Source organism: Chelmon rostratus, chromosome 5 (assembly GCF_017976325.1).
Source record: "Chelmon rostratus isolate fCheRos1 chromosome 5, fCheRos1.pri, whole genome shotgun sequence".
NCBI classification, from domain to species: Eukaryota; Metazoa; Chordata; class Actinopteri; order Chaetodontiformes; family Chaetodontidae; genus Chelmon; species Chelmon rostratus.
In genome coordinates, this window is record NC_055662.1 from 1,371,119 (window position 1) to 1,509,206 (window position 138,088).

A 138,088-nucleotide genomic window follows, 5' to 3' on the forward strand; every position below is an offset into this window, starting at 1 on the left:
GAGGAACCCTTTGGTCTGACTAATAGTCGGACAGCTGATGTTCACTAAATGAGTCGTCTTTTTGTGAGTGGTCTTCACCACAGCTCATGCTTTTCATCAAGGAACTTTAATAAAGACTTTCAAAAATATTGTTCAACTGAAGACACATTTACCAGCTGCTATATAGGATGTTTTAAATGTGTACCAGTCATCAAAATGATGCTTAGTGGTTATCAGTACCTTTGCAAATGGTCTGGTGTGAGGTTTGCTGTGTTGTACAAAGAGATGTAGTGTGTGGGAAGTCCACAGCCCTGGTGACTGATGTGCAATCAGATAGAAGTCCACCCTGAACAAAAAAACAAAACAACAACAGAAAAACTGGTGTTAGAAACAGCAAATACTCCAGAGGTCTGTTTCACAAAGCAGGTTTACTGAAAACTCCGAGTATGTTAACCCTGAAATGAGGGAAACTCTGAGTTTTCCGTTTCACATAGGAAGGTAAGTCAAACCAGAGAAAGAGGGGTAACTCAAGCCTGTTTCACAGACAGAGGTAAGTTAAACTCTGAGTCAGTTACCGCAGTAACTTACCGCAGTAACTGACTCTATGAACCTAACCTGGTCGGGACCAGGTTTTACTCAAGAAACCTCGAGTTTCTCTGTGTCTCCGCCCTCTTTCAACCACACACCGTATTTCACTTCTTCATTCATTCATTCAGTCGGCAGACGAGTTCTGCCGTCTGTTATTAAAAAAAATCATCAAAAATATCAGTCAGTGGAAGTCCATTAGTCACAGTAGGTGGTGACTTTTTTTCGCTAACATGGCATGTCCTTTTGATCATGATCCCGTGGATGAAGGTGCAGCGATACTGCGCAGAGAATTAAATATTCGTCAGTAGATAGTTATCAAACCACGATGTTCTTGCTTTTCCAGACAGTTATCGGTTCTAGGCCACCACCCGTTCTTCGTGCATCTGCCTTCTTTCTGTTAGCTGAGTAAAAGTCTGTGTTAGTTTAAATATAGGCTATAATTATTTAACATAACATGACATAGATGAGAACACTTCTTCTCATTTTTAAATTTTATTTCATTCGTTAACAAAAACAAAACATTATATGAACACAATATAACCAATTTTACAATGAAAGGGAGCCACTTAATATTTACTTTACAATGTAAAACATGATCAAAATGAGGTAGCTACCTCCATGAGATCATGCCGAGGTCTTACCTGTTTGAACCATGTTTTTATATTTCATTTTAAGCTGCTGCCAAGTGCGCTTCTCCCCCGCGGGATTGCACCTAAATGAAATAAATTAATAGGCAACCATTCAAGCAGTTTTGCCCTGTAATATTATTGTGATTTCAAAGGACTACATTTATACTCACGCATTGACCCGAGCAGCAATGTTCTCCCACGCCGTCTCCCTCTCCTTCGCAGCTGCAGCGGTGTTGGACTTCCGTCTAAAAACGTGTTCATATTCGCTGTATGAGCGCATTAAAATGTCTAATTTCCAATGGCGTGAAGTAGGCAGCCTTCCGCTTACCCGTTGCCATGGTGACTCCTCAAATCGGGGTTCCATTGATGCTGTCTTTTTAAAGTTGCGGTGCACGCGCTTAACTCGAGGTGAACCTACTCTGAGTTAATCAAACTAACTCAAATCTGCTGTTGTGGAATCGAAAACTCAAGAGTTTCCTATCTCAGAGTAGATCAACTCAGAGTTCAGGGTTACACTCAGAGTTTGTTGAACCTGCTTTGTGAAACGGACCCCAGGTCTTTGATGGCTCCTCACCAAAGTGCAGATATTTACGACTGCTGCCAGGAGATGGTGTTGCAGGCTTTTGGATGTACACAGGCAGAAAAGATAAAAACCTGTGCCCCTCCTCCTCTACTGTGCTGGGCTGCTCATACAATGCTGAGCTACTTTCTCTCTTACACCTTCCTTTAAGAAGTTCAATATTTTCTTGATATGCTCACATAAATTCTCTTCCTGTGTTACATTCAAACTGCACACAAATTAGACCACAGTCAGACTGGAGCCACCTCAGTCCAAAACAGCTGTGTGTGTGGCCTAAAACTGTCTTTTAACAGTAAGCATCATGCTGACACATGGTGAACCCCCCTCCCCCAAATAACAATCAACTTATGTATGGCCATTCTGCACAAGAGATGAAACTCACTCACCTTTTACCAAAGCTCAGTGTTTAACCCCTTAATGCCGATTGTCGCGAATTCGCATCCTAGCTGAATCGTACATGCATTCCTCTAATGCCAGTTTGTGCATATTCAACACACACCTAGGAACCTTTTGCAAGCACTGGTTTCTCGTCGGACCGGTCAAAGTGAATGAACCCCTGTTCTAATTGTTGTTACTATGTAATGCTTGTAAGACAATTTTGTTTCTGTTTTGATGAAATAAATGAATTTTGAATACACAAAAAAGATGTTTTTACTGCATTTAAGCATTGAAATACATATACTGTTTGTCTGAACCCTATTCTAGTTGGTGAACCGACCTAAATTTATATCTATTGTATGTGCAACAGAAAAATGAACAAACTCCTTTTAATTTCGGATCAATTTGAAAGCAAAAACACAAAGAATTAATTTTTTAATATAATTCTAAATAAATTCAGGCGTCAAGGGGTTAATGTCAGCTTTCAATGCATTTGTTGGACAATCCAACACATGAAGGGCACGTTCCAAGTGGAACAATTTGTAGCGTCATGCTAATTTTACTGCTGTTGTGATTGTTTCTTAGGATTTGAAAATTAAATTCGTTTTTGGGTAAAATTTTTAAATCATACCCAAAAACAACCAGCTGTGTAACATTTTGGCATCTGACAGGCCTTCAAATTGGAATAAAACTAAGATCTTAAAAGAGGATCTACTGACAACTCAGTCACTTGCATAAACTAAGACTGACCAGTGTTTTTGAGTGAGGGTGTGATCCAGAACAGTTCCAGCTGAAGGTGTGCCAATGTTGTTTGCAGTGCAGGAGTAGAGGGTGGTGCTGATGTGCTTCTGGACCACAATGAAGACCAGCTTGGGCTCATAGCTGGGGAAATTCTCAAAGCTTTTCAACAACTGTGGGATCTCGTACTGCTCCACCATCATCAGCTGACCGTGTGACACACCATCTTGATACACCACAATCTTCTCTGGCAAGTTGTGGTTCATCTGCACAAAAGAACATACACAAAGGCCAGTGGTTCATTGAGGTTATGGTGTGCCACTCATGCTCACTGGCGAGTTCACTGAGACGCTGAACCAGCTGAGAAGACAAGGGAGGGAAGGTCCGTCCCCATCTGTGAGTCTTGGCTGAAAGGGATGGGTGTGGTTTAGAGAGAAGGGGGCATGGATTACAAGACATTTTATGTACTGTATGCTGGTAGCACTTACCTCGTAGTACTTCTGCAGTGCGGCCAGAAAGCAAACTCTGTAGCCACTGATCAGCTCCTCGGTGGGTGTCTGGAAAGTTACTCTGGAGTACCAGCGGGTCAGTGAGCTGGACAAGAAAAAAACAAATGCATTTCAATTAAGATTAAATTGCCACTTTTACCACAGATCTTGCATGACAAACGTTGAAATACATGGTTACTCTGTGCAGCATTTTTAGCATTCATTTGGAGACTGAATGTGTTTATATTTCGGGATGTTCAAGTAGATTTTCTGCAGATGCAACCTTAAAATCTGAAGAGACTGTATTTGGCAAGAAGGTAGAAGTTGGACTAGTAGGCAGGAAGTGAAATGAATACTATAACTTTGCACTTTGAGCTCCATGTGAATCCATTATGATAAACCAGTGAGAAAACACTAAACCCAAAAGAGAACCGAAACAGACGGGAAGAGGTTTACCTGTTTATACTTGCGACAAAGCCCATGACTGACTGATGAGCTTTGCTGGTGTCATGGTGCACATCAACTCCAACCACCATCAAGTGTTTCTGGTTAAGTCAGACAGACATTCATTGTTTCCCTACTGACTGCACTTATTATTTTCATAAGAACCACATCTATGCACATCTACTGCTGTTCCAACATGACTGCAGTTTGAATAGGATTTGTTTTTAGAAGGTATTGTTAATTATGCAATGTTATGCTTAATCATCAGTACCTACCACATTACTGGTCAGAAAAATCCCATTTAAGATATTTTTCCCCAAACTGTCCACAGCCCCAGTAGATAAGGAGTTTCTTCCTGCTCTTGTAAGACATGACACTCACCAGAGGGACACTGACAGTCCACAGCTCTCCTCCTAACTTGCTGTTTATCTGCAGGAGTATCTTTTGGGCAACACTCAACTTGTGCTGATGGGAAATTGTCTGCACATTGATAGCCTGACGACAAAGATGTTAGAAAAAGGACAAAAACCTTCACTTTGAACTGGGAGAAAACACTTACAGAAAATGAAACCAGCCATGAGGAAACACTTGATAAACATTGCAAACCTGGGATGGGATGGGATTTTTGACACAGCAGAGCTTCTTGATGGCACTGTAGAGATCGTCTCTGTTGCCGACCATGATGCACACTACGAGCTGCATTTTGGGCTGTAAACAGAGAAGAAATTAACAGACAACAAAGTCAAAGTCAAAGTCTCCAGTGTTAAGTTTACATTGTGCACTCTACAGTTCTGCACTATGAAAATTCAAGCCATTCAAACTGCCAAACAACCACTTTGCAGTCGTATTAGACCTTTGTTGGAACTCAGTCAGCTACATACACAACTAAAATCAATTAGAAACCACAAAGGAAATGACACAATTAGCCACACAACTAATAGCTATGATACCAACCTCATTAAGCTTAACAGGCAGGTAGAGGACGGAGCCATCAAAAGCTACTACTTCCCCTGTGGTCGAGCGGTGATCCTTCATCATGCCAAAGCGCATTCTCATCGATTCAACATTTGGACTGGAATAATGAAAATACACATGACTTTCATGAATATTTGCGGTACTTTCAGTCCAATTTAACACAATCAAATGACAATGTCCATTCAACGAATGATTACTTTGGAATAGCCTTGTGGCACAAAGCTTATCTGGGATTTTATTGACAGTAATGCTTCAGTGTAATTTTATCTTTGGTTGTCTATGTCTATTTCTGTTTCACATCATGGTCCACAAATGAATTAACTATCAACATTAGAAGACTGGAAATGGTGGCTTAAACTTCACACATTCTTTTTCCATCAGCTATTTTTGTTGAGTGGTTGCTAAATAGAGCAAACACACATTAATGACACGGTACTTACGTGAATGTAACATGGTACTGATACACAGCTTCATTCTTGCAAAGAATCGGGATGTGGTTTGAGCCAATGGTTACAGGAGTTCCTTTTATTCCAGCCTTATCAGGTGGCTCACTGACCAGAGGAGAATACACAAGCACAAATGATTCATTCAGCACAACATGCTGTCTGTTACTACATCGTACTGAGTGTGACATTTATGTAAAACTTCAGTGAATAATGGTTTACAGATATGTGAACTCACCAGACGGCTTCCATTTTCAGCTCCATCTTTGCTGGTGCAACAGTGGAAAGCTCCAGCACTTCTGGAGTGGTGGGCATCGGGGGCTTGGCTCCTTCACATTACTTTCACTTTAGAATCTAGTACTTTTTCTACTTCTTCTCACTCATATTAACATAAAATACTTGTACGTAAATAATCAGGTACCACATGAGAAAATTGGAATAGCAAACACACATTGCATTGAAACTTTTTTGTCTTTACATTTTTGGGACGGATATTTTTTAGAACATTGATGAAAGCTGAGTATCCACATTTACTGAGCTAAAGGTAGGGTTGGACAGTATCCAATTCTGATACCGTTTAAGCTTCCGCAAATATTCCCGCTGTATGCGGTATTACCAGCTGATTCCAAATCACACTAGAGGACTTCAACGGGGCCGCCAACCGCTGCTATACCATTTCCTGCGGCAAGGTGGCTACAGCGCACTTCAACTGTGATTTTCCATCTACCATTTTTAGCATGTTATGTTCATTTTATGTCTATTTTGATGTGAAGCACTAAGTGCATGTAATAATAAATATGTGTATGTATACACACACACACACACACACATAAAATATATATGTATAATGTAATAAATAATCATTCATTCATTAGTTTCCCTACCTGTGTGGGAAGTCTGAGCGTGTTGGACTGCTTGTTGCTCAGAGGCTGGAGAAAAGGACTCAACAGGACCTGGAGAAAAAGAAGGAAGGAGAGGGATTCCTCTTCCTACTCCAAGCACAGGCATCGCTGCTCTTCCAAGCCCCACCATCGTGCGAGGGGACAAACCTGGTCCATGGAAACTGTAACAGGCCAGGGTTGCATATCAGTTTCTCAATACTGATAATGGTCGGAGTAATTCTGGATCAGTGATAGTTCTAAAACAATGAGGGTGCTCTTTACTATGAAAATGAGAAAATCTTTATTTAATAAATATTTTTACAGGATACATGTCTTTGAAAATTGATCATGTTATATTGATTCTATTGTATTATATTGATTCTACCTGTGATGCCTCAAATGGGAGTTACAAATAATATTTAGAGTGGAAAACTCAAGGCTAACTTTTCTGAGAAACTGTGCTTAATATCTGCGCACTTTAAAATCTCCTCTTACATTTACAGAAAACTACTGCACCATCTCAGTCCCATAAAAACCTCGCTCACAATGGCCACAAAGTAAAAGCAGCACCTCACAGCCCAACACAATGCAATAATTCCAACATTCAGAAATGTGCAATGTTCAGTTTTTGTTGAAACTAGTTTAGAGAGGTGTTGATTCCATGTCAGTACTCTGGATCTTTTTGCCCCTCTGACGCCTACCTGCTGCCTCTCCCCATCACCTCCTCAGGTTGGCTGAAGCTCTCTGGTTTGCTGATGACACCTAATGGGGCACCATGCAGCCTCACGTCTCCCATATCACCAGCTTCCAGCACCATTCCTCTTCCTGCAACAAAATCAAAAAACTCAGATCTGGTTCTTCTGCAGGTAACATGCCAACAGCATAACAACACAGTAACATGGGTTAAACCTGTATCAGCAATCGATTTGAATGGCTCGAGTGTCAGCCTATTGAGGTTTGCTAACGTCCTCTCGACCTTGGCTGAGCAGGGGTCACTCACTGCCTGTCTTCAGAGATGGAAACTTAATTTAACAATACTGTTGTCAACTCTCCGAACAGAGAGAAAGAAATGAGAAAACAAAGCACACCCATGTGGAGAGCAAGAGGTCAGAGAGAGCATGAACTACATGAAGAATGTAGATGCCATGATCACATCACATTAATAAAAATACGTTTGAGCACACACAATATACGACATTTGATTTCATATTCCTTACCAATGAGGACCGAGCTATTTTTTTAGCGGAGTAAAATTATATTTGAAATGATATATTCTATTGATACATTTATCTAATGAATTGTGAAAATGAAAATGTATTTTTTGAATCAAATATTTCAAACATTTTAGGTACAGGAATTGATGCAGTGACTCTCTGCTGTTCTTTGTACCATCAGTGGGTGTCAAAGCATTATGCATCAAAACTAATACTCACCATCGAAGGAAGATTCTGCAATACTGATGTAATAAGGATGAATTATAGTCAAGAGTAATCATCATAACACAGAAAAGAAGTTGTCCAAGGATCACATACTACCTGTCCTAGCCACATCTTATAATAGTGCCTGTAACATTTTGTCTACATTGTCGGAGCAGCATACTAAATGTTTTATCTGCAAAACTACAGTATACAGTTGTGTTCATAAGTTTACATACCCTGGCAGTATTTATTATTTCTTGGTCATTTTTCATAGAATATGAATGATAACACAAAAACTTTTCTTTCACCCATGTTAAGTGGTTGGGTGAAGCCATTTATTACCAAACAACTGTATTTACTCTTTTTAAATCATATTGACAACAGAAACTACTCAAATGACCCTGATCAAAAGTTTACATACCCCAGTTCTTAATACCGTGTATTCCCCCCTTTAACATCAATGACAGCTTGAAGTCTTTTGTAGTAGTTGTAGATGAGGGTCTTTAAGGTCAAGGTCAAGGTCAAGGTAACTTTATTGATACCCGTAGGTAGATTTGTTTTGCAGTCTGGAGAGGGCATCTCAAACATTATACACAACATTCAGAAACACAGGACACATACAGAAGACAGATTAACAGCAGACATTGACAGGTACTCCCAGCAGCTCACTGATCATGGTTAAAAGACTAAAATAAATAAATAAAATAAATAAAAGTCATTAAATATCACTAAAAATGCCAATATAAGACCTGTTAAGAGCATGCTAAGAAAACATAAGAGCATGATCCAAGGGACAGTAAAACAATGAGAAATAAATAAGTAAATAAATAAGTAAGCAAGTTAAGACCACATTAAAATAGGACAGACCTCCTATTTAAAAGAGAAACCGCAGCAGGAACAAAGCTGTTCCTGCAGCGAGTGGTCCTAACTCTCGGGACTATGAGTCTCCTTTTTGACCGTAGCAGCTGGAACTCACTTGCCAGGGGATGGGAGTCGTCAGTGGAGATGGAGCTGGCCAGTCGCTGTACCTGCCTAGTATACAGCGACTGTAGGCACAGCTGTGACTCCCCAATGAGCCGACCAGACCATTTAATAATCTGGTTCAGTGAGTTCCTTTCTTTTAAGGGCGGGTTTCCAAACCATGACACAAGTGAAAAAGTTAAAACCGACTCAATAAAAGCACGATAAAAAAGTGTCATCATGGTCCTATCAATGTGGAAGCGGGACAACTTCCGCAGACAGAATAAACGCTGGTGTCCCTTCCTGCTCACAGCTTCACAGTTTAATTTAAAATTCAAAGTGGAGTCGATGATAGTCCCAAGATACTTATAAGATTGCACTTGCTCAATGGCTTGTCCCTTGATTGTGATGAGTTCAGGTGTATTGGCATTTTTCCTAAAATCAATGGCCATGTCTTTTGTCTTGGCTTCATTGACCTGTAGGTGTGAGTCCTCACACCACTTGACAAAGTTGTCAACGACAGGGCCGTGACTGTTTTCTGTTCCTTGGAGCAGGCTAACAATAACCGAATCATCTGCGTATTTTAAAATGAAACGGTTCTTAAAAGTGCTCTGACACATATTAGTGTACAGTATGAATAACAAGGGTGAGAGCACGCACCCTTGTGGTGAGCCAGTGGAGGAGCACACCTTGTCAGATAAAAAGCCATTAACTCTGACCCTCTGTGTCCTGTTTGTTAAAAAATCTAAAATCCAGCCCACAAGGTTATTGCTCAAGTTAAAATGCTCTAAAAGTCTCTGTGTTAAAATGTGCGGTTGAATTGTGTTAAAAGCAGAGGAGAAGTCAATGAATAGAAGACGTGCGTGACACCCACTCCCTTCAAGGTGTTTAAAAAGCAAGTTAAGGAGAGTGAGTGTGGCATCCTCTACTCCCCTTTTCGGCCTGTAGGCGAACTGCAATTGATCGATTGCATTCTCTGTGTTTTTGAGAATTTCTAGACGAACTAGTTTTTCAAAGACTTTTATAATTATTGAAGTCAGAGCCACCGGCCTAAAATCATTCAGTGTCGTGGGGCGACTGGATTTGGGGACTGGGACAACAACAGCATCCTTCCAGATCCTGGGGACATGCTGCTTTTCCAAGGATCTGTTAAAAATTCTGTGGAAAACAGGACTTAATTCTTTAGCACAGGTTTTCAGTAACCGTCCACAGACGTTGTCTGGTCCATGACTTTTGTTCATCTTTGTGCCATAAAAGGCTTTTTCAACATCCTCCTGTGTTACAGAGAAATGCTGGTTGTCACACAATTCAATGCTTAGTGTCTGTATTTCTTTGCTAAAATCAGACCTGTTAAAACGATTATAAAAGCCATTAAGAGCATTGGCAAAATCGGTATCTGAGCTGAAGCCATTTAACGTGACACTGGTGCTGCTACTTCTGGTATTCTGGAGGCCAGTGATCATTTTCATACTGGACCAGGCTGAGCCGAGGTTGTTTGCAGCCATTTTTTTCTCCAGTGTGGTTTTATAGCTTTGCTTTGCCTTTAAGATTTCTACTTTCAGCTCTTTGGTGGCTGTCTGTAGGTCTGATGATCCTCCTTGTTGAAATGCTTGTCTCTTTTTCTTTATGTAGGACTTAACAGATTTGTTTACCCATGGCTTATTGTTAGGGTATATTTTCACACTCTTACTGGGTATGAGCATATCTCTGCAGAAAGCTGTATATGAACATACAACATCAGTCAGTTCGTCTAAGTCCTTACATGATTCCTCAAACATTCCCCAGTCTGTACAATCAAAGCACCCCTGAAGGGAACACACAGCATCATTTGTCCATATTTTCACAGTCTTGGTTTGGACTTTCTCCCTCTTTAGAACAGTCTTATAAGTGGGGAGAAGATGCACGCAGTTGTGATCAGCAGAGCCCAGAGGGGGGAGAGGGAGAGATTTAAAAGCATCCTTAATAATATTGCAGCGACACAGACAGGAGTTCAACGTCTGGTGCACATATCTGCTCTCTGATAGTGACAGAGCTGCAGTATCGGTTATTCACGTATACACATACCCCGCCTCCTTGTGCTTTCCCCGTCACCTCAGCATCGCGGTCGAGTCTGTACGGGGTTCCGAAGCCATCCAGGAAGAGATCAGAGTCCTGGTCATGCTCACTGAGCCATGTTTCTGTGAACGCCAGGACGCAGCAGTCCTTAAAATCCTTTTGGAAACGAACGTTCCCCTGAAGCTCATCCCCTTTATTCCTAAGGGACTGGACATTTGCCATGATTACCGAGGGCAGAGGAGTCCTGCTGAGCTGCTGCCTCCTTAGGCGCAGTTTGACACCTCCTCGTTTCCCTCGCTTCCTTCTCTTCCTCACGCCGCTTTTGGGGTAATCCTGGTCCCTCCGTATAAACGCTGGCAACCGTGATATGACATCCGCCATTCGAGTGCTTGCACAGTTCATTTGCAGCAACATGTCACGAGAGTATACATGTCGTGTACTCTCTGGGATGACAGCCCCGCTGACATCGCTCACTAACAGATAGTACGATAAAAGCCCCAACAGGGCAAAATAAAGGAGATCCATGTCAGATTTGCGTTAGGCAAGTCCTCTCACTCACAAAGGCACCACTGGGTTGACATAAACACATTCAGGACATTAAAAACAAACATAAAAGACTCGAACAGAGACGCCAACTTTTCCACTGCCGGTCGCTGCGTGCGCATGCGCCCCTCTGCCTCTTTATTTTGTCAGATGGTAAAGCTGCCCATTCTTCTTGGCAAAAAGCCTCCAGCTCCTGTAAATTCTTGGGCTGCCTCGCATGAACTGCACGTTTGAGATCTCCCCAGAGTGGCTCAATGATATTGAGGTCAGGAGACTGAGGTGGCCCCTCCAGAACCTTCACTTTATGCTGTTGTAGCCACTGACAGGTAGACTTGGACTTATGCTCTGGATTGTTGTCATGTTGGAACGTGCAAGTACGTCCCATGCACAGCTTCCGGGCTGATGAGTGCAAGGTTTCCTCTGGCATTTTCTGATGACATGCTGTGTTCATCTTGCCATCAGTTTTTACCAAGTTTCCTGTGCCTCTGTAGCTCACACATCCCCAAAACATCAGCGATCCACCTCCGTGTTTCACAGCAGGGATTGTGTACCTCTCATTATAGGCCTTGTTTACTCCTCTCCAAATGTAGCGTTTATGGTTGTGGCTAAAAAGTTCCATTTTAGTCTCATCACTCCAAATGACTTTGTTCCAGAAGTTTTGAGGCTTGTCTCTGTGCTGTTTGGCATATTGTAAGCGGGATGCTTTGTGGCATTTGCATAGAAAGGGCTTTCTTCTGGCGACTCGACCATGGAGCCCATTTTTGTTCAAGTGCCTCCTTATTGTGCATCTTTCTGGCAGCTATGGCTGAAATTTTTGTTGGTTTACCTGACCATGGTTTGGTTTCAACAGAACCCCTCTCTTCCACTTCTTAATTAATGTTTGAACACTGCTGATAGGCATTTTCAGATCCTTGGATATCTTTTTATATCCCTTTCCTGTTTTATACAGTTCAATTACCTTTTCCCACAGATCCTTTGACAATTCTTTTGCTTTCCCCATGATTAAGAAGCCAGAAATGCCAGTGCAGCACTGGATGAAAGATGAAGGGTCTGTCAAGAGCCCAGAAACTCACTGACCTTTTATACACACACACTGATTACAAGCAAATAGATCACAGGTGAGAATGGTTACCTTTAGTAGCCATTCAAACCCGTTTGTGTCAACTTGTGTGCCTGTTATCAGGCCAAACCTCCAGGGTATGTAAACTTTTGATCAGGGCCATTTGGGTACTTTCTATTGTCATTATAATTTAAAAAGAATACACACAGTTGTTTGATAATAAATAACTATAGCACAACACTAACCATGAGTGAAAGAAAGGTTTTTGTGTGATCATTCATATTGTCTGAAAAATGACCAAGAAATGATCAATTCTACCAGCGTATGTAAACTTATGAGCACAACTGTATGTACACCACACACAGCTTGATAACTAAAGGCTCTGGCTCCCATTCTGGTTTTAGAGAGTTTAGGAACCACCAGTAAGCCTGAATTCTGGGATTGCAATCTTCTACTGGGGTAATAGGTTACTTTGAGTTCTTTAATATAAGATGGTGCCTGACCATTTAATGCTTTGTAGGTAAGGAGAAGGATTTTAAATTCTATTCGAGATTTTACAGGCAGCCAGTGCAGCGCAGCTAATATAGAAGAAATATGGTCTCTTTTCCTGGTTTTTGTCAGAACACATGCAGCATTCTGGATTAGTTGGAAAGTAGATAGATAGATAGATAGATAGATAGGTAGATAGATAGATAGATAGATAGATAGATAGGTAGATAGATAGATAGATAGATAGATAGATAGATAGATAGATAGATAGATAGATAGATAGATAGATAGGCTTATACTCCTATCTGCCATAATCATGCTTTTGTCCCAGCATTGCTGGACAACACATTTTCTTCATGGTGTGCCAAAGGGTTGAGGTGTATAGGGGATTTATATGTAGACGATAATTTTGCATCACTTCAGCAGTTAAGCTCCAAATATGAGATTCCTCACTCCAGTTTTTTTCGTTATATGCAACTGAGGCATTTTGTGGGAGAAAACATTCTTCACTTTGAGTCAAACTGTGAGAGACATGCTCTCCTTGAACTGTTTTCTCTTTTGCCTAACAGTAAGAAGCTCATAACAAAATTCATAAAATATTTTTCAGAAGACTCATTTTCACTCATTTGTCGACAGTATTAAGAAAGCTTGGGAAAGAGAAACTGTTGTGCTTTCTGACCAACTGTGGAAGACTGCTTTCTCCCGGATCCATATTTGTTCAATAAATAGTAGACATAGGTTGATACAGTTCAAAGTACTTCATTGTTTTTACTACTCTTCATAAGTTTTACCCCTCTGTTTCTCTTAAATGTGATAAATGTAAAGTCAGTGATGGTGCAATGTTGCATTTATTTTGGGATTGTCCGTTAATCTATCAGTTCTGGGTCAGAATTTTTGTTTTTTAACTCTGGGGTTTATAAGAGGAAGCTCCCTCCTGACAGGGAGTTTGCTCTTCTTGGAGCCTCAGAGGACTCATCAGTGCTCCTTGCGAACATACAAGCATAATGGGCATGGTATTAGCAAAAAAAAGAACATTCTAAAAAATTGGAAAACACCAACTCCACCATGCTTCAAAAACTGGTTGCATGAATTGGTTTCAGCCATTCACTTAGAAAAACTGCGAAATATTAATTTTAAATGCCAACTCACATTAGAGACAACATGGGGTCCCCTTCTGCAACATTTGGAATCATCCTAATCACATTTGTATTCATTGTTATATCTTTTTTATTGCCTGCTGTTACTCTCTGTACAAAGATGTTTAAGGATTATCATGGAAGTCTTAAGGTACACTTTTTGTGTCCTTTGGCAATTGTCATCATGGCTTTTTGTTGTTGTTGTTGTTGTTGTTGTTGTTAATCTGTACCCCTCTCCATCAGTCAGAAGTGCGTGTGTGGGTGTGTGTGTACAGTAATGTATATATAAAAATAATAATATAAAATATAAAAAAAAAATACAAAATATAAAAAATGAAAAAGTATTGCACAAAATAAAATATCTACAGCAAATGGCAAATGGCAGTGTGTAGAAAATAAAGTGTACCGTGACTGTAGGCATGACACAGTGAAAAAAGTGAAAATTTGTGAAATAGGACTATAAAGATATATATATATATATATATATATATATATATATATATATATTAGCTGTTATTGTACAGTGTAATGGCATGTGGCAGGAAAGATTTCCTGCGTCTGTCCCTTCGACAGCGGAGCTGTAGCAGCCTGTAGGAGAAGGTGCTCCGCTGTCTGTCCACTGTGTGATGGAGAGGGTGCTGATCATTGTCCATGATGGATAACAGTTGATTCAGCGTCCTCCTCTCCACCACAGTCTGAAACGACTCAAGTCTGAGTCCGAGTACAGAGCCAGCCTTCTTGATGATCTTATCAAGTCTGTTGGTGTCGCTGGCTCTGATGCTGCTGCCCCAACATACAACAGCAAAGAAGATGGCGCTGGAGACCACAGACTGGTAGAAGATCTCCAACATTTTGCTGCACACGTTGAAGGATCTCAGTTTCCTCAGGAAGTAGAGTCTGCTCATCCCCTTCTTGTACACAGTCTCTGTGTTGGATTTCCAGTCCAGTCTGTTGTCGATCACCACTCCAAGGTATTTGTTGTCCTCCACCTCCTCCACCACCTCCCCTCTGATCCGTAGTGGCTGTGGAGGCGTCTTCTTCCTCCTGAAGTCGATCACCATCTCTCTGGTCTTGCTGATGTTCAGCCTCAGGTGGTTCTGTTCAGACCACTCAACAAAGTTGTCTATCAGTGTCCTGTACTCCCCCTCCTCTCCCTCTCTTATACACCCGACAACAGCTGAGTCATCAGAGAACTTCTGCAGGTGACATGACTCAGAGTTGTACTTAAAGTCAGTGGTGTATAAGGCGAAGAGGAAGAGAGAAAGCACAGTCCCCTGTGGAGCTCCTGTATCACTGACCACCACATCAGACAGCCCGCTGCCCAGACGGACAAACTGTGGCCGGCCTGTTGAGTAGTCAGCAATCCAGGAGATCACTGCGTTGTTAACACCCATCCCCCGCAGCTTCTCACCCAATAGCAGAGGTTGAATGGTGTTGAAAGCACTGGAGAAATCAAAGAATGTGATCCTTACAGCGCCTCCTCCACCATCAAGATGCATATGGGCTCGTTGCAGCAGGTAAATGACAGCGTCAGCGACTCCTAAATGGGGCTGATAGGCAAACTGCAGGGGGTCCAGGAATGTCTTCACCTGTGGACTCAGCTGGGCTAGGACCAGTCTCTCCAGGACTTTCCTCAAATGGGATGTGAGGGCGACTGGGTCAGATGGCCTCAGCTTCTTGGGGACTGGAACCAGGCAGGACGTCTTCCACAGCTTCGGGACTTTCTCCTGACTCAGGCTCAGGTTGAACAGATGTTCCAGATGTTACAGGAGACAGCTGGCGAGCACAGGTCTTCAGGATCCTAGGTGTGATGCCATGACTGCAACACATGTCTCCCTCTTTAGGTCTCTCCAGATAGTTTTGTCTCAGTTTTGCAACATGATTAGCTGCCTTTTGTCAGTAAGCTAACGTCATACTGCCACTCAATTAGACGGGACAAAATAAACAGCAGAGAGGGAGACATCGGGAAAAACGACCATAATACGTTGAAAAGAAATCTGATTTCTGGTTTGAAGCCTTGGCTGAATGAATTTAAGTTTGAATAAAACGAGGTTACCGGTGAATAGCGTGTGTATCATTTTCTAGCTCTATGAATGCAACACGGTCACGTTGGCAGAGAACCGCGCATGCGCAATTAATTGACACAGTCGTGGGGTCAAAGCCGTAGACCAGGGGTCGGCAACCTTTACCACTCCCGTTTCCCACAGTAAAGAAAACACGGAGCCACAAAACCCTTTGACATTTAAAATGAAAAAAACAATGCATGTAAGGTTTCTTTGCCTTTATGCTATGAATAAACAAACTATCATGTGTTGCATTTATGAAATCAATCAACGACTGCAGAGAAAATGAAATGACATCTCTTCATGCAACAAAAACATTTTGAACTCAGAATTAAAGACGTTGGGTTGAAGGTTACTTTCAAGTAAAATACTCAATTTGAGTCCTTGTATTTACGAAAAAAACTCTCCACCTGCCGCAAACCAAAAATGCCGTCCACTCTCTGCGTGCCGTCATCCTTTCACTGGCGCGTGCAGTCAGCTGTCAACCTGAATGATAAAAGGACTATTTCACTGAGCAATGAAAAAAAAATCTGAATATATGTTTAACAATAGGCAATTAAAATATTAATCAAACGTGGTTAAAGTGATTTCTGCTCCTGAACCTCAGGGCACAGCGTCTGCAGCTCAGGGCTGTGCGCCGTCACCTGCATCTGCACAAAGGATCATAAACTGTCATAATCTGTGAGGCGTGCACAATGTTTGTTTCAAAATGAACGAACTAAAATAAAATACATTTTAATTAAATGCTCATTAATTATTTTCAGGAGCCAGGAGTCACCATGAGGTTGACATGTGTGGTTTTGAGAGAAGTAGCTCAACAGCTATTGGATGGATCGCCATTAAATTTGCCACAGACATTTGTGTCTCCTTAAGGATGAAATTGAATAACTCTGGTGATCCCTTAACTTTTGTTGAACTGTCATATATCTGACAGATATGATTAAATATGAGGTCTTTTAAGTGTCTATGAATGTAGCTGTCAACAACTTAAACTTCTCTTGTGAAGTATCTGTAACTGAATGCTGGTGCATAAACAGATAATGAATGGCATCAAAACACAGCTGTGTGTTCATAGAAAATACTGTACATCAATAAGAACATATATTAAAATATGTTATACACACTTGTATTATTTATTATGATAATTGAAGTCAATGATGATGATTTTAATAGTTCAGCATTTTTGGTTAAAGAACAATGATATTGTATCATCCTGTGCCTTAACCAGCCATGTTTTGTGAATTATTTACACCAGACATCTTGACTTGTACTTGAAATGATCAGCCTGTGAAACCCCCGGTCACTGCACCATGTAATGAATAATAGGAAAGGTCACAGTCTGCTTTATTACAATGTTTATTACCAGACAAAACAGACTTTTTATACATTAGTATATGCCTCACTGGCACGTGCCGAGAGCAGCAGTCAGTGCAGCTGACAGTAACTCACCTCTCGTGAAAACCAGGGATTCCCACAAGAGCAAAGGCGTGATCAGATGTCACCTTATTTTGATGGACACACTTCCAGAGATGTGTAGTGCTGAGGACAATCTCAAGACCACTGACGTGGAGGAGTTGCCCCTTTGTAAGGAAGAGCACACCTCCAAAAGCCAATACCCATGTGCTGACACTGTGTTTGCTCCCTGCTGTCTTCTGATGCAGGAGAGAGGATGGGATGTTCCTCGAGATGCATTTTCTGCTGCTGAACTGTACACCTTATTGAGATCTGAAGTCCTGCTGAATGTCTGAGGGTGGACAATTCTCTCTGCACTAAGGAGGATCATTGGTGTAGTCTTCAAGGGCTTATTTTTATTGCAGTGATACACATGCAAGGTATATAATGCTATCAATCCAGTGAAATTGGCGTCTATAACAATGGACTACACATGCTGCAGCATTAAAGACTGTTTTATGCGCGATACAATGTGCACTTAATTTCTCACCAAATTAATCAGGCGTTGGATTCGCTCGAGCATTAACCTGTTCAACCAAAACTGTTCCTTAGAAAATATCTTAACTCACTGCATATTATTTGTAGTATTGGCTTGCAGGTAAACAACTTAATGAACAGTTAAATCGACCATGCACAAATGAAATTGAAGCACTTTTTTAATATCAAATGATGAACATGTCTTGGTCCATTTGTAATGAAAACTGCACAGATGAGTGATTTCCTTCTTTTTGTAAGTAAACTCAGATTTGTTTTTTCACTACTTTCTTGTGGGATGTCTTGTGTCTCACCCTGTAATAAATTGAGACAAATTACATCACCTTATTAATAGACCATCTGAGGTGTAGTCAAACAAGCATAGCCAACCTGCCACGTGCTACATATACCGTGTCTGTGGTGCTTTAATGAAATAAACTGGAATGAAATTACAAAAAAAAAAACATTTCCAAATGGCAAAAATAAAAAAAAACATTTGCACAAAGGTTAAAGGTCCGTTCTGTAGCTGTGTGACTGTGGAAGGCCTGTGTGCACTTGAAGAAGTGCAACCACAAAAGGCTTTTTTAAGGCACCAAACAAACATGCGGCAATTCAATTAATCTGAGTGAATGTGTGCAGACACAAGTTTTACACAACTGTGAACATACTTAGAAATCTAAAACTGAACTTGCATTTACATTAAAATGTATATGTACAATCACAAATATTGATTGGCCTGTCCAACCCCCCCATCCCCCCAGGAATTGAACATGAAATATTAAGTTGTAATTATATTATAATACTCCAGAATTAGCTGTAGGAGCCAGTGACTCGTGCGTTGCCCCGTGTCCCTAAAAATAGTATGAAATTTCTTTTTTTTTTTAAAATCTGGAACCACGTGATCCTGGAATGACCCCGCCCACCAATGTTTGTCGTCATCAAAACGTCAGAGATGCAAGCGCGTCGATCTATGATTAAACCTGACGCCCCAACACAGTAGTACTGACTTGTATCAGCTACACACACAAGCGCGTTTTCCTAAGTGTCCTACTACGATCTGCGTACACAATTACAGTCTGCAACAGACAAACACAGTCCACTAGAGACCAGTACAGTCCGCTACAGACAGTCCAATGGCTTACCGACGCAACCCCACAAACCCGAACCCAAGAAACAGGGATCACCTTGTTGGCCCTGTTTCTCAGGGCAATCCGATCCATCCCGGAGAATTTCTCCGTCTGCAATCTGCTCTTGAGCAAAGTCGCCACCAGAACAACTTTCTGAGAGTCCAGTTGAACCGCGCCTGGTTTGAAAGGGATCAGCTCCTGAATGCGAAGCGCAGACACGTCTACACTGTGTCCAACTTGGAAGAGGAAATATGTAGACTGGAGCGGCGTCTGGAAGAGAAAAACAGCAGTGAGAGCAGCGCATCAGGTGAATCTGACGTCTCCCCCAAAGAGACGAGCGGGGAGTCCCAGGTGGAAAACATCCAGCACCTGGAGAACAGCGAGATGGCAGAGACTCAGAAGAGACTGCAGATGCAGGTGAAGCAGCTGGAGCAGCAGCTGCAGGAGAGGGACGCCCAGATCCTGGACCTCACAGAGGAGAAAGAGCACCTCTCTGAAATGCTCGCAGCGGCCACAGATGGCGCTGAAGTTCTCAAGACCAATTTCACGAAGGAGCTGGCCGAGAGGGAACAGAGCTGGGAGACCAGACTCAAAGAGCTGGAGGCCAGAAACAAACAGCTGTCTGAGAGGGAACAGAGCTGGGAGACCAGACTCAGAGAGCTGGAGGCCAGAAACAAACAGCTGGCTGACAACGCACAGCGCTGGCAGACCATCGTCCAACAGGTGGAGGAACTGGAAGAGGTCTGCCAGAAAAGGAAGGAGACAGAGACAACAACGGAAAGTTGTAAGACTGGACAGGAAAAGGAAGAGAAAGAGCAGATGAAGGAAAGGAAGAAGAAAGAAAAAGAGGAGAGGAAGGAAAGGGAAAAGAAAGAAAAAGAAGAAAAGGAGGAAAGGAAAAAGAAGGAAAAAGAAGAAAAGGAGGAAAGGAAAAAGAAGGAAAAAGAAGAAAAGGAGGAGAAGGAGCGAAGGAAAAGGAAAGAAGAAGAAGAGAGGAAGGAAAGGAAAAAGAAAGAAAAAGAAGAGAGGAAGGAAAGGACAAAGAAAGAAAAAGAAGAGAGGAAGGAAAGGACAAAGAAAGAAAAAGGAGAAGGAGAAGAAAGCTGCCGGTTGCTCAACCACAATTCCCTCTCCCCCCTCCCTTCCTCCCACCCGCATGTTCGGACCTCACTTATATTTTGACGCCAGATCCACCGACACCCCTTTCCCGTCCTCCCGTCCCCGCCGCTCCATTCCACGCCCCTAAACTCCACCATCACCCCTACCTCCTTCCCCCCTTCCTCCCACCCACCCATCCCCCCATCCGTCTGTCTTCTAAATTTCCGGACAGCAGGATGGTTTACAATTCGGCATCAAGTGCCAAACAAATAAAAAATCAATCAAATACAAATCATATTAAAATCAATCATTAAAATCAACTATAAATCAAAGAGAATCAAATTAAATTCAATCATTAAAAATCGAATAAAAATCAATGGATTTGATTAAAAGGCACGTGTCTGCGTCTGTGAATAAAGATATACGATAGAAAAACAACTGTAAGACATTATGGTGGTTATAAAGAAGAGGTGCTGCTGTCTGTCATCAAATACTGAAACGACACTAAAATCCTGTTTGAACACGATGAAGTTCAGCTCATTAAATATGTTTCCAAACGCTCAGTAACAGCAGCTGCTTCTGTACTGGTCAGTGGTGGAATGGAACTAAGAGCATTGACTCAAGTACTGCTGTGAAGTACAAGTTGGAGGTACTTGTGCTGTAAAAACTGTCACTGGGTTTAATTACTATTTAGTCAATAAATAAAGGTAAACTATACACACTAAACATACAGTGCTGTTATCAAATGCTGTTCCCTCTTTGTGGTCAGAAAGGAGAGACGATAAGATGTTCATGGAACAAATATAAAATGAAGGACTGACAAACTTCTCAGACGTGTTGTGATGACGCTCCCTCCTGCTGCAGGTATTTGAACGGCCTCTGGCAGCAGAAAGAAGTCTGTTCTGTGTTTATGTCCCTCAAAAATGAAAAATGAGGAGAGTGGGTGCAGAGAGCAGGGGCAGCCACTGGGGGGCGACACATACTGACAGGCTTCCACCCGAGAGGCGCTTTTACACCGACACACTCCACTGTCAAGTTTCAATGATTTATTAATCACATTTAACTCAGTTTTGTCTTAGTTTTGCAACATGATTAGCTGCCTTTTGTCAGTAAGCTAACGTCATACTGCCACTCAATTAGACGGGACAAAATAAACAGCAGAGAGGGAGACATCGGGAAAAACGACCATAATACGTTGAAAAGAAATCTGATTTCTGGTTTGAAGCCTTGGCTGAATGAATTTAAGTTTGAATAAAACGAGGTGAATAGCGTGTGTATCATTTTCTAGCTCTGAATGCATCACGGTCACGTTGGCAGAGAACCGCGCATGCGCAATTAATTGACACAGTCGTGGGGTCGAAGCCGTAGACCAGGGGTCGGCAACCTTTACCACTCCCGTTTCCCACAGTAAAGAAAACACGGAGCCACAAAACCCTTTGACATTTAAAATGAAAAAAACAATGCATGTAAGGTTTCTTTGCCTTTATGCTATGAATAAACAAACTATCATGTGTTGCATTTATGAAATCAATCAACGACTGCAGAGAAAATGAAATGACATTTCTTCATGCAACAAAAACATTTTGAACTCAGAATTAAAGACGTTGGGTTGAAGGTTACTTTCAAGTAAAATACTCAATGTCTATTTGTATTTATGAAAAAAACTCTCCACCAGCCGTCCACTCCCTGCGTGCCGTCATCCTTTTAATGGTGCGTGCAGTCAGCTGTCAACTTGAATAATAAAATGACTATTTCACTGAACAATGAAAAAATTAATATATGTAAAATAATAGGCAATTAAAATATTAATCAAACGTGGTTAATGTAATTTCTGCTCCTGAACCTCAGCGCAGAAACAACATGACAGGAATGTTACAGGGACACTCACACAATACACACAATAATGTACATATTTTGGTGGTTTGAAAGAAGAGTGAAAGATGCCATCCATATCAAGCTGGAAAGATCATCACTGAACAGAGGAGGTGATCTATGACAACACACATCAGCCACTACAACATAGTCCTCAGATCCCACCCCAGTCGGTTTAACACCCAGTCAAACCATGATTTATGTGACCCCACATGATAGATAGGTGGGTCAATGACTCACATGTGACCTCAATGACTCCTGAGGTGTGAACGATCCTGCAAGATAAATGTCTGGGACTGCCCACCTGTCAGTCAGAACTGCAGATGCCTCTTGGATGAGAAACTTCCTCAACAACATTATACAAGTCCAGTTGTCTTTATAAAGCACTTAGAAGTACCATGACCTGGATGAATGAGAATCCTCATAAAGATGCGTAGATAATGTATTTTTGTGCTTAAACATTTATATCTTCATAAAAAAAAATATTTTCAAATTGCGGGCAACCAATACACACATCAGCAATGAAAGCAGCAGTTGCTCAATTTATGGCCAACAAATGATGCATCACATTTACAAACTACTCCAGCTCTTTGCTCTCTGTTCTTGAAACAAGAGCTGCTGACTGCCAGAAGTTCTTGTTTTACTCATGAGGAAATTTGGTTTTATGTCCAAAGTGAAATATAGAAGAAAGCCTCTTGGTTGCAGTGTGGGTAAGTGTGGAGGAACCGATGATATAGTATTCTCAGATCACCCAACCTCAAACAAACTGTTCATTAGTGGGAAACAATGTCCCAAGGATGATCCAACATGTTGTTTGAAATCCTTACCTTGTAGCATGTGGACCTGCAGCCTTCTAACCTTAAAATGTATGAGGAGCTCATGTGGACCTTGAACACAGAAAGAAGTACATTCAACGAGCCACTCGGCTTCACTGGAACCATCATCTTAAAACTGGATATTACAGTATCTGAACACCAACTCTCTGAAGGACATGTTTCTAGTAGGACTTGCAGTAACATCAAGAGGACACAAGGTGGTGCAGTTCTCCATGTGATTGATGCCGTTGGTTGGCTTTGTGGTCTCTCCCAGACTGGTCACTTCAGCAGCAGTTCCATCAAAGTTAGTGAGCTGCTGTTGGCACTAGATCAAGTCAAGGGATCACCAAAGTGATACAGAAATCAGAAAACAGAAATCCAATTGTGGATCTATCTATCTATCTATCTATCTAAAAACCAAAAAGTCAGGGGTCAATATAAGACTATAGGTCCTAGGTCAATATAGTAGTTCATATTCATCCTCTGGAAAACATGAATGTCTGTACAACATTTCACGGCAATTCATCAAATAGTTGTTGGGATAATTCAGTGTGGAGAGTGGTGGACTGACCAACTGACTGACAAGACATCGACATTCTTACAATTTAACCACTACCATGCTAAAACCAGGCACAGTAATTATAGAAAAACTTCACTGGTGCTATTTGTCTTCTTTCCTCCACTTTTTATATATATCAGGTATAAACTATATACTGCTATTTAAATGCTGTGATTATTATGCATCTGTAAAATCATCTTGTTGGCAAACATTCCTCTGATCTAATTAACCTTCAACACCTTTACTGACAGTCAGAAATCATTTTATTTTAACACGGAAAGAAACAGTTTCATCTCAGTTTCAGATTTCATAGAAAACTTTATCTGGACTTTTTCTTTCAGTATTTCCAAAATTTTCACAGCAGCACATGTTACAATTAACCACCAGTTTGTTCACTAAATATTAATTAAATATTGTTAATCATTCTATATTACTCACATCAACTGTTTAATAGATAATAAGTCACAGCAAGCTGAAAATAAGGATTTCAGTTTTTCAAAGGCAACGTCTCACAAAACATATTTTAACATAGTGGTAACTACTCCCTAATACACAAAATCATTAACATCAGCATCAACCAACACGAAAAACATGGCACATCCCTTCAGTCCCAGTACAGCAACTTCAAACTATGAATCCCTGTAGTCACATGGGCCCTGTAACCATAGTGATTCAAAAGGACAAAAGGCAGCTATAAAAGGCATAATGTTGCATTAATTGGCAGGTGCAAATGTTAGTATTGTACCAATGTTAGGTAGTTATAATCACACTTATAATAGTGATCATACTCTATGATACAGCATGACTTTAAAAACTAGCAAAATAGATAGCAAACTCTCTGGCTTAACGTTAGTGTGTGAACTTGACAACGATCGTTATCGTCAACGATTAAACTAAAACCACATTTATCTGGGGACAGGATCGCTGTGAATGATCTCCAGTTACACTGTATATTCAGTGTCACTAACTATTTATTCATCAATAGAAAATGTACTTCATAATAGAAAACATACTTCATTTTGTATTGTAGCCTGTTCACAAGTTGGCAGGGGTCCTCAACTAGAGTTTTTCTAAGCAGGCACTCTGGGGGCCAGACTTTTGAATTTATAAAATTACATTTGCTTCATTCTAATTAGCCTATTATTGTTAAATATTTTTACTTAACAGTAAAAAATAGTGTTATTTTTATCAGTCTATATCAGTGTGAACAGACTCCTAAAAACATGGAAAATCCATACTAAACTAGAAAATGCTCTCAGACCTCCACCAAGGAGGAAGTCAGTGCTCAACACAAAACCCACAGTGCAGCGACCAATGAATGAGTCCTGATCTCAACAAGAACTCCTCTTCAGGAAGCAAACAAAAACACTCAGTTTGTGACTCAATACAACAGTTGACCAAGAAAAACAAACCCACGTGACACCTCTTGCATCTAATCGAGTCTCTGCAGGAACAGGTGAACTATGAATTACTGATTTTTTGGCTTGTTGCCAGGGATTGGCAAGATAATGGATGATCACTCTTAGGACGGACTGGCACTGATGGTTAGTAACGTTAGATATATACATTTTCTGAATTCAATCATATTGTGTGAGCTGGATGGGAAGCTCTTGTGGGCCTGATGCAATCCGCGATGAGGGCACCCAAGATTAGTGTCATCAATTCAGTATCTGACCAAATGTGAAATATGGACCCAATCTCTCCTTCTGTTCCTGAGTTATGGTGTTGAATAATGGCCAGAGAAGTGTTTTTGCAGAACTTTATGATGACACAGTGAAGTTGCCTTCACCTCTTCACTTCATCACTTTATCCTGAGACATTTGTGTGAAATTTTATCATAATTAGCGTATGAATTCTTGCGTTATGGCCAAATATGTGTTGTGTGTGGTCAGAGTTACCCTTGACCACCAAAATCTAATCAATTCAGCCTGAGCCCAAGTAGATGTTTGTGCCAGATGTAATGAGATACTGTGCTCACGAGAATGGGACGGATGGACAACTTGAAAACGGTGAAGTGGCATATATGTATATAAAATTTAGATTTGTGGTGACAAACATGCTCTCAGCCATTACTTTACTGACATCACTCATAACAACAACCAAAAGGACTAATGAGGTGGCTTGGTCTGTGAAGACACTGAAAGTCCAATGAAGTTTAGCAAAACAATCATCAACACCAAAACGTATGTGCAGTGACTGAAAGCCACAGTAAAATGTGGTGTGTGTGATAATGTAAAAAAAAAGTCACATTTTTCTGGTTGCAGGTCCGTCCAGTGTTGAGTTTGTGCTTACAAACAGACCTCTTTCACAGCAGATATTTTGATGTGTCATGGGAAAAGCACAGGCGTGTAATGAATAGCATTAATAATGTCAGCATCGCACTGAGGGCTCTGAACTTTCTGCACTGTGCTTGTACTGTCAAGTGAAATGTTGCAGTATAGTGCTTTATGAATCTGACCAGTTATGAATAGAACTTTCCCAAAAAGCGGTTCTGCATATTATGAAATAATATGTCAAAAGATTTTTAAGTTGTGTGTGATGTGCTTGTATGAAGAAACTAATCTTTTCCAGATTTTCAAGGCTTTCATGGCTGTGCTGTTCCATATATTGTCTGTTTTTCCAGAGCTATGACAGAGAGACGTCCATACGTTCAGTGAAAAAACCACTGCATTCCCACAAATGATCACATTTGTGAAATTCTTTGTTATTCCCTGGCTTCTCGAAGAGAACAGACAGAATTTGTAGATTTTCCCTGTGTGGAATACACATGTCCCAGATGTATGACGTCTGAGGACTTCCACATGGAGGGGGGCTCCTGGCTGTTACTGAACACAATGCCTGAAACAGTGAGACACACTGCGACTGTTCCCTCCATTAAATCTACCTCTATTAGCTGGAATGTTTGAGCCTAACAAGAAGTCACTGTATCCATCAACAGTTTTCTGCTCACATGTTTTAGGGCTAGGGTTATGTTTTTGAGCAAGCCACCGAGCATGCTCAGTGACTGCTCATTGGATAAGAGTCAGCCACGCGTTTGTAAACTCAGTGAATTTCTCAGAGGTTGCCAGACATACTGCACTGACATTTGTGTGCTGTGGACCGGGTCAGCAGCCCTGTCACAGCTTTGATGGATGTCACGGTCTGGGACTGTGTGGGGCATTCTTCAGTCGCTGTCGAACTCTGATTTGAATTTCCTCATCCTGTGAAAAAGAAAAATAGTGATCAGTCACCACTGTCTTCTATATATTTTGGGATGATTGCGTGCGCGGTGGTCAGAAAAAGGTGAACAGTGAGGATGATGATTTTGGTTTGTACATACTGTTTCAGCTGTGTCTGCTGTCTCCTCTCCCTCAGTGTATTCACTGCCGGGGGTGACAGCTTCAAAGTCAGACAGGGCACTTTCCACCGCCTCCTCATCGTAGTCTGTCTGGTATTCATCAGACAGTTCCTCTGAGGACACAACATGAGGACACATAGTTTTAAATCATTTTTAAATAAATATTTGAATAAGAATTGTGTAGCTTTGCACGCAGATATCAAATAATTTTCCAGGCCATTTTCAGTGATGACCGTGCTGGTATGACGTACAGGGATCACATACACACCAATCTGTAATTCTCTGTGGAAGTCTGATTTAGAAGAGCAGTACAGGCATAACCTTTAGACGGTTTAATGTAATGACTGTTGCTTTTTCATATTTCTTGCCTTGTGTTAATGCTGTGTTTTAATACTGTTGTTATATCTTTCAAAGTATTGTCACTGTATTGTATTTGGTTTCTTTTGGAAAGCTCTTTCTGCTACGCTGGGCGAGTGCTTTGTAAATAAAATGTCTCATTATCATTCATTCATAACCCAATTCTCTTTTTTCATATGAATAATATCAACCATTGCCACTGAACCTTACATCCCTAAATGTAAAGACTCAAATGTCCTGTTGGCCAGTATTTAGCAGGTGCTTGACTCACATAAAGGTGAGCTGCCATTCATTGTTTTTGCCTCCAGCTTTCCATTCATCATCATCCACCTCTCTCTACACCCAACACACATCTGACACTAGGGTCGCTATCTTCAAACCTCTGCAAGCAACAGAAGAAGGCAAGCACGTGAAGTTAAGCAAGTTGGGAAGAAAGCACCGTTATTTTATAAACCTGATAAAAAGAAGCACAGTTAGCAGCCAGTGGTGACTACGTACATCTGAAGGATAATGTAGTTTGAGCCACTTCAGTTATAATGTCATCCAGCCTGTATGTGTGACCCTGTGACCTGACCTGGGGCTGTGTTCACAGTGTTTCCACAGCCTGACTGAGGGCAGCCTGCTCCAAACACTCCGTCTGAACATTCATGTGATCCTGAACAGAACTTGGCCTCTCAGATGCTCAACTGTTTTCAGATTTTCAAGGATGTGTGGAAACCTTCTTTAAGCCTTTTGTTGATGAAATAAACAAACCAAAAAAATATCAAACTTTATACTTAAACTTCAGATAGCATTTAGTTAACCTGTTTACAGACTAAACCATCACATTTCAAAGAAGCGTCACAGCTCATGGCTCCTGTACTTTTGTTAGTGATGTTAGAAGATTCATGCCAAATCAAAAGCAAGCTTTACATTAAGACTGTTTTTCTATGTATATATTCCATGTATACATCAGTATTTTACTGATAACTAACCACTGATGAAGGCATTCTTGACTGGTTCGATTCTTGACACTATCTCTGCCAGGTCAGTGAAGGAGGCATTGGGACAGGTGACCACCTGAAAGACACAAACCACACCATTCTGATGAAGTTCAGCTTCTAGTTCAGTTTATCCTCATTACAGAGTGCAGGGTTAGAGATTATACATTTTGAACGGACATCAATAAAACCATACCAAGAAATGATGTAATACGAGCCCTGTTTCCATATCTGTGCAGTCTGTGAGTCTGGCAGACAAACCATTCAATTCATCAATTATGGTATAAAGCTCTGGCCTAGTCTTCTAACCTTCTGGCTAACTATTGTGATATTTTCTCACATTCTGAATAGAATCAACAAAAATTCACACTGGTCTGAAGCATAAAAAACCAAACAAAATAACATGATCATGGCTTTAAACTCTCCCCCAGGTCAGTAGTAATGTCTGTAGCTTGCACTCACATGGCCAGTTTTGGTCTTGTGGAACTCCTCCTGATGCCTGTCTTTAAGCATGCTGTCCACTACGCCACTGCGCTGCCACACGTCGAACAATGTCTTTCCATGCTGGTATCCCATCTCCTATAGCCACAGTGAAGGAGGGTTCGAATGACATTCATACACAGGTGATGGAAGGCACATGGGGAAAAGCGTTGAGGAACAGAGGGGAACTCACAGCGATCTCATCAAACTTGCCGAATTCTAGCGTGCCGTAGTGGTCGATGGGTGGCCGGATGTACTCACAGTACTCACTGTCTTTGACCAGTTCCAGCTGCCGCACACAGCAGACATAAGCAAGCCGGGTTTGGATCTCTGCCATGTTCAGGACCTGGAAGGTGAAGTTAGTTGACTTTAACAGGGTTGTGTATTCAATATCCCAAGATTTTACAATTCTATTTTATCCAAGCTAGCCTTTTTATCTCTACAATAAGTTCAGCAGGTGATATTCTTTACATTTTCCGACTTAACCATACATTTCTGTATAAGTTTGGGCAAAGAATAACAAGAGACCATCTGATATGAAAGTTTACCTTGACTTTCTCAGCCAGAGGGTTGAATCGTTTCCATAGTAGCCACCAGCCATTCAAGGAGTCGCCATAGTTGGTCAGGTTGGTTTCATCCTGACTTCCAACATCAATTGCAATCACAACCTTGGCCCCCATAGAGCGAGCCACATCGGCTAGATGCCAAAATGAGAAAAGCACATTTGATCTAGCTCTTAAGGGCCCAGATAACCTTTTTCTCAATCGACTTCTTATCATGACAGATGAGGTTTGACATTGGTCATTTCACTTTTGGTTATTTCACATGAGGGATTTATGTATTTTTGGGGTTCGTTTGCTTTGTTACCTGTCAATCAAATGGATCACACAACACTCACACAGGCCGATTAGCTGAGGTTTTTTATTGATAAATAATAACTAGAGATTTTATTGTTCTAAACATTAACTTTGGCTGTTGCCTGTTTAGACATGAATATTTTATGTTCAAAAGTAAAGGGGAATATATCAAAGTCTGTTTCCAGGTGCTGGGGGGGACTACTACATATGTAGAAACAGTTGTGTAAAGCCTTTCGTATCTCCAGAGGACGCTGAGAGACTGTGAGTCTTCAAGTGATGTCACTTGAGTCCGCGTCGGTTGGACTGAAGATGTTTCAGAAAGTGTTGTAGAGGATAAGCATGTTAAACTTGTTTTTTCCCCATAATATTAATAGCATTTGAATTTATGGTTCAGTTTAGGCCCTTCAGTGTCTGAGTGCCTACCACCACATGCATGTAGAAAATAACATGGAACTTTTTTGTCTTTGTACTTGTGTGGTGCAGTCTGGGGTAACTGAACTTCAGCACTGATTGTACTAAAAGAACAGCACCCTGGATCTTCTGGATAACTGCTGCAACCCATTTCAGCTGAAGACTTTGGTGTAACGTCACAGTGTTCATACAGCACGAGGCAGCTAGTGGCTGGGAAAGGGTCCAGAGGGCGTGTATTTTCAGTAACACAGATGTTACTGAATGAAATACCTCATATTACGGGATCAATGAGTCAGGCAGACTAGACTAATATATTCCACTAAACAACCCTTCTGCACTCTCTCTGCTACTATGGGATGGAGAGGGGGATGGCTGATGAGCAAGGGCGATGTATTTTGGTCATTTTGCTAAGAAGGGGTTGGTCCCCCCTCATTTCCCCTCAGATTTCCTCCCGACTACCACCCTCACTAGCAGTGTCTCTCACCAGGCAGGTTGTTGATGTATCCTCCGTCCATGAGTAAGTGTCCATCTTTGGGATCACAGAGTGGTGGCAAGTAACCAGACAGTGACATACTGGCCCGAACGTACCGCCACAATGAGCCTGAAGAGGAGAGACATGGGGGTGGTCAACAGGCTGACAAACAGAGAGACTTCAAGCAGTATTAGAACATGCTTTACATTACATAACCACGTCCAAGATATTAAGAAACCATAGCAGTGTTAATATTTTGGTTAATTAACAAAAATCACAGATATGTTGCTAATTTAGGTTGCTAACATGTTTCTCCACCCTCAAAGTAACCATTCCATTCATTTATGTCCGCAATTTCAGTAAAAAGGTAGCAAGTCTTTTCTGATGTTTTTAAACTATGAATAGAAAGAAGAAGAGGCGATCAAAGTTGCACTGACCATCAGTGTGGACTCTCATGCAGGAAGCCGTAATATCTGTTGTAATGTTGAAGTACGGCAGCCACAGGTCCTAGCAAAGACAAGGTGGAACGTATGATTAAGTATCAGATCATCATCATTGACAGACACAATCTCACAAGTACTGTTTCTTTGTAACAAACAAAGCATCTGTATTTGATGCTAGTTATTCGTGTCTGAATCAAATATTCTCACAGAACAAACTAAGAACATGGCACCTCACATTAAAACGGAGAGCTCACCGTGGATGTGAAATAAAGCTCATTTTCGGCTGTAGCACCTGAATTCAAATGGTGCTTCATGGTGTTACATTAAATACATGCACAGCAGAGCAGACTAATTAGAAAGCTGATCACATTTTCCTTGTTAAGGATTTGGAACAATACCAATCTACTCTTAAATTTGGCTAACACAAGGTGTGAGGCCAACAGTTCCTTCTGCCTGACTGCTTAGCTCTTATTCTTTATCTTTTCATAGACTTGCTTTAAAGAAACCCCTAACCTTACCTCGATCTGTTTGCCCTTGAAGACGGAGCTTATGCTGGAGTTAAAGGAAGCTCCAGAAAACATGGAGGTGACAGGGTAGGTCAGATCCAAGATCTTCTTAAAGTAAGAGGTCATATCCTGAGAAAGGAAGTGGCAAAGGGAAGTAAAACAGTATGTGTAGACAGGTAAGGAATGAACACCGAAAGTATGAAAGCAGATATTATCATAACAAGACCAAACTTTTTCTAATTCAGTGAAAAATGTTTTCGTTCATCAGTGCTCTCCTATCTTCAGTTTAAGGTCAACACACCATGGCCCACTCACGAGCCCGGACCCTCATTCGACTGTTGCTCTTCTCCTCAGCATACAACGCTGCCATGAAGGAGCCGATAGAGGTGCCGCCCACCATGTCGACAGGGATCCCCGACTCATTGAGGGCCCGCAGGATGCCGACCTGAGAGCAACCTCTGAAAAGAGACGGTACTCCATCAACAAAACTCCAACAAAGCAAAAGGATATTAAAGGTTCTGTGTGTGATGAGATTACTGCATGTGACTTTTTTTTTTATTACTTTGAGATATCCTGTACTTTAATGTGGCAAAATCTCCAGTAAATTTATATAAAGTGAAGGTGTTTGCTGAGCCACAGGTGCACAGATAAGTGGCACTAACCACGCAAATACACACAAATAATGGAGGCCCAGAGGAAATCAGTTCATAAGAATGTGACCTATATAAAAGCATTAGATGTGCTGTAATCATCTCAGGTCATAGCTGAGAGGAACACAGTCCCTACCTTGCCAGAGCTCCAAGACAAGCCAGAACAGTGAGAAAAAGAAAGAAGCAATCAGAATACATCTGCTCGCTGGAATTGACATGGTTTGCTGGTTATCAGCTGTTTGCTGTTCTGCATCAATACATCTGTAGTGCCAGCATGGGGATCAATACATTCCATTTTAGTATTTACTCTTATCATTCTAATGCTCAGCTTTATTGTCATTGGACTGATGTTCCATGTAATGCAAATACCAAAAAAAAAACAAAAACAAAAAACCAAGAACATGTTTCATCAAACTTTTTGTTGCAAAATATACTACAAAATTAAAAGCAGCAATTGTAAAGATGCAGCCATGTTAGTCTGTTAGCACCACAACCTCGCAAAATGATTACATACTATGTCGTTATCATGTCCTTTTGTGACACCATAAATATGTGCTATAGTGCAAGGAAGTACTGGAATGACAACAAAAAAGTGACAAACAATCTGCAGTAAGCGGCTTCTCAGTCCACAGAAACTACAGTCAACAACATCAGATCTCTTCACGCATTACTTACTTTCATTTCATATCCTATAAACAATTAACACACTCCGACTGGTGAACGATCACTTTCTATGTGCAGTTTGCTGATGACAAAAATATAGCTAACACATGGAGGTGTATGTGTTTGTATATAAAGCTACCATACCTGGCGCCCCCTCCACCCAGCACAAGGGCGATGCTGTTTCCTGTCAGGATCCTGGCCAGACGCGAGAAATCGGAATGACGGTCTGGACACTTTTCAAACACGCGCTGGTACAACTCCCTCTGACACACACAAACACACACAATCAGAAACAACGCATTAGCTAACTGCGCCAGAGTTGCCCATAGATGACTCTGTGGGTTGGTGGGCAGTACCAGCTTAGGTAAACTCCTCTTGGAGAACACTCTGCGGGGGCAGGACAGGTGATGGTGTCTGGAGATCCAGCTCCGCATGTTCAGCCACTCGGCCGTCCCTTTGGGTGGTGTGCCATCCTCTCTGTGAAGCAACACCAGCTGCTTCTGAGCACGAACTGCACTGCCCTCCAACATCCGCTCCAACTACAGGTGGAGAAGAGAAGAAGAAGCAGGTAGCTTCCACTCAGCTCATTATGCAGATCCATTTCAGACAAAAGGTTATAAATAATGTGATGGTGTGGCTTACATTCAAATGTTACAGAGACAGCTGCATTGCACAGGTTGGCCTACTTACCTACAGCATCTGCCAGTTTGTATAGATTAACTAAGATCATTCAACAAAGACACTGCTGACAAAACTGCTAGAGCCTCGCTGCCCAACCACAGCTCTGAACCTGTCAGCTTTATCATGCTTTGATAGTCATTTTAATGTAGGGGTATGTGTCCTATTCACTCCCCCTACCCATATTTGAATTTCTTTCCTTCTTTCCCACATATGCATGTGTTTTTTATCTAGAATGCAGAGAAAATTTGAACACCTGGAATATTTTTCCTCATCTTAATAACACAGCACACAGTAATGTCCCAGGCATTCTGCCCCATATTCACAGCCTACATAAGCCTTGTTTTGATGTGCATCAATGGCCTCTGATATTGATTAGCCTTAATTGATAAGTTACTTAGAATGAAAACTTATTCATATACACTAATTAGATTTGTTACCAATAAGTAACAATAAGCATTAAAGCATGCCCAATGCTTTAAATAACATAAAATTCTGATTCATTTGTCTTTTTCAATCTTTGCACCAGTTGATTCCTATTGAGAAATTTGTTTTTGGTGTATAGTTCATTTGCTTTCACTCATTTGTGATTTGATTTAAGAGAATAGTTTGAATATATGGGATTGTTTGGGTGTAGACACTCGTCCCTGCTCCAGTCCCACTATGGGATTCAGGCCAGTGTGTGCTAGCACAGCTTTAAGTCACATTCTTCACTGAACTCAATTTGTTGAAATTCATAAAAAACAAAGCTGGTATCTGGCTTGTCATTCTAAATGATAACATCCTGTGTGCTTTCTGCTACAAAAAGCTACAGCAGCTGACACGGTGTGAGTGTATTCACACTGACCTCACCCACAGTGGGCTCCTGCTCACCGAGTCCCACAATGATGATGCAGTCAGCCTGGCGGATGCAGCGCTGGGTCCAAGGTGTGAGGCCAGAGTCAGACTGGTAGAGGACAATGCGATGGATGTCCTCCTGCTGCCCGAGCCAGCTGGACAGACGGTACTCATGCACGCTAAAAAAAATGAGGTACATATATCAGTCACCTGTTACTGTCTGTATACAACTGTTCACTGTAGGTTATTGAACAAATCATGTCTGTTTCTCATGAGGTATCTGACTCTTAAAATTAAGAAACAGCTGTGTTGCTGTCAAACGTGACGTCTCAATGAATGTCTTGTTTTCAGAAAGAACCAAACACCACAAAGCTACAGCAGTCTTACCAGCAATGCTTCGTAAGACTTCAAAAAATCTGAATAACTTACACATTTACAGTTGATCACTTTATCAAATGTCTACCTGTCCAGAGCAGCAGAGCCGAGTCGCTGTTTGATGATGTCACTGGTCAGGAGCAGAGTGGGGCCTTCAGAAAACAGAAATCAAACCAAGGAGGACCTGTGAAATTGCTGTGAATGAAAGTGGAGTACAATGCATCGTGGTGCAGATCCCAGAGCAGATAGTCCTTGCCCCAGAAAGGGGATAGCTGTGTCTGCAAATGACCTTTTGACAAGCAGTTAGTAGTGTGGAGTTAGAAATCCAGCGTACCCATTTTAATTCCATTTAGACATCAACAAAAACTGATGTGGAGGATCGCTATCTAAACTGTTTCTGGGGAAATCCACTCCGTTCCTATAACCTTGGTTAATATATATGGTCCTAATTTTGACCATCTGGCTTTCTTTAGAAAGGTGTTGAGCCTGGTAACAGATATATCTCAAACCAATCTTACTACTGGAGCAGGTTTACACTGCATTCTAGCCCCCCATCAGGACAGCTCCTCTAAAACACAGGCCTCACACTCGAGGGATTACGTCAACTTCAACAATTCTGATGTGTGGAGATTTTTCCACCTGACAGAATGAGATTATTCCTTTCACTCACATGTATGTAATGTTTATACCCACATCAACTACTTTTTGGTAGACTAAATTACTTCCCCGTATTCATAAACCTAAATACAGTGATATATTGATCACTGATCACAGATACCTTACATTCGTGCTCAATTTAATTGATCTGCCCTCCTCTCGCCTGCTGTGGAGAATGGACCCTCAAATCTTTAATGATCCCAAACTAATTTCCTGAAGATCTGCACAAGCAAATGAAAATATTTTTGCAGCCAACAATACCCCAGAGACCTCTCCAGGTCTGCTGTGGGAGGCTCTAAAAGCTTCTTTGAAGTGTTGTATAATCTCCTATTATAGGAGTCGAAATAAGATCAATCTAAACCTTTAGAGCTAGAAGAACAAATTCATCAGTGAGATAAGGAGAATGCCTGCCACACCTTCCTGGATAAATCGAAACAAACTTTTCAGTTGAGGCTCCAGTACAATCAGATCGTTTCAGCACTTAATCGATTAAAACTAAAGGTGAGGAGGCCAGGCTCTGATGTGCTCACACCCACACCTTACATGTTTAATGTGTTCTCTCAGGCCCTCAAATGCTTAACAAGGCTGTCATAACGTTAATTCTGAAAAAGGGCAGTCAAAACTGTATGGGGAAATGAGCTGGGGACACAGATCCCTGCTGAGACCTGGGAAGAGAGCCTTAAACAGATTGATGCCAGTTCCAGAAACTTTTTCCCCTCACAATGTGATCAATGCAGGAAAGCAGAGGAGCACAGCATCAGCTTCTCTCATGTGGTTTGATTAGAGCTAAAAAAAAAAACAAAAAACTAATTTTGAGATTCTGGTGGAAGAAGGAAGTTCCCATCTGTGTACAGTGGCTCAATGAACTGACCAATACTCTTCACTTTGAAAAAATAAGGTTATCTCTGAAGAATAGAGAGTCACAATTTAATAAGATCTGGCTGTTCCTCATCTGTCTCCTGAGAAACAACCCACAGCAGACACTCCTGATGTGAGGGACTGTCCACCAATACTGTTCACCTTTTCTAATTATTATTTTCCAGCACAACCTTTACTGGTATAAACTATGTACTGGGCAAGTATCTTGTGAATGTGTGTTAATTTATGTTGGCTCTGTTGTGATATTTATATATAACATTTTGATATTCATTTTCAATAGAACATACTTGACAAAAAATGAAGAATAATAAAATAAAAATGGCGTTCCACTAGAATTTTCTTTACATCTATATACTTACTCAAAAGAAAGGGATTTGAGTCGTGGACTGCACTCCTTACTCTCCTTAAAGGCTCTACACATAAACCTACGGTAGGTGTTGTTAATTACAAATCCTTACTGACTTGACCTCTAGTCAGATTAAATACCCAAACTGATCCATTCTGCTCACTGGGGTTAGTTATAGAAAGAAAAGCTTCCATGAAAATCCAGCAGTAGTAGAAAATGACTAATGCCTAATATTGTCCGAGATGCTGTTCCAAGACACAATATCTCTGTGACACATGGCTCTTCAGACAACCTATAAATGTAGATAAAGCACTTTGGGCCTGTGTGTGTGTGTGTGTGTGTGTGTGTGTGTGTGTACCGATGCTACTGAGTGCATGCTGCAGCTCCAGGGTGAAGGCAGTGAGGGGAACCTCTTCAGACACAGGCAGGATGGCCACAGTGGACAGGTTGGAGGCTGGATTACCAGCATCCCACTTACTGGTGGGGGTGTGCAGAGCCAGACTACGAGCTGCAGGGCAGAGGAGTGTTTTTCTTGTTGGATAGTTTAGACAGAACAGAACATTTGTTAAATTTTCTATACAGTACAGCTATATGAAATATAAAATACTGTTTAGTGTATGTATTTACTGTTTTTATGCCTTGTCTTGCGGATGACAAGGCTGTCATATTTCATACTGAATTACAACGCACATGTTTTTCACGATAGCTGATACATGTCATTACTCAGTCAGGTAATATTTCAAAAAACAACTTGATAAAAGCAACGTGATAACTAGGGATGTTGCTATTATTGGCAGTACATTCATAAATTCAGTCACATCCTGACGCACACTAACAAAAATGGTATGCGATTACCAGCCAGAGGTCCGTTGACCTGCTGCATGTTGCCCAGTATCTTCTGTCCCAGCAGATGAATGAGTCTGGTGACAACCTGAGGATACCTCCTCTTGATGGAGTTCAGAGCTCCTTCAGGTAGCTTGGCCAGCTCCGAGTCCCTGACAGCATGGACGGTGGTGGCTCGGTTCATGTGGGTAAGGGCTTCAACCTGGACGATCCACGAGACAGGTGCTGTACAGCAATTTGTGGTGCCTCGAAATGTGCTTCCCTGAGCAGCCTGTCTTCAGATCATGTCTTGAGATTAAATTTTTTTTCTAAACCAGATTCTGACCACTCACCACGCCAATTAGGTCCCCGCGGCCATACTCTCCAGCCAGCTCCTTCTTCCCATCATCCTTTGCAATGACAGAGCGCAATCGGCCACTGAGGACGATGAAGGTGCTATCTGACTTTTCTCCCTGTCTGACAACAATCAAAAAACGACAAAATCCAACATTTTCCTTTGGATGTGAATCATATGAGGCAGATAAACAAATGTTTCCATGGAGTAAAAAGGTTTTTTTAAAGTAAATTTCATTACTGTTTCTATTAGTGAGGCATTAATTGTTTTAGATACCTATAGACAGCACGGCCAGCCTCCAGAGCCATCCAGTCCAGAGCAAAGTCAATCTGTCTCACAAATGGTGACACCCTCTTCACCACAGTGTGAGCCACGTTCAACACCACCCTGGGCTCCTCACGCATTATCCTGCAAAGTTGAAAACACAGGGTTGGTTGCATCCTAGTAGTGTGATGGGAGGAAACCAAATGATGAGTGTTTTGCGTGTGAGTTTGATCCTACTCGTAGAAGTGGGCCTTGGATATGGATAGGAAGGTGCAGTCTCTGTGAGCTCGGACCGTGAAGATGAGGGGCTCCCCTGTGAGGACAGCAAGGTGACCCACCATCTCCCCTGGGTGGGTCACAAACAGCAGGGTATCCTCCTCACGGTCTATCATACGCTGGTAAACATGGAGCAGCCCAGAGATGACAAACGCCACGCTCACATCCTGTGAGTGATGAAGAAGACAAACAGGAGGTGCAGACAATGAAAAACATGGTCTGGATGAAGAATACACATCAGTTAGTCTAAAATAGCTTCATGGAGCTCAGGAAAAGGGTGATTTTTTTATTGCAGTTACTTCAATATAATATAGGCAAGAGGACTATATGAATTTCTCCTCTGCAAAAACGAAAATGCTTTACTCCTAAAAGAGAAGAAGTGGGGAAAAGAATAGCACATGGTGCCTCCTGTAGAGTTATTCCAAATGTTCAAACTTCAGACCAAACGACTGCTCCTGTCCACTGACCTGATCAGTGGCACCTTAAAACACTACGAAAGACCCTTGCTATACTCTCTCTCTCTGTAACCAGCATTAATGTGATCAGCAGTTATTTACTTCACTTTTTTTCTGTGGAGTTTCTGACCACTAGCAGCACAGGCCCCAGAGGACCCACATGCACGTGCAACTGGCTGATGCAAGGCACGTTCCTGCCAATGACACACTATTCCACTGATGTACAGGTGGTGGTTATGTACCAACAAAAACAGCAATGTGCCAACAAAGGCGGGGAAAAATAAGTAGTATTTCCACCATGTTGCTTCTCTTGAGGCAGGATTGAACACTGAAGTTGCGATATCAAAGTGGAGACCTTTTCCCTCTGGAGATGCAAATCAACTCCATATATAAGAATAAAGAAGATAGGTCAAAACGTGGTATATGGCTGGGCAGTGTGCAGCCAATGTGCTATATTGTGGCCAAAGTGCTACATGGATAATCAGTGGAAGCGTCTATAATAGTTCCAGGATATTAAATGTTCATCTGCATTTGTCTGTAGCAGTCCCAGTAATAACTGTTCTTAATGGGTACTAAAGTGGCAGGTCACATGACATTAAGGTACATTGAGTCAAAAAATGTTAGAAGTTGATACGAAAGAGAACTTACTCTACTTCTCTACTGTTCTAATTATCTTTTAATGCCTCCTGGCCTTTCATTCCTTTCTATATAGAGACATTTTCATTTATTTGTTCTGCACTCGTTTGGGGCAGCACCTCAGAAGAGGAAAATGAATAACCAAATGAAGACAATGAATCCACTTAATCAGTCAGTCAATCAGAAGTCGTGACTTCTCGATTAAATTGATCTCCTTCTCTACAGCAAAGAAACACAGGAAACCAATTAGGTCTAAATGAGAATTTATTAATCTACCATCTAGTAACCAGGGATAAATGAAATGACTGATATTCATACTCTAATGGTCAAAGTGGAACAAAACCAGCAATATGGAACTGTGGATGATAAAGTAAATTATACAATGGGTAATGGTGAAAGAGGAAATGATTATCTATGGGTGGGTATAACAAATACTACGATATCTATGCTGAACTTTAACGGTTCAAACTACTATTTCAACATCAACCCGATCATGAGCAGGAAGTAAGATGGTTTCATCGACTTTGAGCTGCGTTGGCCATTGTTGGAGACTTTCATGGTTGTAACACACAGCAGTGTGTGTTGCAGCAGGGAACCTCTTCACAACAGGTTTCATGGTGGCTTTCCCTGACATGATGTATGGTTGCTGGGCAACGGGCTACACGTTATGTCTCCCAGCTGAAGTCTTCCAGCAGACTTCTTTGGAAGATGCACAGCTTGGTTGTTTGTGCAGGCAGTCGTAGGCAAACGTGCAGACTGCGTGGATCTCTTGCTGGTTGATGGCGTAATAACTCACTATTTTACTCACTTCAGCGTAGTTAAAAAAGTTGTACCTACCTTAATAAATCCCTGATTTAATGCACCACCCAGCAAGCACACTAGATGACACAAATCAAACACACCCAACAGGTGCACGCGGGTTTGGTTATATGGTAAAACTTCTACATTTGCAGGTCTTATTGCCCTTCTGTTGTTGAGCGAAACTCTTCATTCTGTGGTGATTTTGATTAGCATTTGCTTCCTTTAGGGAGCTGTTGATCACTGGGCCTCTCCCTCATGCCTCTGCATGCAGAGCTGTTTTCTTCTGCTCTGCTCTCTGCTGGACTGTTACAGTGCAGAACAAATGTCTGTGTTTCTCACAGCAATATGTTCTATGTTGTTTTCCAGTTTCACTCCCTCCTGCTGAATATCAGGTGGCTGTATTCTCAGTGCCATCTGGTTATTGGTTTCTCGTGAAGTGGGTGTGTTGTGCATCATGGACTGTATCTTGCTTTGCCCTTATCTCAGCAGTGATAGCATTAGCATTTAATGTCTTTATGGCATTAGATGATTCATGGCAAACCTTGTCATTGTTTGCTGAAAGATACACGTGCATTGTGTGCTTTAATAACCTGTGTTCCACACAGATCAACACGTGAAGAAGTGAGTGTTGGCCTAACAGACTGACCTGGTCTCCCTGGTGGGCCACAATAGAGCCGGCTTTGACCTGGTGAAGATTCACCCTCCCCTCCAGCAGACTCGGGTCCTGATAACATGAAATGATATTTTAAAGACACTGAGAAACGTCTTTTTACTAGTCTGTCTAAGGCATCCAGTAGTAGCTGCCTCACCAAACATGGATCCATAATTCATTCAGATCAGTATTTCACTGTTACAGTTGGAGTTCTGTTTGTGGGGGCAATAAACATTATCTTTAAACTGCAATCATGTCTTGAAAAGCAATGTTCCCACTTTGTTCTAAATCTTCAACAATAAGGCATTTTTTCACTTGTAAAATAAGAATTAGGATTAAATATTTGAAACCATTGAATTTTGTGTGTTTAACAACAGACAAATAAAATGAAGCAGTAGACGTAATATGAACACTACCTGTATTTGGATGACCTGTAGCAGATCCTTTTTGGCAGCTTGGAAAATGGCATTAACCTTATTATGGTGAACATTTCCTTCTCCAGCATCACTATAGTGGTAAACAGCAGATGGAGTGTGCTGCATCGTCACATTCTTCTTTAGAATAGACTGAGGAGACACAGAGACACAGAAAACTGTGAAGGAAACTTAGTGCCCTTTAGAAAGACACTAAACCACAAACTAAAGCTCATTCTAAGTCAAAATACCTTCTTTATGCCTATACAGTGCACTAAAAATGATCCCTGTTCTGCTATAGTATGACTTAGTTGCTACTCAAATTATTATTTTAATTAGGCTAAGTCTAATAAAAATGTCAATCAATCAATCAATCAGTCAGATGAATACCTGCCAGTTCTAATCCTTAAAACCAACTAAATCCATGGCAGGAAAACAAAGAGCTGTCACAGATACTGCTAGATTTTCCTTGAGCAACAAATTTAACCCCAACCCCACTGGTGCATGTCATTGATTGTTACCATGGAAACATAGCTCTTAGTTCAGCGCTAACCTAAAATGAACCTGTCTTTATTTCTGTGAAACTGTCAAACCTTCATAGGACTGTGAGGCATCGTCTCTTCCTTGGCAAGGGTAGCCCGTTCATATACTCTGTTGAGGTCAACTGACATTTCACCTGCAAGATGCAAAAAGTTGACAGTTATCATATTGATCACCTTAGTCCCAGCAACAACTCTCATTGACCCTCAGTTATTATGGCCAGGTGGACAAGCATCTCCCTTTGCTAATGTGCCTTAGAGGCTACAGTAGTTGTTATAGTTTAGAGGCCTCGTGATGCCGTTAATGCTCGTTTTTCACTGCAGCAGCATTTCAAAACACATTTTGATATTTTTGGGAGCTTTTTCTTGCTAACACACTTAATTCTAAGTTTTCTGGTTATTATTTTAGATTTTTTAATCAGGTTTGGCAATTTGTTTTGGATTTTGTCACTGTAAGTGCTCCTAATCCTTGGATAAGCATCAGTCTCTCATAGCAAACCTTGTGTAAGAGAACATTAGTAACACGTTTTTATTGGTAACCTGCCACAATACTCATAATTAGCCATGTGGAACTGATACAAATTTAAAGGCAAACATAATGCACAGTTTCTAAATGTTTGTTTTAAATGTGCTGCCTACTTCTGTACATGTTCCCGGGCCCTCTATTTAAAACTTCACATAGTTTTTTTAGTTCTATTCAGACAGTCCTAGTGAGACAAGAAAGGCACTACAGAACTGACCGTATAAAATGCTTTTGTTTACAAATGGCCCTGCATATGAGTATACTGCACCTGTAAGAGCCATTGGGGTGGAGAGAGAGCGAGATTTCTTGTATTTGAATGTGGGCGTGTCAGAGAGGCCGGACTTTTCTGAAACTCTGCAATCTGAAATAGATATCTTTAGTCAGAAATGTCTACACACACATTACTGCAGCTTGAAAAGCTGAAAGAATGCTGTTGTTTCTGACCTGCATCAGCTTTTTTGGAGCCCAGATCATCAGGATGGGAAGGCTGCCTTCGGAGGCCTTTGTGTGGATAAGCCTCACCCAAAACATGGGCCACCGACACCAAGGAGATGGCTTGGCTCTCCTGTAACACACACATAAATCAATATTTAATAAAAACATCTTCATTTAAAAACAACTCTACAATCTTCTCTAGCTTAATACAATATGAGTTAAGGTTGAATGAATAAAACTAAATTCTGTGTGGTCCATCTGTGACATGATGGATGGAACTGTGATGTTTATTTATCACATATACGCGATATTCTAATGTGAATGCCACGTTTACATGAAATTCTATAAAGGTATACATAAATGAAAATGACGATACAGATACGAACGCCTTCATTGGCTCAAGTGGTCCCAAAGATTATCTGTACCTTGAATCACATTAATTAGACGGGGAGTAAGGACACCTCTCTCAAATGAGTATAAATAACTGCAAGGAAACACAAAACCCCCCAAAACGGTAATCGAGAGCACAGAAATTGAGCCGAGAATCTGCTGACGGTCTGTTCGCGCTTGCTGCCTCTTCTAAACTTAGTGCATGTGTTCGGATGCCAGGTCAAAGTTTCACTACGCAGTCTTGGGATATTGTGCCAGGAGGGGGCTCCACAAGCACAAAAAGTAATCTCGTTATTGGCTACATGGATTCATGAAATTTGAATTTCAAAATGTATGATTTCAGACAGGGACTCTGAAACGTATTACTCAAAGGTCTGCATTTGATTTTTATTCGAGGTCAGAGGTCCGGATCCACTGATGTTAACGAAATAACATTTAATCAGTTAATCAACATCACATCGCTTGTGATTGGCCAACGCGAAACTGAGGCAGACGAGGCTCAGACAGCTAGTCCATATTTATTTCTGAGTCAGACAAAATCTTACAGCTACATTTATGCTAGTTCCTGAGAACTACAGAAAAGAAGACACATCCTGTATCTGTGATGTAGGAGCTGATAGCAAATTTTATGCTGTATTTTATGCATTATTGTTTGTTCACCTTCTTATAAAATGGATGTCTATCAGTGCGAACAGACTCCCGAAAACCATGGAAAATCCATAATAACTAGATACCGAAGCAGAAAAAGCTCTTAGACCTTCACCAAGGAGGAAGTCAGTGCTCAATGCAACCCTCAGTTCAACTACCAATGACTGAATCCTTATACCAATAAAAAACTCCTCCTCTGGGACTCAATACAACAGTTGGCCAATGACAATACTTTGTGAGTCTCTATGACTAATCATAGAGTGGGTGAACTACCCACTACTACAGACTTTTTGGCTTGTTGCGAGGGAGTGGCAAGCTGATGACCAACACTCTCTGGACAGACTGAAACTTTTCAACTGATGAGTAACATTACATGTGAGCATTTTCTGAATTCATTAATATCTTGCGTCTGGATGGGAATGTGGCGAGCTGGATGTGACCTGCGGGCCAGCAGTTGACGGTATGGGCAGGGTACGGATTGACTTGCTGTTCGGTCCGCATCTGGACCGAGGTTCAGACTTTGTGAAGCCTTGATGTAGGAACTTTGTCGATGCATAAAATCTAATAATGGCTGATTCATATTTCACATTCTATATTTTAAAAAAACAATTCCCCCATATGTCCTACACAGCTGAAATGTTTTCAGCACATCCACTAAATTGTGATAAATTTGACCCGCTTCAACCTGTGGCCAATTCCTAAGTCCATCACTCTATATTGGTCAAAATAAGCAAAATCAAACAATATCTGTATCTCCACAAGTCTTAACTCATACAGTGGCATACAAACGTTTGACCACCACTGGTCAAAATATCTGTTACTGTGAATAGTTAAGTGAGGAGAAACCAGGCTGATCTCTAAAACGCAGGAAGTTAAAGAAGAAACTTTCTCTTTTACATTTTAAAAAATGCTGGTGCATTATTTTTGTTTTATACTATCAGAGTGAAAAAAAAGAAAAGAGCACCATACAAAATAATTTGAGTTCTCACAGAGCTTTTACCAGGGTCTCTGATCTTAACCAGCCTGATAGTGCTATGGCTGGTTCACAATCTGTGTTACGAAAGGCCAAGTGATGCAAAGCTTTGTAGACACTCTGACTCCTCAAACCTTGTCCCAACAATCAGCAGCCATGGGCTCCTCTACGCAGCTGCCTAGCACTATAACTGATGGCCACAGAGCAGGAGAAGGCTACAAGAAGATAGCAAAGCATTGTCAGGTAGCTGTTTCCTCACTTTGTAATGTAATTACGACATTTTGACCAGGGGTGCCCAAACTTTTGTACGCCAATGTATGCTACCAAAAGTGACACAGACAAGTGTTTCAAATGGTGTTCAGATCGGTCTAACAGTAAGCCTGCAGTGATATCCAACATCTTGCTGTGATTTCTACTGTATGCACAGGATTTCTCTGTTCTTTGGGGATTCAGAGGTTGAGGGTTCCAGTCAGCAGGTGGCCAAGTTTCACCAAATCTTTGACAAAAAACAAGAAAAGCAGATTTTCTTTTTGTTTTTCAGAACTGTATCCCTAACTGCTGCGTTCTCTCCATCTTTTGCCTGGGAGGTTGGTTTGGCCTCCTGGTAATATTGTCATGATGCTATCATTTTAAACTTGGATACAATACAAGCATTATAAAACAACACTTGACACATCTTGTTGATGCATAAAATAATATAAAAAGTATATCTACAACTCCTCCTCCTTCTAGGCATGTCCCCTGGAGTTGTTTTTAGTGCTTGTAGATACACAGTGGTGATCTGATTTGCTCAGTAGTTGACTGATATCTTTTCATGCAAAGATTGAGTTAAAAATCCTGCATTTGCCATCCTGAATGTGGTCTGAATCTTTGCATTTTCCAGAATAAGTTCCCACATTTGGGACATGGGATGCGTTGCAGATGAATTTTGACTGAATAAATTGCATTGCTCTCTATCTATTCTCTCTCTTTAGTTATGGCATCTGACAGTTTTTACGTTCATCTGGTGTGGTTTGTAGTACACCTGTGCAGAATCTGCTCATTGTCTTGATGTCTTGTATGTACATGACCTGTTGTTTAACACTACTCGCGCTCTTAGGAAGGCCTCTACTTGGAGATGGCGTCAGAGAACAGAATGAAGCAGAGCAGAATGAGAATAAAACAACAGGGAAATAAGTGTGAGGTCAAAAATTCCAATAATAAACAAGTGAAAAGTGAGGTAATACAATCTAAAACATGTCTGCACAACCCATATCAGTCAAACCACAGGCTGGAGAACAACAATAAGCAAACGGTACCGGGTTGAAGAGCTCAGTGGTCAGGCCAAGGTAGTTGTGCAAGGCAAGGAAAGTGACTCTCTGGAGACGCACCATGATTATCTACAGAGGACAACACAGAAAAATACAAACTGCACAGTCAGTACAAAAAAAGGGGAATGGATACATACTCTGAAGCCGTCTGTGCTTTGCATGCTATGCACGGGCTAACGAGGCATTTGCGATGCCTCTAGTTCACTTGATGAATCAAATACTTCTCTTTCAGCGCACATACTTGGATGACACGGACCAGAGTTTCAGGATATTTCTCAAAGACTGACTGGAAGGCTGCAGCTGGAAGACGCAGGACGGTGGAGGGAACTGCAGCTCTTGCAGACACTGTTTTGTAAGGTGCTGGATAACCCTGAAATACAGACAATACAGTGTGTGGACAAAGAAGGACGTTAGGTAGAGTAAAAACCTCTGACAGAGTGAAACTGTACTACAAGATGAACTAAATGTGGACATGAGTAAAGAAGTGAGGAACGGCTAATGTATGCTACTAGTGAAGCACAATATGATAAGATACTGAATTAGTACAGAATATAGGTCACTGTTCCAGTGCAACACTTCTAAAATGAGAGAACTGTTCATGTCATACTAGAAACTCGGCTTTATGTAATGAACAAAATTCGAGTTGATCTGGTTGTATGTTTTATGTTATGTGCAATATAACAGCTACATTTTAAATGCAGGTGTAACGCATGACGATGAAGACGTACAGTGATGATGTCAAGGATACTGAGCAAACTGTGAACACTGTCTCCTGGTAAAACTTCCTTCACCACAGCATCTGTACCATCCTGAAGTAAGAAAACACAAACAAGCCTCAACATGACAGCAGAGCATTTTTCTCACTGATCATCATTATAAGCAAAACAGCAAAGAAAGCAAGTTCCAATCCATCGCTGAGCGTGAAATACTCTGTGAAGCAGTGGGCGCCGTGGTCACGCTGCGGGCTTACGCTCTCGTGGATGCACAGCTCCAGGTGGCCATCTTGAACGACGTAAATGCTGTCGTCGGTGTCACCCGGTTGAAAGAGTCCCTCTCCTTGGTGCAGCTGGATCAGCACCATGTGACGACACAGCTCCAAGAAAACAGGCTTCTCGAAGTGGCCCAGCACCCTGGTTACAACACACGTGTGGTTATAATATATGACTAACGATGATTACTGGGGGCAGAAAACACGGCTTGAGTAGCTCCTCGCTCAGAAATTAAACAAAGAAGAGCACCTGCTGTATCTGTAACTCATTTTTCAGCTCTAGAAACAGATTTTAATACACTGACTATTCATTATTCATTTTATATGTTACTATGGCACTGCGTAGTGTTACTTACCTGACATTTTTCAGCATGTACAGCACCTCAGACGGCAGATGGGAATTCTGCACATCAAACTCAGTGAGGTCAGCCTCCAGCAGACAGGGAGGAGGCTCCTTGTGCTGCAGGGTGGGGGGCTCCCTGCGGATGCGCAGGATCCTAATACAAACACACACACATAAAAAAAAAAGTTCCTCATACTGAAAAGATGCGCTTCGTTACTCTGATTGGCAGAACGAGTCCGAGTCTCAAACCTGAAACAAGCCTCAGATCATAATTCTGAGCTCATTTTACACATCCTATTTTTTCAACACTCTCAAGCAAGTTTCTTCTTTCTCCTTAAAAACACATCATGAAAAAGGTGCCTGCAATAAACCATTTCATCGAATCAAATATTTAACACTTTCTGTATGTTTTATAGTAGAAATATTCCCTTCAGTGTGTCTGTTTAACTTAGCTTTCATGGAAAATCTGAGTGACTGCTCAGGTTAATGCTGAAGTGTTTAAATATTGTACTTTACTGAAAAAGTATTTAGAATTACTTCAATATTCAGTGGTGGCTGGCTTTGATAATGCCTTTTTCCTGTTCCCTGGTATCTGAAAATACCTCTTATCTTGTTTGACAAAATAATCTGAACTCAAGGTTCACTTACTGGAGCCTGAGATTATTTTGTCTAACAATTGTTCCCAAAGTGAAAAATTAACTTTTAGCACTCAAGCTTATCTTCTGTCCACACCAAATGTTTAAAAAAAAAGGACTTACTTGCGAGCGATCGACAGGACTTTGGTCCTCTTTCTCACTCTCTGCCGGGAAGCCAAATTTGAATTAGAGGCAGGGGCTGAGGACAGCGTCTGAACCTGCAACAGGAAAAGTGCAGTTATGTATTTACATGTATTTGGGCCCTCTTAGAAACAGGGCTTAACGATGGTAATGCCATGGGCTGGTCAGTCAGTGGCCTCTGTCTCCCCATCGATCTGTCCAGCACATCCAACAGAGGAAGATGCCATGACAACAACTGGCCAGCTTTGCTTTGGGATGCCATGAAATTGACATGAATCCTACTGGTCCCAAGAGGATGATTAATGCAGTTTGGAAAATCTACAATTCCAAGAAAATGTCATGTATATTAATGATCCATAGAGAATGAATGTAATGAATGTAAGTAATGTTTTGGTGGCTCTTCTTCTGGCACCCATATAATAACAAAATTTCCACTTCCACATGAGAAATACCAAACTCTAATAGGCAGATTGCCAAGAGTTGTACAGTTTGTACAGTTAGACTGACTGATCACACCAGGTTCATCACAATAAACAATTTAAATGCCAGCATATACCAAATACAATGAAAACAACATGCACTGGGCCAAATTCTAATGACAATAAGCCCATCAATGCAAAGGGAGTGCTGTTTGATGGGGGCAGCATGTCTGTGCAGTAACGGTGTGGATGGATAGATAGATAGATAGATGGATGGATGGATGGATGGATGGATGGATGGATGGATGGATAGATGGATAGATAGATAGATAGATAGATAGATAGATAGATAGATAGATAGATAGATAGATAGATACAAACTAACAATATAAGGAAAAAATAGTGAGATAAAAATACAGAACTAAGCTATACAAGATAGACATGGCGGTTAAATGTGAGCACAGTAGTGCAGTTGTGCAAAAAGACAGTGTGCAACAGTTGGTTTGTCCACACTTAAGTCCAGCATAGGGTGGAAACACAAGGGCATGCAAAATAAGAACAGCTTTCAGGTAAGGAGGCAAAAATACAATACAAAATACGAACTAACAATATAAGAAAATGCACGAACGTGATGGTATTTGCATATAGTCTTAAACTTGTAGGCACAACACAGTGTAAAGAGACTTTGCTGCTGCCTGTGAGTGCTGTGCTCTAAAACATCCTGAGCTCAACGTATTGTTATCATTACATTTGAGTCACAGACCTGAGCATTCATTTTTCTGAAAACTAAATACCTGGCAACTTTTGATGAACCCAGGTCATTTAAGTATCGTCTGTCACAAAAACTGATGCTCACCTCTGTGACTCAAAAGTGAGGGCAGAGATGTGGACCGCCCAGGCAGCCGTGCCCCTGACAGAGAGCCAGACACACTGACGATCAGCAGACCATCAGGGCCGTGCACTGAACACAGTGTGGATAAAACATTGTGGACGGTGTATTTTTAGCTGTAAAAAAACGAACAAAACAAACACTGAGTGGGATGTTTAAGAGGGAACCAACCTTTCTCATAATCTTTCGGCCATAGAACATCACCTTGTCTCTCTTCCTGAAGCGATAGTGAGGAGCGCCAGCCTCCTCTGAAACACCAGACATGAGAATAATTGTTATGAATAATAACAAACGTCATGCATCGATTACTTATTTTACTTTTGCATGAAATGTGATCACTTAAAAAACACATACAGTATTTAAATATATTATCAACTACCTGTACTATGACTACAAAATTATTGATAAAGGCACTTTTTCAAAAACCAATAACCTGTTCACACATAACTCATAAAACGCGTGCTAGAATGAACTGTCCAACTGTTCATGTTGTCTCTGAAACACTGACATATGAAAAAAACAACTAATATTGTAACAACCACCACTGTGACCCAACTCCTAGTGATGTATAAACAGTGTATTTGGGTATGTTTTGCACATCTTTACACAGTGTACTCTGAAACACAGCAGAATGTACTGACTTGACAGTTTGTATCTTCTGTAAAGAAGAAACACAACAACTCCAACGACTGACACAACAGTCACAGCTCCAATCAGCACGGCCGTCCACTGGAAGAACAATTGATAAAATGTTACAAACATTAAAAGTAGCTCTATTCAGTTCTTCAATAACAACAATTACATGTATTTAATATCAGACCCTCTCATTTATTCTACCCCTCCATGTGGTTATGCTGTATGTTTGTGGTAGATTGTTGTTGTGTGTCAGAAGACAGGAACATAAACATGCCATTCATGCGTCCCCACTACATCCTTTGCTCCAGTGCACTTCAATACACATATCGATTCCACTCATCGAAACCAAGAAATCCATTTGCAAACAATGTCCCAGTCAAACCTTTGGTGTTAGAAATCGAAGGTTACCATGTTAGCTTCCGTCCTTTCTTCCACAAACTGCTGCATCCTGGCCTTGATCTCATTACGGAGTGGGACCAGGCTCTGAAACATCATGCACAGAAAGCACACGAGGGAATGAACCAACTGGACATGGTACAGGCTGTGTGAGAGGGCGTAGCAATCAGAGCAGAACAAAGACCGTGACCGCAGCGTTCAATTGAAAATATGACTATGTCTCAGTTTCTTTAGCATTTCATGAGGGCAAAATGACGATCTGTTTTATAACCCACCACAGGCTTAATAATCTGGTGAAACTGCACTGCAGTTGTCATGAATTTCATATATCTGAGTTATGATGACTGTTACATCATCATAATCATGTACCTAAATGCCTCACTAAAGACAAGGATGTGGAACTTTATTTTCAGACATTAAGTGCAATGGATGGTGCTGAGGAACAACATACAGGGTATATACTGCAGCTCTCCTCTTCATCACTGTCTCCCATGCCTGTTAAAAAAAGACAATGCAACACGAAAACAAGTGAAATGAAAGAATTTCAACTGCAAACAGCACATTTACCAAAAGTTTAAGTATAACCACTTGACATACAGGGAAACCTTGCATTTAAACTTAGGAAGATGATGACTTGCTGACATGGGAATGTATTGTGATTAATCTCTGGTGATCATGTATTAATAGCCGAGGAATCCAACCCTTGACCCTTGTAACATTAGTGCCTTGCTCCACCTTCCTGACCGATGCAGGGTCACAAAGCAAAAGGTTAGAAATCTGGGTTACAGCTCACCTACTCGGCTCAAGAAAAAGAGGTCACAAGCTCAGGGTTTGTAACCAGACACCTCCACACTGCTTCACTCCAGCAACAAACAGCCACACACACACACACACACACAGACAGACAGACACACACACACACACACACACAGCTCTCTCCTCCAGTGGAAACAGGGAAAGATCTTGGCCATTCAGTTTGTTAACCAAGCACACCTATGAGAGTCACTCCTCTCGCTTGTTGACTCTCCATGTTGACCATGTCTTTTGGTGCCAAACGCCATTCAGAAATAGAGATGTTTTTGTTAGCGCTCTCTGGATCAAGTGCCAGATTTAAAAAGTCTTATCATTACGTCGTATTGTATTTTCGTCGAAGGGAGGATATTTGCCGGAGAGCAATGAAAGCCAGATAAGACAGATTTAAAATAAGAGTTTGGCGACAGCACGGAGCTTCAAATTGGTGGTTGACAGTGTTTAATGTAGTATGGTGTCAATGATATAAAAGTGCTCATGCTTTTATTGTTTAATATTTACCTACAGTTGTCACAAGTAAGAGAAACAGTGCGTAAAGAGGCCACATTGAATTGAATTAGCTAACTTACTTTGCATAAACTTGAACTTTGTCAGGACATGGAGCTAAATGAACGTTAATTCTCGGACTGTCCGTGGACTCTGCTCCTGCGGCTGCAATCCGCTACTCAACCAAAGGACAACGCAATGCAAAGGAAAAAATGCGAGGACAAGTTTGCATTGACAGAGTCAATGTAAAATACAAACGCGCAAATAGACCTTCAACAAACCCCTTTTCACAGAAGCGACAAAACAAATTTTCCCACGTAACGTTGCCCTTCCTGCGGCTGAAGTTTTTCTGTGCAGCTACATGCTTGAGAATAGCGCAGTTCGTCGGTAAAATGAATCTAAATGTCCCGTCGTTCCTATCAAAATAAAACCACCATTGACGAAAATGTACGGACATCAGGATGACATAGACTGTATTCAAAGAGATAAAACTAGATTTTACATTTTAGTGAGATAAATTGTATCCAAAATTCAGCTGAACGTTGTCAGAAAACCTAGATACATGTATGATTTGCCCATTTTAATGTGCCCTTTCAGCATTTATTTTGAAGGGTAAATTGTCTATTTTCGAGGTAACTCTGGCTTTCTTGATGCATCCCAAATGTTGACAAGTCCGAGCTAGTATCTTGGATTTTAATTGGTGAATGGTGTTGCCTTTCGTCCAATCACTGAGCATTTCATTGCAAGCCAGTCGGCACGTCACTTGCATTGGGTCGGCAGTGTGCTCAAGGTGAGAAGAGTTGGATCTTAGAACAATTTCTGAATTTACTAACTAATCTAAAATTATATAATTAAAACGGTGTCTACTGTTTTAGTATAAATCTGTTTTAGTTTGCCAGCAGACGATGCAATAATAACTGGCTCGTAAGCTATCGTTACGTTAGCTAGCTAGCTATAATGAGTTAGCTGTACGTTGACTTACACGCTGCTTAACAGGACACTGACAGATTATCTCTAAATGAAATGAAATATAATGTGATGCAGACTTTCCGTATCTAAGTCATTTTTTCCAACACATGGAGCTGTGTCTGTTTTAACAGGTAACGCGAACACCCTGAATCAATTCAGTAACTGAAGTGGTGAGTTTAGCACACCCAGTTAACATTAGCGTGGACTCCATAGACACCCCTGGCTGTCATGCTTTATTCACTCGTATTTAATCATTCAGTTTATAGAGACAGCAGGACAGGTCACGTGCAAACGTCGGGTATTGTCTTGGGTGTGCTGTCCTCACTAGATGTGAAAATATCTTATTCCCCGCAGATTTCCTCTGTCCTGGAAGGAGTGCTGTGGCACCATGGGTGTGTTATCCACGCTGATGAGGGGTCTGGTAAGAGGAGCGGACAGAATGGCAGAGTTCACCAGCAAGCGTGGGTCAAGGACTCATAATAAAGGCAGGGGTGCAAGGCCTACTGGACTGAGGCTCTCCAGCAGAAAGTTTCTGTCCATACGGGCCATGATTCCTGAATTTGTGGTGCCTAACTTGGAGGGATTTAAACTCAAACCCTACGTATCATATCGCTCCCCGAGAGGAACAGAGCCTCCAGTCACAGCACAGACTGTGTTTTCTGAGGTTGCCGCCCCTCAGATCAAGAAAGACTTTGAAGAGGGCACTTTCAGCAAAGACCAACTAGAGAAATATGGATGGGAGCCCACACAGAACGGGAAGCTCTTTAAGCTGTATCCCAAGAACTATGTGCGTTAACGATGCACTCACAGTGTAATATATTTCCACAGAAAGGCACAGACTGCTGACTAACTGGAGACAGAAAGTTGCAAACCAACTTATGTGACACTTTGAGGAAAACAGTCACAAGTGGGACTGTATTATGTTGGGAAATCAATCTTCTGTTACTTGATCATCGGGCAAAATAAAACTTACAGGGATATGACTGACACTGCAGAATTGTGCATTGATCATTGTGAAGATCTGTTGAACAATCTGAGCAATCCTCATGTACATTTAAAATGACCAAGGGTTCTCTTATGTTTGCCAGAAAAGATGTTAAATGTGGGCTAGCAATAAAAATGATATAACCACAACAAACACTGAGCTGACTTTCCTGATGCTGCTGAAGTTGTTCTTTACATTCTCTCATACAGAGGATTGCAAGTTAATTTCCATTTAATTGTTAATATAGCTCCAAACCCCTTGGTTTCAAAGACATTTTCACTTGTGTCCAAGTTGAGATATGCACTGTGAACCTGGAACTTGTCAATGTGACTTTATTGGTCAAGAGGTGTAATGAATGCAACCAGCAATAAAAATGGCCTCCACAAATTTTCATATACTACTATGATGTAGTTTCCAAACTCATCATATAGTGAAGTCACCACCTCAGATGGTGGGGGAGCAGCACAGTCTTGCAGTCTTATGCTTTCAGACAGGACTTTAAAAATGCAAAAAGGGGTTTATCTCGAGAATGTTCATTAAAAGGGAGCTTTAATACTACTCACAAATCATTAAACATTAACCCTGTCAAAACTTCAGTATGATTTGGACAGAGGGTTGCAAATAATCAGAATTTGCCTTTGAGGTTCAGTAGTTCAGTAATAGTAAAGTCATTAGACAGTCACACATGCTGCGTGAGTACCTACAGTAATTATGTGTTAAAATTGGTGCTCGTCTTTAAACAGGTATTTTTCTGAACAATTTTCCTAAACACGATCACAAGGTGCTGAAAAGCAGGTATGTGGGTGCGTGGTTGCATTGATATTGAACATAGTATCAGAATTCTAAACTATGTTTAAATACAAGTTTATAAAAATCTGTCATTATGAAAAAAGTGTTTTCCTAATTGCATATTGTGTGATAACTTATTCTAAAGTGTGGGAACTTCATAGTGAAGAAAGTGAATGGAGTAACAGCATATCATGCTCATTTTATAGTTGGGCTGTACATTCTGCTTTACATGTCCAAGTACATGTTATAATTTGATAGAAGATATTTCTGTTGTGTCAGTGCAGCCAGGGCTCCAGCCTGGTCAAAATTGCTCTGATTCCTGTTGAGCCTCATCTGAAGCCCAGTCCCAGCGCCACACATGGAGCATATGGTCGTAGAAAGAGCAGCTCGCTAGAAGAGCAGACAGTGAAGAGGTATTTTCATTGAGCGCAGGGCCTGCAGTAGGGGTGGTAGAGGGAGCTGAAGTGCCCTCTGGGATGTATCGTCCTGCTTCATCCTCCAGAGAAGTGTCAAAGCTGGCAGTGGGTGATTCATACTGGATCCTCAAGTGTTCTCCGGTCTCTACAAGGCATTCCTTTGGTTCCGCAGCAGGAGGGGAGCAGGGAGCAAGTTCCTCCAGGGACAGATGGGACCAGTCAGCTCCATACGCCAGGGAGTTGTGGAGGATATAGGAGGCTACAACAGGACATGCTCCTCCACTGCCCTCTGAACAATGACAGGAAAACAGCGACGCTTTCAGGCAAACTCAGCAATATATTTTATGGAAGAAGCAAATTACGCTCTTTTTAGGCATCCTATTCCCTATGAAATCTATTTCATTCACACAACGTTATATACAATATGTTAGGTTGACTGACTGTTCTCTCATATTTACTACTGTTCTGTTATGAAGCTGCAGGACAGCAATGCTGTCTGTGTTTAGCGTCCGGGCAATGAGAATCCCATGTGTCATTCTCATTATACTATTTAATGAACTCAGAGTAACTAAATATAAGGAAGTGAACAGCTGGCTTTTTTGTTGAGTTACCCAAAATCACGGAGGCTGCAACTAATCATTACTTTCATGATCATATAATCTGCTGATTTCACATCCAGTTTGAATTAGAAATTGTTGTCTCTCTCTCTCTCTCACTATTGCCACTATACCAATTACTTGCTAATTAATTTCCAATCAATAAATCATATTGTCAGTAAAATTGCCAGGAAATAGTGAGGAAATGTCCATTGGGATTACAGTTTGAAATTGTTTGTTCAAGATGCCTTTTTTCTTTCTGACCAAGACCCAACGATATTCAGTCAACTATTGTGTACAGCAATTCAAAACTGTAGTATACTATATAGCTAACCCTCACATCTGAGATGCTGAAACCAGGAAATGTTTGGAATTTTTGCTTGAAAAATTACTGAAACTATTTATTGATGATCAAAATAGTTGCCATTTTATTTCCTATTGATCAACTTATTGTTTAAACTCTGGTGTGATTACACTTGGTACCTACATGAACTAATGAGATAACTGTAGATAAAAATCTGCAAAAGGTCATGATAACAACCCAGAGCAAGTATTTCCTTGCCCAGCTCTGCCTTACACTCACACTCACCAAGGGCCTGCTGGCAGTGAAGGATGTGGAAGTCATTGTGCATGCAGGCTGCCAACAGCAGGTGCTGATGGGTCGGATGCCACTTCAGCCTCCACACTCCACCACCCGTAGGAGTCTCACTGAGAGGCTGCCGCATGTTCCTGCCATCCCACAGTAAAACCTGCTCATCATAGCTGCAGAGAGAAGCACAAGATACAAGACTTACAATCACATGACTGAAAGAGTCAGCTCATAGGTCAGGACAACAAGACCAAACAAGAGGAAACAGTGGGAGTAAACACTAGTCACAATCATACAAAAAGTCATTCTTAAGCACTGCCAAGTTAACCATACAGAGGTCACTGGGATACTGACCTGCCTGTAGCCAGAATGTGTTCCCGATGTGGGCTGCTGTGAATACTGCACACACCCATTGAGTGCCTTCAAGAGAACACATCACAAACTGTTCGTGTATTCTGCCAAAACAGACAAGTGCAAATGAGCTCTGATGGCCCTACTGTTAACACTCACCGTTTACTGGTGAAAGTGGGGCAGGACGGACCAACCCTGAGATCCCAGCCTTTAAGTTTGCAATCATCACCGCCTATTGAGGCGACACAACAACACAAACACATACATGACATGACATGGTGGAGATGCATATACACGCATGCAGAAAGAATCAATTAGAAGAGATACAGCAGCTGAAATTAGCTCCCTCTTATCCACCAAAATACTGATTATACATTAACGCAATGACAAATGATTTAATAGTATAATACAACACCATAAAACACTCTAAAAAGGCAAATCCAGAATATTTTACTCAAACACTTTAAGGACCTTTTGCTGATTACCTATGTACTTTTACTTGAGTGAAAGACTTTTACTCGTAATCAAGTAGTTTATCCTGCAGTATAACTACTTTTCCAAACTAATGAATCTTAGTAATTCTTCCAACACTGTCAGGTAACCATATTAGAATTAATATAACTATAATAAATATTCGTAGGTGAAAGTCAACACGATTGATTAGTTTGCATCTTGATGTGAAGCTCTCACTGTTGTTACATTTCAGTCGCTGGCAGTATTTGCTGTTGTGACTGTCACTTGTCACTTCTCACTTCTCCATTATCATGAATGGGCATCAAATATTGATTGTTATTTTGGTTTTGAAGTAATATTATGTGGCATAATTTCTTTACCTTACCAGGCTTCAGTACAGCAAAGCGACTGTTCTACTGTTCTATTATTTACCTCTGATTGTTCATCCAATATTTTCTTACAAAGCAACAAGAATCATCCCCTGCAGTACTGTAAGTACAGATTTCATGCCATTCAAAGATGCTTTGTCCCTATAGCCCACCCTCAGTTTTCACCACTGGTTATAGGTTCTCCAGTGTTGTATCTGTCATTTATTTCTCCTTGTGTCTTGTATCTGGGCTTTTTAGTTACGTGTATGTTTGTTCTGTGTGACCTGTCTATATGTTCTGACTCCTGGCCTGCATCTTGTCGTGGTGAGTTCAGCCAAGGCAGGCCATACTGAATGTTTTCTACCAGTGCTTTTCACCTGGTACCTTTCTCTCATGTAGAACGCTTGAGGAAAGTTAATGCCTCAGCCAGTGTGATGTGTACTTCACTGTAAAGAAGCTGAAGGCATCACTTTTTCACATTAAGATTTTGCTAAATTATGATACTGGGTTCTTATCTACAGGTTCTATCATGTTACAGCTATTAAACATCTTTTCATTCATTTATAGACTGTACATTTGTAACCTTTAATACTGATGTTTTCATGAATGCAAGAGTTGACTTTAGTTTGTTGAACTGTTGCTTGTGTAGTGGTGATCATAGTTATATAAAATGGATCAGACTAAATATACAGTAAAAGCTCATTCTTAAAAGTGGCCATTCATTAGTTTCCTATGTTAACTACAAATATAGTGGTGATCTAAACTTTTAACAAATACAGTAGTTGATATCAGTATCAGAATCAGAATACTTTATTGATCCCTGAGGAGAAAATGGGGTCACTTGCAGTTGTGTTATGTAAAAATATGCATGAAATATCTTAATATATGTACACTATACAACAATATCAATCAACCATATATAGTAAACAACATGAAACATGTAAATGTGAATCTGTAAACTATGTGTAATATGCAACAATAAGTAGCAGCTGTCTAGACACAAATATATCTGCTGTGCGACATTCAACATTAAGTATCAAGAATACTACAATATAACTAATGCTAATACTATAATAATACCCATAATAATAATACTAACAACAACAACAATAATAATAATAATAATATCTATAATAACATAATAGTATATAGTAATATATAGTAGTAATAACAATATTAATAATAGAACAACGTAGTATAAAATATGCAGAATAAATAATATACGTCAAGTTATTGCACAGCCCAGTTGAATTACTGCACATGTTGATGACATTATTATAATAGTGAGGTAGTGCAGTATGTTACTGTAAGTACTGGCTCAGAGTGACTGACACTCTGAGGGAGGAGTTAAAGTTGGGTGACCACAGGCAGTAATGACTTCCTGTGACGTTCTGTGATGCATCTCATTGAAATTATTTAGATGGTATTTATATGTTAAATGGCAACAAATTTACCACTGGCCTTTCTTTACTCTCTGAGTGCCTCTCTAGTTACAGATGTGCCAGATTATAATTTAAAGGAGTGTTACCAGAATAAACCAGCTGTGTGTCCCAGTAGGAGAAGGCTGAGATCCAGGCCTCAAAGTCATGGGCTTTCCACCGTGACAGGGACGTCAGAGCACCTTCAGCCAGGGAGAGCACACTGACGCAGCCTGCAGAGTCACTGCACACCACCCGCACATCACTGCTGCTGACACAAACAGGGGACATCTGACATGACCAGTGTTGCCACAACTGACTGACTAAAAGTAGCCCAACCTGAGCCAAGACCCACCTAACTGTCATAAATGTAGCCCATTTTTTCTTTTTTATTTAGGAAAGGGTCTTACACGTGTGTGAATGTTAACATTAATGTAATACTCAAATGGACAGATGTTAGATTTTACACCTCCTTTATCACAGAACTAAGACAGGATAATAATTTGACAAAGAGGAAAAAGTTACAGGTACCATGACATTTGGTTTGGACAGTCGTCAGTTGCAGTCATTGCATGTGCATCTGAGCTCCTGCACTCAGAGTCCTGTCAATCTGAACTATACTTGCAGTGTTTTTGTGTAAAGTCTGATATTAACTGTCACATTGAAAAAAGCAGCTGCAGCTGCTGGCCTTGGACCACATTGAGTATGTTACCTGTCCATTCTTCCAGTGGACCAGTCTAGTGACAGAGCCAGCCGCTCTGGTCCCACCTCCACACTGCTCAGATTCTGCAGAACACGGCTGCCTTCCTACTGGATACACACATTCATGAGTGCAGACCACCACATCGACGGCTAGTCACACCAAGCCTTACAGGTACAATGACAGGCACAGCACAATAAACACACGTGTCCTGCACATTAACTGCCCAGCCACATCATCATTTTACATCAGCAGTGAACTGAGCAGCCACTTAGTGTGGCCTAATGAACAAACAATACGTCCTGGCACTTCAGCTTCTGCTCACTTACTATCCTGAACAGACTGAAGCAGCTACACAGGGTCAAATCTTATTCAAGCTAAAGCAACATAGTGCGGCAGCTGTACAACTGGAATGATTAGATGTTGTTGACACCGTGTCAAGTGTTTCATTGGACAGTAGCATGTCATATAGCATGTTTCCATCCAAATCATACTGCTTGCATAACTTAATGCAGTCCAGTACAAACCACAAACTGCAGCTTGAAAAATAACAATTCAAAAGTTCTCTTATCATTGCAGGTCTGCTGTATTAGACAACAATGATACTATAAGTCTACTGTAAAGGTGTTCCTGTTTTTTTGGCCACCGCTGTGTGCACTGTCAGTTTTACAGTGACAACAGGTTGGCCTAATGGAGCAAACTCCGCTTTACAATCCAGCAGTCACCTTCCACAGTTTTCACACCTACATTGGGTATTTAGCCAAAGGCAGGTAAATTTATATAGCACACTGCCTACACAGTGACTGTTCATTATATTTTTTAAGTTGTAAAATAAAATAAAAATATAAATAAAGATTAATAAAATATGATAAAAATATTTTTTTAAAGGTAAGTTAGAGTTCTATTCGGTGTACAAGCTTGAATATTCTTATGTGGTACCTTGTATGCATTGTTTGCTCACAGACAATGACGCATTAAGCTCCACTCTAATGGCATTTAGTTAGAATGATGTTCTCTACTAAAAACTGGCTGGGATTGTTCTGATGCCACACTTCTCACCTGACTGCCTGACAGTGTGTACAGCTGCAGCTCTCCAGTGGCAGCAGCCAATCCCAGCACTGGCTGCCCAGACATCGGCACGTGACACCTGAGAACATGTAAATGAATTAACAAAAAGGAAGCAGACAGTGACAGTGATCAACAGCCACAATGGTCAAACCTGATTTCTTGGCAAAGCAGAAAAGAGAGGGATCCGCACACCAAATAGCTCCTGTTTGAAGGACTTCAATTAGCTCCAGTGCAATGTTTTGAGCCCAAAGCTCTTCCTCAAACTGCTGTGAAGCTTTGCCATGCATTTCCTGATCCAACACCCATCCTGTTGAGAATTGGGACGTGCATGTATTTTTTATAGTTGTTTTAAACCTGATTCCTTACCATTTCATATCTAAAATGGCTGCTGTGTCCACACGCTGTAGCTCAGTGAGAGGAGGGCTCATTGATGCCTCTCGTCGAAATTCAAACAGGTACAAACGCCCCGTCCGGCTTGGGGTGGCATCTTCTTCCCCTGCCTGCAGGAGGGATGTGAGAGAGACATACGTCAGTCAACAGTCAGACACCAGCAGGGGCTCAAGTATATGCAGTATCAGCATCATTGTGTCTTTACAAGGCAGGCTGGAAAAAGCATGTACAATTTATTATTTCTTAAAGTAACTTCTGGATTGCAATGAACATCGCAATTCAGTGCCATTTAAACATTTGGAAACATTCAGCTCTTCCTCCCACAGTCACCCACCACACTCACCATACAGCGCCATGGCGACCAGCTCAAAGCAGCTGAAAATGCAACACTTTATGAGTTTACAGAGTTGCTCAATGAATCACCTAGTGTGCAGTCCACCACGAACTGGACATTTAAACCTCTTGCTGTGTTGAATTTGAATTTGAAATGTCTTTAACACAGAGATCTCGGGCAGGCTGGTCACTGAACTTACTGACTTTGGACTTTGCACACCCACCTGCCACTGGATCAAGGACTTTCTGAGGACAGTCCCCAGACTGCTGTCTAGTCCACATGCACATGGCTAATTTTTATTTCTTTTCCCTTCATTCTCCCAGTCATCCTGTCCACACAAGCAATGTTTTAGAAACCTCTGTGCACTTGAAAACACAAAAACTCTATCAAAGCACTGTCAAGATGCAAGATGCATGCCAAACCAACAGTCAGTGACCCTAACCCTAAAGTCATGCTGGCCAAGCAGGAGCCTGAAAACAAAACAAAGCTATTATCTGCACCTAGAGGTCTGATCCAATGGTCAAAGCTTTGCCATAACAAAGAAAACAGAGATAACGGCACACTTTCTATCGACAGAGACAAAAACTCAATTTTTCCTGTCTTCACAGCAACACTGCACACAGAGTCTCTCAATAGCTTCCTCCTGGAAGGAGTTTTCCAAAAGCTCTATTTTCAGTGACTTAAAACTGCATTTGTGTCTGGGTGAAAGAATAAGAGAAGAATAAAAAAAAAATCTGTGTTCATGTTTACCATGCATGTTAGACTAGACCCTCGGGTCTCCTCCACCCTTACATTCAGCACTGGCTCCCCCCAGAGCTATGCACTGAGCCTCATCCTCCACAGCCTTTATAGTGATGACTGTGCCTGCATCCACTCCACCATCACCATCATGTTGGCAGACGAGAAGTCCATAGACTGACAGTTTGGTGTTCAGAGAACAACCTCGTCCTGAGCTCTTTTAAAACAAAAGACCTCATAGTAACCTTCCAGAACAGTGCAGACCCTGACCCACCATATATTAACAGGCACTGAAAGGCTCCCTGCTTTCAGGTTTCTGGCAGTCAAGAAGGCACAGCAGAGACTCGAGAGAATCCTCAAGAAAACCAGGCTGCAGGAGAAGCTGCTAGTGTCCATTGCTGCTCCACTGAGAGTTTGCTGACATACTGCATCCCTGTGTGGTGAGCCAGCTGCTCAGCAGCAGACATCAGTACTGGCCAGAAGATTATCCGCTGCTCATTGCTGTCTTTGGAGGATTTATGCAGCTCTCACTGCCTCAGTAGAGGCAGCCAACGGGCAGAAAGCCCCATCTCACCTTGGACATCACCTGCTTGACCTGCTGCCCTCTGGTTAGGTTAATCAAATCATGGACAGAGTTAAGAAAAGCCTCCCAGAGCAAAACAAGAACTGAACCCTGCCAAACACTGACTGTGTGGGGCCTGTGACTATCAGCACTACAACTCTACAATACATTTGCACTTATAGATTGCAGTGGACTACAGTCTACTTTGGAACTGCATCTTTGTATGTAAGGTTACTGCAATATGCACAAGTGCAATTTCAGCTGCAATCCAGTTGTTTTAATTTCTACTGTATCTTATTGCACTGTTTTATTATTTATTTATTATCTTATTACATATTTTTATTGCAATGTGATTTGTGTGAGTGCACTGTCAGGATTGTTACTCAATTTCATTGTACTCTGTGGAATGACAATAAAGGAATGTCATTCTATTCATGTTTTCAGTTGTGTTTTAATTATCTCAATTAACGTGTCACAACCCTTTTAAACTAACAGGCTTATGATAGGGTTATGATTCCATTGATGGATGTTGATGGCATGAATGTGAAAGGCCAACCTCTGTTTCCTTGCTATGGGGCCCCATTCCCCCACAGTGCTTTGGAATATTACTAGATTAGCTCTCTCGAAAATTTGATTCAACACTAACTAGAAATATGCACCAAGACATACAGTGGATACCAAAAGTCTGCACACCCCTGTTCAAATGCCAGGTTTTTGTGGTGTGGATTTATTACAGCACTCTATCTTTTTGGGTAGGAGTCTATCAGCGTGGCACATCTTGATGTGGCAATATTTGCAAAACCGCTCCAAATCTGACAGATTGCGAGGGCATCTCCTCTGCACAGCCCTCTTCAGATCACCCCACAGATGCTGGATCAGATTCAGGTCTGGACTCTGGCTGGCCCATTCCAAAACCTCAATCCTATTCTGGTGAAGCCATTCTTTTGTTAATTTGGATGTGTGCTTTGGGTCATTGTCATGCTGAAAGATGAAGTTCCCCGAAGGTTTGGTGCCAACACTGACTGGTATTTGGAACGCTTCATAATTCCCTCCACCTGACTAAGACCACAGTTCCAGCTGAAGAAAAACAGCCCCAAAGCATGCCACCACCATGCTTCACTGTCGGCATGGTGTTCTTTTGGTGATGAGCAGTGTTGTTTTTTCACCAAATATACCTTTTGGAATTATGGCCAAAAAGTTCAACTTTGGTTTCATCGGACCATAACATATTTTCCCACACCGCGTTTGGGAGATTTAAAATGTGTTTTTGCGAAATGAAGCCGGACTTGGATGTTTTTATTCATAGGATAAAGCTTCCGTCTTGCCACCCTACCCCATAGCCCAGATATAAGAAGAAGACGGGAGACTGTAGTCACATGTACTACACAGCCTGCAGCTCCTTCAGCGTTGCTGTCGGCCTCTTTGCAGTCTCCCTGACCAGTTTTCTTCACGTCTTATCATCAATTTTGGACGGATGTCCTGTTCTTGGTAATGTCAGTTTTCTCCACTTGATGATGACTGTCTTCACTGTGTGCCATGGTATATTTAATTCCTTGGAAATTATTTTGTACCCTTCACCTGAGTGATATCTGTGCACAATGAGCTCCCCCTGATGCTTTGGAAGCTCTCAGTGGACCACGGCTTGTGCTGGAAGATGGGCTACAAAAATGTCAGGAAAAGCCTACTAGAACAGCTGAACTTTATTTAGGATTAATCACACTTGTGCAACCTCATTATCTCAGTTGTTTATTTTTACTTCACCTCCCTGAAAGGTTTCATTTTGTTTTTCCAATTGCGTTGTACAGGTAATAGGTCACAAAAAAAGTTGTGAAATTATTTATCTTGGTGTCATTTTTTTATATCACAAAAACCTGGCCTTTGAACAGGGGTCTGTAGACTTGTTGAGTCCAAAATAAACCAGTGAAGGTCTGGATTTTCACAGAGCCTTAAACCATTTCGATTGTGCTCCAAACATTGGCGATGCACGTCTGCTCTGTGAAAGCAATGTGTTCCTGTGGACAGTAACGACTGGGAAAGGGCTTTACGTTAGGCTATGGAATACCAACTTAGACAGGAATCACCAAACATTCATGTCTTTCAATAAACTGCGGATGAAAACAGGTCTGAAGTGCCGGTTAGTATGAGGTTGTGCCCAGCCTGTTCGGACATAATCTCACCCCTTTCTGTAGCTGGTATGTCCCGCAGGCCAGGATATCACTGCTTGAAGAAACGGGGCACCACTCCACGGTGTCTGCACTCAGCTCCGTGTCAAACACCTGTAGATTGCGTGTCCTCGACTTCCAAGCCATGGCCGCCTGCTGTGCATAACGTTACTGTGCCGGTGTAATGGCTAAAAAGCCAGTTATATCCAGGTACAAACAAAAGTAAACACAGATAAACGTGTTAGTACGTTAGACCCACATGGCTGTCCAGCTAACTTTCATGAGGCTATCTGAGTAAACAAAATAATCTGTTTGGTGCGATAGTTAGCTAGCCTAGCAGGCTATAATTAACTCACTGCAATCTCACGCACCGCAAATTGACAACAATTAGACACTTCAGATAGTGAATAACATATTCAATGAGTGAATAAAATGCCCAAAGTCGAATTAACTTCAGTTAAATACTGAATATCCACAGGACAAAAAATTATCAACAAAACTCACATGTGAGCCAGCCCAGACGCAACGACTCTGTGCGTCGTGACGTCACCGCTGTGCGTAAGGCTCCATTCAGGTGCCACTGCTAAATAACAACAAGGATCTGGTCTTGTTAGTGGTTACAGGGCGTCACTACATCTTTGTCTATCATTAAAGTCAGTATACAAACTGTGCCCAGCCGTGTTTCAGATGGACGTAGATCACGCAGATCTGAACAGTTCCAGCTCCGCGTCAGCAGCTCCATTTCTTTGGATGGATTCAAGCGGCTCAGACAGCAGCTGTGACTGCAAATGCAGCGGTTTTCACTCAGTATGAACGTATAACGTGCTCTGATTGCTAGGTGTCGTTTACTTCATGTATATTCAACGCAGCATTTTTTGTGGGCAGTGGTGGTTGCAGGTAGCCTGCTGATAATAGCTTTGTTTTCAGGCTCCTGCTTGGCCAGCATGACTTTGGGGTTAGGGTCACTGTTGGTTTGGCATGCATCTGGCATCTTGACAGTGGTTTGATTGAGTTTTTGTGTTTTCATTTGCACAGAGGTTTCTAAAACATTGCTTTTGTGGACAGGATGATTTTGAGAATGAAGGGGTAAAGAATTTTTAAAAAAATAGCTATGTACATGTGGACTGTCACTGGGTTCAGTATCTTGTTCAAGGATACTTCGACATGCAGACATGTAGACTGACAAGGCCAGAGATCGAACCACCAACCTTCTGATAGGTGAAGGACCGCCCCACCTTCTGAGCCACAGTCCCCCCCACTTACTCTAAGTTACTTCTGCAGTCTTTTACACAGTGGTCTGCTGGGGCTGTGGAAGCTGTCCCCCTGAGAGAGACAGAAAGACACTCAACAAACTGGTCTGCTCTGTCCTGGACTGCCCTCTGGACACCACTGAGGATGTAGGTGAGAGGAGGATGTTAGCCAAGCTGACATCTATCATGGACACCCCCTCCCACCCCCTGCATGACACAGTGGGGGACCGTAGCAGCTCCTCCAGTAACAGACTGCTGCATCCAGTGTGTAAGAAGGAACGCTGCCGCAGGTCCTTCATTCCAACAGCTATCAGATTATTCAACTCCTGCAGCACATAACATCAGACTGTGCTGATGTTGTTTCCCATCATACACTCATATCCTTTACATTTTGTGCAATATTACATATTTTTTGCTGTTTTGTATATTTTCTTCTGTGCAATAATATTAACACTATTTATTACTATTATTAATTTGAAGGCAGCATGCATTTTGTACTCTTGTGTGTTGTTGGTGTTGTTGTACTAAGCTGCATTATATTCAGAGGTGTTTCTCATATTCTGCCCCCCTCGTATGTACACCTCTCAATTTAATGTAGTTCAGTACAACAACACCTTTGACTATGACCCCAGTAATACACTTAAAACTGAGTTCACACATTTCAAACTCTGTCAACAAAAACTGAACGTTTTGAAACATACGGCAATAGAATAGAGGGTAGATAAATTGGCTAAAGAATCATTAAAACAGCACCTAATAGACATGCAAGTACCGCTAAGTAAAGCAGAGTTAGAACTATCATAAAGGACTGTATGCGCAAAACCTGTCAGGAACACTGGACTTAAGTCACACAGGAAGACATTTTTACAAAAATCAAAAAGATGTAGGTGTTGGTGGAATACGAAGCAGGAGCCCAAAGGAAGGCATGGTCATTCACCATCAGAGAATACAACATACAGGTCTAAATCAAACACTCCATAGAATAGGTAAGTACCCTACTGGACTATGCACACACTGTAATAAACTAGATGGTGTCAAACATGATAGATTGCAAGAGGTATGATTAAAAAGAAGGGAACTAATATCAGTACTGAATGGTGGAAAGCACAGTAATACTTTAGGGAATCTACTAGGAAAGACCTCATGAAAAGTGTGCAATCTTGTAATAAATTACTAATGAACACCAGAAATGATAAACTTTATTTATTATTATTGCAATGAAAAGAGCTTGACTCCAGGCCAGTAGGTGGCGATAATTCACCTATGAGCTGGTTCTCCAACCGTTATTAAAATTGGAAGAAGAAGAAGAAGCAGAAGAAGAAGAAGAAGTAGGAGGAGGAAAAAGAAGAGTAGTCAGCTGCCAAGAGTGTAACGTAAACCACCAGCTCGCAGATAGAAATACGATGGATTTCAATGTGAAAAAATTAGCCTCCGGAGCTGGACTGTTCTTCACACGAGCTGTCCAGGTAACTTAGGAAATCCTCGTGCACAGTGCTATGGCTAGGCTAATGCTTCCTTTCATTTTGGCAGCCAGCTGTTGGTGAAGTTGCCTACTTCAGCTAACGTTACGTTACGATAGCCTACAGCATCTGACCTGGCAGTATATGGAATTACCGAGAAAATGTTAACGCTACATGACAGCATATGAAGTAGATACAATTGCTTGATATTCAGTTATATCTTGGTTATAGTTTAGGCCTACATTGTCAATAAACAGCGCTGGCCAAATGCTATTATTGGCAGTGTTGTCAGATGTTACTGTCTTTTTGGGAAAGCTAGCCTAGCATTCGCTAGTATAAATTAAGCATCGATCAGCTAAAATAGCTTAGCAAGTTGTAATAGACGTATGTACTATTATTCATGTGGCCACGTTTGTGGGTGTCAGGGTAGAGGGGACGGTAAAGACTGTTCCAGGTCGTGAAGACCAGGTAGCGAACCGGACCCTTCATTACATCACGACGTCGCGTTGATTCCCCAGCTGTGTAGAACAGCTCGCTGACTAACGCAGGACAGATGGGAACATGCTTCATTGGCTCCCCGGTGACAGTTTGTGTGCTCTGCCTCAGTTCACAGAGGAGAAGTTGGGCCAGGCGGAGAAGACTGAGTTGGACGCTCACTTTGAGAACCTGATGAGCCGCGCAGACTGCACCAAACACTGGACTGAGAAGATCTACAGACAGACTGAGGTCCTGCTGCAGCCCAACCCAAGTATGACATCAGTACAGCCATCTCATAATCAGAGGTGGAAAGAGTTTTCTAGACTACATGTTCTCCTCAGGCAGAACTACGTGCTATTCCCACTACAAGAGAAATTATGTTAGACAACAACAACATAAAGGAACGAGTAGCTCATTGATAACATACTCTTTGTGGAGGTTACTAAGTGTATTAAGCAATATATTCATTATCAAATATTTGTCATGCAATGCAAAACACTACTAAAGTGATTTATGAATTATCAGCAGCAAAATAGAGTAAAGATGGACTTTGCACACTGATGGAAAAATGTAAGAGCATTTTCTGGATTGATGAAACCGTGGTCATAGGTCGTGGAACTTCAAGAATGTTTCAGGGTTGGGTTTTCTAATTGTTGTTAAATAGCTGTTTGTTATTGACCGTTACGACTCCGTTTCAGATGTTGTTCAGAGAGTAAAAATGTATCACGTTTTTGTCATTGTGTGAAAATAATAATAGTAATATACTAACATAGAAACATTTTAAAATCTGTAATGTAACTTAAGATGGAAAGTTGGAGTGCACTGACTGTAGCCACGTTGTGGCAGGAAACAGTACAGCAATGATTGGCAGCTCCCTCAAAGTCCTCCAGTGTGATTTCTAATCAGCTGCTCATACTGTTAACCACGAGAACACCTGGGGAAGCTTTACTCTATCAGATATTGGATACCACCCAACCCCAGAATGTTTACCACTGGAATACTTGTTTTCACTGAATGTTGTTCTTTGCCATCAGTGTGATTAGTTCATTTCATGAATGTGGTCAATACAAAAGTAGTAGTAGTAGTAGTAGTAGTAGTAGTAGTATTACAGACTTCAATACTTGAGTCAAAATATAACCAGTAGTGCTGAAAGGATCAAACCAGTGGCATTGGATGTTTTAACCCATTAACTAGACATTGTGTATGCTATATTACTTCTGACTATATTGCAAAGTGTACTTATGCCATACCATGTTTGGGGTGATTTCTTATGTTTAGGCATCCAGTAGCTTCAGTTCATTTCATGGTTTCTGTGAAAATCAACTTCACTAGATCCAGTATGTAATTAATCACAGCTGCCTTATTTTTATGTCACATTTAGGTACAATTTTGATTTTCTTCCCGTCAGTCTGTTCACTGACTTTCTGACATCTGAAATTTGAAATTTACCTGAATCTGAGATGTTTTTTCATAATTTGCTTTAGTTAGCAGTTTTATGGTGCAGGGTTAGTATTCTCTTTGCACTGCACGTAACACCAGTTGTTCAACTTCAGTTAAATTCTTACCAGTGACCTGAAGGCAGACGAGTCATCGTGGCCCACCTGTCTAACACGTGTTGTTCTTCTTGTAGGATTATTAATATTGTGTATACTGTAAATACACAACACTGAGGGGATGTGAAAAGCCTTGATCAGAGCTAAGCCATGTTTGAGGTTGATTATGAAACTGTAAAATGTTTCACCATAGATAATCTTATGATGTCGACTTTTTGTTACATTTGCTAACATCACTGGCTTTGTCACTCATCGAGTTTAAAGGTGAAACGTTTCGTTTTCTTGTAAACAAACTATAGTTGCGTTTATATTCAGTGTCTCTCACCAAATGTGATGAATGTATTTCCTTCCTCATTGGAGGCAAATTAGGCAATTTTTACATATCTTCTCTTTCTCTCCATGTTTACTAACTACCAGTCTTCATCTTCACTGCCTTTATCAGCGCATATGCTGTGCCTCTCTGCACGTTACTGCCACCAACAGTCAACCAACAGAATAGCATGCATCTGGGAACAGAAATGTGTCTTGTACAACTTGGGGACCCATCCATGACACTATGATTTGCAGTTCAAAGGCTGAAACATGTAAAGCCACTGGTATGTTCCTAATAGTAACAGTGAAAAGACTGAAGCAATACTTTTTTTTTCTGAATTGGAACCCAGTCATGCACTGTAACTCACATAACCTCATGTCAATTGTTAGTTGTGAAACACTGCAAGAAGGTAACATCAACATATTTGAAATGGCACTTCTATTCAAAGAGATCCTATACTTTATATCTTGTATGTTAATAGCATTATTTGTAGGTTTACAGTGATATGGAATGACATACTGGAGAATAGGGAGCTCTAACGTGTGACTTTTTGATTCTCCATGCAACAGTTGATCACACTGGTGAGTATTCTGCCTCCCTGTATAATGCCCTGCTGTGGAAACCTTTCATGCCTTTCAGTGGTCAGTACAGAGAAGTAGTTGATGAACATTAACACATGAGTCTTTGGTACTGAGATCAAAATTGGCTGCAAATGAAATTCTTAATCCTCAGAGACTCAGAGCTTCAATGACTTTGATGCTGACCACCACCAGCAGGACATAGAGTGAATCTTACTCTGGCTCACAGTTGATTGTGAGTCAGCACATTCTCTACATTTGTTAATGATAATTAAAGCCAAATGGTTTGTTACAGTGAAAGCCAAATTCCTGCCCCCTTTTTTGTGTTTTTTTTTCTATATGGAAGTTGTTTTTCATTTCATCTTATTTGTTGTCACCTTGCTGTAAAGCTGGAGTGTGATATTTCAGTGTTCTGTCCATATTGGAAAATAGAAGTAGTATTTATTCCTGGTTTGGTTTGTCAAATTTGTGTGCTTGTTAGCATTTGTCCGTGTTCTATCCAGGCCAAGAGGAGCCTGAACATGATATACAGAGTAGAGACTCTTTCCCACACTCTGTTTTACACGCACAGTTTTATTTTTTTATTTTTTCAGTCATGTCATTGTCAAAGTAATAAACCCCCCCCCCCCCCCCCAAAACAAAAAAAAATTAAATAAATAAAAAAATGCAATGAAACCTCTTGTATCCCTTACTAAAAAATACAGAAAATAAGTTAAGTAATTTCATTTATATTGCCCAAAATCACAAATTTGCCCCAAGGGGTTAGGGTGCAGTGGAGAGACACCTCCCTCCACCAAATTTCTGTGCGTGGCCCCCATATTTCTTTTTTTTGTCTTTCATTCTTTTATGTACTTAGATCTGCCACAGAATTAGTTCTTGCCTGTTCAGCTAAATGAATTAACAAAAACACACTCTTTACTAATAACTTTTAACTGTAATGAAAATCAAATCCTCCATATTATTATTCTTCAAAAAATGCATTTGCGAATTCATAAAATTTGCCTACATGTTTGCACATTTTTATTTCACTTCTTCCATGCAGCATTTGAGTGACAACAAATACTGTCAAAGTTAAGTGATATAAAACATTAAAATATTACATGACACTACAATTACAATTGTGAAAATATGTTCATAGTTTGTTGCCCCAGAAGAAAGCACATTTTCCCCTTCCCCTTGGTTTTGAATTGGTTTTCCAGAAAAGCATAATTGACTATCACAATGTTTGCTCTTTTTAATGAATCACAACAATAATATTGTTAAAGTTCCTCTGCTTTATTTGATCAGGGATATCTGAGGCTCTGAGTCCTCGATGCACAACTCAGGGTGGGTCTTGAAGTTGTGAAGGGAGCTGCGAGAGTGCAGAGGTTCATCTTAGAATATGGACAGAAACACACCAGTGTATCACACATCACCTTCTCAGCAAGAAAGACTGACAGACTGACATCCTGTGGAATATTAGGGCAGAATTTCAGCTTTCTATACCTTTCAGAATTTGGCTCCCAACATTCTTACCATTTACATTGTTCTCACTACATTCATTCCTCCTGCTACATGTAGCACTCTGTGACAGTGTGTAGTGACGTCTGTGTTTGTGGAGTATGTCAACCATACTTAACTTTTATTGTGTGTTTTCTTTCACATAGGCTGCAGGCTGTCTAAATGTACAGTTTTCCACAAATACATTATGGCTTGTCAGTTAGCTAGCTGTTCATTGAGTAATTTCTTTGTATTCATTTTAAAGTCTCAGTGAATCCTGCATCAGTTTCTTCAAATCATGTCATCAACCTCTTATCAATGCGTCATTAACAGTAGAATTCATTGTGTGAATTCAGAAAACTGATCAGTAACAGTATGTATAATAAATAATGATGAAAAGCAGTACTGTACACTACACAGTATGTTTTGTCATAACATTTGAGACATACTCTGGAATACATACAAAACCACAGTTTATTGTCTCTGGAGCACGAGCCCCTGAACTACCTGGCTCCTGTTTGTTCGCTGCATAGTGTTCTTGTGGAAAACATGTTTCCTATATACAGTACATACTGTAGCTTTTGTCTCTGGAGATTGTCATGGTACTCTTGTCAAACTGGAAAGACCAGAACCAAGTGGGTGGCCTAAGACACCACTCATTAGCCACTTACAATGCTGTACTCAGACCCCTCCCCAGGCAGCTCAACAGCCATTCACAACAAAAGCCAGATGACCCCGATGACTCATGTGATGGTTAGGTGGAAAAACCCCACTACTTCACACCAGGACCCACCCATTGTAGTCTATTGACCCATTAACACCCTGGCCCATGTGACCTCAATGACTCACATGATAGCTTGGCGGGTCCATGACCCTGCATTTTCTAGAACCGCAAACAAGTCCAGTTCCCCTTGGAAACCTTGGAAATGACCTTGGAAATTCTGTAGCTTTCTATTGACTCTACTCTTCCATGATATTCATTTGTCAAAACAGACATTTGACTTTGGTGGTATGAATTACCCATCACCCTCACCACTGTACATATACCCCTAACAGTAAGACAAGAGTACACACAGTGAATCCTAAAATTACCACCAGGCAACCCCAACAGGGACGGGTTTAACTAGTTCCTGTGACTACAGTTATGTGGTCAGAGTCAGACACCTGGTTGAAACTGAAATGCTGTGAACATCCCTGCATTATATCAATGTAAACACTGAAGACCAGGTGAATTCAGCACTTCCTTTATTTATATATTAATTGACGGACATATACACATCACTTACACATTATGATTCAGTTGTGATTTTAGAGAGGCTACTGCCAGAGAGACAATTGGTCAGAGAGGGTGGACTCAAGTCTGCAGTGTTCAGTCATACATGATGTGTACACAAACGGCCTTTTGTGTTACCCTGTGACACCACTCACACACCACATTACCTGTGTAAACCACGGTGGCAGGAACAGATCAGTTTTCCACCTGTTAAAGGACCAGTCTGGAAGATTTAGTGGCATCTAGTGGTGAAGTTACGATTGCAACCTGCTGAATACCCCTCACCTCACTCCTCGCTTTCCAAGCGTATTTGAGAACCTGTGGTGGCCACGATTAAATGTGAGAGGCGCTCTTTGGTTTGTCCGTTCTGGGCAACTGTAGAAACATGCCAGTGCAACATGGTAGACCCTGCAGAAGAGGACCCGCTCCCTCTATAGATATTAAGAGCTCATTCTAAGCTAACAAAAACACAATGATTCTTATTTTTAGCTAATAATATATGAACGAAAACATATGAAAATTGTATTCAATTTCTGCCATATTCTGCCAATAGATCTCCCTAAATCTTCCACACTGGTCCTTTAATTAAAATGTGATTTCTAAAACATTTCAAACTTTTTGTATTTTGCATTTAAACTATTGGGGTGGGATTTGTCACATGAAAATTTACTGGGGTATAAAACACACAATGTGACCAGTGTTAAATTACAGTAAGGGTTATTGCCAGTACTGTTTGTTTTTGTTTTGTTTTTTTCACTTGAGTGTTTCTATTTTGTGCAACTTTAAACTTTCAGTCCACTAAAATTCAGAGGGAACCATTATACTTCTTTTCTTTACATCCAGCAGATACACCTGGTGAATTTAAGTCTGAAATTTCTGTTGTGGTCTCCATTGACTCGTGAGAAAAATAACTAGGGGTTTGTTAGATGCTCCAGAATGTTATGTTCACTATCCACCCAGTAAACGTGTCTGTCTGCTGTTTTGAGCAGACAGTGTTCAGTATGTTTATCAGAGTTTCTGTGCTGACTGTGGGGGTTGATGAGAGTGACTCAGACTCAGCTATACATGTGTAGGAAATATACCATAAAACCTCTCAATGGAGCTACAAGAAGCTGAAAACTTTCATGTGGCACGTTGTTATTTTTTGGTATACTTTTCACTTAATTGGTGTGAGCTGAAAATCAAATAAATGTTCCAGCTGCTTTGTTGTTTCCCAGTTGCGCCGTAAATGAAACTGTTTTCGACTTTCTCTGCAGGTGCCAGAATTGAGGAGTTTCTCTATGAAAAGTTGGACAGGAAGGCTCCTTCCAGAATTACCAATGGAGAGCTGCTGGGTCAATATATGCAGGATGCAGCAAAGGAATTTGGTCCAGGAACTCCATATGGTTAGTATGCAGCCACTTAAAAACAAGCTTCCAGGGGTCAAAACATGAGCCTATCTCTATCCTGCGTCTGATCTGTGTGTGGATCAGGAAAAAGACATGGTGTCGATGTATTGCAGCTCGAATGCTATCCTAACCGCGTCTTAAGGTGGTCTGGGTCATGTTGCTTTAGGGTGTATTATATGTCAGTCAAAGCTTTCAAAGGTTTAAATAGTTTTGTGTCCTTAATATTGTTATTCTTTTTATAGATACACAGGAGGCATGTGTCCATGATCTGTTGTTTAAAATTACAGCGTCCTGTAGAGTAACTGGGAGGGATTTCCGACACAGCGAGGAGAACCTGCCAGCATCTCTGAAAAGACATGAACTCCACGTGACATGAACGCCGCTGTGACCACAGCCTGTACTGCCTACCACATTTGTACACATCGTTTCCTGCAATGTGTCATTTTCACATGGCTTGTTTTGACCAACCAGCAGTGTAAAACCCAATCATAGTAAGGTTTTTGATCACATACACACAGATCCTCACAGTGAAGAGGCTAGAACAAGCGGAGGGTTACTGGACTAATCTTTACAGCTATAGGTGGAAGTGTGATCTAACACAAGCACATGAAGAAATACTGTTCCACCATGTGACTGACAGCCAGAAGGCCTGCAAGCAGCTGATTAAGTGAATTTTCTGGATTGTTGCTTTTGGTTGGTATGGTTAATTATGATTTAGATTTATTATTGTCTTTTCAGATAGGTCTTAATAAATACTCTGCTTGTCTGCAATTCTGAACTCTATTGGAAGCCCTGGGTACATGCTGCACTGATTTCACAGTAAATTTAAAATAAGCTTTATTGTTGGGAGCAACCTGTGACCAATCTGAATGTAGACTCTGATCAATTACACAACAAATGGGAAGTCATAATGATGAAGTTTTTAATTTATGTACTTGGTGGATTCTTGTTTTTCCAATTTAGGGTCTTCAGTCTCTTTGAATTCTGTTACACACACTTTTGGGCAAGGCCTGGAAAGAGTGTGGGATTTGAAGTGAAAACTTTGTGCTGAATAGATCTACTGTATTCTTGCAGGGAGCACTTTGATAGAGGTGGGTGAGTGTGAGAGAAGACTAGGAGCAGCAGAGAGGGAGTTCCTACAGACCTCAGCCATCAGCTTTCTTACCCCTCTCAGGAATTTTCTGGAAGGAGACTGGAGGACCATCTCAGTGAGTCTGAAGCACCACATCCTCTCTGAGGAGGGTTGAAAAATGTGGTCAGAATGCATGAGCTACAATATGTTTACTGAATTTGACAGTTTACAGCAGCCCATAAGTAAAAATTGTAAAAAGTAAAATGTGAACATAGCCACCAGAGGTCAGCATGGTTACTTTCACTTGTGAGACACTGTGTCTGCATGTCTATGGCCATGATATAGGCTGCTTTAATTGTGCTGTGCCAAGCCCTGCATTGCACTGTGCCAGCACAGCTAGAACGGTTACTCCCTGATCGTGTCATTGTATGTACTTCAGAAAGAACGTCGTCTTCTGGAGAATCTTCGCCTGGACCTGGACGCCTGTAAAACACGCCTGAAGAAGGCCAAGGTGGCCGAGGCTAAGGCTGCTGTGAGTGTTTTTGTGCATCCCAACCCACAGGCCCATCCTCACACTCGTTCCCATTATCATTCTGATGTAATAAAACTTTTGGTGGTGCTGGCATTAACCATGGCTAACTGTCTTTATATTCATAACCTTTGCAGTGCGAGGGGGAAGTGAGTATTAAAGACATTTCTATTTCCAGTATGATGCTCATGTGAAGTTGTTTTTTCTATCTCACTTGCTTTGAATAGATTTTCTGTGCCTTTTACTAATTGGTGATAAAAAACTATTTACCAGTGGTTACTAAAAAAGCAAAGCAATTGAGTGAAAGAAACAACTATGACCTGAAATTGACTCTTTGTCTGGAAAGCTTGAAATTTGTAGCATATTAAACAGTATGATGTTTTATGACTAAATTCAGCAACCAGGTCATGACCAGGTCACCAGTTTTTATTTTTTTGTACAGTAGACAGTTCATGTAAGTCTTGCATCACAACTAAATTTAGGTTCAGTGTATAAGCAAGTCTGTATGATGAAGGGATGTCAGACCTGTGCGTTCATGGTTGTGATAATTAATTTAGTCATATATTGAAAATTTCTATGGAACATAGATTTATTCTGATATTTGCTCCACGCTAAAGAACATTTACTTTCTTTTCTCTGGAGATTTAAGTACAATATTTGTCATTCAAAATTAGCAGAAATTCACAAACAATCTCAAAGGCTGTGGTCCAGCTTGGCATTCATGATTTACCTGAGTATTATATCTAAAATGTATCTGTCATAGAAATATGTTTTCAGAACTCTCTAAACTTAAACATTACTCCTGTAATAGCAGGCAATTTAAAATGTGTCACTTCTAGTCTGCTGAAGATCTGCTGACAATGAATGAACAATGAAACCTCAAAGTGAGACATGCTGCAAACAGGAGGCCCACGTAAAAGAAATACCGAACCAAGACTTGATCAGATATACCTCAACTCAATCCACTCAACTTTTTATTTCAACATAGAAAGTGCTCTAGAATCATGGGTTCCCTTCCTGTGCAACAGTTACAGCTGTAGTTAATGGCAGACCTTTAATGAATGACAAAGGCAGTGGGGTCTGAAGTTTTCAATATTCGAGCCTCCTTCTGGTAATGTTAGTGTTTTGGAATGAACATGACAAGACAAATGCCAGGATTATGTAATACAGATTGACACAGACTGATTGGACATCCAACAGTATCCATGCATGAAGGCTTTACTGTAAGAATTAGTTGGCTGTTAGAGTGATAGAAATGGTTGTTGTAAAGATGTGGAGGCTTTGCGGCCTGTAACAGGTTTTTGCTTTCTTTCCTTCTCTGGAAATGGGTACAAATCCATTAGGACTTTTCACTAGAACACTTTTTACCCTCCAAAGTCCAGGGATCCTGCTTTTTCCCACCGATTTTCCTTTCAGTCTATTGTGTCCATTGTCTTGGAAGGACCAGTTTTACTCATTCTTGGCCCTAAGCAGTCTTCAGGCTGAGAATATGACATTACTTTGCCAGCGGGGTGGCTGTGACATTCATAGGCCCAAATAAGTTGTACTTCAGTCAGACTTCCTTTTCACCTCATTTGAAATTCTGCACAAAAAGCTGTTGGCACACTTTGTTTGTACCACAAGTACAAGCCAAGTCACATGCCTGAAACATGAGGTCCTAATTGATAATGCTCCCCATTTCACAATGATCTAAATGCCTTTAAAACCCTTGCCATTTTTCTTGAGGCTTGTTTTTGTTTCACCTTTGAACTTTGAATAAAAACAAAGTCTGACTTTTATCAGAGCTTTTGTTTTTAGTATGACAATGGATGAAGTCAGACGTCTGAGTCTGAATGCATGTTGGCATGAGCATGATAAACTGCTGCTGACTAGCATTGAAGCTTGGAATAACTGTCCTGTTTACAGTTGATTAGTCAGGTCAGTGAATCCATTAGTCACTAGTTTCAGTGGTGCTGGAGGGGATGTTTACATAGTGTTGTGTTGCATCACCCCCCTACACCTTTTTATGAGTTCAGACACACCTTATGTAAAAATGTGCTCACAGTTATTCATTTCCAACCCCCTCTTCCTTTTTGCAGGTGGCTGAAGTACATAACTGCCCTTTTCAATTGAGAATGAATTGGAAAACTTGTATTAAACTATTTTAAATTAAAGAGGCAAAGAAAATGAATCCTGAGATCAGGTTTTTTATCCGTATGAACCTCCATATTATTATTGCTGACATAAATGTGATTTTGATAGCTGTCATTCATTGATATCACATTGATGTTTAACCTAATGTGTGGATATAACAGCGAAACTGAATTATTACTGATTATAATGCACAGATTGACAGTTTCACAACAATCTGTGCTGTCTTGTAGCTCCTCAAGATCGCCATCATTCATTTCTGCTGTTTTCTGATTGTTTTGTCTGCATTTTTGAAGAGTAATATGTGCTGAAGTATGATGCCATGTATACACTGAGTACAAATAGTATGAATGTTAAAAAAAACTTACTGTTTCTGTAGATGGCTCCAGATTTTCAGGAGACCAGACCACGCAACTATGTGCTTTCTGCCAGTGCCTCTGCGGTAAGGAGACACTTCTGCTTTACTAAACAAAAGATGACATGTACAATAATCCCATGAAATAATGTAACCATGTCAGGGTCTATGTGGTTCTTGAACAGAAACAGAGTGCTTCTTAATCTTAAATTTCTTGCATTAGATTATTGGCTATGAAAGGGTCACCTGTAGTGGGTGGGACAAAAAAAACAATTTTTATTATTGTTCTTTAAAAGGCCCTTAATACGAATTTCCAAAACATGTACTGTAGCTGTGAATGTCTACTTTACTATGTTTACTCAGGCGGCGTTTCCATCTGGTAACAATGTTGATCATGAACTCAGAGTTGCATACGAGAGTTCTGTGTCATATGTCATATGTGTCTGATATTATGTAGTCATGGTAAATGTTGGCATGCCATTGATAACAAGTGTCTAATAACCCACAAGGGTGTTGTTTGTTGCCTCATCTATTGCACTTCTGACCGTTGGCTGTGGTTAAAGGTGTGCTTTGTTGCACCCGTAACTACAGCATGGTGAGGTCAACAGAAACAAGATGTTATTCTTTAAATGCTGCTGAAACAGACAAACAGAAAAATAACACAACATTCTCATATGAAATTGTATTGTGGACATGTTATGTCTGTTAGATTAAAACACTGTAAACAACAAAATACAGGACATTTGGGAAGACGTTCCGGAGTAGGCTGAAAAAGGCTTATCTTGGTTCATCAAGGCCGCTGGTGTCTCTGTGTGTGGAACGGACAATCTCTCTGTCCTGCTTGTTTGCTTCAGAGGTGCTGATTGGTAGAATGTGCACACAAGGCGAAAACTTTCTGAGTTCTTGACTATTAAGTCTTAGATTGCTGACCACCATCCCTGCTTTTATGTTCATTCTGACTATTTTATGTGCAGCAATTTGTGCATGTGATTTCTTTGGGCTGCAACTCTTGTATCAAAGGTGCTATACAAATAAAGTTTCATTCAGCAACAGATAGTGGCTGATCAGACATTAAATAACAATCTGCCAAATTCTAACTTAACCATAACCATCAAAATACATATATACAAATGTTTTCTGCAGACCACTGTCAAGAGAATGAGTTCCAGGCACTAAGCAATTTTTTAGAAATTGCTTAGTGCCTCTCGTTTTAGAATGAGACATCACACCAGTGACGACCTTCTGGTTATAACCTTGTCATAACTTCTGTTTTCTTTTGCTGTATGTGTTGATCCGTCAGCTCTGGAGTGAGGAAGTGGAAAAAGTGAGTGTGGAAATGTTGTATTCTACTATCTGTTATATTGTTAACAGCTTCTCATATTTATTGTCAGTCATTACCTTTAAGCATGTCTCCAGATTCAAATCTGGACTTCACACATGGCAAATATTCTGAAGGACACTAATACTCGTCCTGTTGTTCCAGGCTGAGCATGAACTGCGAGTGGCCCAGACAGAGTTTGACCGCCAAGCAGAGGTTACACGGCTGCTGTTGGAGGGCATCAGTAGTACACATGTATGTAGGCGTTCCCCCTCCACCACTTCTGTCAGTGTCTCAGTAAAACTAAAGGGAAGCTTTCACCTTTATTTGTATTCAGTGACATTTAGTTGAATCAGCGTTGAATAATTAATGCAGATTGAATAATGTTAATGCTGTTAAATGAACGTACAATATGTACAATATTGTTAATTATTTGAATTTAAATCTCAGAAGTTATTAGTATTTATTTAGAATAAAAATGGATGACAGAAACCCAGTGAAAGGCTCTGTAGAGCTATAATACAGTGAAGTGCACTAAACACTGCGCATAAAAACCCAGAGAAAATTGAGCTGCACCCGCTTCTAACAACCCAAATTATAATGGTTACTATTCTTGAACCCTTTTGATTAGAGTCATGATCCTGGACTCCTCAGCAGGGTAATCCTTTTGAATTTAGTATTTAAATTCCAGAATGAACCCTAGTGAAGCAAATGTCCAGAGGCAGAAGCTGAGTACCACTTTAGGTACTAGTTACATTGTTACACACAAAATGTTGCACAAAACCTCTTTATCAAGTCATTTTTGTCTGATTTTAATTTCTTGAAATAAAAAACCTAGCAGTGCAGCAGTAATACACCAACCTATTTTCAATGCAGTTTCAAGTTTTTTTTTTAATTTAATTTTTTATAATTCTACTGCAGCAAGCTGTGTCATTTTTTCAAGTCGTCTCAGTTTTGTCAACATGTAGGCTCTTCTTGTTCATGGAGTTTTTTTAAATATACTTTGATTTAAAATAAAAACAGTTGAATACTGTATTCTTGCTACACTGAAACTTTTCTTTTGAGAAAATAAGATTTTTAGGACCTAATTATATATAGGACTTTCTTCCTCAGATTAGGAATTGACTGTGGATTAAACTGCCCAACAGTAGATAGAATAGTTTAAATTTACTCCACCAAATACAGCAGTAATCGGTTACTTACACATTACTGCATCATCATGTGTAATGCATGGTGCTGCTACGCTCAGTGCTTCATTAGCAACATGTGTTTCTTTAGGAGTTACTGTTGTTTCTTATCTGCAGGTCAACCACTTGCGCTGCCTCCATGAGTTTGTGGAGGCCCAAGCAGCTTACTATAAACGCTGTCATGTCCACATGCAAGAACTGCAGAAAGAACTTGGAAGGTGAGAACCAGATGGGCGATTGCATGAGTTGATGGTGATTCACACAAGTGTCACGTGGCTTTACATGGGGAGCCATTCATCTTCATACAGTGTGCAGTGAAAATAAGCAGTTGGCTTCTACTGTGTCATGGTGTGAAATTATTGAAGCCACGTTTCAACCAGGCAGTCCGGTTCTGTTCTGGGCAATAGAATGGTTATTTTTCTGTTTCCATTTTTAAAAGTTATGAGTGGTACCAGTACAACCACTTCCTTTCATTCCATTTTTTGATTACCGTCGTACCTAAGTACCTAGTACACTGATGTGGCCTTGAAGTGTTGATTGGTGTGATTGGTCAGAGAGAACCAGTCGTAAGTTATCAATCTGGCAGTGGATTTTCAGTATAGCTTACAGTGTCAGGTAATAAATGCTGCAGTTTCTATAGACCAAGAAAAGTCTTGTCTGTTGTTTCCCACTTGCTGGACAAGTGAAGGGGGTCAGCCCCAAAGCCTCGCTAACAACCTGCTGCATTTAAGAGTACTGTCTGTGGTGGAAACACCAAACAGATCGAGGGTTTGGGTACATGGGGTAGATAGATGGGGTAGGAACGGGTTTCAAGGTCACTTTACTGAAAGAGTTTGGTGAAAACATGGCTAAAATAACAGTGTTGCAGATCTGCATGATGTAGGTCTGTAGGTATACCAGCTGTATGCCAATACCTACCCTTTCAGTGAAGGATGGTAACAATTACTGAATGATTGATTAATCAATAATCATGGTGCAGCAGTTCCCATTCCCAGAACATCAGTTCAAGCAGTGCAGATATTTTCAGAATAAGGACATCCATGTTGGGATAACAGAGCAGGGCGTACCGTGAACAGCCTGAATCAGAGCCACGATGCAGGCACAGATTGAAAGCTTTTCTCCTGGACTGAGAGGGCAGGCAGCAGGGTGTTGTTAGAGTGAACTCAGACTGCAGTAGGCATCTATTGCCTGCAGCTCCTCATCTAACTAGCTCACTGTGACTGCAGTACCCTGTCTTGCAAATCTGATATGCCAAATGTTTCTCAGCAAGGCCATACACTGAACACTCTCACCACATATGCAGCACTGCCATCACCAGTTGCAGGCTCTGGCTCTTTATGTTCATACGGGGTTAAGTAAAGTTTTACATGCCCTATGGGATTCCAGTTAATTTATGTCCTCCAGAAAAGCTTCAAATTTGCACAATATTGTTACTTTTATGTTCATTCTGACTATTTTATCTGACTATTTTAGGATCTTTTCTTGACAAATCGTTTTCACTATCTCATGTCTCTTGTGAGTATGGGTTGTCTTCCCGTGTGCATATTCGGTTCGTCTTTCTCTTTGCGTGTATGTTCTGGCCAACAGTTTGCCTGCTATGCAACTTCAGTCTCCTGCCACTTTGGTGATTTTATCAACATAACCAAACTAGATGAGCAGAGGAAATGTGCAGAAATAATAGAATAATGGTTAAATGTAAAAAAACAAATTTAATTAAACTCTCCAACCAGAGGATTTGTTTAAATCAGCATCAAAATCAGTGAAAAATAATGATATAAATACAATTAGAAATTCAAAGAGGTCCAGTTAGTAAAATTTTTCCTCAAGCAAAGATCCAGAGCATCATAAGATGTAACTGACGTTGAGACTGAGGGGCGACTGTGGCTCAGGAGGTAGAGCGCTCGTCCACTTATCAGAAGGTCAGTGGTCCATCGCTGTTTGAAAGCACTATATAAATACAGTCCATTTTACCAGAAACAGTGCTTAACAAATGTATTAGAGCACCACCAGGTGTAAGGTGTCTGCCACCGCAGCCCTGAATTAATGGTAGTGCTAATTACCAAAATATTTGGTAATTACACACACACACGAGACCAAATGCATGATCCCCTCCAGGCTTCTGTGTGGCAGAGACAGCAGGAGTGACTCTTACACTATCTGCTGCTTTACTCTGAATGAACAGCTTCCCCTGCAGTCATCTGAAGGCAGAGGGACACATGTTGAGACGCACTGCCGTTACATCCATCGTATTTCCCTACATTAAATGAATTGCAGATAAACTTGAACCAGTTTTGCTAGACACATGCCCAGTCATTTTTATGATTCTGTTATTTCTGTATATTTTCTTTTAGATGTGTTTTCTAACCATCACATGTGCCTGCTTTCCCTCAGGCTTCCCAATGCTTTTGCTCTGAACTCCACTCAGCCCATGGCTACTGCTGGCTCTGCATCAGAAGGCACCAGCAGCCCTGCTGAGACTGACACACTTAAGATTGAGGAAGTTCAGGCACCAGCTACAGGAACCCGCAAGGCCAAAGTCCTTTACGATTACGATGCTGCTGACTCCAGTGAGCTCTCCCTTTTAGCTGATGAGGTGAGGTTTCATCATCAACCTGCAGATCAAGTAATGACTGCTGGCCACCGGCCAGAAAGCTTTCTAGGCCTTCGTCTAAACAACAGCCTCACTCTTGTGGCATGTGCTGATTCAAGTAATGTGTCTCCACTTTTACCTGAAGGTTAATGTTTTATTTCCTAGGTGATACAGTTTTTCTGGTCGTAGTGAAGTCTATCTTTCCTTGAGGAAATCTGATTAGGTTAGCAGCGTTGTAGTTCTTGGGAACTCCAGGTACCCTGAATTGAAAATGATGGGACAGATGGCTTCTGATAGTCAGAGGTTTCTGCCTCCTGAAAGGAAGTTCTTTCTCGCCACTGTCACCAGGTGCTTGCTCATGAGGGAATTGTTGCTCTCTGTAGATAAAGAGTTCGGTCTGGACCTGCTCTATATGGAAAGTGTCCTGAGACAACTCTGGTTGTGATTTGGTGCTGTATAAATAAAACTGAATTGAATTGAGTGTTGAAGTTCTGAGTTGAGGGAATCCAGTGTATGAATAATTAGGAAAATGAAAGCAGAAGTTGACTCTGCTATTCTTCCAGTCATAAACATCAAAAATAAAAGCAGTGGAACAGATAGTGGACAGTGGGGCTTTGTTCCATGAGATGTCTCCTCGCTTGGTGTTTTGATGTTGCTGGTGGAGGGCACTGTAAGGCCAGTATCTCTCATAGATGTTTAATTGAGTGGTCTGGTGACTGTGAATGCTATAGGATGTGATTCATATCATTGTCATACTTCACAGTGCAAATGGAGCCTTTGTGCCCTGTAATACATCATCTGCACTGGAATTCTATTGCATGACACTGTCAGTTGAGTCTTCTTATTATTATTATTATTATTTTTCATTTTGTTCGCCCTGTCCTGTTTAAATCACTGAGGATAGGCTGAATAACAAACCCCTCTCTGTGTAATGCTGTACAGTTCAACAGCACCACAATCCACATCCGACAAAATGATCAGAGTTGAATAAACGCCTCTTTAGAACAGTTTCAACAAAACTGAACATTATAGCCTTCATGAAGAGGGGTCACTGCAGGACTGTATTAGACTGCATTCATTTTAGCGAGGTCATCCTGATAAAGTCCCGGGCTGGTCGATAGTAGTGGTAATAGAAAATGTGGTTTAATACTAAAGACGCGTTGATGAGCTGTTTTGTCAGAAATACAACAGAAGAGCAGCTGATGTATCAGTGTACAAAGCAGCCAAACAAACCTGCATGGCCTTAAAAAAGAAGTCAATAATCAATAATGATTGCAATAGTGATCTGATGTCAGGCTGCGCACAGAGCCCGAAGGTTTCACACAGCAGCGGTCACAGTGAAGCTGCTCACCTCACTGAGGAGGCTGTCACCTGCAGCACTTCAGTAAATCAACCCAGCTCTGATAGAACTGTAGGAGAGTTAACAGTAAACAGTGAGGCTGATATCAGTCAGATCCAATTACAAGTAACACTCTGTTATAAGATCTATAGTTTCATGTGAGTCTCTTGTGCGTGAGTAGGTCTTTTGAATCCAGTGTGGAAATGGCAGATCCCACATCTAACAATGACGACGACTATGTAGAGAGGTAACTACAGAGTGTAAATCTATGAGTGGCTATTGCTGAAAAAATGAAGACCATAAAGCAGTTTGATTTCATGAAAGTTTTCATGATTATATATAAAATAATCCCGCTTTTTCAGCCTGTTCCCTCCAGCTTGTCACTGGTCGTTCTTCCAGCACGTGCCATCGCGCCATGAAATGAGAGGCCAGATCTTGTTTTGTCGAGTTCTTTTCCTTTGTTTTTTTTTTAAATTCATTTGGTTAAAGCTTCTTAGATCCCTGCTAACCTTTGCTCTAGCTGTGTACTGGGCCTAAAAGTTTCCATGTCTTCTTTATTACAGCTCATTACGGTTTATACAGTGCCGGGAATGGACTCTGACTGGCTGGTTGGAGAGCGAGGAAACCAGAAAGGAAAAGTGCCTGTTACATACCTGGAGCTGCTCAGCTAAAGAACACACACACACACACACACACACACACACACACACACACACACACACACACACGTGCATGCGTGTGAGTGGGTACTACTACTAAAGCCATGAGGATATTTCATTCACTGAAATGAATTCACACTCTTACACTAACATGTAACCTTCAGTACCACTCCTTCACAATAAGCATTAGCACACTCGTTAAGTTAGCCATGCACACACTCATCTGTGTGCTTCTCAGAACACACTGAAGTATATTCACATGACGCTGACAGCAGTGACTCAGAAGACACTGTTGATTTTGGGAAAGTCCCCATGAGGGATGCTTAACATTCCTTTTAGACTTGTTTGGTTTTCTTATCAGTTATTGTTGTGCATCCTAACGACTCCAGTAGAGCTTTCCATGGCTGGATGAAGTTTAGCTGTGACAAACTGTGACACAGTCTTCAGAGGGATTTCCAACCAAATTATGTTCATGTCTTCATCGTTTCCTAAAGCCGCCTTTGTTCATACTTTTTTTTTCTGAACTCTGATGGAAACAAATCTAGAGTTGTGTTGCCTCTAAAATATGAATATGAAGTTTGTGTTTTTTCTGTTTATGTATTAAGGTTAGAAGTAGGAGGTTGCACTGATCTGACTCTGAGTGAAGCAGCTTGGTGCGTTTGTCCTCAGAAGGCGGCAGTAGGGATAAAACAAGCATGCAATAACAGCACCTCCGTGATTCTCCTGTCTAAAGAGGCGATGACAAGTGTTATCCGTCACTTGAGCCATTCAGGACCGTTCATCTCGGTATGACAGCCTTCACTGAAGAAGTGAAAGTACGTGTGGGCAAACAGACAGTGGATCTTTTGAGCACACCGTGACAGATTGGTCATTACGATGTGTTGACGCGGGACATTTCCAGTAATTACCAGCCATGGACAAGGAAAACCATTCATGCCAATAAGGTTTATTTTAGATTCATAAAAGAAAGTTAAAGATTGGACCACTTCCTATTTCTAGTAGAGAAATGTCTGCTGCTGTTCTCCTTCCTTCCAATATAACATGGACACAATTGTATTTCTTGTGTGTTTTTTTTTTCTTTTTTAATTTGTGAAAGTATTAAATATGATAAAGTGCTTACACTGAAGAACAATAATTATAGAACAGCAACTGAAGTTTTTCATGGATGTTTTATCATCTTTAACTCCTGGGAAGCAGATTTGCCTTAACTGCTTATTGAAATGAATGTAATTCCTCTGTTATTTTAAGCGACAATAACATTTTGTGGACAGTCGGAGGGAACATTACTAGCAACAGTTTTGCTTGATTGTCATTCACTTGCTTGGATTAGACTTTCCCTCATTTATTTATTTATTTATTTATTTATTTATTTGCCTCCCATGCCTTTCCACAGTACTGAAGGTGTCCCTTTGGACAATATGAACACCTGTACAGCAAATAAACATGAACACTCCCATCCTAACTGCCTTAAGATGATGGGAATGAACTCCTAAGGCCATCTTCTGCAAACCAGAGAATGTGCTCTTCACAACAACATGTTCAGAGACTTAATGTACACCACACACAGCATGCAAGACTGTAACTCCTTATCACATGTGTTTGTGTGACTGGTTTGCCCATGAGTGTGTTTTGAATTTACAACGTTCCTGTTTGTTGCTCTTACTGTATGTCTGTTAATACTTTAAAATGCGTTCAGTCTTCGTGCTGCATGTGCTACAGCTAGTAGCCTGTCCTGCTGGACATCTGCGTGTGTATAGGAGTATGTAGGTGATCTGTTTGTGTGAGATCTATAGCACCAAAATGTGTGCACAAAAATGAATTTGCTGTCTCACAGTAGTATGTGTACATGCATGCACTCTGTCCTTTTTATTTATTTATTATTTGTTTGTGAAATGAGCACAATGAAAATGCAAAAATCCATCAGCAGAGAGGAAGTGAGTGAACCCTTCCTTACTTACTTTTAAACAATGGGACAAGCATGTACGACTGGGGGCTGATCATTATTGTCGGCAGACACGTGCAGTCCACATCGGATGTCCTGCTCCCTTGTGCTCGTTTTACAAACAGTGGGGGAATTTTATTTTTCAAAAAATTTTTTTACTCATGCTGTTGTGATTCTGTTGTACCTCATCTTGTATTATTATTTTGTCAAAGTACATGTTGCCTGCCTGTTCCTTAATCAAGCTGAATAAATGAATTATATGGGATTTGTAAAGTCAGATTTATTTAATTTCATTGACTTTTTGTCAGCAACTATACATACTTTGGGATCCATGTAAAAAGCCACTATGATCACCATGACTCCAACATCACATCCAGCGGTGGAATCAACACAGGAGGTACTTGCATCGGTTTTTAGTGTGTTGCTTATTCCCAGGCTTGGGGAGTAACGGAAAACATGGAACGGCATAAAAGGATACAAAATAAAATAACTGTTAAAGTTACAGAAAAAAATGCATGAGATTACAGACACATTTAGTAAAAATAAGTTTATAGTAGTTTTCTTTGAGTTTGATGTGTGAATAGCTTCCTTATCAAAGTACATTTAAATATGCATGAGTACCACTAGTAATCTAACCCTAAGCCCATTTTCTTTTCTAAGGTTACACTGTTTTGTTGTCTTACAGAATACAATTAAGTAAGAGTCATCTTATTGATATTTCTTTACTCTTTTCCTGTGTTCATCTTATCAACAAAATATTTGATAAGCCCTCAGGGTTCCCACGCATCCTGGAAAACCCCTTATGTTTGGCAGATATGTTGCTTTTCCCTCCGTGTGATACATTAAAATCTGTGTCATATTTTACAAAAAGCATGACTTTGACCAACGTTGTTCATTCAGAACGGGTAAGCCAGGTGATTTGGTGACATACTTGCACAAAGGTTCAGCTTTGTGTTCCATCCAGGACACTTCCTATATAGAGCAGGTACAGACCAAACTCTTTACCTACAGAGACCAACAACTCCCTCATGAGCAAGCACAAAAACGTCCTTTTAGGAGGCAGAAACCTCGAGCAGAACCAGGATCTGGGTGGGCGGCCTTCTGCTTTGACTGATTGGGTGAGAGAGAGAGAGAGAGAAACAGACCTCTTTGTGTAACTGGTCTCTCAGTTTGCTACCCATTTGTTTCAGGTCTGCCTGACATTAAGATTGTGTTTTGTGCCCAGGTGTACCAAGCTCACCTGCTCTTGTCTACGCTCTGCCAGTCTGCTCTCCCCGTGGAACCTTAGACCATCTAATGCCTCGTCTACTTACCCTTCCTGGAGACCCGGATCAGTCTCTGCCTGAATTCAGTTCACCACTGGACTCCATGTTGGTCACTTGCTGAATATTCATTAAACTATTAAACTTATGCCTGTCTCCTGTCTGGCATTAAGAGTCTGTGAAAACCTAAAACACATGACATGAAATGTTTTAAAATAACACCTGTTTGGATCAGTCCACAGGTAAACAGGTTGACTAGGAACAGGTGATAGTATCATGACTGGGTGTGAAAGGGGCATCCTGGAAAGGCTCCATCAAAGTTCACCACTTTGTGAACACGATTGCATAAATGACTCTACTACATGGACTCAGGAACACTGCATAAAACTGTTGTTGGTAAAAATGCTTTGTTCTTCTGTTTTTAAAACAAGGCAAGAAATAAAACAGCAGTAAGCAGTTTTTAGAACTGCTGATTTTTTAAACTGTAGTTCTACTAAGTGAAGCCTGACACCAAATTTAGCAAATGTAACATAAAAAAAATTATGTTTTGTCAGGTAATGAGCAATGTATTAAAGCAGGCTGTGACCTTTCCCATAATTCATCATGCAGTGTGGTGCCAGAGGGGCCTCACAGGCCAATAATGTGATTACTATAACATCTGTAATATCAATAATGCTTCATGAGATTATTTTGTGGAAGCAGACAGGCAGAGGCCATAAAGGATTGTTGTGTTGTAGATATATGCAGAAAATGAATACAACCTGTGGGGGAAATATGATTGTACTGCACTTTTTTTCCTAATCATTAGGCATTCATTTTATGTTATGAAAGAAGTACTGTAAGTCAGTATCACTTTCTCAGCCTAGATCACATAGTTCAAGGTATTCTTACTTCTCAATGGATTTTTCACAGCCAGGAGAAACTGACTGAGAAAATTACCACTAAAACATTGACTGGTATTAGACTAAAATTAAAACGTCAATTCCACTGACGAAAACAAAACTTTAATTTTCTGTTTTTGGTATTGAGGTAATCCAAAAGTAATAGAAAGTAATCAAGTTATGTTACTTTAACATTGTGATACATAAATTAGGTTACTGACTAACTTTTTGAACAGGTAATGAGTAATTGTATCGGAATGCGCTATTAAAGTAACCATCCTACGTTGATTATTCTCATCAGTTTACAGTGGCAGAAGAGGCCATTATAACAGCACAGATGTTCCTGCTCCATTTGCAATGTCTGACTTCAGCACCGGAGCAGCTGTTAGCCAGCATGGATCCAGGCATGGCAAAGTGAGTCAGTGAGTCCAACGCTTTGGTCCAGAGCCTAAAGTCTTCTGTGACTCACTAACTCTCAATGTTTTACTACAGCAGTGAACATTTAGACTTATCCAGTGAAATATCTCAAAGTTTGGCACAGACGTTTGTACAGGGACTCACAGCTCTTGGATTATAAATCCTAGTGATTTTGGTGATCCCCTCACTTTTCTTCTATTGTCACCATGATGTTGACCTTGAATGAAATGTCTAAACAACTCAACTCAACTTTTATTTACATAGCACCTTTCATGCAATCATGCAGCCCAAAGTGCTTCACTAAACAGAATAAAAAGACATCAAGAAAGATGCAAACAATAAAATGGCAATAAAACAATAAAATGGCAATAAGAGCAATATAATAAAATGCAATAAAACAATACAAGAATAAAAACAGTAAGAAAAAGAAAAAAAGTTGAAATAGATTAGGGCAAAAGACAACAGTGTTTGAAATCAAACAACTGTTTGATGAGTTGCCATAAAATCTGGTACATACATTCATGTTCCCCTCAGGATGACTAGCAATAATTTGATTCACTCGTGTTTCTTTTGTTGACATTATCAGGTTAGTACAGCAAATTTCTGTATATCAACAGGCTAAACTAAGTGTGCCCTGTTGCCATTGTCTTTGTGAGCACTTTAGCATGCTGAGGTTAGCATTTAGCTTAAAACATTGCTCTAAGTACAGAACATTGTTTTCCATCTTCACAGAGCCACTAGCATGGCTGTAGACTCCAGCTGTTATTTAGTCTATAACATATTCATGTGAGGGTCACAGGCGGGCCAGTAGAACAGCACTGCCTTTCCTGGCCCAGTTACAGATCCACCATATCACGTGCATGATCTGTCCAAATGCTGTGTGGGATAGGGGCAGTACACGTTTCTTTCCCAAGAGGCATTGTTGGATTTCCACTGCCTGGACTGAAGGCACTCATAGGGCTCAGGAGTTGTTTCTGAAGATTCTGACGGAGCACTGAAGGGCGGGGTGTATTTGTTTGGCTGATGACTTCAAATTGCAGCGAGCTTTCTCCAGAATCACTTACTCCACCTTTAAAGGAGCTCAAGTCTGTGAGTCAGTGAGGGCAGGTAGTGGAACTGGATTATTATCTCCAGTAACTTCCTCTTTTGTGGGTTTCCCCATGTGTTCCAGGCGAGCTAGTCTTTGTACAGTATTATGTGTTCATGGTGAGCTCCAGAGCCTGGACCTTTCTGAATCATTCATTTCCTCCTCTCAGAACATCTTGACTCTGATCTTATATAACTGAACTAGCTGGAATGAAGACTTGAATGGCTCACATATTTTAAATACTAATTTGGATATTACAAAATACAATTTATTATCACTATGATCAGAAATGTGGTTAAGCCATATGAACTTTGTATCTCTGATTATGTAGGCCTATAGGTAGAGCTTGTCAGGGAAGGTGGGAATTTAGGGGAACTAGGGGTTGAACCCAGATACAGACACACAGTTTTAATAAACAAATTTATTAAAAACACAAAGAAAACCAAACTCAGGGAACAATGATAAAACACACACTTGGAAAAAGGGCTACACATAAAACAAAGGCAACACGGGGAAAACCGAGCAATTGCCACACACAAAACACAACGGGGCATGGATGAGACAAAGACAGCACTAGAAACAGAACGTGACAGAGCTTTAGACAAAGACAAGACTAACAGCTTTTACATAAATCATGGCACGATTAGGACAACACTAGAAACACACACACACACACGAAACAAATTGTAGTGTGGGTAAAAACGAAAACAAGATTAGAACAAACACTTACATAAAAAGAGGCACGGACATGACAAAGATGACGACGAAAGGCAACGAAAAACACTCACTAAGGGACTATGGCAAGGATACTTAATCAATAAGGGAAACCAGACAGCAAAGTGACGCAGACAACAAAGCCTGGGGAGAAGACACAGACTTATATACACAGGGCAGGAACACTAATGACACACAGTTGAAACACATCAGACAATCACAAGGGCGGGAAAACACAGGAAGTAAAGTAAACAAAGAAACATAACATAAATCTTCAAAATAAAACAGGATGTGACAAAAACCAGACAAAGACAACGCACAAGGGGAATCTAAAACAAAAAAAACGGCGTGCACACACGGATCATGACAGAGCTTATATCATTTCTACAATATTATAAACCCTTCCTTGTATCTTTAGAGCATACTTCGTTTTAAACAGTGTTGCAATGAAAATTAATTAGTAGTGCAGTGGTTCCCAACCTGGGCATTAGGCATGCGACTAGAGGTTGCAGGTTGAGCAGAGGAAAAAACTGCTCCAGAAACTTTAAAACATTTTTCAAATCTTAGATTTTTTAAGTACTTGATAATGAAAAAGGATTGTAAGTCTTTATTTTAAGGGGTCACATTCTGAAAATTTTGGGTATCACTGCATTAGAGCTCTAGATGTGTATTAGTCCCCAGATGCACTTCCTCCTGTTTCCTCCCGTTAGAGAAACATTTGCTAAAAGCTAAAAGCTGCAGCTTGCTCAGTTGTTTTAAGAAATAATTGAACCCTTTTTCCTTTTTAAAAATCAAACTATATGTTTGTGAGTACATCTTCAGTAGGAACTTCAGTATCACAGACAGGGGAAGTCAGAAAGTGTGTGAAAGACACACACAATATAGAATATCATCAGTCTTATCCCAGACATCAACCAGACTGATTCCTACTAGTTCAGTAAGATAGTATTTCCAAACTCTTTCATTTCCCTGTTTGTAGACTGAAGATCATGTTGCATCTTACACTGTGATGCAATAGTGAATTGTCTGAAAGCAGGAAGCTTGTCTGAGGCACACTCGGTGGTCTGTCGGTCTTTAAAAACTGCACTTCAGATTTCTTTGGTGGAAAGTTGAGCTGCACAAAGTTACTTCAAGTGTCAGTCTCAGTTTTATAGTGTTTTGTCTGTCTGAACTTTCTTAGTACTTTTGAGTAAGTGATATCACACCAGGGGGGAAAAAGAAGCAATATTTTCACATAATTATTTTTTTCCTTTCAAAACTGGAAATGAATAGTGACAAGGCCTTCCTGCTGCAGCAGTGGTAAAATCCCTGCGGAGTGGGTCAGCCATCGCCCACACTATTCAGGAAGTGACACACAAAGAACTCTGGCACCAACATATTCACCCTCTTGGGCTTGAGAGGCAGCTCTGAAATGATTGTAGCTTCCTGCTTTGTGGAGGACAGCAGATGCAGTCATGTTGAATTCACAGCATTTAAACCTGTGAAAAAATGAATTCTGAGTGAAGACTGAACCACAGTAGGTTAGTTCTTAATTTTCAGATTGCTTCATTAACCCTTCTCTGAATCCACAGAAAGAATGAACTTGTCATTGCATGGTGAAAAAACAACATTAATAACTTCATTTGAGGATTTTGTAAAAATAAATTCTAAAACCGTACAGCTTTAAAGCTGCAGTAGGAAAAAACTGTGAAAACCTTTGCAAACCCCTTCACTGTTATCACGCCGCTAATCCCCTCCCATGGAGCCGGTTTCCCAGCGAAAGCTCAGGCCTCGTGGCTCCTGCTCTCCACGGCCTGGGCAATGCCAAGACCCCGTCTCTCTCCCAAAAACTCCTCTCCATCAGGCTTCAGAGGAAGCTACGCCTTCTAACAGCAGGAGGAGAGAACATCACACCAAAACACAAAAACTGCTGACCCCCCTCAAAAGTTATTCCCCACAGCCGGCCAGGGCATTTTGTTTAGGTCATGCCCATTCTTAAATCGTGCAAATTGACCCTTCACTAAACCCCTCCTCCAAACAGCAACTGTCCAATCATGGCTCAGAAACTGTTCTGTCACTAGGAAGCGGCTGGCCTGTTGAGCTTTGTGCATGAGGAGGATGAGAAGAGAGTGTGACCAAGACGATGATGATGGGCGTGTTATTAGCTTTCTGAATTCTTTTGTGGTCACACTAGAGAAATACCAGTTTAGGCCCGACAGAGGAGAAGGTGATGTGGTGGGAAAAACGACATGAAGAGAATTCAGTGACTCATCAAAATGAGTTCTGCTGCACAGGCCCATGTTTCCTGGATGATCGGCCAACAAAACCAAATCATCCAAAGAGGACTTCCAAACAACATTTTTTCAACAGAAACCTCGTCTCTGTTAGAGTGCTCATGTCTGTTTTGGTTTTGGTAAGACCAGCTCAGGGTGTTTTTCTTTTTGTTTCGTGTGAGCTCACCAGGTGAAATTCCTATTGACTCTGTTGAAATAGCAAAGAGATACAAATGTATTTTTGTATTATAGATGGGGAATGCAAGAATTTGAAAACCAAAATGTATTTACTAACACCACAAAAAGCTGAATAAACTACACTTGCCTTGCATTCACTCTCATTCCACACTTAGCACTGTTGTCACATTTTTTTGGCCAGCCGAAACACAAAGGCAGATAATCTACATACTTGAAATAGTGGAACTGACTTTCGGAAAGTGTAGGTGGAAAGTGAAACCGAGAGATCAGCATCCATAATTTGATTTCACGATAATCCATTGTGATGTAAAGGCTGATCTTAATGGAAACTGGAAACAACAAAGATATGCAGAAATCCAGTCATGAGTGAACTAATAGTACAATGGTAATACAGAAGAGAAATTTAGCATGTAGCAGAGACCTTCGAACATTTTAACATTCCCTGGATAAAGACTGGACAATGTAAGAGCTTGACATGGTTTAAACACACACTGCACGGTCGGCCTGTAGTCCTTATCTGTGATAGAACCATAGATGTGGTTTATGTGTAAGAATAATGGTTAATAATGTGGGAGTGGAAAGAGAAGTCACATCTGACCTTCTGATCATTTGGGAAAGATTTACAGTAATTGGGCTTACAGATGCCAAGCCAACAATTGCATCACTCGTAGTGAGTGATTCAGAGGAAGCGTAGATTGACCACAGGGTCACAATGCTTTGACAGAATGGACAATAAATGCCTGTTATCAAATGGCCTTAACCTCCAATACCAACACAACAGGCGCACACCATGCAGCTGCAGAGGGAAAGGTCAAGCATGCAAAGAGAGATGATGTTCAGTGGGGTTCACCCCTCCCATCACTGTCTGCTGCTCCTTCTCATTCTTCTTTTGTCCCCTCCTCCCACCCCCACACAATGACACATACTCAAAGTCTGTCTTCCTCTGTCTCCCTGTTTCTCCGTCTCTCTCTTTGGCTTACTGAGCATGTTCTCTTGTAGTGCGTTATCACATGTACACCATGGAAACTTACAATGGCCATGGTCAGTAGTCAGTCTATGATTGCAACACAATTATCAACACAAATACAAACCCAAAGGCCGTGCCCCCTAAACTCCTACTGCTTACCCTGTATGTACATCACTGTAGTGGCAGAGAAGAAATAAGAAAGAAAGAAAGAAGGAAAGAAAGAAACCCTACACGCTGGTTTAAAACTGTGGTCACATGACTTGATTTGTATTTTAGGTTCCATGATATACAGTTGTAACCATTTACAACCGTATACAACACCAGTGTTACACACGAAGGTCTGTTTCGTTCTTATCATCAGAATGTACTATTGCAAACAGTTGCATAATCTGTGGCTCTGGAGCTGTTTTCCAAAGTCTGCAAACTCAAAATGATGATGCAATCAGGGTTATTTCAGGTTGGACCTGGACCTGCCAAATTTAAATCAGAAAACCTGTGTTCCAAACTGGGGTCATGGACAGTGTTTTCAGAGACTGACCCATATTAGGGAACAACTCAGGACGTCTCTGCTTCTTTGATTTGGACCATTCTCATGTGTGATACTACATTGCTGGAGTGCTCTATAATGCCAGCAAATCAGAATCAGAATGAAAGTATTTTCTTGGTCATGTTCAGCAACTATTTCCTGAAGTCTGTCACAACAGAAACAAATGACATCAGATGAAAACCATCCATGTCCGAAACGCAACATTCTGAGAAGCCTTGCTTTATTTTCCGGGTCATCCATTAGTTTCATGAACAGTTTAAATAATGATTGAAACAAAGCTCCAAAGTCTCATTCAAGTTGATTAGAATGCAGCCCCAGAGGAGTTTAGATTATTTCATTTCCCCATCAATGCACAGACATGGCCCAGTGCACGTCGCTCAAAATGTCAGGGAGTTTACCTAGTGTAAGGAACAACATGTGCAGATATCCCAGAGGCAGGATCAACTTCTATCTTATCGCACACATCCCACTTAATAACGTATAAATACATTTTACATTATTTTTTATTATCCAATAAATATGCCATTTTCAGAAAATAATGTGCAGATAACACAATTGTTGTAGATACATGACATTATATGAATTTTCATGATTTTAAATTCAGTTTTTAAACTACCCAGCTTAACAACAGAATGCAAGACACCGAGTATTACTGCTTAAATCACTCAACCAAGATTAAACATCCTGAATATCCTGGGGAACATTCCACAGCAGTGAGAAAAAGGTCAATCAGCAGCCAGGATAGGTGGAGCAAAGTAAGACAAAAATTCCATCACATGATTCATGCTGATGACTAAGCAGTCATTGCTTGCCAACAACCCGTTCAGGAATTGTGATAGGTAACCCTGCTATCACAATATTATGGCTGTAACCAGGCTGCTGACCCACAGTCACTACTGAAATCAAGAACATCAACGGTTATTGGACAGCAGGTGCTACTAAATATAGACATTTCCTCTGTGAACCAGGTATGGGCTTGCCAGGACAAGACGAACATGAACAACATGGAAATAAAGTAAGATGCACTCCCTTAGTCGTCAATTATATGGCCTGAGGGCTGTCTGAAATCTCTAAACTGAGTCACTGTGAGGAACACTCAGGATATTGGGGAGTTATGCCAAAACTGTGTGGGCATTTTTACTCCCCACTGAAAGAAGGAAATGACTAGTATAGTGTTTTGTCACTATAGTTTTTAAAAAAAATAATTTTTCCTTTCAGAAACACTCACACATATTGATCATTTTATTCAAAGTAGTAAAAATGTCCATATGCATAGCAACAGCTCAGAGTACAGAGTCCCCAGCAAGCAATGAATTAAATAATTCAATAAAAAAAACACATCTTTAACCATGTTAAATAGGCCATCTTAAGCATACGTGTAAAACAGCACCATGCATACAAAAAATAACAGAGAAAACCCTTTACATACATGTTTATGAGCTTACAGCGAGGCCCGTGGTGAGACAAGTCAAATTCATCCACACACAAATACAGCAGTGGTATAAAGACCCCATTGTAATCCATCACCAGATCCATCACAGAGGTATTCTGACACTCTGCGTCTGAGCCACACCAACACACAGAAGTGATCACACTGTGGTGTAGGTGCATGCACTTTGCCCTCTTTTACATTTCCAGCACATTCTGTTTCATGGGTCAGTTTCACAACAGCTGTAATATGTTGTCAGTGAATTGAGTGTACAAATTTGCCTTGTGACAGTAGTTCTGCATTTCTCTTCATTATTAAATAAACCATAACACATTTAGACACCACAAAAATATTATCATGGCAGCAGGAGTGGCCATGGGCTGGGTTTCTGTGTGATGACTTGTCTGTAGCTCTGAACTGTTTACTACTCTTCAGACCTTCCTTATCAAACCCACTGAGTTGGCAATGGCAGCGCATTGTAAAGCAAGTACCAATAATAACACAGAGTGACTCAGCCTTGTGTGGCCCACCATCCACAAGGCTTATACAACACTGTACACTTGGACTGTTGATTCAGGTTAATGTGATGCTGTGCTCTAAATAACCAGGGTTGTCCCACAGCACTAATCACATTCAGCTTGTAGGATAAAATGAACATGGTAATCACTTGACTTCTCCTAATTATTCTCTTAATACCAGTGTAACAAAGTTGTTTTCATTCATGAATTCCTACCTCACCATGTCTTCAGCCCAAGTTCCTGGAGTCAATCTGTCCTTGGACGTTGCTCTGTCCTATGTCCTATCTCCATGGGCCTATGCTTAATGAAGGCGCTTCACAGCAACATAAAGCTACACCTACCTCTGTTTCTACTGAACTGACTGACTCGTTTTCAGGTTTGGTCGAAGTTTTTCCACGGGGTTTAACAGACTGAAATACTGTTAACCATTTTCATTTTAGTGTCTTCAAATCGCTTGCTTTGTCTGACCAACAGTCCAAATCACAAAGATATTTGATTGACAGTGATAAAAACAGAGAAAATCCTCACCTATGAGAAGCTGGAATTGTTGTTTTCTTGATTTATCAACTACTTTTTTCAAAACTGTCGAATTATTTTCTGACAATTAATTAATTTTCTGCACTAAAGATCATCACAAAATGCTTGTTTTCACTCCAAACATATATTTATATACAGTATGTATATTTCATTGTTGAGTTGACAGTGCCTATTATAAAGGCTGTGGACTTACAAATGTTATCAATGTTGTTAGTAAATTATTCATGCTCTTTAGCATAGAGTACCAGTTGCATCATTGTTAAGGCCGCAGTATGTCTCTGTGAGCTGTTATTAAAGGATTATAAAGAATGCAGCTGATAACCTCAATGAGCTAAAGCAAACCTGCAGTCCAGCATACAGCAGCAGTGGTTTCTTGCTGCTGCAAATCTATGAGCAGGTTTAGATTTTCATGAGCAGTAAAAATAAAAGGAAACAATAAAACTACACTGGCATCTTCCCTTAAGTTTCCATGGAGTCGAAGGTGTGAACCTCAAAATCAGACTTGGGTGACTCGAAGTGGCTGACCAGATGACTGAGGCAGAAGCTCAGCACCGAAGAACACCTGGTATTCTTTCTGAACAATAAGTCCAGGGTTTGACGATGTGACACGTAGTCTGCAGTTAGCCTCCAGGGAGAACAGGCCGGCCGTATAGAGAGATTTACTCCACGGTTCCATGCTGCAACTCACTGTGTCCACCGATGAAAGGAGAGGCACGTTTTCAGCGTAAGTTTCTCGGAATAAAAGCACCACAGTGGCGAGTCTCAGCACATCGGGACACTCATAGTCTTCCTTACTCTCATAAGTGATCTGCAGAAAGACTCTGTAGATGCCATTCATGGGCACCACTAGGTTTCCACTGGAGTAGTTGAAGCCTCCATGACAGTAGGCATGTCCATCCTTATTTTCCCATTCAAGATATTCCCCATCAGGGATTTCGCCTTTAGGAGCTAAGAGTGAGGGCAGAAAGGCAAAACTGAGGTTATGAATGTTCATTTCTAGACATGTGTGTTGTTACACATTTAAGTAAAACTGGGAACATGCTAAAGCACAGGGGGGCAACTACTTGCCATTAAAAACTGAACATGTGCCAGTTTTTATTACAACCCAACTGTACAATTGGTTCAATCCTGATTAACTAGACTGATTGGCTGACCATCAGTCAGAGAGGAGGAAGTAATCTGTGAAACATGCTGACGGAGGCTTTGGCTGAAATGAAGAGCTGCAGACGCTCTTCTTGATGTAAGTGAGTCTATTACTAACTGACCAGTGCTAGTCATCTGGAATCCTTCCCTAACCACTTCCTTTCCCTTGTGACTTGGACTATGAAAATGATGTGGATCATATCCCACAGCCTTTACAGTCTCTAGTTGGGAGATTTTGGAGCAAAATGCTAGACAGCGCTCTGCTCCATCATCACTGAAAAACCAAATGAAGGCGTAGATTTGGGAAGAATGCTGTTCATCCCTCCAGTAGACTAAGAATCTATGCAAAGGAGCACACACGCTGCTCTGGTGGTGGGACATCTTATTGTTGTTTATTCTTTAATATTTCCCCCATCTGTCTCTGTCTCTGCCCATCTGCATACCATAGGCTACATGCAGTATGTACAGGCTACACAGCTTTCCCAGTTCTGTTCTGTTCTGTTTAACCCAAGTCTGCCTCTGCTTATCTGATGTGCTTTGCACATAGTGCACTTCCCATGTCAAGGTTTTTCTTCAGTCTTCTCTACAACACAGACAAACTCTCTTGTAGTCTCCACTCTGATTATGCTGTTTAAAATACAGCGTATTATAAATTCTAGGTTCATATAATTTATATGTGATGCCAGACCAACATAATAAAGACTATTACATTCCCTGCTGTATATGCTGAAACTGGTTGCGTGTGTTTACTGCACAAATGTTCTTTGCAGTCAATATTTGCATGTAATATAGCCTGTAAGACGCCTGTGGAAAAGTAGAAAAGTACAGTAAAACCCTAATCCTGAAGTTTTACCTGTTAGCATGGCACTTGGATACTGTGAGTCTTTATGTTGCTGTTGTTCAACGCTGACGCCTAGAAGAGAGATTCAAAGATTGTGGGTTTATACATTGATGAATGATTGCTTTTACAAGCCCATTTTCTCTTTCCTGGACAGAACATAGCCTGTAATCTCACTAGATTGTTTGATAGCAAGATACTTACCTGACGTGTGGCTGATAGGCGGCACAGTGGGCTGTAAGGAAACAAACAGTGTTAGCAACGTTTGTTACACATCAGAGTAATGATAGAAGAATTCAAGATAACACGGACAAAAACAATACGAACGATAAACACAGCAGCAAGAGTGCATTCCAATGGCACAACTGGAATTACAAAAAGAACTGTTTCACTTTCACTTGAGCAGTTAGAGCACATCGTAATATTTGAACACATACAACAGCAGTTCATTTAAATATTGCTGCTACACTGTTGCGTTTAACCACACCAACTATATTTATTGGACAAACTAATTAAGAATGAAATGTGTTGTAAATGGTAGGCTACAATACCAAGCACAGCACTAATGTTGCTTCAGTAACCACGAGCTGAGCCTTGACATGAGGTGATCATGGCTCATAACGCAGAGTGGGTGTCTTGTGATTGTTGGGAAGTGCTGAAGGGAGCTTTCAGCAAAGACTGACAAAATCACTGCTGTGAGTGTTTCCAGCTGAATGCACATCAAAAACAACAGCCCAGACTGGCTGACTTTCCTCCAGGCAGGATTTCACAGGGCAGAAAATCACGCAGCACATCTGGGAGTGTCTTGATCATTTCAGGTACAGTCGCACCTCGTTACTGACTGGGTGGATGACATCATTACGCAGCGTACAACGTGCCGGAAACGCATTAGAGGAAGAAGCAAGGAAACTGTAACAAAAAGAGGGTGTCTAGTTACTAAGCAACGAAACTAACAGAAATTAAAAAGATGGCTCCGTCCTGTCGCTCGTTGCAACTTTTCTTCGCTGGGCCGTGCCAACCTGTGCCAACCCGTGCTAACCTGTAACAACCTGTGCCAACCCGTGCTAACCTGTAACAACCTGTGCCAGCCCGTGCTAACCTGTGCCAACCTGTGCCAGCCCGTGCCAACCCGTGCCAACCTGTGGCAGCCTTTGGCAGCCGTAATGTTGTTTGTTCTGCTGATCCATAGATCATAGAAAGCCCAGACTTCCGGACAGCAGTGGTGGGTAAAGGCTCGAGGTGCTGCCGCGTGCGTGTTCCTACCTTTGAGCTGGTGAGCGAGCACGAGCTCGCAGCCGCTCAGCACCTGCTCTGCTACAATGCGCGTGCAGCCGACAAGTACACACAAACACATCATTTCACTGGACTTCCGTTGCCAACTTTGAACTAACTGTAGCAAAACTGCAACAGGAAATAAACTTTGACCCATTTAGAAAGCTCTCAGAGCCGTAAAACGCCCTGCCGCTGGTCAACGACGCACCGACCGGCTGCTTGGCGTTAGCTTCATGAAGCAGACATTTCTACCCTGACTGCACAACAGAGTACTTTCAGTCATTTTAAAGCAGTAATACTTCAGCTGCCAACGACAGCGCCTGTTAACTGAAGGACCGCGGTGTTTTCAGGTGTGTGAAGTTTACCTGGCTGTCCGGATGACCTCGCCTTCCCTGAACAACCGTGATCAGTAAAACCAGAGCTCCTGCGACCAGTAGGACGAACGCCACGGCTAAGAACCGGGCCATTCGCCGGAGCCGAGTCTCTCTCTGGCGCAGAGTTTGGATCAAAGTGTCTGTCCCATGTGAGCCTGTGTGTCCTGCTCCGCAGCAGCAGCCGTCTCCCTCCATGCCGATGGTTTCCCATTCGCGGTTAAGCAGCCAGCTCCCATCCAGCATCTCCATTTATCAGCTGCTGTCGCCCACGTTGAGTCTCGATTTAAGCGAGTTTCACTGGGTGTCTGGACTCAAACACGAACTTCCTCTTTCTGAAATAAGGTTTTCATGCGTTACATCTTCAGCACGAGACACAAAGTGGTCACAAATATTCCCACTCAAAATAGCTTTAATCGATTTGGCTCTAATAGCAGATGCCCATCTGAGACACAAACGTTTTTACTGTCACACATGAAAACACGACTTGAATGTATTTCTAACTCTGAGGAACAGTCCCAGCAGTAGCTGCAGCTGAAGTTTTCCTCCAGCTCAGTGCTGATCAGGGAGGGAACAGTCACGCCAGGTAGATGGAGCAGTTCCACTCTGCCCGCACTGATCACACCGGCTTGTCTTTGTTAGTGAAGCAAGCAATCAGTCAACATCACATCAGTTTCTTTGAGTTACCTGCCCCTGCCTGCAGATCTACTTTCCACTCACGAGAAGCCTGTCCACAACTGTCTGCCAACAAGTCAGTAATATGAAAAAAAAATAAACCAGCAGGCTGCAGCCAGTTTCAACTTCCATGTGGCGTAATCCAAACCACAAAGACAGCCACTGGATCGCCTCATCATACACCTATACCTGCAAATAACATCAACAGGGGGAAGCACAGTCCAAAAGACGCTACAACGTCCTGTATAACAAACAAAAATAAACGGAGTGTGTCCCCCAAATATAGCCATGGCAACTGGCAAGAACCACACGCCATGTGATCTGTCAGATCTTTCAAACTCCCCTCCATCAAGATGGTTTTGTGTTTGAAAGAGTTTACCACCAGGCCGAAGACAACCTGTGATAACCTGTGACAGTCATGATAAACAGTCCCTCCACAGGCAACAGCTAACCAGCTATAACACTACTGTACTGGAAGGTAAACTGCATCATCTTCATACCTTTAGTATGAGGCAGAGTAATTAATACATCATTCATTCAAACATGTTTTTCTTACTGTCGCTTCTCAGTGATGTTTGAGCTTCACGGTGCAGAAGGATGTATGAACAGAGTTTCACACTCGGAGGGGGAAGTGTCTCTGCACTCACCTTAAATCTCAGTTTAACACGTGAATGTTCAAATGGGATTTTGTGACATCACAATTAGATTGGAAAATTGAACTTTTTTGTCTCGTATTATTATGTCAAGCATACCTCTGGAGCGGATCTTTAAATGGTGCTAGTGAATTCAAATTAAAGGCATGTGAGAAACACAAAGACAACGGTTAAACCCATTTTTATTTGAGAGATGAGCTCTGAGTTTGGGGTATTATTTACATCACTTTATTCTTTGTTTTGAGTTCATGGTGGTGCATTTTAGTCCTGCAGCTGTGTATATGGCAAAGTCCACTGAGAATAAGAAATAAAAACAAAAATACAAAAAGCTGTGGGCTGACTGCAATATCACACCCTGCAGAGTGAAACATCGGGAGCCTGTTGAGTGACAGTGTACACACAGTATTCTACCTGTACAATAATAGTGCTACTATTCACATTCATCTGTACAATAATCATATTTACAGTGATCACATTAGGGAAAGAGCCAGTACCTGAGGAGTTAGTTCCATAATTAGCTTTACTCATTCACCATGGTAAAATGAAGCACACCCAACCAATGATAGCCTAAACAACACAGAAAACATGGGATCCGTGTCCGGGATTAGGTGTGAAGTTTTGAAGTAATTTTACAGGAACTCACTGTTCTTAGCTGATGTAACCTGATGTAGGCTGGTTGTACTTCATACGAACAGTATCAACACTAGAGTACTGTTTATACTTTAGATATTAAACAGTCTTCTATTCTGAGTCACATAACCCAACCTCCATATAAGTGTGGAGAATGGTTTGTTCGACTAATAGGCAGCAAAAAGCAGATTAGATTACAAGTTGGTTTTGCGGGTTAACGTGAGTCTAGCATGAGTCACTACCTGTAGCAGTGCCAAGTGGTGAGAGTTTAGAAATGGTAGATGTACTTTCTTTAAAAGAAACACTCCTCTTAGATACTTCAGGTGAGCTGGCACGATTTAACCAAAAGACAGGAAGCTATAAACAAAAGATGAGGTCATTAAAATGCTTGTGCCTGCAGCTTTCCCTTCCCCTATGACTCTCTCCAAAACACACAAACTATACATGAAAACATACTGGCCAATTCAAATTACCATTCAACAGCTCATAAGATAAAACACCATGAATAAACACATCATACATGTGCAGCATTTCTCCCCCGAGAATGAAACATCAACCAATAAATAAGAACTGAATAAAATGAATTAAATAACAATCAATGTCTCAGTTTAAGATCACCGTTCAAGTGACCCAGTTATAACTTAAACAGTCAAAAGTTCATTTTAAAAATATCTGAAATGCTAGGCTCCTGCAAGTCCTCAATTCAGTGTCAGATCATTGTTTCAGCAAACAGGTTTATGCTTAGCACCTGTCTCACGCCTGGCCAATTCCCTTACTAATCTGCACAGCAGTGCCCTCTGCAGGCATAACTCAAAAACTTTTTTCTTTGGACCCATTTCAGTGATCGCCCATTCCACATAAAATAATACCAAAAAAGGAAAACGTTTCAAGTGGCAACTCTGCGTCTCTTTTCCAGATCTTGATAAGGTCTGCTTGATCTCACTGACAGTTTGCCAAATGTTGGGAAGTGCCAGAGACCACCAGGGTAACAACAAACAGTCATACATGAAGGAGCTTTGGATTTGGTACTTTCCAGCAGCTTTGTGTCATCTGTATATCTAGGTGTCCAGTCTGGGGATGGATGGAGTGCTAAGCCTTGTAGCAGTTACTCTGCGTGGTCAGTGCCAGCTGGCCATTGGGCGCCACCTCATTGGCCTCGTCCTCCAGCAGGCCTGACACATCAGCATTGGGGATGCTGTCATGGTAGCTGCTGAAGCTGATGTTGTCCTCTTTCAGTTCAATGGTCCAGAACGGGGCGTTGAGCTTGCGGTTCTGGTACTCCCGGTACGTGTACACGCCTCCTACGAAGCCCAGAAGCAGCAGCACCACCAGAATGATGATGGCTAGGATGATGATGTTGAACTGCGTCCAGGAAACCTCCGTCAGTGCCGCTGTGGTGTTGTCAGTGGGGCTGCTCAGGCTGGTCAGCAGGGCTTGGGTGGTGGCTGCAGTGCTCAGAGAGGTGCTCATGTTGCTTCTGGTTGTGATGGCACGGAAGCCTTTTGCTGTGGTGGAGATTAAAGTGGTGCTGGTGGTGGGCGTGGAGGGGGAGGATGTGGTTGATGTAGGGTCCTCTGTTGTGGTTTTATCTGCTGGTGTGGGAATGAGCCGGGGTGCTGAGGAGAGAAGGGCATTGAAAACATTGGTTAACATTAAAAGTTTTTGTTTCTTAACTCTGCTTAATTAAAAATCCTGATAGGTCTGTGCAATGAGGCCTGTAGTTACTGAACAAGCAACACACTCTATAACCAAAGTAACTACTGACACCTTGTGGCAAAAAGACACAACTGCTAAGTATTGATGAACTGATTTTCTTATCTGCAGGTCCACATGGAGAGCGGCTGAACCTGGACTACTGATTAGAACTGCATCTCCTGCTGTGGCCCTACCAGACATCCACTGCAACTTCTATTACTATTAGCTCTGCTACCATTATTATTAGATCATTAGTGCTGTATTATGTTCATATACTATCTGCTATTAATATGTTAATGTATACATCACATACATAAATGTCACATATGTATATACTATGCTATATGTACTTCATATAGCTATAAATCTATTAGAGCTGTCACTGTTACTGTGATTTCTGTCCATCCCTGGACCTCTCTGTCTCTCTCTCTCTAACCCAGCCGGTCGAGGCAGATGGCCGCCCACCCAGAGCCTGGTTCTGCTTGAGGTTTCTGCCTCCTAAAAGGAAGTTTTTGTGCTTGCTCATGAGGGCATTGTTGGGTCTCTGTAGATGAAGAGTTTGGTCTGTGCCTGCTCTAAATGTAAAGTGTCCTGAGACATCTTCGGTTGTGATTTGGCGCTATTTAAATAAAAGTGAATTGAATTGAATTTAATGTCAGTAGGTCATGCAGTTGATGCATTTGGTCCCTGTATAATAGACACTCAGTAGTAGGCTTTACAGTGAGCAGTAAAGTCAGATTTCACACTGATGAATGATTGTCATTTGGTGGGAAATTTCACATCTTTAAAATGTAATGCATTACATCGTGGGATTGTTGCAGATGGTAGCGTACGTGCCACAGACATCATTAAAGCATTTGTTTGACCAAACAGTATATTGCGGTTTGGTCTTACTTGGACGGGTGCAGTTATGTGCTTGGGCATCCCCAATGAAGCCCGGAGCACAGAGCTGACACTGGGGCCCGGTGGTGTTGTTGATGCAGCGGAGGCAGTGGCCGGTGTCGGGGTGACAGAGCTGGTTGGGCCCATGAGGGTCTGCATTCCCACTGCAGTCACATGGAACACAAACCCCGGACGCTTTGTAGAAGCCGGCGGTGCACTGGTCACACTGTGGGCCGCTGTACCGGGTAAGGCACTGGTCACACACTGGGGAGCCACTGGGATCTGCACAGGAACAGAGCAGGACAGATGCACATTAGCGCCTGACCAGTTTGATTTTAGACAGACTGTCTTAAGATTCCACCTAATGCAAAGACACATCAGAAAATGCTTTCTGCTATTTTTTGTTTTATTTGCTATTTTGCAAAAGGTGCTTTAAATGTTCAATTATAACATTTTATTTCTGATTTAGGGAAAATGCATGGAACATGCATGCTCTTCTCTTAAGTTAGACAATTCTAAATGAAATAGCTAACATTGTGCCACAAGGTGGCTCAAGATGACAGTGTATTGATCTGGGAGAGAACTGTGTTCTGAGATCTGTCATGGGACTGGGGTTGGGTCATAAACACATGTGGTATTTGCAATCTCAGACCCTTTCACTTTTTCATGTTTTGTGTTGTTGCAGCCTTAAAATAAAATACATTTAAAGCATTTTTCCCCATCTACACTCAAAAACGCATAAGTTGATTGTTTTTGCAAATTGTTTAGAAGGAAAAAAAGTTAAATAACATAAATATTCAGACCCCCTGCTATGACACTTGAAATTTAGCCCATTTCTTGATCATCTCTAATATGTACACCTCGACTGGATTCCTTCCGTGGTAACTCAGCTGATTGGCAGTGATTTGGACACACAGCTGTCTATAAATGATCTCATAGCTGACATTGAATATCAGAGCAAAAACCAAGCCATTAGGTTTAAATAACTCCCTGCAGTGCTCAGAGACAGGATTGTGTAGGAGCACAGATCTGGGGAGGGCTACCAAAAATTTGAAGGTTCCCAAGAGTACAGTGGCCTCCAAAATTCTTAAATGGAGGTTTGAAACAATGATGAAACTAAGCTTTAACTGTTTGGGACTGTTTATCTAATGAAAACCAGGTCCAGAGCACTCAGGACCTCAAACTGAGGTGATGGTTCACCTCCCAACAGGATAATGACCCAGAGCACACATGGACAACTTTATGAATGTTCTTTAGTGGCCCAGCCAGAGCCTGGACTTGAACCTGCATTGTAAAATATGGATGCTTCACACACATCTTCAACCCGACAGCACAGAAGATCTATACAATTACCACAGTTTCAAGATGGGCAGCCAAGATTGGTGTCACCAATTCAGTATAGATACTGACACTGGAGAAATGTACTTTTACAGAAAAATATCTGACAATCCTCCTCTCCTCCTGAGTTATGGAGGTGAATAATGGTGAGAAAAGTGGTTTTGCAGAACATTATGATGTCATAGTGAAGTTGACCTTTTGGTCAAAATGTCAAAACTTCATCATTTTGTTCTGAAACATTGGTGTGAATATTCAGAATTGGCATATGACTTCTTGAGTTATGGACCACCAAATTATTATCAGTTCATCCTTGAGTCCAAGTGACATTAGTGCCAAATTTGATGAAACGAGGCATTCCTGTCCAGTCACCCAATCCTAACCAAACTGAATACGTACAGTATGACAGATCTGGAGTGAAGTGTTCGACGCTGATCTCTACCGTCAAAACACCAAGTGAGGGAGGAATGCTATTTATCTTTCCAGGTTGAGTTTTCACACACTTGACATCTGATTTGACATGCAGGTTCATGGTGGAACAAGGCTACTCTACTTTTCTAATACCTAGTATATCTACTCATGGCTCTCTAGGCTCCATGAGTAACTCCTGAATTGCACTAAAAATCACACATCTAGATCTAAAGGTGCAGATCTAAAAGTGAAGTGGAGGTCTTAAAGGCTCAGCTGGAGTGTGAATTGATCGAAGTTCCGTTTGGCGACCATCAATCTTAATCAGCAACACATGCATGTCGTTTCAAAGGGTCAGCTTTCTCCTGCAACCTCCGGTCCCTGGTAATATGATGCCTCGACAAACAGGAACTACAGCAGAACAATACAATACTGTCAGCAGCACTGTGTTCAGAACTTTTAAGTAAACCATTTCTTATTTATAAGGGACAACCATCGGATATAGTATCACTTTTAAGTCTGGTTGTAGATACCTATATCAACTCACAAGACTCTTGCAACTATTCTAAAGCCTTTGCTATTCTAGTTGTTATGTTACAGCTATGTAATTAATGGTGTGGGGCATTCTTTTTATTTCATAGCACATTGTAGATTAAAACAATACCAAAATGGTCATAAAAATGCAGATGAGGAAGTAGTACTTCATCTAGCAGTCATAGTAATGGTAGTAGTAATAGGACTAGCAGATGTTACGTGGCAGCATTAGTAATTGCAAAGTAATAGTGATTGGCCTAGTAAGAAAGGAAAACTTCACCTGTATTACCTGAGCTCTGCAAGACTGTTAGATGAGACTAACTCCTCCACCTCATGCATTGACATTGTACCACACATTGTACTGAGAGCATTTTTAAAGTGGGTGCTTCAAATCATGTCCTGAAGATTAGAAATATATATCCGCAAAAGGTTTCCAGCAACAGCTAAAAGAAAATCAGGGATGCAGCCTTTGTCAATTATGCCCCAAAGCACTGGAACATACTACCTATAGATATCAGGGAAGACAGCTCGCCAAATAGTTTTAAAAGAAAGCTAAAAACTCAACCAGTTTGCTGGTGTTTGGAAGTGTTTGGCTTCATTTGGTGCCAATGATAGTCAACACGAATAATTAACGCACAAACAAGGATGAAGGTAGTGTTGTTAATACTATGTTCTGAAAACCTCACAAGCAGTTTTATGTTAATGTGTAGTTCAAGTCGTATGACATCAGTGGCAGGTCTCTACAGACCTGTGGCATGGTGAAATGTTTGGCAAAACACCCGGTCATTTAAAGGTTCGTCAGTATGCACGCAAGAGCATTTTTACTACACAGACGACCTGCAAATCATGTTGTAACTGCATACACACTATCCCCATTTTCATCTAACACTGATTTATAGGGTGGCATTTCTACTTAAGCATCTGTCTACCTGGACCAAACTTAGAAACCAAGAAATTAAACATTTTTAAGTTTAAAAGTAAAATGTGAAAACGTAGGCATCGTTCCAGAGTGGACCAGATGGCTTTCTCCCCAGCCACGTCCTCCAGCTTCTCCTGGCGGATCTTAAGGTCTTCCCTGGCCAAATGGGACATAAAATCCCCCCCAACATGTTTTGGTTGACCTATAACCGATAAATTATTGAGAATTACCAAACTTTGATGGAGGGCTTCACAGTTTTTCTCGCCTTTGTGGCACTGTATCCCAGGAAACTCACATACTAATTGCATGTGTTGTAAATAATTTCACGTGATACTACTCATCCAATCAAATCTGTGCATGATAAGCGCCACATCTTGAGCCAGCGAGTGACAGACACATACAGGGGAGATGAGAAACAACAGTGAGAGAAATAAATGATTCCGAGCGGAGTAGTTTCACTTTGCTTGCTCTCAAAACAGAAAAGAAAGAAGTGAAATCAGTGCTTTCAATCAAGAATGGACAGACTCTTAGATGTTCATTCTTACCACCTACAAAAAACAAAAAACAAAAATCACTATCCGTGTGTGTGTACGCTATATTTAGAGTATTTTCACCACTCAGACAGTTAGGGTGAAGGGGTGGACCTAGAGGTGGAGCTGGACTGGGACAGGAACTGCAGCGAGCAGCCTCTTGGATTTCCTGACTCTCCTGTTTCTTTTCAGTAGCCCTTTGCCTTACTGCTTGCAGCCTTTTCTCAAACAAAGTTTGTCTCTTGGCTGTATAAACAACCACATATCAAGCATTATACTTTTGTTGTTAGAAGCTTGGCTCAGTGTGTGGTTGTGCAAGTGAGAGGGCGAGCGGCAGAAAAGTGATGGTGCATGTGAGTGGAGAAGAGGAGCCTGGCAGTATATGTACAGTATAGATGACATCCATCCATCCATCCATTCTCTTCCGCTTATCCGGGGCCGGGTCGCGGGGGCAGCAGTCTAAGCAGGGAGGCCCAGACTTCCCTCTCCCCAGACACTTCCTCCAGCTCTTCCGGGGGGACCCCGAGGCGTTCCCAGGCCAGCCGAGTGACATAGTCCCTCCAGCGTGTCCTGGGTCTTCCCCGGGGCCTCTTCCCGGTGGGGCATGCCCGGAACACCCTCCCAGGAAGGCGTCCAGGAGGCATCCGTTGAAGATGCCCGAGCCACCTCAGCTGGCTCCTCTCGACGTGGAGGAGCAGCGGCTCTACTCTGAGCTCCTCCCGAGTGACAGAGCTCCTCACCCTATCTCTAAGGGAGCGCCCCGCCACCGTGCGGAGGAAACTCATTTCAGCCGCTAGTATAGATGACAGTGTCGGTTAATAAATGCTGCAGCTTCTAAAGACCCAGAAAATAACAATAATGATTATTATTATTGGTAATAATTTAATTGTGGCTCAAGTTTTGTGAACAACTCAAACTGCCTAAAACTGGTGACATATTGTAATATTATTGTGCTGTTAATAGAGTTAGAAAAGTAAAACAAACAAACAAACAAACCTGAACCTGCTGAAGCTACAAGTGCAGGAATTCTCCGGCTCTGCAGGTTGATGATATTGAGAAGCTGCAAGCAGCAATTACGAAGACAAAGCAATTGGCCCGTTCTGAACAGGTACATGCTGATTTATCATTGCACAACACAGGGATGTACCGTTATACAATGAAATAATGAAATGCAAGCTGCAGTCCCTTTATGATACTCCGTCCTTCTAGCTCCATCTGCTAGAGCAGCATTGTTGCTTTAATTTATCAATATATACTGTATCTTTAATGTATGAACACCTATTTGTATGTACATAATAGTAATTTTTTTTAAACTTTTGTTCTGCTTTGTTGTTGTTGTCGTCTTTAGCTGTGTGTGTGTGTGTATATATATACATATATATACATATACATATATATATACGTATATATATATGTATATATACGTGTATATATATATATACATATATATACGCATATATATATATATGTATACACGTGTATATATATATATATATATATATATATATATAAACTAGACTGGAATTCCTTGTATGTATACACATTGACCAATAAGAATAAATTACTGTTTACTAGACTTCTCTGCAGCTCTGTGGACCAAGTGATGTTGCATTCGTTTCTAGTCCTCACCACACCAGAGCCCTCGCTGTTGAATGATTTAGACACAGATAACTGCACTCCAATGGCCTAGATGTTGGTCTCTATCTAGCGTGGTCATATGACTGTGGTGTATTCCAGCACTGAGCAGGCTGCTCCTGATAAGCTTGATTTAACCTCTGCTGGGGGTTCAAAGGCAGCCGGCCTGCTGGGTTATATAACCAGAAGGAAACATGAGCTGTTCTGCACTGCACAAGGCCAGAGGACCTGACCTCCTTGTTTACCATCATCCTCCACTGTTCTGACACACAAACAAAGGTCTGGTAACTGCTAGCTAGGTAGGTACTGTCTGACACAACACTTAAAAAAAGACACGAAAAATAAACACAAATATTTAATGAACCTCAGGATACACTGAACGAGCCCAGCCACACTATCTATACCACTGAGTAAAGATACAATCGTACATGGATGATTGAATATGTGTGACCCACATTCTGAACTGGTGCAATGCTCCATTTCACCTCTCTGTGTGTCAGTATGGAGGGATTTTCATTCCCTGCAACAGGCCTCATCAGCACATTTAGAAAGCATCCGTCCTCCAGTGTGGAGTCATTATAGTCCATTGTGGCATCTTCTCATATGTCACTGTTGCCAAGGCAACCTCTACTTGGAGGCTGCTTCTCTTTCCAGCTCCAGGGTTTAGTCGAAAACATCCACCACAGCCACACACTATTAACGTAAGAGCAGCTCTCTGAGGACACAATCCTGAGCATATTTCTGATTGTTCCCTCTCTAACGCAGCTCCTCCTGTGCTGTTTCTGTCCAAACAGAGAGTGTGATGCTGCCCATCCCCCTTGTCTGTTGCAGCCTGACTGGCGCTGAAATGGCCCAGCTGTGTTCATGCTGTCCCAGCTCAGCACAGCACTGCTTCGTGTCCCTTCCCCTCCCTCCCACATTGCGCAACCTCTGCAGTGGCCCCTGGCAGGGGCAAACTAACATGACAGCCTAAGTACATCTATACATGGCTGTTGCCATGGAGGTCGCTGCCAGTGGGTGGAGGGGGGAGGGGGGTTGTCAGGACATGGAAACACTGTTGATGATTGGTCCAGAAAGGGGATGGACAAGGTGTGAGAACATGATGAGGAATGACTGAGTAGAGTGAACACTGTGATGTAATGCTGAATGAGAACCTCAACAGCCAGTTTGAAGAGCTGTTTGATGTGGATAAGCTGTGATCCAAGCCACTGTGCCACGGTGTGATGTTTGAGCCAGATGAACTTAAACCACGAACGAACGGCTGATGACACACACAACGTGGCGTAACATGGCTCCTGGCCATACTGTAATTAAGGTCTTGGAACTGAGTTAATCTCTTTCTGACTGATCACCCTATTAGCCTAAATAAACCTCCAGCAAACAGAATTAAGAGGTTTGGTCTGGAGCATCCCAACTTTTTTGGCATCTGGGTTTTATTTATAAAATGAAAAAAATACAAAAGAAGAAGAGAAAGAATGGTGATGAAGGTAAGCAGTGGTTTCTTTGGCAGTGTAGGCTGTATAATAAAGGCGTAATCAGAAATCTTAATGAACTTAGCTGGGTTATTCTGCAGGTCTGACATTCACATGAACACACAGTGAACAAGATTAGCCGATAAGTGGGTTAACTTTGGGTGTGGACATGCAATTGGTGTGTAGATGTTATCTGAGATGTGTGGTTTAATAGTATTGACCAGAATTGCTGGTTGGGACATCAGAGACTGCTTTTAGCTAAAAGTAAACACAGAAGAGCAGACTTGAGAGCTGCGTGCAGAGGAGCATTTCACATATGACTGGTGGAAGCTTGAAGTGGAGGCAGTGTAGTGACAGAAGGCTATTTCACACAGCACAGTACGAAGGTGTGCTGCTTTGGGAAATGTTTTCCCTTCTCACGTCCATCTCTTTTAGTACTTTGAGAATCATCTTTGACCAGGTGCATCCCCTCACGCTTAGTTAAGCCACGTTAAAATGAAAGTTCAGGCAGAATTGAGGTGGTTTAGAAATATGACAGCGACTGTAGTTTAACCCAGATCTCAACCCAATAAAGACCTTTGGGTGTGTTTGGTAAGTAGGACAGCTGCAGCCTGGAGGTGAAAGAAGTGGGGTCACACAGAAAGGTCACTGTTAAACCCAGACTGTCTGGAAATGGAGATCGAAAGCACTCTAGTCAACTGTTTTCGAAGTTTGGAAGATTAATTCTTACCACAACCACAACATCACTTTGCAAATTAATAGAGACACTTTGAGCAAATATTTAATGTTTTGCGTACAGTACTGGGAGCTGTATATAGAAGAATTAGAACTACTTTATTAATCCAAAGGGGAAAATTCAGTTTTTTCAGTCCATCATACAGTTTACACACACACGCAGGGCCAACATACTGACATGCACATAGGACCCACAGCCATGTAGCTTGAGAGGCAAAATCATGGGCATAAAAAGCACTCCCAGGACATGCTGCTGCTCATGAGTGTACAGGGCACTCATGGAAGCACAGCAAACAGACACATAAGGGAGTGATGTACAGGATAAATAAATAATAAATAAATGCACCTCTCTCTCTCTCTCTCGATGAAGTGAGACTGGAACTAATGGTTGAATTTAGCAGCTTTTTGTTGCCTTGTTAGAGACATGTCTTCTGGAGTGCCAAGCCACTAGGGATGTGTTCATTCATGAGCTATTCATGTGAATGGTTTTGGTCACTGTCCATGGAGGGACTGAGTTGGTAATGTCTTAAATGCTTTACAAGTCACTCTGAACAAATGGTTGTTACCAAATCACAAGAGACACAAACTGTTAAGACTCTGATTATAAGGCTTTTACAACCACAAAAGGAATAGTTTGACATTTAATTAATTGAATCACGCTAGCATGGAACTGTTACCTCCAGCAACCAGCAAGTTAACTTAGATTAGCATTACCACTGGAGATGCAGAAAACAGCTAGCCTGACGTTGTCCAAAGGTTAAGTCCACCTACTAACTCCGAAAGCTGAAGCTCATTAGTTAACGCTCATTTGTTTGATCCATACAAACACCAAAGTTTAAAAATGTCACTTTGCCGTCTTCAACTTCAATTTTTTCTGATTAACTCGCTCAGTCAGAAGTTAGCGGTGGCATTGATCACTACTTTAAAATCAAACTCACACCTAAAACCAAACATGGCAGTTCCTAGTACTATTACTAAGAGCACGTTGTGTGCCCTGCATGTGCCACCCAGGCTCCAAACACTGTGTAAAATGTCAACAACACAGGGTGTAATCTTTTGCAAGCAAACTGTTTACCAAGAACACTTAGATGAAGCATGTACACCACCTGTTTACCTGTGGAATGCTCCACAGCTTTCTCAGTCTTTTGTTGCTGCTGTCTCAACTTTTTTGAAACATGTTAATGAGGTCAAACATTAATATCTTGTCTTTGCATTGTTTTCAATTGAATATATGTCATAGAGGATTCGCAAATGATCACATTCTGTTTAACTTGCCTTTTACACAACATCACAACGTTTTTAGAATCAGGGCTGTAAGCGGGGCTGAGTCATATACACCAATATTTAAGTGTGATATTTCTTTTCCAATATTGCTATTGTGATCCAAATAGGTTTTATGTCAAATACTGCCACACACAAGGTCCTGCTTTTGTTGTTGTATAAACATATAGTATATTACACACACACATCTTGCTCCTAAACATGCCTTTCAGACTGAGTGCTGGTATTGTGTTGTCACGTTTGCAGCATACAAGGTGCAGTGTGCTACATGGAGATGTTTACAGCACTGCTGCCGTGCAGTTTGACAGTGAAAAATGTTTAAGACATCATTAGTGTCAGGTTTTGGTGTCAGACTTCACAGGATCAAGAGCAAAGATTTCTTTCTTCAACAGTCGAATAAATGACAGTACTCATATACAGCACAGACTTGGTGGTGTGTATTCAGCCAGAGAGGACAAACATGCTTAATCACAGAGTGAGAAACTGAGGTGATTCCCTGATGTGTGTGATGTGTGGCTGCGAGCAGCAGGGACTGACCGGTGTGACAGGTGCCGGTGGAGGTGGAGTTGGAGCAGGGACACGGAGCACAGATGTCGGTCAGGGCAGCTTCAGGGCTGCGGTAGAAACCAGGTTTACACTCCTCACAGTTGGATCCCTGGGTGTTGCCCTCACAGTTCAGACACACTCCTGGAGGACAGAACAAAGGTCACATGATTACAGGGGTACTTCCTGGATGTGCACACTTCAGACAGACCAAAGTGAGATATGGTTATGTCACTTCCAGTTTACTCTCAGGGTGGTGACAGCAAAATCATCCCACCAACATGGGTTTTTGAAAGCTCTATGTGCTAACTTCCACTGTATAAATTATGGATGTAGTCTCCATGGCAGTGGCTCCAGCCGTCACCACCTTGGCATAGCCTGACTCTACAAAACTCCCGGCTAATTCAAAAAGGTGGCTGGAGCTGAGGCATGCTGAATGAAGAGCCTGGTTGCTGAAACCTAGCAGCTAGCTGTCACTCAAAACAGCCGTGCCCATAATTATGCATAACTTCAAGCCTTAATATAATTCAAATGAGTTGTATAAAAATTCACCTTCCGGGCAGCTGTCATGAATGAGGAAATTAGCTACAGGGAACAAAAGCGTTTTTTTGTTCCAGGCTGTAAACATGTTTATTTCTAGTGTAAATTTGGGTAGTTTAATATGGGCGTCTATGGGGACTGACTCACTTTTGGAGCCAGCGTCAAGTAGCCTTTTGAGGAACTGCAGTTTGGTTTCATTTTCCAGCCCTGGATGTTGCTGCTTGCTCAAGGTTTTCAAGTATTTAGTTATAGTCATACAAAGCATTCCCCAAATGCTGCTCATTTTATTCCTCAGCATTTCTTACCCTTTGAAGAACTTGCCTATTATTAAATTAAGGTTTTTTCTTTGAAATCATGACCTTTTTTGCAAGAGAGGCTAGACTAGAGAGGAAGGAATCAGTGGGAATACACTAAACATATCCAGTCACGAAAAGCACATACACAAACACAGCACGCAGATTTAGAGACTTGATTGATTTATATCAGTAAATATCATAACGATAAATTGGTTGTTGTGTTTTCCATAATAATAGTAGCAGAAATAAATTCAAAACATTGTTTAAAGTTTAAGTAATGTGCTTTCCATCTTTAAAATCACACTGTGTCCCTGATCACTACACAGAGCTGTCCTTTGTTTTTGCTCAATGCTCAATTTTAACACATTTTTTAGGAGAATATAACTGTCAATTAAGATATTAATTAGTTAATTAATGTTTCAAACATTCAGAGTAGTTTGCAGTATTTTTCACCATTTGCATTCAATAAAATAAGACAGCCTGTATGATTCCTGAGAAGAGAAACCCCGGGAAACAGTCAAACACAGTTTTGGAAACTCTTTGTTGGGGTGTTCAAGGACACTCAGACATCTGAAATTTAACTGTCACAGTTAGTTCTGACTACATATTATAACATGACGTTTGCATATTCAATCATTCATTGCTTTCTGTAAACATTTATTAAAGTTATTACTACTGTTGTGCTGTTAATACCTGAGTCTGTCTGTGGTTGAGCTATGATCATAGAGAGAAGCTATGTAGACATGACTAAACCTGTCCACAGGCCACATAGTTTTCTACAAATATCTTTGCATAACAGTGTTTTCAACCATGGAAGACTCTGCAGGCTCTCCTTCCAACCATGCATTAGCCCAGTGTCAACAGAGGAGCTGCTAATAAGTGAAATCAGCTGCTGAAAGCCGACTCCTTCAAATGAAAGCCACTGCAGCAAACCCTGCGCATTACAGCTTCAATTGTTGAGAGGGGTTTGGCCGAGAGAAAAGTGCTGTCCTACACCAATTATGAACCAGTGATGAGAAATAACAGCTTTCACACAGCTTCTGCTGATAAATGATGGGTTTTCTGAGTGAAATAAGACTAAATTAAAGTTCATGGTCACATAAGAGAGTGACGTGTTATGTATTGTGCTAAATTGTGGCAATTAGATTCAATGCATTCCCAACACCCTTATTTTTATAGTGCAAGTTTTAAACATGCATACTCAAGGTTGAGAAGTGACAGTCAAATCATAAACATATAAATAAATGTGTAAAAATATAAATAAATGTGTAAAAAGGTTTCCTAAAGACAAACTGTATTTTTTTCTCTGTATTCTTTTATTTATTTATCTTTAGCTTCAGCTGAAAACAGTGGGTCAGTGTGGGGACAATCTATCTCTGTTGTGTTGGAAATGACAACTTCCTGTCATGTTTACTTCAGGTCCACAATGTTTGGGATACTATAGAATTTGCATTTGCACAATGTGCTCTTGTGTAGGCCAGGGTCAGTCTTTAAAGGTGCTATGTTAATCCACAGCACTGTGAACACTGAGCCCAGGCGAGGTTACAGCACTCCATCTGCCCCTGCATTATAACAGAAAGACATATGGGTTCTAAAACTAGCCCCCACCACCACCCTGTCCCCTCCACCTCTCCTCCTGCCTATCACTAGCTGGAGGTTTAGTCTCAAAGCCTGACTGCTGGGGACACAGGAGGATAAATCCACTTTAAATCATACACAGACCACACAGGAAACTGCATTTGATATTCTACATTTTTAACGTTTTACATTTCATTTGCTTCTGATTCAGCACCTGTCCTGGTCTCATCAAGTTCTTTCTTACCCTTCTGTTGTGGTTCCACATTAAACATTCACTGAAGAGAAACTGGAGGGTTTATGTACTGCCAATCAAACACAACAGCCACAGTAAAGAGGTGTTAACATGCATTTATGGGGGAGCATAGTGAGCATTTCATTAGCAAAGATTGGACTGTTGAGATTCAGTTGTGCATGACCTGCAGTCATTTCATGGAGATAAACACAACTTCAAAATCTAAAAATATTTTTTAAATATCTTTCCAAATATCTTTAAATATCCTGCCCGTTATTTACATGAAGTCACTCATTTCCATCCACTATTCTCCCTGGTCATCTTACATGAAATAGGAGCCAGAGTGTGACCTGAACATCAGACTACAGTGTTGTAAACTTTCCATCATCACACTAAGAAACTATCTGACATTCATTATGGAGGAGACCATTGATACCGTTGGATGGGTTTGGAACCTTTGCGTTGTCGATAATGACACTGTAATAAAGCTGGACAACAGCTGTTCATTTAGAGATTTTCCCACCTTTCATTCACACACCAGTGCGTCACAGCTGCTTGCCTACTCTCTTCGCTTGTTTTCATTATTTCACTCACCATCAAACTTGTGTGGCCCTATGAAATTACAATGTGGAAACAAACTGAACGTAAAGTATGTGACTGGTCCAATGAAAAAATGTGCTGCAGCATTTTAAAAAAATAGCATTATTAATCCTGTTGCCCATATAGAGAAAAAACCTTCTAAAAAAGTCACTGTATCAAAGGGGACCAATGCTGACTTGCCTAAACAGCAAGCATCTTGTTAAATGAACAAAATGACACAGTGCACCACTCTAACGCCAACATTTTCTGTGTCCTCAGCAGACTCACCGGACTGTGGATGGCAGTAGTTGGTGTGGTTGTGACACTGGCAAGGCCGACAGCCAGTGCTGCTGAAGTGGAAGAAACCTGGGTGGCATTCATCACACTTGGGTCCATACACTCCCGTCTTGCACACACATATCCCTGAGCTGAAAGAGGCAGAGCAGAAGACAAAATCAATAGTGTGCAAAACACATTCCCAAAGCTTTTCGTGAATGAAACAGAACACCAAGCGAGAGATGTGAGGGGAGTTTTTGGATTGTAGTTATGACAGCTGACGTCCAGACTGTTGACCTCCTGCAGGTTCTCCCATTCAACCATCTGCTCTCTATAACTCTGCTCCAGGTATGCATGTGGGAAGCACCATGAGTCACCTACAGTTTAGAGCCATCTAGACAGCTCGTATCAGTTTCTCCATTAATGTGTTTGGCATGTAGTGCTGGGCGGTGATGTAGAGTGGTGTCCAGCACATCAATGCATAAAACCTGTTTCTCCCCTTGTGTTTTTCTTTAATAAGTAAAGTTGTTGTTGGTTCACTAAAACCACTAAAGAACATGCCCTCACCTACCACTAGTGTTAATCTAGTGATACACATAATTTTGGTTTTATTTGGCCTAGTTTAGAGATTTTTGCTGCCACCCCAATACAACAAATTAAATATGTAGTGATACACAATACATTCAACATTTACATTTCAAACATTCAAACATTTCTCTTTAAAAAAACATGTTGCAACATACACTGTATGTTGGATAAACCACAAAACTCACTGTGCCTTCTTTTTTCCACATCATTTTCAAAAAGGAAACAAAAAGGGGCCTCCAAATGCTCTAAAATGCATGGTGTTTAGTCTTCTAATGGCAGGCTTGATAACATCTGTCTTACCCACTGAGTGGAGCTTGGTCGGTGAATCTTTTTCAGTACTAGTGCAATACCTTTTTGGCGATAGCAAAAAACTGAGGGTCCAACAAGATTTGTTTTGAAATAATCTTCCTGTGAACAATTCTTATCTTAATCTTTCTACACTGCAAAATACAATGAAGCAATGTTCCTCTAGTTCCAGTACATATTGTGTGTGGTATATGGGGGTTTTTGTCCACACTAACCATTCAACCATTAGTGTATTAGCTTAAAGTGCTTTCCACCAAAGAAATATACTCCATCTTGAACAAGTGGGATATGGCTACAATCCTGTAGTGATGCCCCTATAGTGATGGTATCTCAATGGCACTAAAAATACTGTGAAATCAGCCATCTGTTTCCCTGTCACATTAAAGCGACAGGAAGAAAGGAGCTGCACTGATTCTAATTAGCAGCTCCAGCGATTTCAACACACTATCAAACAGAAAACGTGTGGAGTGCTGTTGTAGCATTCATCTGATCCCTGATCAGTGCAACCATGGAATCATCTGTATGGGTGAGAGAGCTGAGTGTCCCCAAAGACCCGGTCACAATGTTTCATGTGTTGGGCCAACTGGATCACAAACCATCCTCTTACACTTGCACCTCCATATGGTCAAGCTCTGTCTGACTGTAACCTAATCACTCAAAACACATTTTAATCTAAAGTGTAAGCTGTAGTGTAAAAGAAAGTGTATTAAATAGCATCTGGATTTTATCTGGATATGAGACACTTGAAATGACAGACATAGAAGTTTATTTACTTTATTATAATACAATATAAAGTTAATTACTGACTTTTACTGACCAGTGTGTGATTGCTCTCAGTGAACATTGACTCCAACAATCCTCCAGTAGGGTTAAATCCAATTACATTTGAACTCATCAATAATAATGCACACTACACACATGACATATTTCATTTGCTAATGTGCCTTTCCCAGGTTGGATCTGCAGTCCCACCATCCTGTGCTTTTTTATCCCATCCACACTTGAGGTGATTTCCTAGGAAAAGTACAAAGCCAAGTCAAGTCTCATCAGCCCTCAAACCCAGACAATGGGCTCAGAAACATAATCTGGGGACAATAACTTGAAAACAATTGAAGTAAATCAAGAGTGACTGTGAGCACTTTCCATGAGCGTGAGCGTGGGTCTTGGTACAAACAGGGCTTTGTTAAAACAACTGCACTTAATGCAAATGAAGAGGCCCATGGCGATGCTTAGTGGGGCGTGGGCACGGCTGAGGACAAGGCTGGGAGATCAACAGTCCTCATTCTTCCAGCTAAAAACACACACGCACGCATCCACGCTCATATCCAAAAACAACAAAAAATATCAACATGCAGAATCATGACCTCAATGAAATGAAGTCAGAGACATAATGTCCAGCCGTCACAGAGACAGTGAGCAAAAACTCCACTCATGTACACATGATGCCGTGGAGAAGAAAATTCAGGTATATTCAAATGCAAATGATTTGATCCTAAAAAGTGAATATTTAGCAATGAGGGGCTTGAGATCAGGGATGCACTGTTGATCAGTTTAGCAATATTCATTAGCATGTATTTCATTTCTTCACTTATTCTTTCTTCACTAAATACAGTAAGAAGACAAAAGATCTTAAGTTCTGAATAGTCTGTAATGATGTATCTAAACCCCCTACTGGTCTATCATCAATCAATCCCAAACTGCATATATACTGTAGTTAATATTTATAAGATAAGATCATTAAATTAAATGTTTCTAAGCAAATTTGTAGAGAAGAAGTTAGCAAAGTTTAATTTGTGTTAACGTTACTGCATTGACAAGAATGCATCCTTCTCCAGTCAATCTTAAACTGTTGCCTTTATCAAAGAGTGCCATGTAACAAAGAATAGAAAAGGGAAGAGGTGTCCAATAAGTTAGCTGTAATATAGCACACACCCCATACGATAGAGGCTGGAAAACCATCCAGTGTGGTGTAAATCAATTGGGCAAAGCAGGCGATTAACAAACATCAAACAAATCATGCTGGAACAGTCCTTTAATGTGCTGCCATGGCCTGTTCTCTGCTCTGGCAATCAGTCTGTCAGGCTGAGAGTCAGTCTGACACTGACCTGTGACAATTAAGCACAATCTGTCATGTGTGTCTACTGAGCCTTCATCTTCAACTGTGAACAGCTCAAAAATTTAAATGTCACTTGCTAAGAAATTTATTATCTATGCTGCACACCCACCAGCCCTACTGCTGTCCCATAACTGAGGGGACTCGAGGACAGATTATTCTCTTAAATGTATTGAGGTGATGCTTCAGAGATGCTGAAACCTCCTCCCTCAGTGATCAGTAATCCTGGTGTTGCTGTGTGTCCTCTTGGCCCAGAGGAGGGGGTTGTTATTGTTTTGGTGTGATTTCACTGCACTGTGCTGGCCCAGCCACTCTGCGTCAGATCTGCTTGTTAAGTAGGTCAGTATTACATGGGCGACAAAGCTTAACCCCATTCTGTGGCTGCCGCTGCAACGCTGACAATCGGCTGGAACTTGTGTCAGATAAGAGCAGACAGTCGCAAACATCCTCTTAGCAACAAGGAAGAGATCACCGGTTTAATTAACAGGAGGTAAATGGCTGGCAAAAATAAACAGTGAACGACACTAAGCAGGTTTAGTTGCATTGCTCGGTGTGCAGCCAGATCCTGAAAGGGTGTGTTAAGCAACAGAGCAGCATGACTTGCTCTCCACTGTTCCTGGCTCATGCCAGCTCTGCTGGCTTCAGCCGTCAACACAAGTGAGGACAAGTCCTGACATTTAGGAGAGCCAAGTCATGCAGTCAAAGGTGAAATATGAATGTTTTCTAGCTTGTTGGTCATAATTTTACAGTTTACAGCCACTTTGGTTTGAGAAATGTTGATGTTTAAATGGAAACAGCTTGTGGGACACTGAAACATCAGGACTCTACATCCACACCAATACATTTTGCCACACGTCCACTTTACTCCCACATTTTAGAACCCTAAACAGAGACTTCTGGAAACACTGCTGACGCTGATTTAGTTTAATTGCTTTGGATTATGTTGCTGTCTGGACGTGTGGAAATGGAGACTTTTGGAAACAGGTACACAGATGTGCACTTCCTGATTGGGTCTTATCAGCCGTTAGTGTCCTTCCCTGATTTGTCATGCCCCTATCACGTGACCCTTTTTTTTTTCAGAAGAACAACAACATCAGCCTGCATATATCTATAAGCCTTGACTACCAGCAGCTAATTCAATATTGATAAGGAATTACAAGTGTTGCCAATTTTGTTATCTAAACCAGTAGCTGTTGTGCAAAAACTTTTATCATGCCACTACTGCCCACATTTGCAGGTGGAAACACCAACCACCAGCATGCCAAAGGCCAGTGTACGTGATTGGTCTGATATGTATTTTCAGGTGTGTTAGTCAGATCATTTCTGATACGGTGCTAAAACGTTCGCCTGGATGGCGATCATTGTCTCTTTAAATGGCATTTTAAAATGGAATCATATTATCGTGGACATCCTCAGACATGTGGCTCAAACCCTACAGTCCTGCAGTCTTTGTTGCTTTCTGATGAAAGCAGGATTCTGGGAATCAGCTCACTGCTTCAACCACACACATTACGCCAAATGCTTGAATGAAAACAGGTTTTGTTGCTTACACTTTGGTTTAAAACTGTGACCTGATCTGTGCAACCCGATTAGAAGGGTATATCTATGATCTTTGAAAGCATTTTACATTTTAGCCAAAAATAATGGATGAATTGAGGTTTTTAAGTGTACATTTTCTCCAAGCAACCTGATAACAACAACATCAGTATACCTGGAGCAGTGCTTCCTGAAAATAATATGAATTAAAGTACAGGAAAACATAGTATTTTCTCTGAAGACCTCATTTTACTAGCAAATAATCAAATAATATCAACAAGACATGCATTCAATGTAGAGTAAAGATGCTGTATAGTGATGGCAATAATGTATCCACTGCAGAGTGACACATGACGCAGAGGCGGAAACATCTGCCCCCACAATCAATATTTCATTGCAGACTGTGTTGCCTTCCACACTGTACTGTAAAAAGAAATGCCTTACAGACAATGCCCACAGGAGCTGACCCAAATACAGTACTGGTACAACCTTTATGACAGATACAAGTGGTTAATACAGCTCTTTTGTCAAATATTGACCCTTTTAACCACAAATTGGATAACAGTGTGTGTCTGTGCACATCACATGACTTGTAGAATGACTGCAGGCAGAATGCCACATTATGAGAGGACAAAAGGAGGAAATCTCATTAGGATTGTTAAGAACATTGAATAAGGATCCAATTACAGCTGTCACCTGGCTGCTAACCTGAAGGAATGTCATTAGCCTCGGTTTTAGTGAAGTTTAGTGTTCCAGGAAAGTTTGAGAATTGACAATTGGTTTAGCAATATCTATCTAATAGGACATACAGAAGTGTTTATGGTTCAAAAAACTAGTGGTTGGATTACCATGACATCGCAATGTTAATAACGGTGGTGTAAACTAATAAAGGTGGTGATCCTCTGATTCCTTTGCTGTCTCCATGAGGTTCAAACTTATGGCTTTTATTTAGAAGTCTCAACAACTACTGGATAGATTGGATCAGACAGTCATCTTCCCCTCAGTATGAACTGAAATAACTTGGCTGATCCTCTAACTTTCCATTGAGCGTTATCTGGGCAAAATGTCAGCTGTTCAGTAATTTGGGTTATGATTAAAACCTGCAAAACAATAACATCCCCAATAGCTGTAATCACTTATGATGAATGTGGCTGCAGCACATGTTGTACAAACTAGTTAGCTAAAGATAAACTTCCACCATCAAGACAGTGAGCATGGGTCACATCATTATCAGTAATTCTTATGAAAGGTGAGTTAATCAGTAACGGGAAGCTCTAAAACGAGCTTGGTGCTTGTTTGTACAGACGGATGACTGTTTCCCCATTTCATGAACCCACTGGGATATATGCTGTTAAAGAGCACAGCCGGCTAGCAGCCTCAACTTCATATTCTAACACTGAGAATAACTAGTGTCATCTGAGGGCAAAGTAGAGTCCAAATGCAAAGTACAAAATATTAAACAACTTCAAATATTATACAACATGTCTTGTGTGTTCTGTGCATTCTGCTTCTTTGAGGTTATGAGAGAACAGAACGATATCCCATAGGGTATTTCTACTTGTATACTGCTGAATGACTGTGCAAACTATTTGCTCTGGAGAGAAGGTCTTGCTCTTTGATGCAAAGGAGCTGATGTGGAAATCTGACGTTTACACTGACTGTTTTAGGTAGCTGAAAATAAGTGTTCTATTATAGTCAGCCCGAGCTGCTGGATATATCTCCTTGTGATGTCATGTCATCTATATTTGGCAAGCTATTCAGACAAACGCACCACCATACAACAACAGTGACTCAAAAATGCAAGGGACATTCTTAATAATGCTCAGTATGTGTATGTAGCTGAGTTGGCATTGCTTTATAACTGAAGCCATGCAAAAATCCAGATCTGGGGTTTTCACAACAAAAGAGAGCCTTTTAGGAGAGAGCTCTGCCTGCCTTTGATCTATATATTGTACTGCAGTTGCATAATTCTGCCTCAGCCAAACGGTGGGACTGCTTTATCACAGCAAATACTTCAAAACAGGTTTGACTGAGTTACACATGTGGGATTATTTGTGATTTCAGACTAAAAATCAACTTTCCAGCCTTTACCTCATCCTATACTGTCAGCCAGCTCTCAGGTATCTGGAAGCAAACCTGCCTCTCCCAGTGGAACTTCTTGTCAGGCTTGGTGCCCAGCTGGACGCAGTCAACAAGGTTCTGTGGTCTCAGGCTAGTGCTGAAAAGTATCTTGACCATTAAAGCAGAACATGTAATCAGGGCAGACTGTTCACAATGTGTGTCTGGATAAAAAGCAGCTGCCTTAATCCCTTCACAATCTATAAGGGACAGAAGATGCCTGGTTAGCAGGTGTTCTTCCAGCCCCTTGTCACCAACCCTTCAACAGCTGCATTGGTTGATGGACTCAGAAGGCAATAACATCGATCAGGAATGTTCAGAAACACAAGATGACATCATCTTGTGAGTAGCAGGCCCCATGAGGGGGCCTACAACAACTGGGTCCAAAGGCAGGTCAGAATGTGCAGTGCTCATCATGTTCCAACAAGCCACAGGCTTGCAATTGTGCAGCATCTGCTCTGACCACATCTATGCTTGTCAAAGCTTAGTTTCTCACTTGTCATCCTGAAGTGACGCTCAGAAGGAAGTCAAACATTTGGACCTTCTTGGCCTGCAACTGACTTGTGATGGACAGAGGGATGACCATGTACTGGAAGACGGTCAAAGGTCATTCCCAAATCTTCAGTCCTGACAAGGACATGGTAATGACAAAGCCGACCACCTTGCCAAGATAGGGGTGGAGGAGGGCATGTCCTGGGAGCTCCAGGATGATGATAACTAACAATGTCTCAAGCTTGCTCAGTGAATTACCCATCAACAGGCAAGAGGAAAACAAGAAAATCCTCCAACTCGCACCAAGACCTTGTACTGAGGTTGCCAACCTGGTTATGAGGTGCTGATGGCCATGCAGAAGTGAGAACTGGCTATTCAAGGCATCCAGCGGCTTGATGCTAGCCCATGCTCATGCCTCTACTGTCAGACGCCATTAATGTTACAGATCCACTCTCGAAAACGTCTACCAAGTGGCTTATTGGCCAAAAATCAAAAGAACTGGCTGGCCTGTTGCCAGTTCTACCTGTTCCAACTACTGGGCTGGCAGCATCACATGACCTGAGCAACATCCTGGGAGTGGAAGTAAAATTGCACAATCTTCATTCCCAGTTACCCAGCCAGGTTCAACTGCACCATTGTCAACACGCTGAAGACATTTGTTAACAGCACTGGCATGCATTGGGATGTGAAACTCCTCCTGGAACCATCAGATCAACCCCACATGGCTCCACAGGAGTCACAGCATTTGAAATGATGATGGAGAGAGATGACCTATTCCTTGTACTGTCCCAAGGACATACATGTATTTTAGACAGCCCCTAGAGGAGCCACTGTACATATTGATGACATTGTCCTCCATCACCTCAACCCAGAAGATATGACATGGAGCTTGAGATTATGGATGCATTCAGACTTCACAAACTCACAACTGATGACACCCTTCAACAGCAGCCTCTCGCTGAAGGGACAAAATTGGTTCACTTCTGTCTCAAACCAACTGGATTTACCACCACATTTTCTAGTCATGGGAGCAGGCTGTCACTCTGTCAGGAACACCCCAATCAGTGTGATCTCCCTCGGGCTCCTTCTAGTGGCTGGATCATCACAGCTGTTGTTGTACACATAATATACAAGCACATTTGAAAGCTACAGGCCAGACTGCTTGTTCCACCACGTATCGCACACCAGTTCAGAACGATCCCTCTGCCTGCATCCAATCCTTGCCTCAATAAGGAAGATTCGGATTACAAGTTTTGTTCATGAAAAAGAAGGATAAGTTTTACGTTCCACTCTTTTTCAATTAAGGCCTCGTTTGCTGTTTCCTCTGCCTGCCGTCAAACCCACCGACTAAGCAATATAACGGCCCTGTCATTGTCTGAGCCTGAAGAAACTCTGCCGGACATACCAGACGGACTAAAACACGTGTTAATCTCTCCCTGAGGTGATCTTAAGTAAAAGGCCTTTGTCTGGGCAGAGACAGGTTAATAAATACCATGTTATTGTGAATTATTTTGTTAATTAATTTTGTACAAAATCCAAAGTGTATAAAAATAACAATTCCACATGTGCGAGGGGTTACCCCAAGGTCCCTCCAGGCGCATCTCCCTGATGATGCGTCTGTGATGTGGTTTTAATAAAGTTTGTTGTTGTAAACTTTATTTTGTAAGCTTTACTGTTGTTAAGTTAATGAACAACCAAGTCCTGCTGTTGCAGTTTGAAATATGTCAATCATTGTGCTTTCTTCTTGCTTCTGTGTAACATGTTATATGAATTGTGTTGTCCCATGCCTTTGGGCTTTGCTTGTGTTCGTTTCTGCCGCTGCATGTAGCGCCAACAAGTTGCATTTTATCAGTAAAAGGCCCGATGCCATGGCTGCAAATCTGAGTTCCCATGCTTGGTTCCTGAGTGATAAAAGAGACAGTTATTGTGTCTTTACGCAGCGGTCAAGGTCTTCTTTGCTTCACTCTGAGTGCTTTTCTCTTGCTCTCCTCTTCACTAACCCACACACACCTAATTATTTTACACACATCCACACACACCTTCAATGCACAGATAGTGTAGCATAACTCAGCTTTGCTCCACGCCATCTTGTTGTCAGAGACGTGTAAATCTCTGTTTGACTTCCATGGTTCCACCCACTCACATGGTCATGACCGCCATCTTGCCATCTCCCTCTCTCCTCCTCCTTGCAAGGAGGCAGACTATTTTCACTCAGGTTTTATGACTCCTGTCCATCTTGCAGTTAGTCTGTATATTTCTCAAGGTACCAAGAGGTGTCTGCAGCTTGCTGGCTCAATGTGTAGTTTCTGAACATGTGAACTAATAAGTTAATCATGGTATCATTTGTTCTGTTTTAATTGCCATTGGTGTGTTCCCATAGAATTGAACACAACTAAAAGCCAACTGGCTCTATCTTGACTGGATTGCTCTTAACTTAATGGGAAAGATACCTAAAGCAGCAGGCTGGGGGTAGGCTAATCTGTGTAACTCACAGTGCTAAGCTCCTGAGGGGGGCTAGGGTAGGCTAGCAGGGTAAGCAGTGGCCAGGCTTGGCTCAGACTGTCTGAGAAGGTTCGTAATAGGTGTGTTTCTGTGTGAAAGCCTCAAATAACCCTGGTGCCTACCCCTTTGCTTACATCTCATAGAGCTCTAGATGCAGCATTTTAAACTTCAGAAAAATGAAAAACACAGACTGCGTTTCCAGTGAAGGACTGCATCTTTTTGGATTTATCTTATGTAAGCCTGTGACGTATTTTTCAGAGCATGACAACACCAATCTTCCACACACTGTGGACATTGACTCAAGCTTTTGAAAAGCAGCAGCATTCCTTTTCATGGACAGAGGCAGAAAGTACAGTCGCTATTTTTATCACATTCCAAACCCACACAGGCAGTCTCCTTTCCAAATCACACTTCTTGTGACTTGCGGAAAAGCTGCATGTAAGGTCCGCTGTCTGCTTTCTGGCTTTGAGTTCGAGGACTAAGGCTCCTGAGGGTCTGAAAATCCTGCTGCCTTCAGGGTGGGCGGCAGGATGATACCCTGAATCAGCAGGCAAAATAATGATTCTGCTCAGCTATGACGTTACGATGAACGTGAGCACCATAACATTTTGTTTCAGTCAAACACTAATTCACACCAGTCTGTTAAGGCTTGGCAAGCCACAGCACTTTTGCTGCTAAAGATAGTACTCCTTTAAAAAGCTGAGGCCACCTGGCAGGTGTGTCACACATCTTACAGCGGCTGATGTCTGGCTTTCTCATGAAAACCCATTGCACATATAACTCATACAGCCAGGCCACATGTGAGGGACACCTGAAAATATTCATTAATGCTCAAAATAAATCTCAACAGTCTGATAAACAGGATTTGTTTCCAAGTTTAGATCACAGTGGCACAATTAGCCGTCTTGTTTTTCCCACGCTCTGAGGAATGCTGTGGTGGGCTGTCAGTCATAAACAGTCACTCTGTGGTCAAGCCGCTGGTTCTCATTCACTCATAAAAGCTCAGTGAACAGTCAGTGTTTGTATACTTGTGTGCTTGTATGGTAATTTAGGTTGGTATCTGTCAAGGCGAATTATGCAAATATACAGTATACTCCAGCAGTTGTCCGATTTCAGAATTTTAAGCTTTGAAAAAATACGATTTGTGATACCACTTTCCAAACCACTAATCAATCTAATCACATGATTTCTCAGTGAATCTGCATGGAACTCATATGCAACGACTAGCCAGGTTAATGCTAGTGTAGCAGAAATTGCAGTTCTCTCACTGACAAGACTGTTTTCAATTTCATTTGTTGTCTGATCACATTAAGATTGTGTGGAAGGTTAGATGATGGACCGAGGATTGTGATTGTTAAACCGACATGAATGTTTTTTTTTACACACATTTGACATATTGTCATCTTATATGTTGTTTTGGCAAAAGTGCTATCAAACAACCTATTTACACATCCAGCAGACAAGGAACGAAATCAATATTTATTTGGAGTGTGTTTCAGGCCAGGTTGAGTATGCAAGAATACTGGAACGCAGTATTCACACTCCTTAAAGCTCCATTTTCCTCCTACAGAAACATCTGGCTCATTAGCTGCTGAATGCTCCATTACAATCATCAGTTTATGTTCACACTGTAAGCCTTAGGGCTCAATTCAGATTTATTGTTCACACTTTTTTTTTTTGTTTGGCTGTTCACATCATGTCTAAATGTGACCAATGTCAGATTCCAATGTGAACTGGTCATGGTCCTGAACTGATAAGCAGAAGAACAATAGCAAAGACGTCACACACAGCACGCTATCGTAAGGAAGTAAACATGGAGACCATTGAGGTCAGCATATGTGCTTTATTTATGAGCTGATGTGGAGTGGAAGCCAGTGGATTTGTGACAAGATATTGAGGACAAAGATGAGGAGAAATAGAGCCAAATTCAGAGTCTGAGCCAGCAGTTGTGGGATTGTGATGTGAATGGCTTCACAGAAACAGACGCTCAGTTCAGGGGAGTGACTGATGTAAGAGTCACATGAACTCTGACATGACTGTTCAGGCAGGTCACACTGAAATAAAAAACTACATACAAATAAAATCAGACCTTCATCTGATTTAGGACCACATATGACAGTGGGCCAAATCAGAATTGAAAAGACTCCAGATGATTTGCGCTGTTCACACTAAACGAATAAAAAAAAAAAAAAAAAACAGATCTGACTCACACTTGAACAAAAGAAGTTGGCTTTGGGGCTCCTGTGCCTGCCTGAATGTAGCTGTGTCTGTCTGTTCGGTGCTGGGCATGTAAGAGTACAGTGAGATCACTCAAAACAGCTGCCTGCTGCTTAAAAACTAGGTTGATAAAAGCTGTGAGATGGAACCAAACAGTTATGCTACAGGCTGTAAAACTAAAACAGTCCACTTAAGGGACGCTACAGAGCTGATGGAAACTTCTCAGTGGCTTCATACTGTAAGCAACAAGCAACTCCCTTCATTTAACACATTATACCTTTCAAACACATTGCATATCAATATAAAAAATTATTATTGCAGCTTTAACCTCTAGTATACTACAGTTAGCTCGTAAAGAAGTTAATGTTGCCTGAATACAAATTCAGACCAATTCATCAGTGCTGAGACAAACACTTTCGAGCCAAAAACAGCCCAGAAATTAACTGGGTCTCTTCAGTTACAGCATGTTGACACAACAAAATACATTTCCATCATAAGGGTGTGTTACTTCAGCCCTATAGAAAACAGGGAAAGCAGCCTGACCTGTCACAGAGGTGGTTCACTGCACCGAAGGAGTCGCAGGTGCAGGGCTGGCAGCCACTAGTGCCGTTGGTGAAGTGTCCCTCATCGCAGTCCTCACACTGCAGGCCAGCGTAGCCCAGCAGGCACGAACACTGACCGGTGCTCTGATCACACTCGTCCGGATCCAAAATCCCCTCACCACCACTGCTGCAGTTACAAAGGCCCTCTGAATGGGGATGTCACAGAGAACAGAACAGACAAAAAATGGGAAATACTGCATGAGGTGTACTAGCATTGGCTTAAGTCTGAATCACTGCATTACATTTTATTTTACTTTATATGGATTATATTGCAAAAAATATTTCTAGCATGGATGATTTCACCAATTGACCAATCAACACTTTCATGTAAATCAAAACAGACATGTAAAAATGTTTGATCAGACAGATATTCTGCTGATGGTTCCATTGTGTTATAGAGAAAACAGAAAAGAGCTTAATTTTCCTTAATCAGAACCATCTAACAGGTGGAGTTAACACCGTTCAGTACTCTTTCCCACTAACATCCTACTTGACATTAACACAGTTCCAATGTGTGGTCACTTTAGCACCAATCTCTGAATGACTTCACTTTAATTGAAGCCTGTATGCATAAACAAACACCTGACAAATTCAAGACAGCGTTTCCTGTTTTGGTGCAATCTTTTGGTTGGCTCTGGCAGACTTGCTCAGATTAGAGTTTACCATTGCTGCTTGGATTTGCACAGTAGAAACAGTAACTACATGTACATGCACATTGATTTCCACTATTATTACAAATACAACAATATTCTAAATTTCCGGCCGGTCATGTAAACAGAATATGCAATTTGAATATTCCAAATTAGGCCTTATTCCAAATGAAGCATTTTCTGATTAAGACCTGTGGGATATGCCGATATTATTATTATTAGGTTTTCACTGCAGTTTACGACTCTCGATCCCTCAGGTGGCACCACATTAAAAACCAATATGGCTGCACAAAGGATATTACCATAGGGGCTCTGGAAAGAGCCCCAAGTGTCCCACCATGGAATTGTGGTTGTACAAACTGTCTGATCCCATAGACACTGCTTATAATCACTCGGCTCAGGATTAATTTATTGCTTACACTGTGGCATTACATCCTTTTTTGGGGCTGAGTCAATGGACATTCATTTAGAGGGTGGGCTAGTGTGACCATTCCTACAAACAGTAACACTAGGGCAACTAGCCTTCCATCGTTCTTTACTTAAAGCTGCATAGACAATATACAGTCTTCTTGTATCATCAGCCCCTGGGCGCTACCCAGATGTGCTAAAGAAGTATGGAGCGTTGTTGATTCACTTTCCTCATCCATATTTCACTCAATAATCAAGTTATTCACAAAGGTGGCCTTTTCAGTCATATATCCTCTACTGTATATTAACAATCTGAATGGGATTTTAAGTAAGCATGATTAATGCTTTCTAAAAGACTATACTGGCATAGAGTAGTGGCAATCTATTATTCATCTGATCTCAGGTCAGGCTAGGTGTGGTGAGTGATGACTGGAATGCCTGACTATATGTCTCCATTTGGTGCTAAGCAGTCACACAAAGAAAACAGACAGATAAGAGCAAAAAAATATTTTTTTTTTCATATGTGGTATGATGCAGATTGCACGTAATGCCTCAGCTAGCTTAAGTTAGATAAAGACGAAGCTGAATTTTAATGTATTCCTGTCCTGGCATCCCACTTGGATTATGCTCCTCTTTCTCTGTTGCTTGGACTTTTATGTAACTAAGAAAGGCCCGTGGTTATGCAAGCCAGTGGAGTGTACTGTCAGACCCTTTGTTACAGCGACGCCCACTGAAGAACTGTTGGCCCCAATCACGTCTGAGACACACACACACACACACACACACACACACACACACACACACACACACACACACACGCACACACACACACACACACACACACACACACACACACACACACACACACACACACACACACACTTAAGACCACAGGCTTCCTCTAGGTGGGATAGGGCTGATCTGTAAAGCCACACAACAGGTTTGATGTAGATTAGACTGGGCCTGTGTGTAGTAGAGAAGGGGGGGGGGGGGGGGGGGGGGGGGGGGGGGCAGAGGCGGAGTTCACCTCTCCTCTATCTATCTGACTGCTGTAAAGTGGTGTGACAGCATGGCTGGTATTCAGACACGGGCAGCAGCAGGCTGTTCAGAACAAGTCATGTCTCAAAACTCCTCTCTTACCTAATTGTCCACTTGCGCGGTTACAGAGAAAACTACTGCACAGAAACAAAGAAGTGTCGAACATAACATGATGGACTGAAACTATTGAGAGATGTTTCAAATAAAGAAGACCAGACGGGAATGCCTGAACTACGTGAAATCACATCATATATCTGTCTGCAAGGCACCTGCCCTGCCAGAGAATGTACAGTATATTGGTAGCAACATCTTTGTTGACGTGATGTTATCATGTGAGTGACCTTTACACTAGAACAATGATGAGTGCTGACGTCTCTGAGCATACTTTCAATTTGGCATGGTGAAGGGTTCATGCATGAGCTCACCAAAGAGAGCAGGTTTCATTTTGACTTTTGGGTCTAAATGAATGGCGATAAATAACACTGACTGATTTACAGGTTCCCTCAGGGAACTGTCACATGCCAGTTCAATTCATCTGCAATACTGAGACAAAATACACAAACATATTTTCAAGTATGTTGGTTGATCATAGGGTTGCAACTAACAATCAGGTTCATTATTGATTACTCTATCCCTGCGTTCTTGATTTCTGTACATATTTTTCTTGTTTGGTCTATAAAATGTCAGAAAATGGTGGAAAATGTGAGCACTGTCACCTAAAAATCACATTTATATAGAACTGATTAGCAACAGCAAATTGGAAACATAATGCTGACCAAATGATGTTTTGTGTTAACAACAGGAAATGCTGTAAAATTAACTTAGCTGGCAAGTCGCAAAAATGCTGATAGTTAACGCATGTTTACTGACAATGTATTTCATTTGTTTTCTGCCAAAACAGGAAATCATGCAATGCACTATCCACTTGTAGCTATGGTAGTAGTTATGGAAATGTTCAGGCACTGATGGAACATTTTGGGAAAGATCATGATTTATTTTAATACAGAAGAAGTCAGCAGCAATCACAATCTTTCCCTAACTGGAACCAAAGTGCTTATGTTTCCTTAGCTGACCACAGTCTGGACTCAAACTCTGGATTCTGGTGTCACAGACCTCAGTGCTATCACCTCGACCACATCCATTCCACTCCAGCACAGTAAATAAAACGTAGTGTTTCATTCACTCAAAGAAACATCGACTCTGAACATAATCCAGGCAGCGATTATGTCGGCAAACGTAACCATGAATTTTGAATGCAAATTAGTTGTGTATAAAGAAAATTTCAAGGAGATAAGGTTAAAAATGCCCATCACAATTTACCTAAAGCCAAATATCTTCATATTCCTGGTTTTAACCAGCAGACAGTCCAAATCCCAAACATATTCAGTTCACTGTCACATAAGACAAACAAAAGCAGTAAATCTTCACAATGAGAAGCTGGAAACAATCGAGGTTTGGCATTTTTGCATGAATCTTCCTCCAATCACTGAGATATTAATGCTGCTAATGTAAGGCAGTACAGTGTGGAGAACAAAGGGTCAATGTAAAAAACATTTCTGGACTGGACTCCTGATGTGAGGGGCCAGGATCATTATGAATAGAAAATACAACAGAGTCTAGATGTTGTGTTGTGGCATGGGGGTGTCATGCAGTCACTAGAACATGAAAAATAATGAGGTTTTGATAGACAATAAGGGGAAATAAAGATTTTGCAAACAACATATGATGCTGTTATTATTTAATATTCTTCATACTCTCAAAATTGAAGGTCAATTCAACTTCTAGTATGCATACCTTTCGAAGAACTAGAACTAATAAGCTTTATCTCTGAATAGCAGGGGGGGGGGGCATCCTCGAACAGTATTTGCTCTGGAACCCACACCTTTGGCTTCAGCAAACTTGCCCAGCGATTAGAGAACCATTTCGGGCAGGATCCCTCGGCCTGTGCTGCTGTGTTGGCTGCAGAACAACACATCCACATGGAGACTGTGTTGTGCAAGGTGTGAAAGGAGGGGCTCCTCTGTCATTGCTCATTCATGACTTGGCCTGCATGGCCATTTTGGACGGCCTTGTTCTGTATATGCCATGCAACCAACAATAGAGGGGATGAAGCGGCTATTTGAGCGGCTTCTTGTAATTTCCTGTCTATATCAGACATGTGGGGTCTAACTCAAAGGGATCACGGGTCTGTATGGATGCTGCGTGCACTGACGGATTGGATAAATTGACTGAACAACAACAGGATCAACCTTACACCCCTCCACCCCCATTGCCCCCCTTTTCCAGCCCACTGTAATATGTGGCACACTGATTTTATTATAAAAGGCCTCTGGGATATAATATAGACTACATATCAAAATCCACATTGGATAACGTGCATGAATGGTGTTTTTATGAGATCAGGTTTGGTTTCCGATCGTTAGAAGCGGTGTACCATGCAATCTGAGGGGTCTGCCCATTGTTGCAATCTGGTTTATTCGGTCGCTCTCTGCGTCAAAACCACCGTGCGACCACCCTGCTCCCTCGAGCAGCCTACATGAGACACGACTGTCTTCCTCAGACTGATTTTCTTAACATGAATGTTTTCAAAAAAAAGCATGTAGCCCAGAATTTCTCCCCCAATTGTCTATTTTTTCTATTTTTTTTATGCGATGGTGAAGCAGCATTTACAAAGGCAAAAAATCGTAATGTTTTTCCCCCCACTGTTCCTCGGAGCCCTTTCATTCGGAGGTACTCACCTTGACTATTCTCTGTTGAGGTAATAGATGTGCCAACATTATCTGCAGCCCAGGCATCGTTTGCTGTGCGCTGGGAAACCATAGACACCATGGTCTGCAGCATTTTCTCTGGAGCAAAAAGTGATGTTTGTGCATCGGCAGATCTTTTGCGTGTGCCGGTTAATCTGGAAGTCGGCGCTGATATTTGTTCTTTTGTGTCTGAAATTACTCCAGTATCAGGGGCGGTAGTAGTACTAGTGGTGGCGGTGGTCGGGTCTGTTGTTGGAGGCTGGAAGGTGGTTGCAGTTTTAGAAATAGGGCTAATAGTGTTCGGGCCGGCAGAAACAATAGCAGGCGACGGCGTTAGTCCGGTTAGAGGCCCGAGAGCGAACCTGCTCTCGGGTAAAGTACGAGGCATGTCGGTGTGGAAGGTCTCCCAGGTGTCGGGGGCTGAGCCGGGCTTCCTGGAGATAGGCGACGCATCGTACGGGCTGATGCGAGGTGCAGCTTCAGAAAATCCAATATATACATACAAAATAACTAGCAGAACCGAAGATATGTACATCATTAAGGACGTTAACCTCATATTCAGTTTCAGCTCTCCATGTAAGCCCCACTAATGGTCTCTCTCAGACCTTTCCCTGAATGGACGCGTACTCCACCATTGATGTCCCCCGGCGGCGTACGCTGCTGTTTGTTGCCTTATGAGCCACAGTCAACACTTCACCTGCTCTGCAACCTAACACGAGCCACCCGAGATTGACGTGCTTATTAACCAATGGCAAGAGCGCTTATGGGCGCTCCTTCACTCGCTCTTTGGCTAGTCGTTGGAACGCCCTATCGAGACACGATATTTACAGTATGGTGCGAATTATCGAATGTTCTCAGTCTGAGAACTGAACAACTGAAAATGAAACCATAACTCAATTCATTCATGAACTGAGCAACACAGCTATTTTATAAAGGTAGTGTACCTGTAGAGAACAATTTGGCAGCGTGGCACTGTCAGGTATTTACACCTGATAGCCCAGGTATGCTCTGCTGCATGTAGGGAAATGCACAATCATGGCGTCTCGTATTATTAATGCTTTTCGTGAAAATACCATCGTCTACCTCTACGCTTGCAACACACAGACTAGACTGCTTATGGTTTCACACCAGAATCTGTGTGAAACTATACCTGAGTCATTAAAACATTTCTCATTGATGGCTCAGTTAGATAAGACAAAAAAAAAGTCAGCTGTGAACGAGAGCCGGTCTTATCAAGCCTTGTTACTTATTTAATCTTTTCAGTGACACAGCAGAACCTTTGTGACTCTGTTTTTTTTTTAAACTTTGTTTAAGAAAGAAGTTTTTCAATATTTTTACTTTAGCCACGAGGACTGGACTGAACACTTGCAACACCGTCTCTGTAAATTAAAACATATTTAAGCACGTAGCATTGCATAACTGCACTTCTGTTTTGAAACTTTCATTTTGAAGGTTGTCAACGGAAGTAATAGTCTGTGTTTGCCTTGACGCTTGTGAAAAAATAGCTCTGTTGTGCCTGTCCAGGAATGGTTATGAACGGTGGCCGACAGAGGCAGTCGTTTAACAACAGCCCACGTTAGCAGCGATGCTCAAACCTCAGAAACGATGCCAAATCAAAGCACATACAAAATCTAGAACAACCATACCAACGGAAACGTGCTGCAAATGGTAAAACGGCAGTTCTTGTTTCTGAAGCGGCAGCACCGTGTCCTAATGGAAATAT

General features: G+C 41.3%; 7 protein-coding genes across 8 annotated transcripts in view; 2 read left to right on the top strand and 5 right to left on the bottom strand.

The window, feature by feature from the left end:
- Nucleotides 1-6,250, bottom strand: part of LOC121607023 (piwi-like protein 2) — a 7,203-nt gene extending 953 nt beyond the window's left edge. The window contains 11 exon segments of the mRNA XM_041937676.1: nt 220-297; nt 299-325; nt 2,905-3,158; nt 3,381-3,486; nt 3,837-3,925; nt 4,206-4,319; nt 4,431-4,532; nt 4,779-4,896; nt 5,240-5,350; nt 5,481-5,571; nt 6,127-6,250. Coding sequence (XP_041793610.1) covers nt 220-297; nt 299-325; nt 2,905-3,158; nt 3,381-3,486; nt 3,837-3,925; nt 4,206-4,319; nt 4,431-4,532; nt 4,779-4,896; nt 5,240-5,350; nt 5,481-5,571; nt 6,127-6,250 — 1,214 coding nt within the window.
- Nucleotides 6,251-23,549: 17,299 nt separating this feature from the next.
- Nucleotides 23,550-51,534, bottom strand: pnpla7b (patatin-like phospholipase domain containing 7b). Its single transcript, XM_041936587.1, has 35 exons — nt 51,491-51,534; nt 50,563-50,606; nt 50,124-50,198; nt 49,721-49,808; nt 49,251-49,327; nt 47,754-47,848; nt 47,009-47,149; nt 46,635-46,794; nt 46,393-46,473; nt 45,906-46,034; nt 45,653-45,733; nt 42,353-42,473; nt 42,177-42,269; nt 41,440-41,522; nt 40,850-40,999; nt 40,428-40,505; nt 37,851-38,056; nt 37,626-37,757; nt 37,348-37,471; nt 37,028-37,217; nt 36,531-36,680; nt 34,379-34,442; nt 33,926-34,094; nt 32,757-32,939; nt 32,545-32,663; nt 31,389-31,545; nt 31,100-31,216; nt 30,576-30,645; nt 30,151-30,267; nt 28,947-29,095; nt 28,592-28,744; nt 28,381-28,497; nt 27,913-27,997; nt 26,564-26,694; nt 23,550-26,444 (listed from the first exon to the last, which is right to left on the bottom strand). Exons 1-35 carry the CDS (start codon nt 51,495-51,497, stop codon nt 26,379-26,381), a joined length of 4,002 nt encoding a protein of 1,333 aa, XP_041792521.1. The 5' UTR covers nt 51,498-51,534; the 3' UTR covers nt 23,550-26,378.
- A 624-nt stretch (nt 51,535-52,158) lies between these two features.
- On the top strand, nt 52,159-54,123 carry mrpl41 (mitochondrial ribosomal protein L41). Of its 2 annotated transcripts, XM_041936852.1 has the most exons (3): nt 52,160-52,197; nt 52,508-52,546; nt 52,731-54,123. In XM_041936852.1, the coding sequence occupies exon 3, from the start codon at nt 52,765-52,767 to the stop codon at nt 53,170-53,172; it is 408 nt and encodes a 135-aa protein (XP_041792786.1). In that variant the 5' UTR covers nt 52,160-52,197; nt 52,508-52,546; nt 52,731-52,764; the 3' UTR covers nt 53,173-54,123. The 2 variants fall into 2 exon arrangements, with proteins under 2 accessions (XP_041792785.1, XP_041792786.1); XM_041936851.1 differs by lacking the exon at nt 52,508-52,546 and having other exon boundaries at nt 52,159-52,197; nt 52,731-54,122.
- Nucleotides 53,693-64,841, bottom strand: dph7 (diphthamide biosynthesis 7). Its single transcript, XM_041936850.1, has 10 exons — nt 64,800-64,841; nt 64,311-64,483; nt 60,476-60,609; nt 60,101-60,188; nt 59,054-59,148; nt 58,452-58,609; nt 56,262-56,334; nt 56,106-56,171; nt 55,752-55,924; nt 53,693-54,855 (listed from the first exon to the last, which is right to left on the bottom strand). The coding sequence occupies exons 2-10, from the start codon at nt 64,440-64,442 to the stop codon at nt 54,452-54,454; spliced, it is 1,323 nt and encodes a 440-aa protein (XP_041792784.1). The 5' UTR covers nt 64,443-64,483; nt 64,800-64,841; the 3' UTR covers nt 53,693-54,451.
- A 2,041-nt stretch (nt 64,842-66,882) lies between these two features.
- Nucleotides 66,883-87,452, top strand: LOC121606344 (endophilin-B2-like). The gene is made up of 11 exons (XM_041936599.1): nt 66,883-67,011; nt 67,612-67,753; nt 73,935-74,063; nt 75,141-75,274; nt 75,578-75,670; nt 78,177-78,239; nt 79,453-79,476; nt 79,636-79,725; nt 80,775-80,875; nt 83,049-83,250; nt 85,150-87,452. The coding sequence occupies exons 1-11, from the start codon at nt 66,949-66,951 to the stop codon at nt 85,255-85,257; spliced, it is 1,149 nt and encodes a 382-aa protein (XP_041792533.1). The 5' UTR covers nt 66,883-66,948; the 3' UTR covers nt 85,258-87,452.
- An 8,587-nt stretch (nt 87,453-96,039) lies between these two features.
- On the bottom strand, nt 96,040-102,126 carry si:ch211-158d24.4 (uncharacterized protein LOC560966 homolog). The gene is made up of 4 exons (XM_041937476.1): nt 101,615-102,126; nt 100,182-100,212; nt 99,993-100,052; nt 96,040-98,944 (listed from the first exon to the last, which is right to left on the bottom strand). The coding sequence occupies exons 1-4, from the start codon at nt 101,870-101,872 to the stop codon at nt 98,493-98,495; spliced, it is 801 nt and encodes a 266-aa protein (XP_041793410.1). The 5' UTR covers nt 101,873-102,126; the 3' UTR covers nt 96,040-98,492.
- A 987-nt stretch (nt 102,127-103,113) lies between these two features.
- On the bottom strand, nt 103,114-137,022 carry si:ch211-158d24.2 (multiple epidermal growth factor-like domains protein 9). Its single transcript, XM_041937386.1, has 6 exons — nt 136,357-137,022; nt 131,464-131,668; nt 119,061-119,200; nt 115,542-115,691; nt 106,168-106,437; nt 103,114-105,194 (listed from the first exon to the last, which is right to left on the bottom strand). The coding sequence occupies exons 1-6, from the start codon at nt 136,919-136,921 to the stop codon at nt 104,668-104,670; spliced, it is 1,857 nt and encodes a 618-aa protein (XP_041793320.1). The 5' UTR covers nt 136,922-137,022; the 3' UTR covers nt 103,114-104,667.
- Nucleotides 137,023-138,088: the final 1,066 nt, after the last annotated feature.

Bases quoted from the DNA above. Each gene is read 5' to 3' on its own strand.
- si:ch211-158d24.2 (XM_041937386.1), bottom strand. From the start codon at position 136,921: ATGAGGTTAACGTCCTTAATGATGTACATATCTTCGGTTCTGCTAGTT. The intron at 119,201-131,463 runs GTCAGGCTGCTT...TGCCTCTTTCAG, and splicing joins GTGAACCACCTCTGTGACAG to CTCAGGGATATGTGTGTGCA. The intron at 115,692-119,060 runs GTGAGTCTGCTG...TCTGTCCTCCAG, and splicing joins CTACTGCCATCCACAGTCCG to GAGTGTGTCTGAACTGTGAG.
- si:ch211-158d24.4 (XM_041937476.1), bottom strand. From the start codon at position 101,872: ATGGAGATGCTGGATGGGAGCTGGCTGCTTAACCGCGAATGGGAAACC. The intron at 100,053-100,181 runs GTAAGTATCTTG...TCTCTCTTCTAG, and splicing joins GCCTATCAGCCACACGTCAG to GCGTCAGCGTTGAACAACAG. The intron at 98,945-99,992 runs GTAAAACTTCAG...CCTCACTCTTAG, and splicing joins TCCAAGTGCCATGCTAACAG to CTCCTAAAGGCGAAATCCCT.
- dph7 (XM_041936850.1), bottom strand. From the start codon at position 64,442: ATGGCTTGGAAGTCGAGGACACGCAATCTACAGGTGTTTGACACGGAG. The intron at 59,149-60,100 runs GTGAGAAGTGTG...TGTATCCAGTAG, and splicing joins ACACACTGTCAGGCAGTCAG to GAAGGCAGCCGTGTTCTGCA. The intron at 56,335-58,451 runs GTAACACTCCTT...TCGCCTCAATAG, and splicing joins CACACAGCTGGTTTATTCTG to GCGGTGATGATTGCAAACTT.
- LOC121606344 (XM_041936599.1), top strand. From the start codon at position 66,949: ATGGATTTCAATGTGAAAAAATTAGCCTCCGGAGCTGGACTGTTCTTC. The intron at 67,754-73,934 runs GTATGACATCAG...CTTTCTCTGCAG, and splicing joins CCTGCTGCAGCCCAACCCAA to GTGCCAGAATTGAGGAGTTT. The intron at 83,251-85,149 runs GTGAGGTTTCAT...TCTTTATTACAG, and splicing joins TCTCCCTTTTAGCTGATGAG to CTCATTACGGTTTATACAGT.
- pnpla7b (XM_041936587.1), bottom strand. The intron at 30,646-31,099 runs GTAAGGTTAGGG...TGTCTTTGCTAG, and splicing joins TCAAGGGCAAACAGATCGAG to GACCTGTGGCTGCCGTACTT. The intron at 30,268-30,575 runs GTCAGTGCAACT...TCTCCTCTTCAG, and splicing joins CATGAGAGTCCACACTGATG to GCTCATTGTGGCGGTACGTT.
- mrpl41 (XM_041936851.1), top strand. From the start codon at position 52,765: ATGGGTGTGTTATCCACGCTGATGAGGGGTCTGGTAAGAGGAGCGGAC.